This window comes from Ranitomeya imitator, chromosome 1, assembly GCF_032444005.1.
Source record: "Ranitomeya imitator isolate aRanImi1 chromosome 1, aRanImi1.pri, whole genome shotgun sequence".
In the NCBI taxonomy this organism is placed as follows: domain Eukaryota; kingdom Metazoa; phylum Chordata; class Amphibia; order Anura; family Dendrobatidae; genus Ranitomeya; species Ranitomeya imitator.
Window position 1 is genome coordinate 412,554,500 of NC_091282.1, and position 144,179 is coordinate 412,698,678.

The window sequence follows — 144,179 nt, forward strand, 5'->3', positions numbered from 1 at the left end:
TGGATCGTTCCTGTGGCCTCTCTATCCTGCATAAGCTAAGTTCTGCTTGTGTTATTTTTTGTTTGCTATATTTTCTGTCCAGCCTGCTATATTGGTTTTTTCTTGCTTGCTGGAAGCTCTGAGACGCAGAGGGAGCACCTCCGTACCGTTAGTCGGTGCGGAGGGTCTTTTTGCCCCTCTGCGTGGTTGTTTGTAGGTTTTTGTGTTGACCGCAAAGCTATCTTTCCTATCCTCGGTCTATTCAGTAAGTCGGGCCTCACTTTGCTAAATCTATTTCATCTCTGTGTTTGTATTTCATCTTTACTCACAGTCATTATATGTGGGGGGCTGCCTTTTCCTTTGGGGAATTTCTCTGAGGCAAGGTAGGCTTGTTTTTTCTATCTTCAGGGCTAGTTAGTTTCTCAGGCTGTGCCGAGTTGCATAGGGAGCGTTAGGCGCAATCCACGGCTACCTCTAGTGTGGCTTGTTAGGATTAGGGATTGCGGTCAGCAGAGTTTCCACGTCTCAGAGCTTGTCCTATGTTTTTGGTAAATGTCAGGTCACCTTGTGTGCTCTGAACTTCAAGGTCCATTGTGGTTCTGAATTACCTGTTCATAACAGTACTGGAGGCCCAAAGTACTAATGCTTCTCAATAGAGGGAAAAGAGAAGTTCTGAGACCATTTTTTTTTTCTTTGCACTGTGATCTGTCTTTCTTTTCCCCTTTACATCAGGGTGGTTCAGAACACAGGTGTCGACATGGATATTCAGGGTCTGTCCTCTTTGATGGATAATCTCACTATAAGAGTACAGAACATTCAAGATTTAGTGGTTCAGAATCCTATGTTAGAACCTAAAATTCCTATTCCTGAGTTATTTTTTGGAGATAGAGCTAAGTTTTTGAATTTTAAAAATAATTGTAAACTGTTTCTGGCTTTGAAACCCCGCTCCTCTGGTGACCCAGTTCAACAAGTTAAAATCATTATTTCTTTATTACGTGGCGACCCTCAAGACTGGGCATTTTCCCTTGCGCCAGGAGATCCTGCATTATGTAATGTTGATGCGTTTTTTCTGGCGCTCGGATTGCTGTACGACGAACCTAATTCAGTGGATCAGGCAGAGAAAAATTTGCTGGCTCTGTGTCAGGGTCAGGATGAGATAGAGATTTATTGTCAGAAGTTTAGAAAGTGGTCCGTGCTCACTCAATGGAATGAATGTGCTCTGGCAGCTATTTTCAGAAAGGGTCTCTCTGAAGCCCTTAAGGATGTTATGGTGGGATTTCCTATGCCTGCTGGTCTGAATGAGTCTATGTCTTTGGCCATTCAGATCGGTCGACGCTTGCGCCAGCGTAAATCTGTGCACCATTTGGCGGTATTATCTGAGCATAAACCTGAGCCTATGCAGTGCGATAGGACATTGACCAGAGCTGAAAAGCAAGAACACAGACGTCAGAATGGGCTGTGTTTCTACTGTGGTGATTCCACTCATGCTATCTCCGATTGTCCTAAGCGCACTAAGCGGTTCGCTAGGTCTGCCACCATTGGTACGGTACAGTCGAAATTTCTTTTGTCCGTTACTTTGATCTGCTCTTTGTCTTCCTATTCTGTCATGGCATTTGTGGATTCAGGCGCTGCCCTGAATTTGATGGGCTTGGAGTATGCTAGGCGCTGTGGGTTCGTCTTGGAGCCCTTGCAGTGTCCTATTCAATTGAGAGGAATTGATGCTACGCCTTTGGCCAAGAATAAGCCTCAGTATTGGACCCAGCTGACCATGTGCATGGCTCCTGCGCACCAGGAGGATATTCGCTTCTGGTGTTGCATAATCTGCATGATGTGGTCGTGTTGGGGTTGCCATGGCTACAAGTCCATAACCCAGTATTAGATTGGAAATCTATGTCTGTGTCCAGCTGGGGTTGTCAGGGGGTACATGGTGATGTTCCATTTCTGTCTATCTCATCATCCACCCCTTCTGAGGTCCCAGAGTTCTTGTCTGATTACCTGGATGTAATCGATGAGCCCAAGTCCAATGCCCTACCTCCGCATAGGGATTGTGATTGTGCTATCGATTTGATTCCTGGTAGTAAGTTTCCTAAGGGTCGACTGTTTAATTTATCTGTACCTGAGCACGCCGCTATGCGGAGTTACGTGAAGGAGTCTTTGGAGAAGGGTCATATTCGCCCGTCATCGTCGCCATTGGGAGCGGGTTTCTTTTTTGTGGCCAAGAAGCATGGTTCGCTGAGACCTTGTATTGATTACCGCCTTCTAAATAAAATTACGGTCAAATTTCAGTACCCCTTGCCGCTGCTGTCTGATTTTGTTTGCTCGGATTAAGGGGGCTAGTTGGTTCACCAAGATAGATCTTCGTGTTGCGTATAATCTTGTGCGTATCAAACGGGGCGATGAATGGAAAACAGCATTTAATACGCCCGAAGGCCATTTTGAGTACCTGGTTATGCCATTCGGACTTTCTAATGCTCCATCAGTGTTTCAGTCCTTTATGCATGACATCTTCCGAGAGTACCTGGATAAATTTCTGATTGTATACTTGGATGATATTTTGGTCTTCTCGGATGATTGGGAGTCTCATGTGAAGCAGGTCAGAATGGTGTTCCAGGTCCTGCGTGCTAATTCTTTGTTTGTGAAGGGGTCAAAGTGTCTCTTTGGGGTTCAGAAGATTTCATTTTTGGGGTTCATTTTTTCTCCTTCTACTATCGAGATGGACCCTGTTAAAGTTCAGGCCATTTATGATTGGACTCAGCCAACATCTCTGAAGAGTCTGCAGAAGTTCCTGGGCTTTGCTTATTTTTATCGTCGCTTCATCGCTAATTTTTCTAGCATTGCTAAACCGTTGACTGATTTGACCAAGAAGGGTGCTGATGTGGTCAATTGGTCTTCTGCTGCTGTGGAAGCTTTTCAGGAGTTGAAGCGTCGTTTTTCTTCTCCCCCGGGGTTGTGCCGACCAGGTGTTTTGCTTCCGTTCCAGGTCGAGGTTGATGCTTCCGAAATTGGAGCAGGGGCTGTTTTGTCGCAGAGAAGTTCTGATTGCTCGGTGATGAAACCATGCGCCTTCTTTTCCAGGAAATTTTCGCCTGCTGAGCGAAATTATGATGTTGGCAATCGAGAGTTGCTAGCCATTAAGTGAGCATTCGAGGAGTGGCGTCATTGGCTTGAAGGAGCTAAGCATCGCGTGGGTCTTGACTGATCACAAAAACTTGACTTTTCTCGAGTCTGCCAAACGGTTGAATCCTAGACAGGCTCGTTGGTCGCTGTTTTTCTCCCGTTTTGACTTTGTGGTTTCATACCTTCCGGACTCTAAAAATGTGAAGGCGGATGCCCTGTCTAGGAGTCTTGTGCCCGATTCTCCGGGTTTGTCTGAGCCGGCGGGTATTCTCAAAGAGGGGGTAATTTTGTCTGCCATCTCCCCTGATTTGCGGCGGGTGTTGCAAAAATTTCAGGCTAATAGACCTGACCGTTGCCCAGCGGAGAAACTGTTTGTCCCTGATAGGTGGACGAATAAAGTTATCTCTGAGGTTCATTGTTCGGTGTTGGCTGGTCATCCTGGAATCTTTGGTACCAGAGATTTGGTGGCTAGATCCTTTTGGTGGCCATCTCTGTCGCGGGATGTGCGTTCTTTTGTGCAGTCCTGTGGGATTTGTGCTCGGGCTAAGCCCTGCTGTTCTTGTGCCAGTGGGTTGCTTTTGCCTTTGCTGGTCCCGAAGAGGCCTTGGACACATATCTCTATGGATTTTATTTCGGATCTCCCCGTCTCTCAAAGAATGTCGGTCATTTGGGTGGTTTGTGATCGCTTCTCTAAGATGGTCCATTTGGTGCCCTTGTCTAAATTGCCTTCCTCCTCTGATTTGGTGCCATTGTTTTTTCAGCATGTGGTTCGTTTACATGGCATTCCAGAGAACATCGTTTCTGACAGTGGTTCCCAGTTTGTTTTGAGGTTTTGGCGAGCTTTTTGTGCTAGGATGGGCATTGATTTGTCTTTTTCCTCGGCTTTCCATCCTCAGACAAATGGCCAGACTGAACGAACCAATCAGACCTTAGAAACATATCTGAGATGTTTTGTTTCTGCTGATCAGGATGATTGGGTGTCCTTTTTGCCTTTGGCTGAGTTCGCCCTTAATAATCGGGCCAGCTCGGCTACTTTAGTTTCGCCGTTTTTCTGCAATTCTGGGTTCCACCCTCGTTTCTCTTCAGGGCAGGTTGAGTCTTCGGACTGTCCTGGTGTGGATACTGTGGTGGATAGGTTGCAGCAGATTTGGACTCATGTAGTGGACAATTTGACTTTGTCCCAGGAGAAGGCTCAACGTTTCGCTAACCGCAGGCGCTGTGTGGGTCCCCGACTTCGTGTTGGGGATTTGGTTTGGTTGTCATCTCGTTATATTCCTATGAAGGTTTCCTCTCCTAAATTTAAGCCTCGTTTCATTGGTCCATATAGGATTTCTGAGGTTCTTAATCCTGTGTCTTTTCGTTTGACTCTTCCGGCTTCTTTTTCCATCCATAACGTGTTTCATAGGTCATTGTTGCGGAGATACGTGGCACCTGTGGTTCCATCTATTGATCCTCCTGCTCCGGTTTTGGTTGAAGGGGAATTGGAGAATATTGTGGAGAAGATTTTGGATTCTCGTGTTTCGAGACGGAAACTCCAGTATCTGGTTAAGTGGAAAGGTTATGGTAAGGAAGATAATTCCTGGGTCTTTGCCTCTGATGTCCATGCTGCCGATCTGGTTCGTGCCTTTCATGTGGCTCATCCTGGTCGGCCTGGGGGCTCTGGTGAGGGTTCGGTGACCCCTCCTCAAGGGGGGGGTACTGTTGTGAATTCTGTGGGCAAGCTCCCTCCTGTGGTCGTGAGTGGTACTGCGGCTGGTTCTGTCTATAAGCTTCCTTTGGTGGATGAGAGTGGTACTGCGGCTTCTGAGTTTCCTTCCTCAGGTGATGAGGTTAAGTCGTTAGGTGCTGCTCTATTTAACTCCACCTGGTGCTTTGATCCTGGCCTCCAGTCAATGTTCTAGTATTGGTCTTGCTTCCTCCTGGATCGTTTCTGTGGCCTCTCTATCCTGCATAAGCTAAGTTCTGCTTGTGTTATTTTTTGTTTGCTATATTTTCTGTCCAGACTGCTATATTGGTTTTTTCTTGCTTGCTGGAAGCTCTGAGACGCAGAGGGAGCACCTCCGTACCGTTAGTCGGTGCAGAGGGTCTTTTTGCCCCTCTGCGTGGTTGTTTGTAGGTTTTTGTGTTGACCGCAAAGCTATCTTTCCTATCCTCGGTCTATTCAGTAAGTCGGGCCTCACTTTGCTAAATCTATTTCATCTCTGTGTTTGTATTTCATCTTTACTCACAGTCATTATATGTGGGGGGCTGCCTTTTCCTTTGGGGAATTTCTCTGAGGCAAGGTAGGCTTGTTTTTTCTATCTTCAGGGCTAGTTAGTTTCTCAGGCTGTGCCGAGTTGCATAGGGAGCGTTAGGCGCAATCCACGGCTACCTCTAGTGTGGCGTGTTAGGATTAGGGATTGCGGTCAGCAGAGTTTCCACGTCTTAGAGCTTGTCCTATGTTTTTGGTAAATGTCAGGTCACCTTGTGTGCTCTGAACTTCAAGGTCCATTGTGGTTCTGAATTACCTGTTCATAACATCCATCTTCCTGGCGTCTGCGCTCTGACTGTTCAGGCAGAGGGCGCGATGACGCGTATACTGTGCGCGGCGCCCTCTGCCTGATCAGTCAGAGCGGAGACGCCAGGAAGATGGAGGCACCGGGACCGGACGCTGGGAGCTGCAATCAAGAGAGGTGAGTATGTTGTTTTTTTTTTATTGCAGCAGCAGCAGCGGCCATGGCACAGATTTATGTGCAGCATCTATGGGACAGTATGAACGGCATACCGCACTATATGGGGCATCTGTGCAGCATCTATGGGGCAGTATGAATGGCACACAGCACTATATGGGGCATCTGTGCAGCATCTATGGGGCAGTATGAACGGCACACAGCACTACATGGGGCATCTGTGCAGCATCTATGGGGCAATATGAACAGCACACAGCACTACATGGGGCATCTGTGCAGCATCTATGGGGCAATATGAATGGCGCAGAGCACTGTATGGTGCATCTGTGCAGCATCTATGGGGCAATATGAACGGCACACAGCACTATATGGGGCATCTGTGCAGCATCTATGGGGCAGTATGAACGGCACACAGCACTATATGGGGCATCTGTGCAGCATCTATGGGGCAATATGAACGGCACACAGCACTGCATGGGGCCTCTGTGCAGCATCTATGGGGCAATATGAACGGCACACAGCACTACATGGGGCATCTGTGCAGCATCTATGGGGCAATATGAACGGCACACAGCACTATATGGGGCATCTGTGCAGCATCTATGGGGCAATATGAACGGTGCAGAGCACTATATGGCACAGCTATGGGGAAATAATGATCTATTTTTATTTTTGAAATTCACCGGTAAATGCTGCATTTCCACCCTAGGCTTATACTCGAGTCAATAAGTTTTCCCAGTTTTTTGTGGCAAAATTAGGGGGGTCGGCTTATACTCGGGTCGGCTTATACTCCAGTATATACGGTAACTAATTGTTTTGTGCTCATTGAGAATAATTGTACCTTTTGCAATTTGTTTTATTTTTACGCTCATATTTTCAATGCCTTCTCTGTTCACAATAATAAAGTGCATTTATTCGTTTTATGAGTTCAGCTCAGGGTATTCTTTAAAATTCAAGCATTCAATGAAAAATTCTATTGCACATAGTTATAATTTAATTCAAATTATGCTATTAGTGTAAAGGTGTTAAAGAATAAGTTTGACTTTTGTATGCTACTGATTCTGGTGTGCAGACAGCTCTTAAAATATTGAGTGGTTCTAAGCATGTCAGTATAAAATTATTTCAGCATCATGTCTTTACAGATACTACAATAAAAGGTACTTGTGCTAGGTTCTGTAAAGCTATTTTGAGAAAAAAAAGCATAACTTTTGTGCAAAAATGACATTTCAGATTTTGCTTCATTACATGATTATGTTAATAAGATTTTTTTTCTGTTACAGGATAACCCATAAACCTTTTCAAGTCAAATATTTGCATAATTGCAGTTGTCTGAAAATGCTACCGAATAACTGTATTGCTCACTCTTTTGAATTTCCTATAAGCAAACTTTAATTGTTAAGGACAAACAAATGTTTTTGAGATGCTATAACAGGAAAGCCCAATTTAAAAATATAGATAGTAAAATCTTTTTTTACTTAAAGAAAGGAAAACTATCACCAGATTATATAATATTTGTGTAGGTTGTTAACTCATCAGTAAGTAAACACATTTAACTGAGGCCTGTTTTTAATTCTAAAATTGTCTTATCCATAAGTTAAAGAAGTAGGGATGAGCAAACGTGCTCGGTGATACATAGCAATCAGTTCTCCAGGTCTGTGTGTGCAGAGTTTAACAAGTCCTCTAGCATTGATACTGGTGCTGATGCTGAACTATCATACTAACAGCCCTTCTAGGGGCTAATATTGTGCTTTGCTCTTTGTATCTGATACATTGTGCATTTAGCTTATAGACAGTTGCAGGAGAAGGGAAAGTGGTAGAATATATATGCTAAATATATAGGTGCTGCATTTGGCCAGATTTTTTTTTGACTGCAAAAATGTACTTAATTGTGATCAATAGAGTATTACATGCTTTGTGCTATAGTTCTGTTATATGTAATACTCCGAAAAAGTATAGAATTTTTTTCTGGATTCAATTACACACCCATATAGTATTATATGGAATCATAGAATGTTAGAGTTGTGAGAGACCTCAACGGTAATCGTGTCCAACACCCTGCTCAATGTAGGATTCATTAAACCATCTCAGACAGATGTCTGTCCAGCCTCTGTTTGAAGACTTCCATTGAACTCATATTACGTGGTCTGTGGCATTTTTTGGTTGTATCTAACAGTCAGAAAAAGCTTTTTAAGATTTTTCTACATTCAATTACTCACCCATATAGTATTATGTGCTCTGTGGTACATTTAGTTGGTATCTAACATTGATGAAAAGCATTGAAAAAAGTTTCTGCATGAATTTACTCACCCATGTAGTATCACATGCTCTGTGGCACATTTTGTTGGTATCTAACATTCACAAAAAGTGTTGACAAATTTTTCTGGATTCATTTCCTCATCCATAGAGTACTATGTCTCAGACAAAAGTCTGTCCAGCCTCTGTTTGAAGACTTCCATTGAAGAAGAACTCACCACCTCTCATGGCAGCCTGTTCTACTCATTGATCACTCATATTATGTGGTCTGTGGTACATTTTGTTTTTATCTAACATTCACAAAAAGCATTGTAAAATTTTTCTGCATTCCATTTCTCACCATATAGTATCAAGTGATACATTTTGGTGATATAAAACACTTCCAAGAAGCTTTTAATATTTTTTTTCTTGATTCAATTGCTCACCCATATAGTATTGCGTGATCTGCAGTACATTTCTAGGTTATGTAACACTTCAAAAAGCTTTTAGATTTTTTTCTGCATTCAATTAATCACTCATATATTATTATGATATCTATGATACATTTATGTGGTATATAACATTTCCAAAAAGCTTTGAAACATTTTTATGGATTCTATTACTCACCTGTATAGTATTATGTGGTCTGTTATATTCCATTTCTATCTAACAGTCAAAAAAAGCACTGTAAAATTTTTCTGCATTCAATTACTCACCCTTACAGTATTATGTGGTCTGTGGTACATTTCTTTGGTATGTAACACTCACAAAAAGTGTTGTAAAATTATTCTTGACTGAATTACTCATCCATACAGTTTTACGTGCTTTGCGTTACATTATGTTGGTATTAACTACAAAAAAAAAGCTTTGCCTGCTGCAGATGATCAATTTTTTTATAAAAATAAATTTGGTTTCCAGAGACCTAGCTATTACAAAATGAATAAGGCGTACGGTAAGGGATTGGGAAGTGAAAGTGCTGGTGATGGTGCACTCAGAGCCCGAGGACATGGGGCAGGTGCGACTATGCCTGTTGCAGGAGCACAAGAATCACGACCATCCACGACATGACACGTAGTTTCCAGTCCCACTTTAAAGGGAGGCACGATACACCACCTCTGTAGCCAGAGCAGTGCAAACAGGTTGTCAGTTAAATAGCAGACGATGCTTCCCGAATGCTTTGCAGCACCACCAAGACTTCCACACAGTCCAGTCTCACCAGCAAACAGTCTGGATCACTTAATCCTCACCCTGATGCTCCTTCCTCCCAGCATGTTGAGTTCCAGGACACTCCAAGGAAATTTCTTCAACATCTCTTCTTGATTGTGGCCTATCACTCTGCATGTTCAAAGAGGGAAAGGAGATTCTGTTTTGTGATGCACAAAACTTAGAGCAGCCATGGCCACAAAAAGATGATGGTGGGGAAGAGCAAGTTTTGTCAAGGGAGGAGGATGATGAGACACAGTTTCCAATAAGACAGCTTGTTGTTGTCAAGTCACCAAGTCAGGAGGACACAGGTGCGAGAGTGGAAGGAGCACATGTCCAGGAACATCATCCATGCCCTTACCGACACGATAACTGGGATTGCCCAATTAACGACCGACACGTTGACAAGTGCTTGTGGCTTGGGATGCCAAATTTCACTGACTGCACACTAGGTGAACATTGCGGAGGTTGGTGCAGAGTCCCACCTTGGCACGGCACATGTTCTCCAGATGCTTAGGATTGCTTGACCTTCTTCTGTCACTGTCAGGGTTTCCTCAATCTCATACATCAGTTCTTGCACCCCCTTCTGCTACTCATCCTCCATCTCCAATGTGTTATTTCAGAACACATCATCCACATCGGTCAAAAGTTGGAAGCTCTGCTGCACTACCTCAGAAAAGAGGCATCATGCTCTGCTGAAGCTGATTTGTCTAGGAAACAAACTGCACACCATGGCAGAGTTACTTAAGGGAGTAACACACCAGACAGATCTGTAGTTTTTTCCACTGAACCTACAACCAGATATGGTTGTGTGTGATAATGGGCGAAACTCGGTGGCTGCTGTGAAGCTTGGCAAGCTAACAGACGTACCATGCTTGGCACACTGCACATGCAGGCAAGGCTTTGGGAGCAGCAGAGGCCAGTTGTTGAGTACACACCCGTCGGTATTCTGGTCAGCCTCTGCACATAGCAACTGAAGAGTGGGCTTTTATGTCTTACATATGGGTGGTTCTCCAAGACTTTGAGGACTCCGCAAAGATGGTGATCTGCAATGATGCCATAGTCAGCACAATGATGCTGCTTCTGTGCCTACTTAAACAGTCGCTGCTCACAATTAAACATGACGCTATGCATGATGAAAAGGTTGGAGGACAAGGAGTAATGAGTGATCATAATAAATTTTAATTCATGCCTTTGTGTTTGGTTTTACTCTCATGAAACTATGCATGCGGACCAGGTGGAGATAAAGACATGAAACTGGGAAATACTACCCTGCTTAGCCTCATCTCATCTGCTCAGCATGGATTGGGTAACAATGAGGAAATGGAGGCCGAGGAGGAGGAACAGGAGTTTTAGGATAGTGCGACTGAGGCTAGTTCCCACACAACCTTTGTCACATCTCTTCTACAGGGATGGACTGAGGAGGGAAATGAGGAGGAAGAAGAGAAGGAGATGGAAAGTCGTCATCATAGTGGAGACAGAGCAATGATGGCTGTATGGAGCTTGGCACATATGGCTGACATTATGTACCGCTGCCTTTCCCCTGACTCTCGTGTTGTATTTATCTTGGCCAAAAAAGAATACTGGTTGTTCACCCTGCTATACCCATGCTACAAGGAGAACTTTACATCTCTCCTTCCTGAGGCGGAGAAGTCTTCTAAAATGTTACTATACCAGAAGGACATTGTTGAAAAGATATTGTAAAAGTTCCCATCAGACAATGCTAGCTGCAGGGGCAAGCTTCCTCCTTGCCCAATCAAGGAGGAGATGTGAAGAAAACACCGCAGAGGCAGGCGTATGCTGTCAAAGGCCTGGGCAAATTTCATTAAACCATCCCAGCATCTAGGGCCTGATCAGGTATGTCGATATGCACAGGATAAGAATCAGTAATGGAAACTGGTATCTTCCAATAGGGAAACAGTAAATTACAGAATGTAGTCTGTCATCTAATGGAAGGGCAGAGAATAAACACAGAAGAAACCTAGAAATGAATACAGACTAGTATTTTACAGCATTGGAAGTGCATTGAACAGCAGTGTGGATTGCTGCTGAGGGAAAAAAGAAAAAAAAATCTCTTTTAATCTTCTGCTTAGCGAGTGTGAATGAGCTGAGTGTGACCGGAGCGTAAGTGCGAACGGTGGTAAGTGTGTGACTTGTGATTCAGTGACTTTGGATTCAGAGAGTTTCCAAGGGAGGAATTACTGAATTACTAACTGTGTTTTATTAATGATTTGCATTTATTTTTATTTAACTTTTCTGTCTGTTGCAATCCCCATTAGGAAATGTGCTCCACTAATGTTAATGCCATCCAGTGTACTGTACATCTTGCTACATGTATGCAATCCTTGAACAGCCAGCCGAGGGTGCATACTGCTGTGCGAGATGTGAGCACGTTGTGCATTTGGAAGCCCAGATTCTGGATCTAAATGTGCAGTTGGCAACACCAATATCCATAGACAGTATGTAAAGGAATCTTCTGCTCACTGAGCAGATGCTCAATGGGATAGATGGGGGGATGGTAGGATGGAGCTGCAGGACAGTGATGCAGTAAGCTGGGTGACAGAAAGCGGGGTAGAGTGAAGAGTCCCAGGGAGGCTAGTCCACTAGGCACTCCCCAATAAGTTTGCTAAGTTAGCGGATGAGGGGGGTACCAGTACAGGGGTAACACTGCTGCAGCAAGGCATGTCCTCTGAAAGCCAGAGAAGTGTATGCTTCAGTAAGGAGGGAAATAGGAGAGCAGGGCAGGCCAGACAGGTGCTGGTAGTGGGGGACTCAATTATTAGGGGAACAGATAGGGCAATCTGTCACAAAGACAGGGATCATCGAACGGTGTGCTGCCTACCTGGCGATCGAGTCCAACACATCGCTGATCAGGTTGACAGATTACTGTGAGTGGCTGGTGAGGACCCATCGGTCATGGTGCACATTGGCACAAATGACAAAGTTAGAGGTAGATGGAAGGTTCTTAAAAACGATTTCAGGGACCTCCAATGTGGTATTTTCTGAAATACTGCCTGTACCACGTGCCACGCCAGGGAGGCAACAGGAGATTAGGGAGGTTAATAAGTGGCTCAAGAATTGGTGTAGGAAGGAGTGATTTGGGTTCCTGGAGAACTGGTCCAACTTCTCAGTTGGCTACAGGTTCTACGCTAGGGATGGGCTGCACCTCAATGGGGAAGGTGCAGCTGCACGGGGGGAGAAAATGGCTAGAAGGTTGGAGGAGTGTTTAAACTAGGGAATGGGGGGTATTCATTTTATAGGAGGGGAAGATAGGGCAGATAGTGACCTGGGAACAAATAAAGAAATTAAGAGTTGGGTTAGAACAGTTAAACAGTTAAGAAAGAATAGAGGTACAGAGAGATACATAAAGTGCATATATACTAATGCCAGAAGCCTCGCCAACAATGGAGGAATAAGAATTAGTTTTGTTGGAGCATAATTATGACATGATGGGGATATCTGAAACATGGCTGGATGAGAGCCATGACTGGGCTGTTAACTTGCAGGGCTATAGTCTGTTAAGAAATGACCATACAGTTAAGCGAGGGGGAGGTGTGTGTCTGTATGTAAATCATCCTTAAAACCCATGCTGCATGATAATATATCTGAATCTAATGAAAATGTAGAGTCCCTGTGGGTGGAGACAAGGGGAGAGGTAAAAAATAATAAGTTACTGATTGTTATATGTCCCCAAAAATAATGGGAGCCATGGAGAATATCCTCATAAAGCAAATAGATGAAGCTGCAACTCAAGGAGAAGTCATTATTATGGGGGACTTCAAGTACCCTGAGATACATTGGGGAACAGAAACCTGCAGTTCCAGCAAAGGTAATCGGTTTTTGACAGCTATGAGAAGCAATTACCTTTCACAACTGGTTCAGGACCCAACAAGAAGGGGGGCACTGCTAGACCTAATATTAACCAACAGGCCATACCGCATATCAAATATAAGGGTTGGGGGTCACTTGGGGAATAGTGATCACAAAATAATAAGTTTTCATGTATCCTTTAATAAGATGTGAAGTAGGTTGAAGGACTTTCCTAAAATCTCTAATAAGAGCTTTCACATGCTAAGAGAATTGAGTGACCTCTTGACAGAACTCCAAGTCGCCAAGACTGAAGGAGACCTGCTAGACCTCACGTCGCTAGACACAGCCAGGGGCATCAAACCCATAGTGAAGAAATTACCTTGCGGTTTGAAAGAAAAATTGATCAACCGGGGTTCAGATTACAAACAGGAACACAACGTGTTGTTCCCCCCCATTTAGCTTCTTCATAGATTTTGCACTCCAGCAGGCCAAGGTCAGGAATGATCCCAGCTTTGACCTTTCCATGGGAGATCCTGCCAATCCAAGAGCAGATAAGCCTGCTCCAGTCCGTTACCCCAGAGGCACACCTATCACTGTGCAAAAAATGAATGCGTCATCTACAGATTCATCACACAAGACCCACAGTACAGCAGAAGCCGAAGAGTCCCTGAGAAAAGACCCAGACACCGAGTGCCCCCTGCATAAAAGGCCTCACCCACTACAAAAGTGCAGGAGTTTTAGGGAAAAATCCCAAAAAGCTGTAGAACCTTCCTCAAAGAGAACAACATATGCTACAGATTTTGTGCATTTACATCTCACTTAGCTAGAGACTGCAAAGTTAGCATTACTTTTTCAGAGTGTAACAGCCAAGAGCAGAGAAGGTCTTAGTAACACATCCTGCTCAAAGATTTGTCTTGTTACAGTAGTCCCTATAAGCCATAGAGAAAAGGCACACAAACTCTATACTATCCTCGATGATCAAAGCAATAGATCGCTGCCAGCTCAGCTTTCTTTGACATCTTTAAAATCGACTGACTCAGCTCATCCTACTCACTTAAAACTTGCACAGGAGTGAGTGAAGAATCTGGGAGCAGAGCCACAGGTCATCAACTGGAATCCCTGGATGGGCAAATATCCTTACACCTTCCTACATTGATTGAGTGTAATTCTATCCGGAACAATAGAGAAGAAATTCCCACAACAGCAGCAGTTTACATCATCCTCACTTGAAAAGCATAGCGCATCTCACTCCCGCTCTCAATCCTCAAGCCAAGTTGGTCCTTTTGCAGGGAAGAGATATCATCAGAGTCCACAAGGTGAGGAAGCAGATAAACGGTCCTCATAACTCGCCATACACTCAGAAGCTAGATCTGTGATGGGTCATCATAGGGGACATTTGCCTAGGAAACACTCACAAACCAAACAAAGTGAACTCTCTCTACACGAACACATTAGGGGGTGGGCGTCAATCTCTTTTTCTACCCTGTCCCAACAAATTCCTTTTAAAGGAGAAGATCGCCAACTCAGTGCACATGAACGACAGGGAAGACAGGTATGAAAAGGAGTACCTGTGCGATGGAGACAAAGATCGCCTTGGGTGTGCTGTCTTCCAAAGGACTAAAGAAAATTATAAATTAGCCCATTCCATCGAAGATGAGACCTTACTGGAAATAATGCATCAAGGATTTCAGATTGATGAAAACAACAGCTGGGTGGCTCCGCTACCATTCAAGCCACAGAGACCCCGCCTTCCTAACAACAAAGAGCCTGCACTAAAGCGCCTTGCCTTTTGAATCACAGCTTCTTAAGGATGCCGGAAATAAAAGAACACTTCTTTGCTTTCATGGGCAAAATATTTGAAAATGGCCACACGGAGGTAGCTCCACCTCTGAAAGAGAACAAAGAACGCTGTTACCTACCAATATTCGGTGTCTATCATCTCAAAAAGCCTGGGCAGATACACATAGCGAAACCCAAAAATTATAGGCCTAACATAAAGCACTTCCAATTGATATACTCCTACAAACCACAATGGAAGCAAATGCCAAAATAAAGATAAAAAATATATTTTATTACACATATACATATAAACAATCTAGACGGAGAGATACAATATAAAATAGCTGCCACTACAGTGCCATGCCCTCCATGCAAAAATGCCTATACAGCCTTCTCAAAAATTCCAAGTAGCTACCAAAGAATGATTAATGTAACAATATATAGTACACATCAGACAGAAAATGCACCTAGACTAATGAGGCAAAAGGATATCTATCCTAAATACATAGTGGGGTATAATTATTGTCAAAAATACTACATTGTAGTTAATTTGTAACATCCCATCACATAAATCATGTCTAAACTCTCAAGGTGCACATATACAAATATCACAAAGTCTGTATACCTAAATACAATTGAATAGAAAAAGTGTCGGATGACAAAGAATATAAATAATATAATAAATAGCCTAATACTGCATAATGCATAGACAGACGTTTTTATTACTCATTGGACGCTAAGATGAAAAATACTAGCCCATAGGGGACAGCGCGCGCCCGGGGTAGGATGCAAGTAAAGTGCCTAGTGACAAAAATATTTTTCAAATATAGCCCATGCTAATGATATAAGGTGCAGCTATAATAAGCAAAAAAATGGGGGCTTTGCAATAAAAGATACCATCCATAAAAGACAGCGCTATTCTCAATAGGGCAAGAGTAAAGTGCCAAGTGACAAATGCGGTATATAACCAATATTAGCAATAAAGCACAGTGCAGCTATGAATAAATAAAGCAAGGCTTAAGGAGGGAGATAATACATGACCTGTGTAGGCAGCGCAGACCCCGATGCGCGTTTCGCGTTTAGCTTCTTCCTTGGGGGAATTTAGTATCAGTACTTTAGTACTAAATTCCCCCTCGGGGATCTCCAAGTATTTGTTAGTGTTCAGAGATTAAGTTTTCATCACCGCAGCTGAATGATTTACAGCTACTAGACAGCTTGATTACATGTGAGGATTCCTTAGCAACCAGGCAACCCCCACATGTACTCAGGCTGGGTAGTAGCTGTAAATCATTCAGCTGAGGCTATGAAAACTTAATCTCCAAACACTAACAAATACTTGGAGATCACCCGAGCGTGCTAGGGAAAACCCGAGCAATGAGTACTCTCGCTCATCACTAGTCCTGACCTCAACAATGCTCATTGTTGTTCTCATCAGATTTCGTAAAGAGACAGTTGCCATCACAGCAGACATACAGCAAATGTTTCACTGTTTCTTCGTAAATGAAGAACATAGAGATTTTTTAAAGTTCTTCTGGTTCAGAGATAACGAACCTACCAAAGACATTGTGGAATACCGTATGAAAGTGCATAAAAGAGCCATAAAAATAAAAAAATTGCATATTTCCCAAAAAAAAAGATTTTTCTCCCCCAAATTTTTCTTTTCACAACGGTAGCCCAAAGTTGTTGTGCAATTTGTCCTGAGTACTTTGATACCCCATAAGTGGGAGTAAAACACTGTTTTGGTGCATGGCAAAGCTTGGAAGGGATGGAGCGTCATTTGACTTTTTCAGTGTAGAATTGGCTGGAATCAAGATTGGAAGCCATGTCGCATTTGGAGAGCTCCTGATGTGCCTAAAAAGTGGAAACCCCCCGCAAGTGACACCATGTTGGAAACTAGACCCCTTAAGGAACTTATCTAGATGTGTGGTGAGCACTTTGAACCCCCAAGTGCTTCACAGAAATTTATAATATAGAGTCATGAAAATAAAAAATCATATTTTTCCCCAAAAATGATATTTTTGTCCCCAAATTTTTATTTTCACAAGGGTAACAGGAGAAATTACACCACAACAGTTGTTATGAAATTTATCCTGAGTATGCTGATACCCCACATGTGGGGCACACGGCAGAGCTCGGAAAGGAAGCAGCGCCGTTTGACTTTTTCAATGCAAAATTGGCTGGAATTGAAATTGGACGCCATGTCACGTTTGGAGAGCCCCTGATGTGCCTGAACAGTGGAAACCCCCACAAGTGACTTCATTTTCGAAACTAGACCCCTTAAGGAACTTATCTAGATGTGTGGTGAGCATTTTGAAACAACAAGTGTTTCACAGAAGTTTATAATGCAGAGCTGTGAACTTAAAAAATATTATTCTATTCTGTCAGTGTGATTTTACACCGCACTGAATTGCCGGCTTTTCTAGAGAACACCGCTGCATATTTCTCGCACTGCTGCTCCGTGTGTAATCTGTATTTTTTTCGCCCCCATAGACTGTCATTGGAAATTTTTTTGCGCAATACAGTGACAAACGCAGCATGCTGTGATTTTCTACGGCCGTACAAGACCGTATAATACGGATCCGTAAAATCCGGCAGATAGGAGCTGCCCCATAGAGAATCATTGGGCCATGTGCAATGTGTATTTTCTGGACATATTCTCTGCGCTCATACGTCCGTAAAACTCGCTAGTGTGATGCCGGCCTAAGTCTCGCATGTTAATACCCGGCAATGCACCCGGCACAGAGGAGCGGAGCGTGAGGCTGCATGTATTCCTATGCGGCCGCACGCTCCGATCTGAGTGCCGGCAGCAGGACCGGGTATTAACATGAGAGTCTCATCCGAGTTTTGCACAAGTAAGTATGAGCACTAAAACAGATCTTGGGAGCTCAGAACTGGACCTGCAGACGGTGATAAAATCACAGTTTGCTAATTTTTAATGATGGGAATGCTTTTTTACTTTACAATATGATGCCATATATTATCTTCATGTAAATGCCAAAAATTCACTAATAAGCCAGTTATTGAAGTACTGGTTACAGTAAAATTACATGTTACACTGCTTTTTATGAAAACTTTGCATTATTTTCATCCATAAGAAAATGGTAAAAAAAAGAGGAGTTTCTCCAGCGATGAAACCAGCATAAAAAACGTAAATAATTTATTGAATCTCATGCAAAGACATAATAACCGGACACCAACCGACACCTGGATAGACTAACCAACGAGTTTCAGCAAACGGCCTTAACCAGGATTAAGGCTGTTTGCTGAAACACGTTGGTTAGTCTATCCAAGTGTCGGTTGGTGTCCGATTATTATGTCTTTGCGTGAGTTTCAATAAAGTATTTATGTTTTTTATGCCGGTTTTTGCTGGTTTCATCACTAGAGGAACGCTGCTTTTTTCTCATTTATGCCTGACACCCAAGACTCATGCGGCTCCGTGTGACCTACCTACAGAACAAGGTGCTGCGTCTACAGGTAAGCTGACAATTTCCTTCCCCTCTTATCCCATATTTATAAGAAAATGCTGTATTGCGTCTGTTTATTTTTTCCTTCCTTTTTTGCTATCTCATATTTATTCATAGTAACATACAGAATAGCAATCATGGCTAACTAAAGAGAGGCCAATATTTACCGCATGTGATCACTTAATGTGTGCGACACAGTGTTTTGTTTCAACACAGCAATAATGACCGCCAGGAAACTTAAAGTATTTGTACCTTTAACCGAAACATGTTAATGTTAACTATGATAGGAAAAAAGGAGAAGAAAGAAATATGTTCTCTTTCTGCGAGCAGTAGAAAATAATAATAAAACTTCCAGAAAAAAAAAATGAAGCGAAGATGTAATTTATAGAGCTATTATAGTGAACAATATCCAGAGTCATCTGTTTAAAATATCAGCTCAGGAAATTGTATATCTATGTGGAACAGAACTCGCAGTAAAATATAAATTAGATGGATTTCACACATGAATCATTGTAGGGGGAAAAACAACTTTTTCACTTGACATTTTAGCTTTCTAGTGATCAATGCTACAATTAAAAAGGACAGCAAGAAACTCTTATTTATCTTAAATCATGACAAATAAAATATTCTTCAGATAGCAACTTGGAATCATAGACAATGTAAAACAGGTAAGAGAGGTAAAAAGAGGTCAGCGTTGTAGTAAAATTGCATGCCACTATGGCCATTGGATAAGTTCAATGTTTCCCTATAAACTAAACACTTATGGGCCACTTACAATTATTGCAATTCTCAATAACCTTTTTTAATAGAGTCCAAGCTAAATTATAGTATGTAATATGAAAATTAATTTTAAATCATTAAAGGTTTGTTTCATGAAAACTAGGATCTAAGGGGTAACGTTTCTCCTTGTTGAGTGACAAGCCAGGCCTGGCGTGTCAGAGTGAGGAGACTTATATGCCATGTATGCTCCTCTGGGAAATTAAATATGCTAATTGCCTTTTCAGAAATGAAGATGACTAGAACTCTAGGGCCACCTATTGGAAGTGGCAACCCTAGAAGTCAATATCAACCCTTTAACCCCTTCATGACCTTGGGATTTTCCTTTTTTCCGTGTTCGTTTTTCGCTCCTCTCCTTCCCAGAGCCATAACTTTTTTATTTTTCCGTCAATATGGCCATGTGAGGGCTTATTTTTTGCAAAACAAGTTGTACTTTTGAACGACATCATTGGTTTTAGCATGTCGTGTACTAGAAAACGGGAAAAAAATTCCAAGTGCTGTGAAATTGCAAAAAATGTGCAGTCCCACACTGGTTTTTTGTTTGGGTTTTTTGCTAGGTTCACTAAATGCTAAAACTGACCTGCCATTATGATTCTCCAGGTCATTACGAGTTTATAGACACCTAACATGACTAGGTTATTTTTTATCTAAGTGGTGAAAAAAATTCCAAACTTTGCAAAAATAAAAAAAAATTGCGCCATTTTCTGATACCCGTAACATCTCCATTTTTCATGATCTGGGGTCAGTTGAGGCTTATTTTTTACATGCCGAGCTGGCGTTTTTAAAGATACCATTTCAGTGCAGATATGTTCTTTTGATCGAGGGTTATTGCATTTTAATGCAATAATAATAGGTTTGATTTTTTTTATTGATTTATTTTGAATGGGGCAAAAGGGGGGTGATTTAAACTTTTATATTTTTTTATTTTTTTCACATTTTTTTTACTTTTTTTTTTTACTTTTGACATGCTTCAATAAACTCCATAGGAGGCTAGAAGCTGGCAGAACTCGATCGCATCTGCTACATAGCAGTGATCATTAGATCGCTGCTATGCAGCAGAAATGCAGGTGTGCTATGAGCGCCAACCACAATGTGGCACTCACAGCTACCGGGGATCAGTAACCATAGAGGTCTCAAGGACCTCTATGGTTACTATCATGTGACGGGGTCAGCGAAGCGCTCATTTCCGGCCACCCGGTCGGAAGCGCCGGTTAAATGCCGCTGTCAGCGTTTGATAGAGGCATTTAACTAGTTAATAACGGCGGGTGATTCACGATTTCACCCACCGCTATTGTGGGCACATGTCAGCTGTTCAAAAAAGCTGACGTGTCCCAGCTTTGATGCTGGCTCACCACTGGAGCCCGCATCAAAGCGGGGGTTCTGACCTCGGACGTACTATCCCGTCCAAGGTCAGAAAGGGGTTAATGAGCCTTGTCATGTGACTTAGGATAAAGGCCAAACCAGAATCTCAATTTGCAGACACCATGTCTGCACTCAGAGGAGCATGCATGGCATATAAGTCTCCTCACTATGACATGCCAGGCCTGCCTCTGAACCCCCAAGTGCTTCACAGAAGTTTACAATGTAGAGCCTAAAAAATAATTTTTTTCACAAAAATTTTAACTTTTTGCCCCCAATTTTTATTTTCCCAAGGGTAACAGGAGAAATTGGACCCCAAACCTTGTTCTCCAATTTGTCCTGAGTACACTGATACCCCATATGTGGGGGTAAACCACTGTTTGGGCGCATGGCAGAGCTCATAAGGGAAGGAGAGCCATTTGACTTTTCAATGCAAAATTGGCTGGAATTGAGATCGGACACCATGTCGCATTTGGAGGGCCCCTGATGTGCCTTCACAGTGGAAACCCCCCACAAGTGAAACCATTTGGAAAGTAGACCCCCTAAGGAACTTATCTAGATGTGTGATGAGCACTTTTAACCCCCAAGTGTTTCACATAAGTTTATAATGTAGAGCCATAAAAATAAAAAATCATACTTTTTTTTCACAAAAATGATTTTTCGCCCCCAATTTTTTATTTTCCCAAGGGTTACAGGAGAAATTGGACCCCAAAAGTTGTTGTGCAATTTGTCCTGAGTACACTGCTACCTAATATGTAGGGGTAAACCACCTTTTGGGCGCATGGCAGAGCTTGGAAGGGAAGGAATGCCGTTATGGAATGCAGACTTAGGCTGCCGTCACACTAGCAGTATTTGGTCAGTATTTTACATCAGTATTTGTAAGACAAAACCAGGAGTGGAACAAATAGAGGAAAAGTATAATAGAAACATATGCACCACTTTGGCATTTATCACCCACTCCTGGTTTTGGCTTACAAATACTGATGTAAAATACTGACCAAATACTGCTAGTGTGACGGCAGCCTTAGATGGAATGGTCTGCGTGTGTCACGTTGCATTTGCAGAGCCCCTCATGTAACTAAACAGTAGAAACCCCTCACATGTGACCTCATATTGGAAACAAGACCCCCAAGGAACTTATCTAGATGTGTTGTGAGAAATTTGAGTCCCCAATAATTTCACTAAAGTTTATACCGCAGAGCGGTGAAAATAACAAATCATTTATTTTCCACAAAAATTATTTTTTAGCCCTCAGTTTTGTATTTTCCCAAGGGTAACAGGAGAAATTGGACCCCAAAAGTTGTTGTACAATTTGTCCTGAGTATGCTGATACCCCATATGTGGGAGAAAACTACTGTTTGGGTACATGTCGGGGCTCGGAAGAGAAGTAGTGGCATTTTGGAATGCAGACTTTGATGGAATGGTCTGCGGGTGTCATGTTGTGTTTGCAGAGCCACTAATGTAACTAAACAGTAGAAACCCCACACAAGTGACCCCATTTTGGAAACTAGACCCCCCAAGGAACTTATCTAGCTGTGCTGTGAGAACTTTGAACCCCAAGTGTTTCACTAAAGTTTATAACGCAGAGCCATCAAAATAAAAAATATTTTTTTCCCACAAAAATGATTTTTAGCCCCAAAATTTTTATTTTCCAAGGGTAACAGGAGAAATTGGACCACAAAAGTTGTTGTCCAATTTGTCCTGCGTATGCTGAGCTCAGAAGGGAAGGAGCACCATTTTACTTTTTCAACACAGAATTGACTGGAATTAAGATCGGATGCCATGATGCGTTTGGAGAACCCCTGATGTGCCTAAACAGTGGAAATCCCCCAATTCTAACTCAACCCTAACCCGAACACACCCCTAATTCTAATCCCAACCCTAACCATAACCCTAACCACACCCCTAACCCCAACACACCCCTAACACTACTCCCAACACTAACCACACCCCTAACCCTGACACACCCCTAACCCTAATCCTAACCCTAATCCCAACTCTAACCCCCAACCATAACCGTAATCTACACCCTAACCCCATCTCTAGCTCTAACCCTAACTTTAGCCCCAACCCTAACTTTATCCCTAACCATAACCCTAATGGGAAATTGGAAATAAATACAATTTTTTTTAATTTTATTATTTTTCCCTAACTAAGGGGGGATACAGGGGGTTTTGATTTACTATTTATAGCGGGGGTTTTTTATTGCAGGTTTTTATGTTTGGCAGCTGTCACACACTAAAAGGCGCTTTTAGTTGCAATAAATAGTTTTTGCATCACTACATTTTGAGAGCTATAATTTTTCCAGATTTTGGCCCACAGAGTCATGTGAGGTCACTTTTTTGGGAGACGAGTTGACGTCTTTATTGGTACCAATTTTGGGCACCCGACATTTTTTGATCGCTTTTTATTATGATTTTTGGGATGCAGAATGCACAAAAACCAGCAATTCATGAATTTCTTTTGGGTGGGACATTTATACTGTTCTGCATGTAGTAAAATTGATAAAGCAGTTTTATTTTTAGTATGATTACAGCGATACCTCATTTATAATTTTTTTATGTTTTGGTGTTTTTATACAATAAAAACTATTTTATATAAAAAAGTTATTTTTTAATCACTTTATTCTGAGGGCTATAACTTTTTATTTTTTCGCTGATGATGCTGTATGGTGGCTCGTTTTTTGCAGGACAAGATGATGTTTTCCGCGATACCATGTTTATTTATATTAGTCTTTTTGATTGCGTGTTATTCCACTTTTTGTTTGGCGGTATGATGATAAAGCATTGTTTTTTGCCTCATTTTTTATTTATTTTTTTAGCGGTGTTCACTGAAGTGGTTAACTAGTGGGAGAGTTTTATAGGTCAGGTCATTACGGACATGGCGATAATATGTGTACTTTTATTGTTTTTTTTATTTACATAAAGAAATGTATTTATTGGAACAATATTTTTTTCTTTATTTAGGAATTTTTGTAAAAATATTTTCACACAGTATAATTTTTTTTTTTTTTAACTTTTTTACATTGTCCCAGGGTGGGACATCACTGTTTAAAGTCAGATCGCTGATCTGACACTTTGCAGAGTACGGTGTCAGATCAGCGATCAGACAGGCAGTGAGGGAGGCTTCTCAGATCCTGCTCTCAGCAGGCACTGACAAGCCACCTCCCTGCAGGACATGGCAGGACTCCTTGACCATCTTGGATCTGGGGTTTGCAGGCCGGGAGAACCTCAGAACAATGCGATCACATAATGTTGTTCTGAGGGTCTCAGGGAAGCACGCAGGGAGCCTTCTCCCTGCGCGATGCTTCTCTATGCCACCGGAATGCTGCGATCTTGTTTGATCACAGTGTTACGGGTGTTAAAGTGCCGAGAGCAGTCCGTGGCTGCTCTTGATACTTGGTGCCAGGGGTCAGCTGTGAGAATCAGCTGACACCCGGCCCCGATCGGCCGCACACCACCCGTGTACGCGGCCAATCGGCCTCAACATACTATACCACCCATGGTCATACGGGCCCAGCCCACATGGACAGGATAGTACATCAGATGTCAGAAAGGGGTTAATATTTAAAGCAATTAGTTCAACAAAAAGGTTAGGTGATAATTATCAGATATAGCACAAAAAGAGGACTTAGAGATCCTCCAAAAATTCATAAAACACTAGCAAAAAGGCAGAGATGCTTACCTGCCCAGGCCTCCAAACAAATGCACTATCAGGATGCAGTGGACCCATGTAGTTAAGATGGCGGAAATACAGGTGCAGAAATACCGATGAGGCAACTACTCACAACCTTTCAATCCCAATGGAGGGGCTGGCTGCTTGGTATATTACTGCACAATAGAGGCTTGTATGTGGCAGTTTTCACACAATGGGAATGCACAGCATCCAGGTTACCAGCCTGTTAGTGGCGCCGTTCTATTAGATCAGGTGGGCTGCCCAGTGCTATCAAAATGTATCCGATGTGAACAGACACCACAGTTTACAAGACCAAATGGGCCCAACTGCACCCCGAAAAAAGAGCAAAAAACACATATAAAAAATGTGTGAGGTATTTGTTAATATTTTGGCCAAAATATGCAAGATCGTAAGCCATGTCATGGGGTCCAATGCTTATGAGTCCTAACACTAAACAAATATAGCACAAAAAGAGGACTTAGAGATCCTCCAAAAATTCATAAAATCCTAGCAAAAAGGCACAAATGCAATACCAGGATGCAGTGGACCCATGTACTTAAGATGGCGGAAACACAGGTGCAGAAATACCGATGAGGCAACCACTCACAACCTACCAATCTCAATGCAGGGGGTGACTGCTTGGTATATTACTGCACAATAGAGACTTGTATGTGGCGCTGTTCAGGTTAACAGCCTAAAAAAGTGCAAAAAACACTAATAGGCTGTTAACCTGGATGCTGTGCATTTCTATTGTGTGAACAGCACCACATACAAGTCTCTATTGTGTAGTAATATACCAAGCGGCCACCCCCCATTGGGATTAGTAGGTTGTGACTGGCTGCCTCATCGGTATTTCTGCACCTGTATTTCCGCCATCTTAACTACATGGGTCCACTGCATTTGTTTGGAGGCCTGAGCAGGTAAGCATCTCTGTTTTTTGCTAGTAGTTTTTGATAATTATCATAACTAGCAATTTCATCTTCAGCACCTATTATGATTCATAGTTATGGGAGAGTACTAATGATGCATTTGTCTTCGCACAAGAATCTGACAATGATTAGAAATAAAGCTGTGTCTATGTTGACAAGGCTGCTTAACATACAGTCCTGCTCATCATTATTAGCACCGATAAAGTTTAGGAACTTAATGTGGAATATCTCCTGAAAAAATGAATTAAGTCAAACCGTTTTTTTTTGTATAGAGCATACATGTTAAATACAAAACAGCAAAAGATAAACAATTATTTGAAACAAAAAAACAATGGGATGGGAAAAATAGAAAAACCTAAAGCTTACCGTGACACTGGTATTGGCACCCTTTACATTAAATTAGTATGGAAACACATTTTTACTGAAAATCAGCCGTGAGTAATTGTTATTATTATTTTACTGTTATTATTATTTTACAGTTTTATAGCGCCATTTATTCCATGGCGCAATTCAGTGTTTTAATAGCCACATGGTAGGTCCTGTTCCTTTTGCCACAATGGTGAAGACAAAGGAGCTGTCTGAGGACATCACAACTGCTATTATTTGCAAACACAAAACTTCCACAGGGTATAAGGCCATCTCCAAAGACCTTGGTATCCCAGTTTCAACAGTGCGCAATGTTATTAAGGAGTTTGCCAAGCATGGTACCATCAAGAACCTCCCTGGACGAGGGGGGAAAGAAGAAAACTGACAAGAGATGTCTTTGAAGTTTGGTGCGAAAGGTGGAAAAAACACCGTGTCAAACATCCAAACACCTGAAGGCCAACCCGGAACAATCTGGGGTCATGGTTTCAACAAGTACCACACGCCGCACACAAGCATTTTGGGTAAAGGACAAGGAAGGAACTATTATTGAAGAAAAGACATAAAAAGGAACAACTGATCTTTGCCAAAGAGTACCTTGACAAACCACAATCCTTCTTGGAAAATGTTCTCTGGATATTTGAACCAAAAATAGACCTTTTTGGCAAAACAAAGCAACATTCTGCGCAATGAAGCTTATAAGGAAAAGAGCACCCTACCCACAGTTAAAGATCGTGTAGGACCCATAATGCTTTGGGGTTGCTTTGCTTCACCTTGTACTGGAGGCCTTGGCTGTATGGCAGGAATCATGAAATCAGAGAATTTTCAAGAGATTTTAGAACGAAATGTTCTACCCAGTGTAAGAAAACTTGGTTTGAGTGGAATATCATGGGTCGTCCACAAAGGCAATGACCCAAAGCCCATATCCAAAAGTACATAGGAATAGCTGAAAAAGAAAAAAGTGATTGTTTTAAATTGGCCATCACTGACTCCTGACCTCTATCCCATTGAAAATCTTTGCAAACATTCAACAGCTTGAATAAACTGCAAAGAAAGAGTGGGAGAAAATACCAGCTGAGAAGTGTAAGAAAAGTATTGATGGCTACTAGGGTTGAGCGAAACGGGTCGGTCATTTTCATAAGTCGCCGACTTTTGGCACAGTCGGGTTTCATGAAACCCGACCCAATCCCTGTGTGGGCTCGGCCATGCGGTACACGACTTTCGCGCCAAAGTCGCGTTTCAATGACGCGAAAAGCGCCATTTCTCAGCCAATGAAGGTGGACGCAGAGTGTGGGCAGCGTGATGACATAGGTCTCAGTCCCCACCATCTTGGAGAAGGGCATTGCAGTGATTGGCTTGCTGTCTGCGGCGTCACAGGGGCTATAAAGGGGCGTTCCCGCCGACCGCCATCTTACTGCTGCTGATCTGAGCATAGGGAGAGGTTGCTGCCGCTTCGTCAGAAGCAGGGATAGCGTTAGGCAGGGTCCATTAACCACCAAACTGCTTGTGCTGTAGCGATTTCCAATGTCCAACACCACCTTTTGTTTGCAGGGACAGTGGAGGCTACATTTTTTTTCCTCAGCGCTGTAGCTCATTGGGCTGCCCTAGAAGGCTCCCTGATAGCTGTATTGCTGTTTGTACACCGCTGTGCAAACCAACTGCTTTTTTCAAAGCACAAATCCTGTTGTTCCTTCCTTTCTGCACAGCTATCTTGTTTGTTTGACCACACTTTTTATTTAATTTTTGCAGCAGTCCACTCCTTGTTATTGCTGCCTGCCAAACATTGCTGAGATAACCGCAGGGAGATAGTAATTGTAGGACAGTCCCTTTTTTTTTTTTTTCGTTACATCTGTTCAAGCCACTTTCTGCCACAGAAAATATACTCTAATACAGTGGCCCAGATTTATTCACTAGTCTCCCTGAATAAAAAAAAGGGTGCAGATTAAAATTGGCAAATCTGCACCAGTGGCAGTCCTGTGTGTGGCATCTGTGTCTCATTTTCTGGCACAGAAAACATCCATTCTAACAGTGGTTACTTGCCAATTCTCCCAGAAATAAAAAAAAAAATAGTGTTTTTTTTTTATTTTGGTTTTTAAATTCTCCCTGAAAAAAATAAATAGTGGGAGATTAATATTGGCATTTGTGCTTGAGTGCCAATCGCGTGTGCCATCTCTCTCAAATTGTGGGCCACAGAAAGCCTAGTGTCTGTTTTTTGTTTTTTGTTTTTTAAATTCTCCCTGAAAAAAAATAAATAGTGGGAGATTAATATTGGCATTTGTGCTTCAGTGCCAGTCGTGTGTGCCATCTCTCTCAAATTGTGGGCCACAGAAAGCCTAGTGTCTGTTTTTTTGTTTTTTGGTTTTTAAATTCTCCCTGAAAAAAATAAATAGTGGGAGATTAATATTGGCATTTGTGCTTGAGTGCCAGTCGTGTGTGCCATCTCTCTCAAATTGTAGGCCACAGAAAGCCTAGTGTCTGTTTTTTTGTTTTTTGTTTTTTAAATTCTCCCTGAAAAAAAATAAATAGTGGGAGATTAATATTGGCATTTGTGCTTGAGTGCCAGTCGTGTGTGCCATCTCTCTCAAATTGTGGGCCACAGAAAGCCTAGTGTCTGTTTTTTTGTTTTTTGGTTTTTAAATTCTCCCTGAAAAAAAATAAATAGTGGGAGATTAATATTGGCATTTGTGCTTCAGTGCCAGTCGTGTGTGCCATCTCTCTCAAATTGTGTGCCACAGAAAGCCTAGTGTTTTTTTTTTATTTTGGCTTTTAAATTGTCCCTGAAAAAAAATAAATAGTGGGAGATTAATACTGGCATTTGTGCTTGAGTGCCAGTCGTGTGTGCCATCTCTCTCAAATTGTGGGCCACAGAAAGCCTAGTTTCTGTTTTTTTGTTTTTTGTTTTTTAAATTCTCCCTGAAAAAAAATAAATAGTGGGAGATTAATATTGGCATTTGTGCTTCAGTGCCAGTCGTGTGTGCCATCTCTCTCAAATTGTGGGCCACAGAAAGCCAAGTGTTTTTTTTTTATTTTGATTCTTAAATTCTCCCTGAAAAAAAATAAATAGTGGGAGATTAATATTGGCATTTGTGCTTGAGTGCCAGTCGTGTGTGCCCTCTCTCTCAAAATGTGGGCCACAGAAAGCCTAGTGTCTGTTTTTTTGTTTTTTGGTTTTTAAATTCTCCCTGAAAAAAAATAAATAGTGGGAGATTAATATTGGCATTTGTGCTTGAGTGCCAGTCGTGTGTGCCATCTCTCTCAAATTGTGGGCCACAGAAAGCCTAGTGTCTGTTTTTTTGTTTTTTGTTTTTTAAATTCTCCCTGAAAAAAAATAAATAGTGGGAGATTAATATTGGCATTTGTGCTTCAGTGCCAGTCCTGCATGTGTGGCATCTGTCTCATTTTGTGCCACAGAAAACCAAGGGTGTAACATTGTGCCTGATTTTCCTTGCAGTCTCACCCACCTATAAAGGGATATCTAAATCCTACAGAAGTTTGAGTTCACCTTGTAAGTTGTTTTACAGTAACAAATACCGTTACTTTGGTTACGTTTTGCAAACAATGAGGAAGTCTGGTGGAAGAGGTCGTAGCCGTGGGCGTTCATTGCCAGCTGGTAATGATGGTAGTGGTGGTGGAGCATCAGGTGGTCGTGGGAAAAACAATATAGCACCTAAGTCTCGAGCTGTGGAGCCAGGCTCGTCGTCTGGCTACACAAGACCTCGAACGCTCCCTTTTCTGGGAGTAGGAAAACCGCCTTTAAAGCCGGAGCAGCAAGAGCAAGTTTTGGCTTTCCTTGCTGACTCAGCCTCTAGCTCTTTTGCCTCCTCTTCTGAAACTGGTAAATGTAAAAGCAGCGCGTCGTTAGTGGATGTTCACGCTCAGGGACAAGTCGCTCCATTGTCCTGTTCAGCAAAAACAACAACAGAGAAGGATGCGTCAGGCGACACAATGGGTTACTCCATGGAGCTCTTTACACATACCGTTCCTGGGTTTGAAAGTGAAACAGTTAACAGTCCATGCCCATTACAAGTTGAATCGGACATGGAGTGCACAGATGCACAGCCACAGCCAGATTACTATGCTGTTCCTTTGGCTCAGACCAGAACATTGCCCTCACAGTGTACTGATCCAGAATCAGACCCTGATGAGACTATGGTGCCCCATCACGAACGGTATACCACAGGCTTACACGGTGACACAGACGAAGTTGCACACGAAATAGAAGAGGAGGTCATAGATGATCCAGTTGTTGACCCCGATTGGCAGCCATTGGGGGAACAGGGTGCAGGCGGCAGTAGTTCTGAAGCGGAGGAGGAGGGGCCGCAGCAGGCATCAACATCGCAACAGGTTCCATCTGCTGGGCCCATATCTGGCCCAAAACGCGTGGCAAAGCTAAAACCAGTTGGAGGACAGCGTGGCCATCCGGTTAAAGAAGCTCAGTCTGCAATGCCTGAAAAGGTATCCGATGCTAGAAAGAGTGCAGTCTGGCATTTTTTTAAACAACATCCAATTGATCAGCCACTGTCATCTGTCAAAAATGTTCAACTACCTTAAGCAGAGGTCAGAATCTGAAAAGTCTAAATACAAGTTGCATGCATAGACATTTAACCACCATGCATTTGCAAGCCTGGACTAACTACCAAACGTCCCTTAAGGTTGTAGCACCCTCAGCCAATGAAGCTAGTCAGCAACGCTACATCCCTTCCGTCACTGTAAGGCCACCATTTTCCGCACCACCTGCAGTATCTGTGCAGGTTTCGTTGCCAGGCCAAAGCAGTCAGGGTCAGGGAATCACCAGTTGCGTAGTAGGAAACACTGCATCTAGGGCACCGGCAAGAATACCTTCTCCAACAGTCTCTCAGTCTGCCATGTCCACCGGCACCCCCGCTAGTTCCACGATCTCCAGCTCTCCAGTCCAGCTCACCCTACATGAGACTCTCGTTAGAAAAAGGAAGTACTCATCCTCGCATCCGCGTACACAGGGTTTGAATGCCCACATAGCTAGACTAATCTCATTAGAGATGATGCCCTACCGGTTAGTTGAAAGCGAAGCTTTCAAAGCCCTGATGGACTACGCTGTACCACGCTACGAGCTACCCAGTCGACACTTCTTTTCGAGAAAAGCCATCCCAACCCTCCACTGGCATGTTAAAGAGCGCATCGTCCATGCACTCAGGCAATCTGTGAGTACAAAGGTGCACCTGACAACAGATGCATGGACCAGTAGGCATGGCCAGGGACGTTACGTGTCCATCACGGCACACTGGGTGAATGTGGTGGATGCAGGGTCCACAGGGGACAGCAATATTGGTACAGTTCTGCCTAGCCCACGGTCTAGGAAACAGTTGGCTGTAGCCCCCCCTCCTCGTCCTCCTCGTCCTCCTGCAGAAGCGAGAGCTCGTCCACAGACCGCAGTCGCACAACCACTCCATCCGCAGCTGCCACTGTTGCACACCAGGTGTCCCATTATGGGGCAGCTACTGGCAAGCGTCAGCAGGCTGTATTGGCATTGAAGTGTTTGGGTGACAACAGACACACCGCGGAAGTTCTGTCCGAGTTCTTGCAGAAAGAAACGCAGTCGTGGCTGGGCACTGTAGATCTTGAGGCAGGCAAGGTAGTGAGTGATAACGGAAGGAATTTCATGGCTGCCATCGCCCTTTCCCAACTGAAACACATTCCTTGCCTGTCTCACACCTTAAACCTGGTGGTGCAGTGCTTCCTGAAAAGTTATCCGGGGTTATCCGACCTGCTCCTCAAAGTGCGCGGACTTTGCTCGCATATCCGCCGTTCGCCCGTACACTCCAGCCGTATGCAGACCTATCAGCAGTCTTTGAACCTTCCCCAGCATCGCCTAATCATCGACGTTGCAACAAGGTGGAACTCAACACTGCACATGCTTCAGAGACTGTGCGAACAGAGGCGTGCTGTTATGTATTTGTGGGAGGATACACATACACGGGCAGGCAGTAGGATGGCAGACATGGAGTTGTCAGGTGTGCAGTGGTCGAAGGTACAAGACATGTGTCATGTCCTTCAGTGTTTTGAGGAATGCACACGGCTGGTTAGTGCAGACAACGCCATAATAAGCATGAGCATCCCCCTAATGCGTCTGCTGATGGAAAGTTTGACGCACATAAAGGAGCAGGCGTCTGCAGCAGAGGAAGAGGAAAGCCTTGATGACAGTCAGCCACTGTCTGGTCAGGGCAGTGTACAGGACGAGGTTGCGGGCGAACAGGAGGAGGATGATGGGGATGAGTATTTTTTTAATGAGGAAGCTTCTCTGGGGCCACTGGAAATTGGTGGCGTGGCAAGGCCGGGTTCTGGTTTTTTGAGGGACACAAGTGACGTAGATTTGCCTGTAACTGCCCCTCAACCCAGCACAACCGCAGATTTGACAACTGGAACTTTGGCCCACATGGCTGATTATGCCTTACGTATCCTCAAAAGGGACCCACGCATTATTAAAATGATGACCGATGACGATTACTGGTTGGCCTGCCTCCTTGATCCTCGCTATAAAGGCAAATTGCAAAATATTATGCCACATGAGAACCTGGAACAAATATTAGCAACCAAACAATCAACTCTTGTTGACCGTTTGATTCAGGCATTCCCAGCACACAGCGCCGGTGATCGTTCTCACACGAGCTGCAGGGGGCAGCAGACCAGAGGTGTTAGAGGTGCATAAATCAGAAGTGGCGTTGGACAGAGGGGTTGTGAAGTGGTTTTGCTATGACCGCAGACAGGACAGGTACTGCAGCATCAATTCAAAGTGACAGGAGACATTTGTCCAGTCTGGTTACTAACTATTTTTCATCCCTTATCGATGTTCTCCCTCAACCGTCATTCCCATTTGATTACTGGGCATCCAAATTAGACACCTGGCCAGAATTGGCAGAATATGCATTGCAGGAGCTTGCTTGCCCAGCAGCTAGTGTGCTATCAGAAAGAGTACTCAGTGCTGCTGGTTCAATATTAACCGAAAAAAGGACTCATCTGGCTACCCAAAATGTTGATGATCTAACCTTCATTAAAATGAACCACTACTGGATTTCGAATTATTTTGCCCCACCTTTCCCGGCTGACACCTAGCTTTCCAATGAAAAGGTCTTGCTTGTGGACTGCTTTGACTGAGTTTTCCAATCTTGTAATTTGCAGCAGCTGTTTGTCCAGCATACGACATGTTTACACCTCCCTAAATGGCCAAACTCCCCCCACGGGGCCGTGGTCTCGCCACTTGGCGCAAGCACCCATGAGAGTGCCGTTTGTCTGAAGAGGTGGTTGTGCACGCTTTTGGTCGATGGCACTGCCACTGGGTCCGTCATAGTACAATAAAGTGTCTCTGGCGGTGGTGGCGCACAACCAACGTCAGACACACCGTTGTAACATGAGGGGTCCTGGGCCTGTACTGCCGGCCACAAGACAGTTTCCCCCCCAGCTCACACAGTGCTCTACGATTTACAAAATTATCTCTCACAGCTCCACCAATGTTTAGTCTATGCGCTGACATCTTTCAATGCCTGGCACTGACAATACCAATGTGTTGACATGTATGATGCTACTTAAAATAGTCAGGGGCAGTGTCCTATATTTACACCAGTAAATACTTTGCGCCAAATTACTAGGTCTGAAACTCAGCAGAGGAGCCCACCCCTGTACCTAAGTATGCCACCCTTTTGTTTTTTGGTTTTGTTGTATTGCGAGACATTAACATCTATTTATTTTTTGGGAAAACTAACTGTCAGACACTCATTACAATTGGCCTCCGCTGACAACACCAATGCTGCCTGTGTACCCCTGCAAGATAATTCCAAGTGCATAGAGCCTACTTTTGTTATGTTAGGCCTACTAAGCCTGTCTGCAGTCCCTCCTTCCAATAGTCCTCCACTGACCACACCACTGCTGCTCGTGTACCCCTGAAACCTATTTTAAAGTGCCTACAGCCTACTTTTGTTATGTTAGGCCTTCTAAGCCTGTCTGCGGTCCCTCCTTCCAATAGTCCTCCACTGACCACACCACTGCTGCCCGTGTACCCCTGGAACCTATTTTAAAGTGCCTACAGTCTACTTTTGTTATGTTAGGCCTACTAAGCCTGTCTGCGGTCCCTCCTTCCAATGGTTCTCCACTGACCACACCACTGCTGTCCGTGTACCCCTGGAAGCTATTTTAAATTGCATAGAGCATCCTATTTTTAATTGTAGGCGTACTAAGTCTGTCTGCGGTCCATAATTGAAATTGTCCTCCACTGACCAGAGCAATGCTGCCTGTGTACCCGTGTAACCTTTTTTAAACTGCATTGAGCCAAATTTTTTGTTTAAGGCCTACTACCTGTGTCTGTCTGCGCCACTCAATACAGCTGTCCTCGTCTGAAAAAAGCTGAGCATCAATAGTCTGGTTTTCAGCCTATAGGAATTTGATAACTGAATTGGGGCTACTACTTCGGTAGGGCCTACTAACTGCCGCTCCAAGGTGTTCTCCAGGTTGCCTCTCCATAGCTTCAATCTTCATGCTTGTGTTAAGTAGTTGTTCAAACAACACTGCATTAGGCCTACAAGTTGGGTCTGGGTTGTAGAGACGGTGTCTGCCGCTCCAAGGTGTTCTCCAGGTTGCCTCTCCATAGCTTCAATCTTCATGCTCGTGTTAAGTAGTTGTTGAAACAACACTGCATTAGGCCTACAAGTTGGGTCTGGGTTGTAGAGACGGTGTCTTCCGCTCCAAGGTGTTCTCCAGGTTGCCTCCCCATAGCTTCAATCTTCATGCTCGTGTTAAGTAGTTGTTGAAACAACACTGCATTAGGCCTACAAGTTGGGTCTGGGTTGTAGAGACGGTGTCTGTTGCTCCAAGGTGTTCTCCAGGTTGCCTCTCCATAGCTTCAATCTTCATGCTCGTGCTAAGTAGTTGTTGAAACAACACTGCATTAGGCCTACAAGTTGGGTCTGGGTTGTAGAGACGGTGTCTGCCGCTCCAAGGTGTTCTCCAGGTTGCCACCCCATAGCTTCAATCTTCATGCTCGTGTTAAGTAGTTGTTGAAACAACACTGCATTAGGCCTACAAGTTGAGTCTGGGTTGTAGAGACGGTGTCTGTCGCTCCAAGGTGTTCTCCAGGTTGCCTCTCCATAGCTTCAATCTTCATGCTCGTGCTAAGTAGTTGTTGAAACAACACTGCATTAGGCCTACAAGTTGGGTCTGGGTTGTAGAGACGGTGTCTGCCGCTCCAAGGTGTTCTCCAGGTTGCCTCTCCATAGCTTCAATCTTCATGCTCGTGTTAAGTAGTTGTTGAAACAACACTGCATTAGGCCTACAAGTTGGGTCTGGGTTGTAGAGACGGTGTCTGTCGCTCCAAGGTGTTCTCCAGGTTGCCTCTCCATAGCTTCAATCTTCATGCTCGTGCTAAGTAGTTGTTGAAACAACACTGCATTAGGCCTACAAGTTGGGTCTGGGTTGTAGAGACGGTGTCTGCCGCTCCAAGGTGTTCTCCAGGTTGCCTCTCCATAGCTTCAATCTTCATGCTCGTGTTAAGTAGTTGTTGAAACAACACTGCATTAGGCCTACAAGTTGGGTCTGGGTTGTAGAGACGGTGTCTGCCGCTCCAAGGTGTTCTCCAGGTTGCCTCTCCATAGCTTCTATCTTCTAGCTCTCGTTAAGTAGTTGTTGAAACAACACTGCATTAGGCCTACAAGTTGGGTCTGGGTTGTAGAGATGGTGTCTTCCGCTCCAAGGTGTTCTCCAGGTTGCCTCTCCATAGCTTCAATCTTCATGCTCATGTTAAGTAGTTGTTGAAACAACACTGCATTAGGCCTACAAGTTGGGTCTGGGTTGTAGAGACGGTGTCTGCCGCTCCAAGGTGGTCTCCAGGTTGCCTCTCCATAGCTTCTATCTTCTAGCTCTCGTTAAGTAGTTGTTGCAACAACACTGCATTAGGCCTACAAGTTGGGTCTGGGTTGTAGAGACGGTGTCTTCCACTCCAAGGTGTTCTCCAGGTTGCCTCTCCATAGCTTCAATCTTCATGCTCGTGTTAAGTAGTTGTTGAAACAACACTGCATTAGGCCTACAAGTTGGGTCTGGGTTGTAGAGACGGTGTCTGCCGCTCCAAGGTGTTCTCTAGGTTGCCTCTCCATAGCTTCAATCTTCATGTTCGTGTTAAGTAGTTGTTGAAACAACACTGCATTAGGCCTACAAGTTGGGTCTGGGTTGTAGAGACGGTGTCTTCCGCTCCAAGGTGTTCTCCAGGTTGCCTTTCCTGAGCTTCTATCTTCAGGCTCTTGTTAAATAGTTGTTAAATGGAACAACTGCATTTGGCCTACTAGTTGGGTTGGGGCCTACTAACAGTGTCTGCCGCTCCTTGCTGTTCTCCTGGTTTCCTGTCCTGAAATTCCATTTTCAAGCTCTCGTTAAGTGGTTGTTAATGTTAGACTGCATTTGGCCTACTAGTTGGGTTGGGGCCTACTATCGGTGTCTGCCGCTCCTTGCTGTTCTCCTCCACTGAACAAAGCTGTGCCGCCTGTTTACTACTGTTGCCAATTTTGAACTGCATTTAGCCCACTTTATTCTTTGGGCCTATATCTGTGTTTCCTCCTCATCCTGCCCATTGCCCAGCCAGTGATAGATGAGTCTGCTGGTACATTGACCCATAACGCAACATTCCCCATGCACGCTACACAGCAAGATTGTGACCCTGCTGAAAGTCAGGTTCCTCTTCCTGCATACCATACCACCTTACACGGGGACAAAGAGGAAGGTGCAGATGAAAGTGTAGGTTCCTTCATCAGGTGGGGGGAGGAATACTCGTTGGCGACGTTACTGGAATAGGGCCCCTCATAGTACGCAAAAGTGTCGCTGCCGGTGGGAGGCGCCCCCGCCGTGCAAACACACCGCCGTACTTTGAGGGGCCCTGTGCCAGTGCCAATGCCAAAGAGTGGGCTCCCCCTGCTTGCTCAGGATCACAGCACTTGCAAAGTTGAAATACTTACCTCTCCCTGCTCCACTGCCGTGACGTGGTACAGATTTCCTGGGCCCACTAAATACTTGAACCAGCCCTACCTCCCACAACTTTAGCCAAATGACCCCCAATTTCCAATGCCTTACTATTATTATAAGGTAAATTAAGATTGACAAGCTTCAGTAACAAGAATGGATGTTTTTGCCATTAAAATGGGCACTGTACATGTTTTCCTGGCCTCCACTCACTGCCGACTATGCTCCCCCATTGACTTGCATTGGGTTTCGGTCGATCCCCGACTTTTCGCGATAATCGGCCGATTCCGCTCGACTCGACTTTTGAGATAGTCTGGTTTCGCGAAACCCGACTCGACCCTAAATACTAAAAGTCGCTCAACCCTAATGGCTACAACAAATGTTTGGAGGCTGTTGGCAATGCCAACCAAGTAATAATTAGGGGTGCCTTTATTGCTGCACATGCTGTTTACTCTGTTTCTTCTTTGAAATTGCTACATGTAAGTTGAAAAACGATGTTTATTGTTGTATTACACTGCAACACAAATTAAAAAATCCTGAGGATATCACTTTGGCACATTTCCATTTATTTCTGAGGATATTGTACAGTCTATGAAAAGAATGAAGGAGTGCCAATAATGTTGAGCAGCACTGTAATTACATATTACATTTTGGAAGTTTCTTCCTTTAAATGCAGAATTTGCAAATTCTCTTTAGAATTTAAAGATACTACTTTTATTACAGAACTCATTCAACATAACTTATCATATTGCAATATTATTACTTGGAATCTAATTAGAAAATAAACATTATATTGTTTTTTTCATTGAAAATAATCTACAGATCAGTGAGGGTCCGACCGCTGAGACCTGCACTTTTATCCTTGTTAGAATGGCAATGCACCTGCTTGACCGCTGCTCCATTAATTTCCCATGGGGCTGTTGAGCGCTGAGAATGGCTTTTCCAGCATTCAAATTAAAGTAGAATGGCGTAGCGGCTGAGCATGTGCACTGTCGCACCTTTCTAGCAAGCATAAAAGTCCCCCCTTTTACCAATCGGTGCAAGTCCCAACGGTTAAACCCTCTACATAGTCTATAAATTAGTACTTATCCTATGGATAGGTAATACTTTTTTTTTCACCTGACAATCTCCTTGAAAGTTTTTGAGTCTTAGAAAAAAAGCAGCACAGCTTACCTATTATTACAAAAAGTAATACATCACTTCCAGAAGACTGATCACCGAGTGATACTGCTCAACGCTAGCCACTTAGTTCAAATACTATTTCCCCACTTCACAAACACAGGCATTCAGTGCCAATTCTAAATTCATTTGTCTTTTTGTTTTATTACTAGAGCACCAGCAATGATTACACAGTATGTTCTGATGCAGTCTCTTGATATTCGATTCCACTGCTCTTAGGAATTCAAGCACTGTCTTAATTTTCCTTCCGTTTTTTCAATAGCATCCATAAATAAAATATCCTTATGGGGTTTTCGTCTTTTAACATTTTTAGATATGTTGTGCTTTCTGTCTTTATGTTGTTATTGGCTCTTATGTTTACCACACTTTATTCACGCCCAGCAGGGCATGTCTTTGAATACTGACCTTCCTTTTTTGTCTATTTAAACCCTACTCTGTTACATTGATCTCTGTATGTAATTTATTTTTATTTTTTTAAAGTTTGGTATGAACTTTAAACACCTTTTTTCAATTACAGGCGGTGGCCCGGACAGTGGCGTGTGTTTGGAAGACTTAGAAACTGCAGCTTCTTGCTGGAGTCCACACCCATGTATGCCGAAGACAATGGTGAATTAAATACACTGGTGACCCAGTGTTATGTGATGTCACGATAATTGTGAGCATAACTAAATGGATCAATTTCTACACATTTTGGAAGCAAACGGCTTCCTTCACCAGGGTAACAGGCCAGGGCACCGCCTGTAATTGAACTAATACCCTGTGAGGCATTTCAACCTTTCTAATGTGGACAATAGGAATTAGACAACTAGTCGAGAGGTGCAAGTACCAGGACTGTGAAGGTTGGCACATTCAGGTCCATTGTTTAAGTATCACATATGGTATGTGCAATTTTACAATTTCAGTAATTATACTGTATTTCTAAACATGGACTAAGATTGCTGTATTGGTGGGGACCAGGATTCCCTGCCCAAAGACATTTCAGCGCAGTAATTGGTACTGCTAAGTAAGATTATCTAGTCTGCATGTATTTAGCGCTACTTCGTCTTTTTCCCTAAAAAGGTCTACTTTTTATTTTAGGCATATTTATTCCACAGTCCTAGGTTCAAGTAACATGTGCATGCCACATCCAGGGATTTAATGTTCTCTAAATATAGTGAATACAAAAGGAAGTTTGGGGCAAGTGCAACACGTTACAGCAAGCTTATACATGAGTCCAATTGTATGTGAGTGTATCCAAAATGCTACTGTATACACAACTCTTAAGTGGTCTTTTATCATCATCAGCATCGCTTCCATAGAGCTAGTTGGTGCATTAGTACAGCATAAGTAATCTTTATTGTCTGCAAATTGTGGAGTTTGGTTTCCAAACAGCAGCTGGGGATAGATTTTGTGGGAAATCAGGATCTATTTTGTGTTTTCAGTCATTTACACAGAACCTTGCCCCTAGACATTCCAAATCCCTGAGATTCTGGATCGAACTAGACTCTTAGACACAACTATCTCTGCATCCCAGAAAACACTTTCTTGCTTGTTGGGATAAAGCCCTTTCTACCAGGGGTGCATATAAACCCCACCCGCATTTCATTAAAGTGGACTCTTATGCTGGACACTATGTGTGTGCATGTACTGTATTGATCTTCCAAACTCATTCATCACAACACCTCTAGTCTGGTCTTGCACATCAACTCTGGTGGGCCCGCTGCACCCACAGTAAGTTTGGCACCCGAACACAGAGACCGGACAGCAACTACTCCCAGCCAAACTACATTTGATTGATGTCTCCCAGAATGGACAGATAAAGAGGCCGCTCACAAACAGCAAGGTAATTAACTTTTCCTTACAATTTATCTGTTCCTTCCTGGTGGTGCTTTCTAAGACCAGGTGAGATTTAAATGACGCTGTTCTCCCAGGAAGTTGATCATTGTTGTTTGAGTCTGTGTTATTTTTCACTGGACTTTCATGTTTTGGTTTGTGGTTGGTCTGTTGAGTACATTACAGAATAGCTGAGCTGAAGGATTCCCATAGAAATTCTGTATTGGTCGTGAATAGGGTTGAGCGAAACGGGTCGAACATTTTCAAAAGTCGCCGACTTTTGGCTAAGTCGGGGTTTCATGAAACCCGATCCGACCCCTGTGCGGGGTCGGCCATGCGGTACGCGACTTTCGCGCCAAAGTCGCGTTTCAATGACGCGAAAAGCGCCATTTCTCAGCCAATGAAGGTAAACGCAGAGTGTGGGCAGCGTGATGACATAGGTCCTGGTCCCCACCATCTTAGAGAAGGGCATTGCAGTGATTGGCTTGCTGTCTGCGACGTCACAGGGGCTATAAAGAGGCGTTCCCGCCGACCGCCATCTTACTGCTGCTGATCTGAGCTTAGGGAGAGGTTGCTGCCGCTTTGTCAGAAGCAGGGATAGCGTTAGGCAGGGTCCATTAACCACAAAACCGCTTGTGCTGCAGCGATTTGCACTGTCCAACACCACCCTCGGTGTGCAGGGACAGTGGAAGTTTTTTTTTTTTTTTTTTCCCCTCAGCGCTGTAGCTCATTGGGCTGCCCTAGAAGGCTCCCTGATAGCTGCATTGCTGTGTGTACGCCGCTGTGCAAACCAACTGCTTTTTTCAAAGCACAAATCCTCTTGTTCCTTCCTTTCTGCACAGCTATCTTTTTTGTTTGTCCACACTTTTTATTTCATTTGTGCATCAGTCCACTCCTTATTGCTGCCTGCCATACCTGGCTGAGATTACTGCAGGCAGGGAGATAGTAGCTGCCTGCCATACCTGGCTGAGATTACTGCAGGCAGGGAGATAGTAATTGTAGGACATTCCCTGTTTTTTTTTTTTTTTTTTTTTTTGGTGGGAGATTAAGATTGGCAATTTGGCATTTCTGCTAGAGTGCCATCCCTGTGTGTGCCATCTCTCTCACATAGTGGGCCATAGAAAGCCTTTTCATTTTTCTGTATTTTTTTTTGTGGGGTGTATAAATTCTCCCTGATAAAAATACAGTGGGAGATTAATATTGGCCTTTGGGCTTGTGTGCCAGTCCTGAGTGTGCCATCTCTCTCACAAATAGTGGGCCATAGAAAGCCTATTTTATTTTTTTTTGGGTTTTCTAAATTCTCCCTGAAAAAAAGGGAGATTAATATTGGCCTCTGGGCTTGTGTGCCAGTCCTGAGCGTGCCATCTGTGCCAGCCCTGAGCGTGCCATCTCTCTCACAAATAGTGGGCCATAGAAAGCCTATTTAATTTTTTTTTTGGTTTTATAAATTCTCCCTGAAAAAAAGGGAGATTAATATTGGCCTCTGGGCTTGTGTGCCAGTTGTGAGCGTGCCATCTGTGCCAGTCCTGAGCGTGCCATCTCTCTCACAAATAGTGGGCCATAGAAAGCCTATTTAATTTTTTTTTTGGTTTTATAAATTTTCCCTGAAAAAAGGGAGATTAATATTGGCCTCTGGGCTTGTGTGCCAGTTGTGAGCGTGCCATCTGTGCCAGTCCTGAGCGTGCCATCTCTCTCACAAATAGTGGGCCATAGAAAGCCTATTTAATTTTTTTTTTGGTTTTATAAATTTTCCCTGAAAAAAGGGAGATTAATATTGGCCTCTGGGCTTGTGTGCCAGTTGTGAGCGTGCCATCTGTGCCAGTCCTGAGCGTGCCATCTCTCTCACAAATAGTGGGCCATAGAAAGCCTATTTAAATATTTTTTTGGTTTTATAAATTCTCCCAGAAAAAAAGGGAGATTAATATTGGCCTCTGGGCTTCTGTGCCAGTCCTGAGCGTGCCATCTGTGCCAGTCCTGAGCGTCCCATCTCTCTCACAAATAGTGGGCCATAGAAAGCCTATTTTTTTTTTGGGGGGGGTTTTAGAAATTCTCCCTGGAAAAAAAAAGGGAGATTAATATTGCCCTTTGGGCTTGTGTGCCAGTACTAAGCGTTCCATCTCTCTCTCTCTCTCTTAGTCAGTGGGCCATAGAACGCCTATTTTTGGTTTTATTTGTTTTCTAAATTCTCCCTGAAAAAATCATTTTATTTTATTTGGTTTCTAAATTCTTCCTGATAAAATCATATTTTTTTTATTATTTTTTTTTCTAAAGTCTCCCTGAAAAAAAAAAAAAAAACAGTGGGAGATTAATATTGGCCTTTCTGCTTGTGTGCCAGTCTTGACTCCTGGGTGCGTCATCTCTCAGTCAGTGGGCCATAGAACGCCTATTTTTGGTTTTATTTGTTTTATAAATTCTCCCTGAAAAAATCATTTTATTTTATTTGGTTTCTAAATTCTTCCTGATAAAATCATATTTTTTTTATTATTTTTTTTTCTAAAGTCTCCCTGAAAAAAAAAAAAAAAAACAACCAAAAAAAACAGTGGGAGATTAATATTGGCCTTTCTGCTTGTGTGCCAGTCTTGACTCCTGGGTGTGCCATCTCTCTCTCTCTCTCTCTCTCTCTCTCTCTCTCCAATTGTGGTCCATAGAAAGCCTATATTTTTTTTCCTTGATTTGGGTTCCAAAATCTACCAGAGAAAATAACTCCATCAATCATTGGTAGAAAAATATTGGCCTCTGGGCTTGTGTGCCACTCCTGATTCCTGTGTGCGTCATCTCTCAGTCAGTGGGCCATAGAACGCCTATTTTTGGTTTTATTTGTTTTATAAATTCTCCCTGAAAAAATCATTTTATTTTATTTGGTTTCTAAATTCTTCCTGATAAAATCATATTTTTTTTATTATTATTTTTTCTAAAGTCTCCCTGAAAAAAAAAAAAAAAAATCAACCAAAAAAAACAGTGGGAGATTAATATTGGCCTTTCTGCTTGTGTGCCAGTCTTGACTCCTGGGTGTGCCATCTCTCTCTCTCTCTCTCTCTCTCTCTCCAATTGTGGTCCATATAAAGCCTATATTTTTTTTCCTTGATTTGGGTTCCAAAATCTACCAGAGAAAATAACTCCATCAATCATTGGTAGAAAAATATTGGCCTCTGGGCTTGTGTGCCACTCCTGATTCCTGTGTGCGTCATCTCTCAGTCAGTGGGCCATAGAACGCCTATTTTTGGTTTTATTTGTTTTATAAATTCTCCCTGAAAAAATCATTTTATTTTATTTGGTTTCTAAATTCTTCCTGATAAAATCATATTTTTTTTATTATTTTTTTTTTCTAAAGTCTCCCTGAAAAAAAAAAAAAAAAAAAAAAAAACAGTGGGAGATTAATATTGGCCTTTCTGCTTGTGTGCCAGTCTTGACTCCTGGGTGCGTCATCTCTCAGTCAGTGGGCCATAGAACGCCTATTTTTGGTTTTATTTGTTTTATAAATTCTCCCTGAAAAAATCATTTTATTTTATTTGGTTTCTAAATTCTTCCTGATAAAATCATATTTTTTTTATTATTTTTTTTTCTAAAGTCTCCCTGAAAAAAAAAAAAAAAAAAAAAAAAAACAGTGGGAGATTAATATTGGCCTTTCTGCTTGTGTGCCAGTCTTGACTCCTGGGTGTGCCATCTCTCTCTCTCTCTCTCTCTCTCTCTCCAATTGTGGTCCATAGAAAGCCTATATTTTTTTTCCTTGATTTGGGTTCCAAAATCTACCAGAGAAAATAACTCCATCAATCATTGGTAGAAAAATATTGGCCTCTGGGCTTGTGTGCCACTCCTGATTCCTGTGTGCGTCATCTCTCACTCAGTGGCCCATAGAAAGCATATAGTTTGTTACATTTGTTTTCTAAATTCTCCCTGCAAAAATCAATGTTTTTTTTGGGGGGGGGTTTCTAAAGTGTTCCTGAAAAAAATAAAAATAAAAAAAAAATAATAGTGTGACATTAATATTAACATTTGTGCTTCAGTGACAGTCCTGCGTGTGGGGCATCTCTCTAATTTGCAGCCACCAAAAAAAGAGTGTGTAACATTGGGCCTGATTTTCGCTGTGGTCTCACCAACCTGTAAAGGGGTAGCTAAATCATACTGAAGTTATAGCTCACCGTGTAAGTTGTGTGACTGCAACAAATAACGTTAGTTTGGTTACGTTTTTAAAACAATGAGGAAGTCTAGTGGAAGAGGTCGTGGCCGGGGGCGTTCATTGTCAGCTGGTAATGAGGGTAGTGGTAGTGGTGGAGCATCAGGTGGTCGTGGGGAAAAAAATATTGCACCTAAGTCTGGAGCTGTGGAGCCAGGTTCGTCGTCCGGCTACACAAGGCCTCGAACGCTCCCTTTTCTGGGATTAGGAAAACCGCTTTTAAAGCCGGAGCAGCAAGAGCAAGTTTTGGCTTATCTTGCTGACTCAGCCTCTAGCTCTTTTGCCTCCTCTCGTGAAACTGGTAAAAGTAAAAGCAGCGCGTCGTTAGTGGATGTTCACGGTCAGGGACAAGTCACTTCCTTGTCCTCTTCAGCAAAAACAACAACAGAGAAGAATGCAGCAGGCGACACAACGGGTTACTCCATGGAGCTCTTTACACATACCGTCCCTGGCTTAGAAAGTGAAGCAGTTAACAGTCCATGCCCATTACAAATTGAATCTGACATGGAGTGCACTGACGCACAGCCACAGCCAGACTACTATGCTGGTCCTTTGACTCAGACCACAACATTGCCCTCACAGGGTGCTGATCAAGAATCAGACCCTGATGAGACTATGTTGCCCCATCACGAACGCTATACCACCGAACGACACGGTGACACAGACGAAGTTGCGCAGGAGGTAAAAGAAGAGTTATTAGATGACCCAGTTCTTGACCCCGATTGGCAGCCATTGGGGGAACAGGGTGCAGGCGGCAGCAGTTCTGAAGCAGAGGAGGAGGAGGGGCCGCAGCAGGCATCAACATCGCCACAGGTTCCATCTGCCGGGCCCGTATCTTGCCCAAAACGCGTGGCAAAGCCAAAACCTGGTGGAGGACAGCGTGGCCATCCGGTTAAAGCTCAGTCTGCAATGCCTGAAAAGGTATCCGATGCTAGAAAGAGTGCAGTCTGGCATTTTTTTAAACAACATCCAATTGATCAGCGCAAAGTCATCTGTCAAAAATGTTCTACTTCCTTAAGCAGAGGTCAGAATCTGAAAAGTCTCAATACTAGTTGCATGCATAGACATTTAACCACCATGCATTTGAAAGCTTGGACTAACTACCAAACGTCCCTTAAGGTTGTTGCACCCTCGGCCAATGAAGCTAGTCATCAACGCAACATCCCTTCCGGCAGTGTAGGACCACCATTTAGCGCACCACCTGCTGTATCTGTGCAGGTATCTTTGCCAGGCCAAAGCAGTCAGGGTCAGGGAATCACCAGTTTCGTAGTAGGAAACACTGCATCTAGGGCACCGGCGGCAACAATACCATCTCCCACCGTCTCTCAGTCTGCCATGTCCACCGGCACCCCCGCTAGTTCCACGATCTCCATCTCTCCAGTCCAGCTCACCCTACATGAGACTATGGTTAGAAAAAGGAAGTACTTAGCCTCGCATCCGCGTACACAGGGTTTGAACGCCCACATAGCTAGACTAATCTCGTTAGAGATGATGCCCTACCGGTTAGTTGAAAGCGAAGCTTTCAAAGACCTGATGGACTACGCTGTACCACGCTACGAGCTACCCAGTCGACACTTTTTTTCCAGAAAAGCCATCCCAGCCCTCCACCAGCATGTTAAAGAGCGCATCGTCCATGCACTCAGGCAATCTGTGAGCACAAAGGTGCACCTGACAACAGATGCATGGACCAGTAGGCATGGCCAGGGACGTTACGTGTCCATCACGGCACACTGGGTAAATGTGGTGGATTCAGGGTCCACAGGGGACAGCAAGTTTGGGACAGTTCTGCCTAGCCCACGGTCTAGTAAACAGTTGTCTGTAGCCGTTCGCACCCCCTCCTCCTCCTCCTCCTCCTCGTCCTCCTGCAGAAGCAAGAGCTCGTCCACAGACCGCAGTCGCACAAACACTCCATCCGCACCTGCCACTGTTGCACACCAGGTCTCCCATTATGGGGCAGCTACTGGCATACGTCAGCAGGCTGTATTGGCTATGAAGTGTTTGGGCGACAACAGACACACCGCGGAAGTTCTGTCCGAGTTCTTGCAGCAAGAAACGCAGTCGTGGCTGGGCACTGTAGATCTTGAGGCAGGCAAGGTAGTGAGTGATAACGGAAGGAATTTCATGGCTGCCATCTCCCTTTCCCAACTGAAACACATTCCTTGCCTGGCTCACACCTTAAACCTGGTGGTGCAGTGCTTCCTGAAAAGTTATCCGGGGTTATCCGACCTGCTCCTCAAAGTGCGTGGACTTTGCGCACATATCCGCCGTTCGCCTGTACACTCCAGCCGTATGCAGACCTATCAGCGTTCTTTGAACCTTCCCCAGCATCGCCTAATCATAGACGTTGCAACAAGGTGGAACTCAACACTGCACATGCTTCAGAGACTGTGCGAACAGAGGCGGGCTGTTATGTTTTTGTGGGAGGATACACATACACGGGCAGGCAGTAGGATGGCAGACATGGAGTTGTCAGGTGTGCAGTGGTCGAAGATTCAAGACATGTGTCAAGTCCTTCAGTGTTTTGAGGAATGCACACGGCTGGTTAGTGCAGACAACGCCATAATAAGCATGAGCATCCCCCTAATGCGTCTGCTGATGCAAAGTTTGACGCACATAAAGGATCAGGCGTCTGCACCAGAGGAAGAGGAAAGCCTTGATGACAGTCAGCGATTGTCTGGTCAGGGCAGTGTACATGACGAGGTACCGGGCGAAGAGGAGGTGGAGGATGAGGAGGATGATGGGGATGAGTATATTTTTAATGAGGAAGCTTTCCCGGGGGCACGGGAAATTGGTGGCGTGGCAAGGCCGGGTTCTGGTTTTTTGAGGGACACAAGTGACGTAGATTTGCCTGCAACTGCCCCTCAACCAAGCACAACCGCAGATTTGACAACGGGAACTTTGGCCCACATGGCGGATTATGCCTTGCGTATCCTCAAAAGGGACACACGCATTACAAAAATGATGAACGATGACGATTACTGGTTGGCCTGCCTCCTTGATCCTCGCTATAAAGGCAAATTGCAAAATATTATGCCACATGAGAACTTGGAACTAATATTAGCAACAAAACAATCAACTCTTGTTGACCGTTTGCTTCTGGCATTCCCTGCACACAGCGCCCGTGATCGTTCTCACACGAGCTCCAGGGGCCAGCAGACCAGAGGTGTTAGAGGGGCAGAAATCAGAAGTGGCGTTGGCCAGAGGGGTTTTCTGACCAGGTTGTGGAGTGATTTTTCTATGACCGCAGACAGGACAGGTACTGCAGCATCAATTCAAAGTGACAGGAGACAACATTTGTCCAGTATGGTTACAAACTATTTTTCATCCCTTATCGACGTTCTCCCTCAACCGTCATTCCCATTTGATTACTGGGCATCCAAATTAGACACCTGGCCAGAATTGGCAGAATATGCATTGCAGGAGCTTGCTTGCCCGGCAGCTAGTGTCCTATCAGAAAGAGTATTCAGTGCTGCAGGTTCAATACTAACAGAAAAAAGGACTCGTCTGGCTACCCAAAATGTAGATGATCTAACCTTCATTAAAATGAACCACAACTGGATTTCAAAATCTTTTGCCCCACCCTGCCCGGCTGACACCTAGCTTTCCTATGAAAAGGTCTTGCCTGTGGACTATTCTGAATGACTTTTCCAATCTCGTAATTTTCTTCACCTGATTGTCCAGCATACGACATGTTTCCACCTCACGAAATGGCCAAACTCCCCACACGGGGCCGTGCTATCGCCACTTTGCGCTTGGACCCTTGAGAGTGCTGTTTGTCTGAAGAGGTGGGTGTGGCCGCTTTTGGTCGACGGCACTGCCACTGGGTCCCTCATAGTACAATAAAGTGTCTCTGGCGGTGGTGGTGCGCACCCAACGTCAGACACACCATTGTAATATGAGGGGCCCTGTGCCTGTACCGCCGGCCACAAGCCAGTTCCCCCCCCCAGCTCAAACAGTGCTCTACCACTAGCAAAATTATCTCTCACAGCTTCACCAATGTGTAGTCTAGGCGCTGACATCCTTCAATGCCTGGCACTGACAATACCATTGTTTTGACATTTTTGTTATGTTAGGCCTTCGAAGCCTGTCTGCGGTCCCTTCTTTCTACAACTACTACACTGACCAGGCCACTGCTGGCCGTGTTACCCTGGAACCAATTTAAAAGTGCCTACAGTCAGCCCAATTTTGTTATGTTAGGCCTTCGAAGACTGTCTGCCGTCACTCCTTCCACTAGACTTCCACTGACCATACACTGCTGCCCATGTACCCCTGGAACCAATTTAAAGTGCCTACAGCCAGCCCAATTTTGTTATGTTAGGCCTTGGAAGCCTGTCTGCGGTCACTCCTTCCACTAGACTTCCACTGACCAGACCACTGCTGCCCGTGTACCCCTGGAACCAATTTAAAAGTGCCTACAGCCAGCCCAAGTTTGTTATGTTAGGCCTTGGAAGCCTGTCTGCGGTCACTCCTTCCACTAGACTTCCACTGACCAGACCACTGCTGCCCGTGTACCCCTGGAACCAATTTTAAAGTGCCTACAGCCAGCCCAAGTTTGTTATGTTAGGCCTTGGAAGCCTGTCTGCGGTCACTCCTTCCACTAGACTTCCACTGACCATACACTGCTGCCCATGTACCCCTGGAACCAATTTAAAAGTGCCTACAGCCAGCCCAAGTTTGTTATGTTAGGCCTTCGAAGCCTGTCTGCGGTCACTCCTTCCACTAGACTTCCACTGACCAGACCACTGCTGCCCGTGTACCCCTGGAACCAATTTAAAAGTGCCTACAGCCAGCCCTATGTTATTATGTTAGGCCTTCGAAGCCTGTCTGCGGTCACTCCTTCCACTAGGCCTCCACTGACCACACCACTGCTGCCCGTGTACCCCTGGAACCAATTTAAAATTGCCTACAGCCATGTGTGATTATTTTAGGCCTTCGATGCCTGTCTGCGGTCACTCCTTCCACTAGGCCTCCACTGACCACACCACTGCTGCCCGTGTAACCCTGGAACCAATTTAAAATTGCCTACAGCCATGTGTTATTATTTTAGGCCTTCGATGCCTGTCTGCGGTCACTCCTTCCACTAGGCCTCCACTGACCACACCACTGCTGCCCGTGTACCCCTGGAACCAATTTAAAATTGCCTACAGCCAGCCCAATTTTTTTATTTTAGGCCTTCGATGCCTGTCTGCGGTCCATTCTTTCAACTACTACTACACTGACCAGGGCACTGCTGCCCAAGTACCCCTGGAACCAATTTAAAATTGACTACAGCCATGTGTTAATATTTTAGGCCTTCGATGCCTGTCTGTGGTCACTCCTTCCACTAGGCCTCCACTGACCACACCACTGCTGCCCGTGTACCCCTGGAACCAATTTAAAATTGCCTACAGCCATGTGTGATTATTTTAGGCCTTCGATGCCTGTCTGCGGTCACTCCTTCCACTAGGCCTCCACTGACCACACCACTGCTGCCCGTGTACCCCTGGAACCAATTTAAAATTGCATACAGCCAGCCCAATTTTTTTATTTTAGGCCTTCGATGCCTGTCTGCGGTCCATTCTTTCAACTACTACTACACTGACCAGGGCACTGCTGCCCGTGTACCCCTGGAACCAATTTAAAATTGCCTACAGCCATGTGTTATTATTTTAGGCCTTCGATGCCTGTCTGCGGTCACTCCTTCCACTAGGCCTCCACTGACCACACCACTGCTGCCCGTGTACCCCTGGAACCAATTTAAAATTGCCTACAGCCATGTGTTATTATTTTAGGCCTTCGATGCCTGTCTGCGGTCACTCCTTCCACTAGGCCTCCACTGACCACACCACTGCTGCCCGTGTACCCCTGGAACCAATTTAAAATTGCCTACAGCCAGCCCAATTTTTTTATTTTAGGCCTTCGATGCCTGTCTGCGGTCCATTCTTTCAACTACTATTACACTGACCAGGGCACTGCTGCCCGTGTACCCCTGGAACCAATTTAAAATTGCCTACAGCCATGTGTTATTATTTTAGGCCTTCGATGCCTGTCTGCGGTCACTCCTTCCACTAGGCCTCCACTGACCACACCACTGCTGCCCGTGTACCCCTGGAACCAATTTAAAATTGCCTACAGCCATGTGTTATTATTTTAGGCCTTCGATGCCTGTCTGCGGTCACTCCTTCCACTAGGCCTCCACTGACCACACCACTGCTGCCCGTGTACCCCTGGAACCAATTTAAAATTGCCTACAGCCATGTGTGATTATTTTAGGCCTTCGATGCCTGTCTGTGGTCCCTCCTTCCACTAGGCCTCCACTGACCACACCACTGCTGCCCGTGTACCCCTGGAACCAATTTAAAATTGCCTACAGCCAGCCCAATTTTTTTATTTTAGGCCTTCGATGCCTGTCTGCGGTCCATTCTTTCAACTACTACTACACTGACCAGGGCACTGCTGCCCGTGTACCCCTGGAACCAATTTAAAATTGCCTACAGCCATGTGTTATTATTTTAGGCCTTCGATGCCTGTCTGTGGTCCCTCCTTCCACTAGGCCTCCACTGACCTGTCTACTGCGGCCCGTGTACCCCTTGAACCAACCTAATAAAATATTTAAAAAATTAATTTGATTATAAAAAATAAGATCGTGTTGAGATCTCAAATGCAGACATTTTAACAATCAAAACAAACACACAACAAATATCTGGAACTGTACTACAAAGGTCCAACAGCTACAATTTCTTTCTCCTGCAAGAAGTTAACTGAAAGTTTTTTGGAGTTGTTAACACAGATATGGCATCCACCGAGTGTTGTCCTGTCGCGTCTCCTTTAAATCATTTCCAATAAGATGTTAAACTATTAATTTAATAAAATCAATAATTAAAAAAATAATTGAGTAAGTCAAAAGCACATTGCAAATAAACATTAATTACAAATCAAGAAGCATGGCGCGTCCGAGGGTGAGTAGATACCGAATAAGAATATAATCACCCTCGGACGCGCAATGCTTATTTACAACAGCCTTCCTTCCTAAGAATCAGCCCTTCCGTGGTGTAGAGAGAGGTTGTTGTTACACTCCAAGGTGTTCCCCAGGTTGCCTTTCCTGAGCTTCGATCTTCCGGCTCTCGTTTAGTAGCTGTTGGAAACTACGCTGCATTAGGCCTACTAATTGTGTATGGGTGAAACAGTGGCGCATCTGCGGTCCCTCCTTCCACTAGGCCTCCACTGACCTGTCTACTGCGGCCCGTGTACCCCTTGAACCAACCTAATAAAATATTTAAAAAATTAATTTGATTATAAAAAATAAGATCGTGTTGAGATCTCAAATGCAGACATTTTAACAATCAAAACAAACACACAACAAATATCTGGAACTGTACTACAAAGGTCCAACAGCTACAATTTCTTTCTCCTGCAAGAAGTTAACTGAAAGTTTTTTGGAGTTGTTAACACAGATATGGCATCCACCGAGTGTTGTCCTGTCGCGTCTCCTTTAAATTATTTCCAATAAGATGTTAAACTATTAATTTAATAAAATCAATAATTAAAAAAATAATTGAGTAAGTCAAAAGTACATTGCAAATAAACATTAATTACAAATCAAGAAGCATGGCGCGTCCGAGGGTGAGTAGATACCGAATAAGAATATAATCACCCTCGGACGCGCAATGCTTATTTACAACAGCCTTCCTTCCTAAGAATCAGCCCTTCCGTGGTGTAGAGAGAGGTTGTGTTACACTCCAAGGTGTTCCCCAGGTTGCCTTTCCTGAGCTTCGATCTTCCGGCTCTCGTTTAGTAGCTGTTGGAAACTACGCTGCATTAGGCCTACTAATTGTGTATGGGGTGTAGAGACAGGTTGTGTTACACTCCAAGGTTTTCACCAGGTTGCCTTTCCTGAGCTTCGATCTTCATGCTCTCGTTTAGTAGGTGTCGGAAAGTAGGCTGCATTAGGCCTACAAATTGGGTATGGGGTGGAGAGAGATGGTGTGTTACACTCCAAGGTGTTCCCCAGGTTTCCTTGCCATTGCTTCGGTCTTCCGACTCTCGTTTAGTAGTTGTAGAAAAGTACACAGCATTAGGCCTACAAAATGGGTATGGGGTGGAGAGAGATGGTGTGTTACACTCCAAGGTGTTCCCCAGGTTGCCTTTCCTGAGCTTCGATCTTCATGCTCTCGTTTAGTAGGTGTCGGAAAGTAGGCTGCATTAGGCCTAAAAAATGGGGAATGGGGTGGAGAGAGATGGTGTGTTACACTCCAAGGTGTTCCCCAGGTTTCCTTGCCATTGCTTCGGTCTTCCGACTCTCGTTTAGTAGTTGTAGAAAAGTACACTGCATTAGGCCTAAAAAATGGGTATGGGGTGGAGAGAGATGGTGTGTTACACTCCAAGGTGTTCCCCAGGTTGCCTTTCCTGAGCTTCGATCTTCATGCTCTCGTTTAGTAGGTGTCGGAAAGTAGGCTGCATTAGGCCTACAAATTGGGTATGGGGTGGAGAGAGATGGTGTGTTACACTCCAAGGTGTTCCCCAGGTTTCCTTGCCATTGCTTCGGTCTTCCGACTCTCGTTTAGTAGTTGTAGAAAAGTACACAGCATTAGGCCTACAAAATGGGTATGGGGTGGAGAGAGATGGTGTGTTACACTCCAAGGTGTTCCCCAGGTTGCCTTTCCTGAGCTTCTATCTTCAGGCTCTCATTAAATTGTGGTTAAATGGAACAACTGCATTTGGCGTACTAGTTGGTTTGGGGCCTACTATCGGTGTCTGCCACTCCTTGCTGTTCTCCTGGTTTCCTGTCCTGAAATTCCATTTTCAGCCTCTCGTTAAGTAGTTGTTAATGTTAGACTGCATTTGGCCTACTAGTTGGGTTGGGGCCTACTATCGGTGTCTGCCACTCCTTGCTGTTCTCCTCCACTGAACAAAGCTGTGCCGCCTGTTTACTACGGTTGCCAATTTTGAACTGCATTTCGACTACTTACTGATTTGGCCCTACTCTCTGTGTCAGCCTCTCATTCCAGTTGTCCTCCACTGCAATGCCCACTGGTTATTCCTGTGTTACCAATTTTGAACTGCATTTAGCCCACTTTCTTCTTTGGGCCTATATCTGTGTTTCCACTTCATCGTGCCCATTGCCCAGCCAGTGATAGATGAGTCTGCTGGTACATTGACCCATAACGCAACATTCCCCGTGCACGCTACACAACAACATTGTGACCCTGCTGAAAGTCAGGTTGCTCTTCCCGCATACCATACCACCTTACACGGGGACAAAGAGGAAGGTGCAGATGAAAGTGCAGGTTCCTTCATCAGGTGGGGGGAGGAATACTAGTTGGCGACGTCACTGGCACAGGGCCTCTCATAGTACGCAAAAGGGTTGCTGCCGGTGGGAGGCGCCCCCGCCGTGCAAACACACCGCTGTACTTTGAGGGGCCCTGTGCCAGTGCCAATGCCAACGAGTGGGCCCCCCCTGCTTGCTCAGGATCACAGCACTTGCAAAGTTGAAATACTTACCTCTCCCTGCTCCACTGCCGTGACGTGGTCCAGATTTACTGGGCCCACTAATTACTTGAACCAGCCCTACCCCCCACAACTTTAGCCAAATGACCCCCAATTTCAAATGCCTTCCAATTATTTTAAGGTAAATTACGCTTGACAAGCTTCATTAAGAAGAATGGATGGTTTTGACATTAAAATGGGCACTCTAGGTGTTTTCCTGGCCCCCACTCACTGCCGACTATGCTGCCCCATTGACTTGCATTGGGTTTCGTGTTTCGGTCGATCCCGACTTTACGTCATAATCGGCCGATTTCACTCGACCCGACTTTGGACATAGTCGGGTTTCGCAAAACCCGGCTCGACTCTAAAAAGGTCAAGGTCGCTCAACTCTAGTCGTGAACAAGTGGGTAGCACCTACGCCTGCTGATCCTTGTTGAGCTAGATGGAATTAAAGAGTTCAGTTCCTAAGTAGGAAGAGGAAAAGGGAGAGAGAGAGGAGCCACGGCCCTGCAGCTGGTTGACTTGCTTTGAGATTCCAGAATAAGTGTACTGTGCAATTTTTTTCAGTGGAGGACTTTGTGCATTAGTAAAGAACAAAGCAAGAAGGGAAGCAACCTGCTGAAGGAAGAAAATGGGAATGAGAATAAAATTGTTGGACCTGCATATCAGCTAGTTGAGAGCAGAGAGGGAAAGCGTGCAGTGGAAAAATGTAGAAAGTTGTTGAGAAGGGGGAAATGTCTTCGAGTGGTGTTCTAAATGATGTTAAATGGGAAAGGTTTAAACAGAATAATGGTGGTTGGTTGAAAGATCATGGTTTGGACAGCACCGTCTAAAGTTGATTGAAAGTTTTAATGGCTGTGAAGAGGGGTGGTTACAAAGAAGTTCAGACAGGCAATGAGTATTGTTATCATGTGTATGACCCCCAAACAATACAGCAGACTACCACTCTGAGCAGTCTTGTTGACAGCCCTACTCTACAGATGTGTCCTTTATTCAATGGACCTGCAGGATAAACATGTTGGAACTGTGGACAACACAACCCAGACTGTAGAGACACTTGCTTTGCCTGTGGTGCTCTTTGACAGAAGACAGCAAAAGGTGTGTAACCGAAAAATACTGGAAGTACTGCCGACATATACCCACTGTACACTAAGACCCATGTCATAAAACAATAGATTCCCCACAGTGTGGACGAGATGTTTCCTCCCTCACTACTGCAAAAATGACTACCCTGGATCAGAGAGGACAGTCGGAAGATGACGGAGATGTGAAGAGTGAGACTTCGACCTCTTATGACCAAACTGGTGTGGGGTAGGGGTGACATATGGGAGGTTAGAGCGACTAAATAGCATCCATGGAGCCCAGAGGACCAGCTGGCCATGCTATAACAGCTCTCAGACCCTGAAAAGAGCCCAGCAGCATTTGCCTGATCCTTACAGCAGATACAAGTGACCTATGACTGTATCTGGAGGGTTTTAGAAGCTTTGACTAAAACAAAGGCAGGATACATGATGGGACACATCATTTTAAGCTATGTGACCACCAACTCCCGGACACTAGACTACTTCGAGAATAAGCTGACCAGAGACAGTGGCGAAGACTTTTGTGAACTAATCAGTGAGCAGAAGAAAAACAGATGGATCAATCCATGACTTTAACTGATATTACACAAGAGAAAAACAAAATAATTGAGAAATATTTTGCTAGACTGCAGGTGGTTTGGTCTGACATAGAATTTTTAGCTCGTACCTCTTTAGAGATGAAGGTATTGACTTCAGCATTTTTACATTGATTCAAGGATAAGATCAGGATAGATCTTTTAACACCAGAATGGAGGGGGATGAGTCCAGGAGACCTAGTAGAGCTTGCACAGTGAGAAGAATCCACCCAAGAAAATGCCATAGGCAGAAGGGGACAGAGGATAGGAATCAATTTCAAGGCAGCCACGGATGGGAACTATAAGTGTGAGCCAATAGTTTGCTTCAACTGTGGGAAACCTGGGCACATCAATGGAGACTGTATGCTACCCTCACAACTGAAGCTGCATGTAGAAACAGATGTGCTCCCTCAATATGTAGGTCGCACCATACAAACGTGGTTTAACCCCATTTCTCATCTGTGTCTCTTTCCTGTGCTCCCAAGAATGGTTTTCATTGTCTCATTACTCATACACCACATGACATAAATGAAGTTCTCTTCCAAATCCAGCCCAAACACCTATCCATGACCAGACATATCAGAATTCAATGTATATTGCTTCTCCCCCTTCGTTTGCTTTCAAAAAAGTGTACTACTGTCAATCAAGCCTCTCTTCTACCAAAGGAGGGTGATAAGGGAATGGAGGCTGAGGAGGAAGTGGAACATGATTGTCTCTGGTTAATGGAACAAGAGACAGCTGGATTGACAAACATGACAGAAATCCCTTTGCAAAATCCAGACTTTTAATTTATGTGGACAATTCTAGATACAGTATGCCATAGATTGGACTTTCCATACAGGTTATGCACTCACTACGGAACACACAGTAAACCAAGCTAGGCCACTCCAAACACCTGTTATCACAGAAAACAGAGTTGAAGGCCCTTGCTGAAGCTTGCACACTAGCTACTGATTACACTGCTAAAATTCATACAGATAGCAGATACGCATTCGGGATAGCACATGAGTATGGACCCATATGGAAGGCTAGATAAAGATCTAGCCTTCCATATGGGTCCATACTCATGTGCTATCCCGAATGACAATATAAACCTGTTAAAAACATGCAGGTAATTATGGAACTGATGGAACCTAGCCATAATTAAAATGAAGGCCCATATGTCTGCCACAAAATCACAGGCCAAGGGTAATGCACTAGCAGATCAAGCAGCTAAAGAGACAGCTCTGAAGGACCCCTCAGATCTCAAGGTCTTAACAGCCCAGGCCACTCAACCAGCTCAGCCAGAATCAAGAGGTTTGATAAGTCTTAGTCTTCTTCTCAAGATTCAGTCACAATCTGGGTAGGAGGAGAGAAAAAAAAGTGTTCAGAAATGGGAAGAGAGTGCAGGGAAGGTGTGCTATGGCAAATGAGGGAAGAGCTTGCCAGAGTCAAGAGGGCTGATAAGTCTTAGGCTTCTTCTCAAGCTTCAGTCACAATCTGGATAGGAGGAGAGAAAAAAGTGTTCAAAAATGGGAACAGAGTGCAGGGAAGGTGTGCTATGGTCATGGCAATGAGGGAAGAGCTTGCCTCCCTAAGTCGTTGTATCCCCAGATGGCTCTGCTGGTGCACTGCCCAAACCATGTTTCCAAAATGGCTATGTGTGAGCTGCTAAAGACAATCTGGGTGGCCCCTGGATTTGGCACCTTGGCAGCAAAATATATCCAGTCATGCCTGGTGTGAGCTCAGCACAATGTAGGCCAAGTAGTAAAAACAATTACGAGGAACACATCCAAAAGTCAGTACCCTTTCCAAAGGCTACAAATTGACTACCTACAGTTACCTAAAGTAGGTACAGGCGCGCCGCTATCATGGGGCAAATTGAACCCTTTGCTTCAGGTGGCAGTCATCACTGAAAGACAGGGGGCGGCAGAGCGGCGGTCAGAGTACCTGGTGCTCTCCATAATCCCTGACATTTGCTGTCACTAGTGCGGTGCGCGCGCCCCTACTCACAACCCACTGTGTGCAATATCAGCTGGTCATTCCTGCACCCGCAGAGCAGCACACCACATATTGGCTGCTCTGTGCAAACAGGACCTGTGATGAGGTCACAGGAGGGGAGGAGTCAGGGGTCACATAATCAGGACCTCCATGGATTGCAGGACTCTGCTGTGCTGGTTGCCATGGTAGGTGTGTGTATGTGGTGTATGGAGTGGAGCCGTGTGTGTATGAGGTGTATGGAGCGGAGCCGTGTGTATGAGGTGTATGGAGCGGAGCCGTGTGTGTATGAGGTGTATGGAGCGGAGCTGAATGTGTACAAGGTGTATGGAGCGGAGCCGTGTGTGTATGAGGTGTACGGAGCAGAGCCGGGTGTGTATGAGGTGTACGGAGCAGAGGCGGTGTGTATTAGGTGTACTATTAGGTGTACGGAGCGGAGCCGGTTGTGTATTAGGTGTATGGAGCGGAGCTGTGTGTGTATGAGGTGTATGGAGCAGAGCCGTGTGTGTATGAGGTATATGGAGTGGAGCTGAATGTGTACAAGGTGTACGGAGCAAAGCCGTGTGTGTATGAGGTGTATGGAGTGGAGCCTTGTGTGTACGAGGTGTACGGAGCAGAGCCATGTGTGTATGAGGTGTATGGAGTGGAGCCTTGTGTGTATGAGGTGTACGGAGCAGAGCCGGGTGTGTATGAGGTGTACGGAGCGGAGCCATGTGTATGAGGCGTATGGAGCAGAGCCATGTGTGGATGAGGTGTACGGAGCAGAGCTGGTTGTGTATAAGGTGTACAGAGCAGAGCCGTGTCTGTATGAGGTGTATGGAGTGGAGCTGAATGTGTACGAGGTGTACGGAGCAGAGCCGCGTGTGTATGAGGTGTACGGAGCAGAGCCGGGTGTGTATGAGGTGTACGGAGCAGAGCCGTGTGTGTATGAGGTGTACGGAGCGGAGCCTTGTGTGTATGAGGTGTGTGGAGCAGAGGCGTGTGTGTATGAGGTGTACGGAGTGGAGCCTTGTGTGTATGACGTGTACGGAGCAGAGCCGTGTGTGGAGCTCGGTGTGTATGAAGTGTAGGGAGCGGATCTGCATGTGTATGAGGTGTACGGAGCGGAGCCGGGTGTGTATGAGGTGTATGGAGCGGAACCAGGTGTGTATGAGGTGTATGGAGCAGAGCCGGGTGTGTGCGAGGTGTATGGAGCGGATCCGCATGAGTACGGAGTGGAGCCATGTGTGCAAGGTATACGAAGCACAGCCGCATGTGTAGGAGTGACTATGTGTGGCCATTATACAGTATGGAGCATCATGTGGGCCCATTATACAGTATAGAGCATCATGTGAGGCCATTATACATTATGGAGCATCATATGTGACCATTATACAGTATGGAGCATTATGTGTGGCCATTATACAGTATGGAGCATCATGTGTGGCCATTATACAGTATGGAGCTCTATGTGTGATATATATTGAGTATGGAGCACTGTGTGGCCATTATACAGTATTGAGCATAATGGGTGGCTATTATACAGTATGGAGCATCATGTGTGACCATTATACAGTATGGAGCATTATGTGTGCCCATTATACAGTATGGAGCACTGTGTGGCCATTATACAGTATGGAGCACTGTGTGGCCATTATACAGTATGGAGCACTGTGTGGCCATTATACAGTATGGAGCATCATGTGTGACCATTATACAGTATGGAGCATCATGTGAGGCCATTTTACAGTATGGAGCACTGTGTGGCCATTATACAGTATAGAGCATCATGTGTGGCCATTATACAGTATGGAGCACTGTGTGGCCATTATACAGTATGGAGTATCATGTGTGACCATTATACAGTATGGAGCATCATGTGTGGCCATTGTACAGTATGGAGCACTATGTGTGGTCATTATACAGTATGGAGCATCATGTGTGGCCATTATACAGAATGGAGCACTGTGTGGCCAATATACAGTATGGAGCACTGTGTGGCCATTATACAGTATGGAGCATCATGTGTGGCCATTATACAGTATGGAGCATCATGTGTGGCCATTATACAGTATGGAGCACTGTGTGGCCATTATACAGTATGGAGCATCATGTGTGGCCATTATACAGTATGGAGCACTGTGTGGCCATTCTACAGTATGGAGCATCATGTGGGGCTCATTATACTGTATGGAGCAATATATGGGGCTCATTATACTGTATGGAGCAATATATGGGGCATGTTATTCTGTATGGGGCGCTGTGCGGTGCCCACAATACTGTATGGAGCAATATATGGGGCTCATTATTCTGTAAGGAGCACTGTGGTGCCCAGAATACTGTATGGAGGACTATACTGTCTGATTTATGACCTATTGTAGAATGTACAATAGTTATCACTCATGTAATGTATGGGGGGACTGTGTATGAGATGGGAGCCCTATAGGGGGTCTGTACTGTATATGTGTTTGGGGGGGGCACCGTTTTGAAGTTCGCCTCAGGCAGCAGTGTGGCTAGGTTCACCCCTGAGTAGGAACTTATGAATACGTGTTGGATTGCATTGACCTGTTTTCAGGATGGTCAGAGGCATATCCATTAACCAAGGCTACTGCAAAAAATACTCCTAAGAAACTCCTAGCTGAGCTTGTCTGTAGGTATGGAATTCCTGAGGTGATAGAGAGTAGAAATGGGAGGACACCTAGATGTTGGCGTCCGGCGGGTTTGGCTGAACAGTTACAAAAAGTTCAGGTTCGGGTAACAGAACAGTACCCGAACCGGGACCCTATTCGCTTTAATTGGGTACCTGAACATCCAATGTTTGTCACGCTGTCATGTACATGTCAGCGCGGCAAACACTGCTTCTGATCGGTGGTGAAAGTTAGAGAGCTACGGTTCCCACGCTGTCTTTTGGCACTGAATACTTTACCAGCAGCACTGCAGTCACCCAGAAACATCCATTTCATTTTACTCCTCAAAGTTTTAAATAAAGCTGCTTTGTTTTTCATACTTTCTGGTATTCGGCTTTGACAAATCTTAATTACTACAGTTGTGTGGATTACATGTGATTTTAGTGCATTTTCCGCATCTAATGTTATTCTGTAGTGAAAATCGTCACATAAAATTCAGAATGTCCACAAGAGAGATTGACATGTTCCAGATTTAAAAAATGCACCACAGGTCAGTTTAGGCACCAAGGGTTGGCTTTAGGGGAAACAGGCTGGGCACATACCCAGGGCCCCATATCCACAGAGCTGTCCACTGCTGTGACCTCACTTGTCTATTGCTTTCTGAGTCTTCATTAGAGATGAGCGGTGTTCGAGTCGAACTGTTCGCCAATTTCAAATTCGAGCTGTTTTGGGCGGTGTTCAAGTCGTTCGATGAACCCGAACAATTTGCTTAAAATTCGTCTGTTCGAGTTTCTGTTCGATAACTGTTCGTTCACCAAAAGCCTAGCTTGATTTGCACATTAAAGCTGTTTATCATTGTTAATAGACTGTTTCAGTGTATAGAGGGCACGGGGGGGGGGGTATGGATCTGTCCTGAAATAACGCCGATATCCATTTTTTTTTCTTTCCCGCATTTACAGTGGGGCGGTGCAATCCCTCAGCCTATCAGCAGTGCGCACACACACAGCAAGGTGCATGTGATTCACACAAGCAAGGGCATGTGTCATTGGCTGTGTATGTCACACGTCCTCCTTGCCCTAGAAGAACCAGCCATTTGCCCCATCACCACCATTTCCTCACTCCTGCAGCTTAATGTTAGATGGCACCGCTGCTGCTGTGGGCGCTATACAGACTAATAGCGTTTTTTTGGAGCAAAGTGTCAGAGAGATAGGTTTAGGGAGTCGGGAGGAGTCGGGACTAGTTGTAATATCAGCCCTTTTCAGGGTAGGTTACATCAGTTCATAGAACTGTTTGCCAGGCAGGTCTGTGCCAGTGCTGTGCAAGTGTTTGTCACAGCATTTGGTGTAATCTAGCTCAGCCAATCCTTTTGGGCTAGTAGCATTGTCTGATAGTCATCTGAGTAGCCCGCCTGTGAAGCTAGTTACACCGCCTGTGTATCTCAATTTGTACTGCATCTAACCCAGTTAATAGTTTTGGGCCTAGGAGCAGTGTCTGCACATCAGCAGAGTAGCCCGCCTGTGAAACTAACTACACCGCCTGTGTATCTCAATTTTCACTGCATCTAATCCAGTTATTAGTTTTGGGCCTAGGAGCAGTGTCTTATAGTCATCTGAGTAGCCCGCCTGTGAAGCTAGCTACACCGCCTGTGTATCTCAATTTTTGCTGCATCTAACCCAGTTAATAGTTTTGGGCATAGAAGCAGTGTCTGCATGTCAGCATAGTAGCCCGCCTGTGAAACTAACTACACCGCCTGTGTATCTCTATTTTCAATGCATCTAATCCAGATAATAGCTTAGGGCCTTGGAGCAGTGTCTGCACGTCAGCAGAGTAGCCCGCCTGTGAAACTAACTACACCGCCTGTGTATCTCTATTTTCAATGCATCTAATCCAGTTAATAGCTTATAGCCTAGGAGCAGTGTCTGCACGTCAGCAGAGTAGCCCGCCTGTGAAACTAAGTACACCGCCTGTGTATCTCTATTTTTACTGCATCTAATCAAGTGAATAGTTTTGGGCCTAGGAGCTGTGTCTGCACGTCAGCAGAGTAGCCCGCCTGTGAAACTAACTACACCGCCTGTGCATCTCAATTTTCAATGCATCTAATCCAGCTAATAATTTAGAGCCTAGGAGCAGTGTCTGCAAATCAGCAGAGTAGCGCGCCTGTGAAACTAACTCTGTATCTCAATTTTCACTGCATCTAATCCAGTTATTAGTTTTGGGCCTAGTACCACAGTTTGGCCGCTCAGTTCTGCTCGGTTTTCATCCATCGGTTGTTGTGCCAAGAACTACAGATATAGAGTTGCCAATTGGTTAAGCACTAAAATGAGTAGCAAAAGGCCTGCTGCTGGTGAAAAGGGGAATAGACGTGTTGGAAAGGGAAAAAAAGGTTGTGTCCGTGGGGTAGGTGGTAAGGCAACAGTAACATCTGCAGAAGAAAGACCATCTTCCAGCCAAAGTAAGATGTCTACTTCTTTTCGTTGACAATCTGATATGATCCCTTTCTGACGACCATCGCTACAAGCATCGCCAAAAATTCCAGATGAGGCACAAAAACAGCAGCTGCTCTCAGAGTTGTCACCCCAATCGCACTTGCTTCCTTACAGCTCCCAAGTCTCCAGCTGCCCGTCTGAGCATGGGGTAACACACAAGGTTGAGTCTGTAGAGCTGTTTACGCATACTATAGCCTGGGAATCAGAGGTCTGTTCCAGAGCTTCTGTGAATCCAGACGAGGAAGTGATCTGCACTGATGCCCAGAATCTTTGTGAGTCAGGTCCAGGCCCAGATGATGAAGGTTCTGAGCATGATGTAGACCCTCGTTCCCAAACTGTAACTCCTATTGGTGGAGACAATGAGGAAGATGATGATGATACTGAGATACCTGATTGGAACGAAAACTTGACTTTTCGGTCGGGGCAGGAAGAGGTTGGCTCTGAGGACGACGGGGGTGAGAACACATAGGATGATGATGACGAGGTTGTAGACCCCACTTACTGTCAACCCCCAGTCCGCCAGTCCATGAGGTTAGCAGACGAGGTGGAGGAGGATGCTAGAGATGAGTCTGACGATGAGGTAACGGTGCACCTTCCTGGACAGAGACGGAATACTGGAAGCACGTCAACAACTGCATCCTAAACCCCAACTGTGCCTCAGACCAGAAGTCGTGGTGGCTTTTCAGGTTACATGGGCTCTACGCCTTGCATAGCCTGGGCATTTTTTGACATCGCAAAGGATGATCCAACTCATGTTGTCTGTAAGATTTGTCAACAAAATCTCAGTAGAGGCCAAAAAATCACTAGCTTGAGTACTTCAAGCATGAACCGTCACATGGATATGAGGCATAAGTTGCAGTGGGAAGCTCACTGTGCTACAATGCAGCCTAGTAGGTCGGGTCAACCACCGTCTGCCCATTCAAGTGCATCAGCGTCCTCTTCATCCTCTGTGACTGTGGGGACAGCAGTCGCACATGGTTTTGGATGCAGACCTTCCACCTCTTTACCCGCAACAGCCAATGTGATTGGCAGGTTGTCAGGACATTTGCAAGTGGAAACACCTGCTGGTGTTGAGTGCTCTCCAACATCGACTCCACAGTTTGATCAAGGCACCATAACATCTCTGCCTGCACCTTCCTCACAGACCAGCAGTTTGCCGGGGACACCCTACTCAACTCTGTCTAATCACGGCAGCTAGCCCTCAGTCCCTCAGATGTGGACAAGTAAAAGACCATTTCCTCCCAGCCATGACAAAGCTAAGAGGTTGAATTTCTCCATCTGCAAGCTGTTGGCTACAGAAATGCTGCCTTTCCGCCTGGTGGACACAGAGGATTTTCGATGTCTGTCGCAGTGCCCCAGTACCAGATGCCCAGTCGCCACTACTTCTCAAAGAAAGCTGTGCCTGCGCTACACCAGCATGTCGCACACAACATCACCACTTCCTTGAGAAACTCTGTGTGTGACAGGGTGCATTTCACCACAGACACTTGGACATGGACAGGGGCGTTACATGTCAGTGACTGGGCACTGGGCAACTACGGCGACATCGGGAGAAGGGGCTGCTGTCCAAGTATTGCCGTTGCCATGAGTTGCTCATCGATCCTGTGTATCTAGAAGTTCCTCCACTGCTTCTGCCTCCTCAACCTCCTCTCGGTCCTCCACCTGCACCCAAAGCCTGTCTGGTAATGACACCCGCGTTGTGACTGCGCAGAAGGAATCCTGCACACCTCCTCACTATGCTGTCACCAGGGCTCAATGGCATCAGGCAGTGTTTACATTGAAATGTCTGGGAAATGTGAGTCACACAGCTGAGGAGTTGTGGTCAGCTCTGGAGACCGAGTTCCATCAATGGTTGTCTCCACTCAACGTGCAGCCAGGGAAGGCTGTGTGCGACAATGCTGCAAACCTGGGTGCAGCCCTTTGCCGGGGCAATGTCACACACATGCCTTGTATGGCTCACATTTTGAATCAGGTGCCCAGAATCTTTGTGAGTCAGGTCCAGGCCCAGATGATGAAGGTTTTGAGCATGATGTAGACCCTCGTTCCCAAACTGTAACTCCTATTGGTGGAGACAATGAGGAAGATGATGATGATACTGAGATACCTGATTGGAACGAAAACTTGACTTTTCGGTCGGGGCAGGAAGAGGTTGGCTCTGAGGACGACGGGGGTGAGAACACATAGGATGATGATGACGAGGTTGTAGACCCCACTTACTGTCAACCCCCAGTCCGCCAGTCCATGAGGTTAGCAGACGAGGTGGAGGAGGATGCTAGAGATGAGTCTGACGATGAGGTAACGGTGCACCTTCCTGGACAGAGACGGAATACTGGAAGCACGTCAACAACTGCATCCTAAACCCCAACTGTGCCTCAGACCAGAAGTCGTGGTGGCTTTTCAGGTTACATGGGCTCTACGCCTTGCATAGCCTGGGCATTTTTTGACATCGCAAAGGATGATCCAACTCATGTTGTCTGTAAGATTTGTCAACAAAATCTCAGTAGAGGCCAAAAAATCGCTAGTGATTGGGAAATCAGGGACCACCTTAATGTATTCTCATAATTCATTCATATGTCCAGGCAGGCCTGACTTTGCTAAGTCATGTTGTTGACTATTAGGAACTGCTGAGATAGGTAACACCTAACCTAGAAAGGAGACTTAGGACATTAGCCCCTACGTGTCTCAACTCAAGTCATCTTTTGGTATCAATCACCTGATTAATTAAGAATGATCTCATATGTAATAAACAGTTGATTTGCGCACGAACATGATGTATACGCCTACTCTAAAAGTGTATATAACTGAAGGTCCGTTCCTGTAATAAAACGCAGCTGATACAGATACCACATCTGATCTCTGTCCGTCATTTCTCTGGAGAAACTCACACATTTGGCAGCCATCCAATATCCCTGAAGGTCTGACTTGCAGACCACCCCAACATTTTGGCGTCCCTAAGGGTGGGCGGCCACAACAGCAGATCACCAATATCTGATGCCCGGCACATCGCAGACCTGAGACCAAGGACACACAGACAATCCGCGGAAAAAGGTAAGAACCATTAGATTCTTACAAAATCTCTCTGTGTCTCCCTTTCTCTCATAATCTGCAGCCGAGCATGAAGGTATGTTCTAGTCAGATCTGTTTACAAGGCCGTCCATATTGTTTGGCAAAGAACCGTAGAATATCCATGTGATACTTTAAAGGCATATTGGATTGGTTAATTTTATGTGCTGCTATCTCTGTTAAATGTCTTGTTCTATGTCTAGCACATGACTGAAGAGTGAATGAGTGTGTGAATTCACCCATGAGGAGACGTCCTCTTGGGCGGGTGAAAGAGATACGGTCTAACACGCCGGTTGAATCGGGTTAAGCCTCTGCAGTTCCCTACGGCGACCCTTAAGGGGCACCCTGGGTCAGAGGTCAGTCAGTCCGTCTGTGTTTGTCCTGCCTTGTATGTACGCACAAGCTGCCCCTCTTTAGGAGGAGAACTCTGACCATATCAAATCTGTCTGCGCTAGTTAGTTCTGTTCTCTGGTTAGCATATAACATTTCTGTGTATGCCGCAGTTAGTCTGCAATAGGAGCCCTTTAGGAGGCCTCAGTGGGATTAGTGAGTGACGCTGCGGCGGTCACAAGGGCCAAATCACTAATCATTGTCCCCCGCACGCCTATTGGCTGAGTATTTAGCATAGGTACGGAGCAGCAGAGAGGAGAGGGGACTTAGAGGTTAGCACACCCCAGCACTGATACGTGAGTGCGGGGTTACTAAGTTGTTACGAGGAAGAGGCTGTGAGAAGTGGGCACAATAAGGGACTACACAGTGAAATATCAATCAGGAATAACCAGAGAACACAGGGACAGGAGTGGCAGATAACAGAGAAACAGTAGAAGACGCTGAGGTGATATCAGGCAGCAAGGAGAAGCAGGTCATAGTACACAGATAAGGACAGGCAGTGAGAATCAGGTAGCTGCAGAAAGGAGATTACCGTCGTCCAAGTGGAATAACTGTGTGTAAAAGAGAGTGATTGATATATGAGATTCCCTGTTTGATCTCTGCAAGACGTGTGTATGAGAAATGAGGATTTAAGCATAAAAATCCTGCCTGCATAAGGGAATCCAGTTAGGTTTGGTCCTTGGCCGATTGGTGCCAGGACAAAAACTGAGGAACGCTACTAGTGAAACACATAGTCACATGTGTATGAGATAAGCTGAAACCAAATATTTGTTACCTGTCTAACTGATATTTGGGGAGGCTGTAAGTGAACAACTGTGCTGAATGCCTTGCAGATTGTTGTATGGGTTCTGCAGGTTTTAGGTAAAAGAACAGATAGGAATAGTGTGTTTTTGTTTTTAGGAAACAGAGAGTATTAGAATCCAGACAGCTAGGTTTTTCTTGTTCTTCTTTTTCACGTCAAGCGTATATGTGTTGGAAACAGAGCTCCTTTCTAACACGCAAACGTATATAGGTTCCGATGTTTCACCCATATGGAATATAGTGCCAAGTATTGTGAACGACCATTGAAGTACATTAATCTGTATTGTACTGAAGGGTTTGCTTTTGTTTTTCCGGGACTTTTTGTATTTGCATGGTTGATAGGAATTAGGATTACTTATAACATTGTAAAAGGCCGACCCCCAGCACAAATTTTGTAGATGTCATGCCCAGACTGCAGAGTTGGCTTGATGATGGCTATTTCACCGGAAGGATGGTGGATCGTAAAAACGGTACATCCTGGCTATAGCCAAGAGAACACTGGGTTTGGACCTCTGTCAGAAAGATTCCCTGAGTTGAAGTGTTTCCGACTTAACGTTCACGGGACCATTCTGTGGACCCCAGGAACCTTGTTGAGTCACATAGAGGACAATAATCTCTGGTATCCCAGTGACATACCATTCAGGTGCCCCCTGAACAGAGGGAGACCAGAAGATTACATCCAGATTGCAAAACACTTTGCTCTCCTCTGTGGATTTCAAATGTAGAACCTGTCACAGGCACAGATCGATAGAGGGTAATGTCATGTTTATTTAGAATGTATAAGCATGTTAATAAGAAGGAACTACTGGATATGTTGTAAAGAAATGTTCACTGTACACGGATAAGATAAATTGTAAAAGGGAAAGTTGTTTGAAAGAACTCGGAGAGCAATAAAAGGTGTCAGATAAGACAGCCCAGTAAATGTACGAAGAATTGGCACTCTGCCAACTGTCCAAAATTTGCACATAGGTTCTATGCCCCAAGCACGTGGTGCCCTATGAACAAAATTTTCTGTTTTTGCTTAGTTGTTAAGTTGTAGAAGTTTCAAATTTTTGGCTCTGTGCCAGGAAAACTTTTTCTTCTCTTTCTTGGAAGTTTGAATCCAACCACTCTTCTGCACTAAGGTAGTGGATTCAAAAGGGGGGAGGAGTACTAGTAAATCACTGTGTTTTTGCTGTTTTGTATAGCCTTTATGGATCAAGCCACTGCAGTTTTCTCTTATGTCTCTCGTGTACCTCTCATTAATCCAGATGTTGAGCTTTTTGTAGATGGTGGAAGAAGCATCGGAAAGGATGGACGGTTCTATGCTGGGTATACAGTGGTCACACAGCATGAGGTAATAGAAGCAGAACCACTCCCTTCTTACATGACCAAAAAAAGAAGTGGAGTTGACGGCACTCATTGAGGCGCTTAGAGGGGCAAAAGGGAAGCGATGCAACATTAATGTGACATCTGAGTATCTTTTTGGAGTGACCCACAAGTTTGGCCCCATATGGCGGGCAAGAGGTTTTCTTACAGCAACAGGCATTCCTGTCAAACACTGGTACCTCATTAAGCAGGTGATGGACGCACTACTGCTCCCGAAAGAGGTTGCCATAGTTGAGGTAAGGTCACACAGGAAACTCCCTACCAACAAGGCACGAGGCACCAACAAGGAGGACCAAGCAGCCACAGGAGCTGCTGGAATATGGCGACACGAGACCCCTGAGGCACCTCTACGGACCATGGTAAGCACTGAGTATAACCAGTTGACCTTCAGTATCTTGCAGGCTCTGACTCGGGGATCCACCGGGAAGGGGTCAAAGGTCTGGTCACAGAGTGGTACTTGGGACCATGCAGGTTTGTGGAAGGTGGGACAGCGGGCGTGTCTGCCAAGATCTGTGTACTCTGTGACGACCCAAGGGGCTCACAACCCGATACACTGGTCTAAGAACAGTTGTGCCACGAAAGAGAAAAGGGTCACTCACAATTTCATAATGCTCCCTTTTGGATTCTACTTAGGCATGTACCCCATTGCACAACACAGGTAGTATAGGCAATGCACCATAGACACATGCCCAAGCCTCTCTACCCGTTTCAATGACTGTAGACTGCCATCATACAACTACCACCAGGTAGAAAGGTATGTGCTCGTGTGTGTTGATCTCTTCCCAGGATGACCAGAAGCCTTCCAGGTGCCAAGAAGCTACAACAACAGGGAGGTAATACGCAATGTTGTGTACCTAAGGTCACATAGGGAAAATGTCCCCTTCCAGGCAACCATATAGCCGTGTCCAGTACCTCAGAGGGAGACTGTTGCTTATGCATGAATAAGTTTTTGATTCTGTTTTAGGAGGTTGAGTAGTAATCAAAAGACACACCAGGAGACCTCTGCAGCCAGAATCACACGGTCCTCTCGCTACAGCTACATCCGTACCGCTTGAGGGAGACCCTGCTTGGAAACATGCAAGCCAGTGTACTGTCGGGAAGTGGAACAATGATAATCCTGCTCCTGATGATGTTGACAGCCTCACAGCAAGAAGAAGAATGGACACCGACTATGCCTATGCTGACTAGGGATGCCTCGGGGATGCCAACAATTTGGTTTGATACCTCTGAGAAAATGGCTACTTTTAGAATTGACTTTTGTGAAATAGTAAAATGTCAATGGAATCTTAAATTTGGGAAAAAGAGAAGTAATCCCAGTTATAAGTTTATAACAGCGGTTGAAGGGGCTGCGGTGTATATCTGTGTAACTAGACCAGGGAATGAGAACTGTGCTTCATGGTCTGATGCAGCTTGGAATACAGGAAATCCATGGGGATATAAGCCAGAGGAAGCTAAGACTCGCCTTAGTGCATCAGGGGAGCCTCTCCTTGACAGGCTGTATATTACACTATGGGGAGCCAGGTGGGATTGCAAGGAAGAGGACCCTCGCAACTTTCCATGTAACCCTCTTCTCATAACCATTAGGGAACCCTCTCGGGTGGACGAAGGTCTTTATGTACTGGGACTACATTCCCCGGGAAAAAGGGCTCAGTTAGGACAATTTTGGCTAAGGGCTATCCTTCAGCAGAATAAGACTGAAGGGAAGGAGCCTCAATCAACAACAGTAGAAAGGCCAAAATTCAACATGTTTGGGGAAGTGAGCTACGAGGAGAAGGTGGCCATAGAAACAGGCTACACTGAAAGGAATGAATGGCTCATGTGGATGAGATTCACCGCAGGGCAGCATAATAAGTCTAACTGTATTGCATGTGCTACTGCCAGACCTCACTTGGGGACTATTCCTCTCACATCCTCAGAACCAGACCAAACTGACTTGCAGTGCATTTTAGCCTTATATGATGCCGCATATGACCCCTCTGACAATGCTTTGTGTTATGCTCTTTCAGCTTTGCATCCACATGTAAAGATGGATCAGATACCTCCTAGGGTGTTTGCATATCCGGGAAATTACACCTGTTTCCAGAGACAAGGGACGGGAACAGAGAAAACAATATTCGTAGGAAACCTAACGTCAGAATTCTGTAACACTGCCACTTCCACAGATCACGATACAGGAAGCTTCAAGGCTAAGTGGTTTAAGGGACAAACTGTAGCAAGGAGTGACATATGGTGGATATGTGGAGATATGCAACTTAGAGCCAGATTGCCACCAGATTGGGCTGGCACCTGTGCCCTAACACAGATCCTCATGCCATTTCAAATAATCTCATCAGAAGAAATACAAAAAGGTAAACTGAATGCTGACACTCTACGCAGAAATAAGAGATCAGCACCTGCTGGATCCTTTGACCCAAGGATCTACATAGATAACATAGGGGTTCCTAGAGGTGTGCCAGATGAATACAAAGCTAGGAACCAGATCGCAGCAGGGTTTGAGTCAGTTTTCTTCTGGTGGGTTACCCTTAATAAAAATGTGGATTGGATAAATTATATATATTATAATCAACAAAGGTTTATAAATTATACAAGAGATGCTGTACAGGGAATAGCAGAACAATTAGGCCCTACTTCCTTAATGACATGGCAGAATAGGATGGCTTTAGATATGTTACTAGCAGAGAAAGGAGGTGTATGTAAAATGTTTGGCACTTACTGTTGTACTTTCATCCCAAACAACACAGACCCAGACGGGAGCATCACTAAAGCACTGGAGGATCTTACATCATTGTCTGAGGAGCTGGCAGAGAACTCGGGTATCGACAACCCCTTCACAGATTGGCTCGAGTCATGGTTCGGAAAATGGAGTCACCTGGTGTCCAGTTTCTTCATATCTCTTGTCGTCATCACTGCAATACTTATGGTTGTCGGATGCTGTTGCATACCTTGCGTTAGAGGACTCCTCCAGAGACTGATCGATACTTCCATTACAAAGACTATGTACATGCAGATGAGACCCCTTAATGATGATTATGAACGAATGCTATGATTGAGAATAGGATATGATCTCCCCATCCTATGGGGGATTCGGCAGAAGAATTGACAAGAAAGTCCGACATTGGCGTTAGGCCAGTGACAGCACCTATGGGTTAGGGGTAGAATCATATCTAATCTCAAAAGGGGGGACTGATAGGGAAATCAGGGACCACCTTAATGTATTCTCATAATTCATTCATATGTCCAGGCAGGCCTGACTTTGCTAAGTCATGTTGTTGACTATTAGGAACTGCTGAGATAGGTAACACCTAACCTAGAAAGGAGACTTAGGACATTAGCCCCTACGTGTCTCAACTCAAGTCACCTTTTGGTATCAATCACCTGATTAATTAAGAATGATCTCATATGTAATAAACAGTTGATTTGCGCACGAACATGATGTATACGCCTACTCTAAAAGTGTATATAACTGAAGGTCCGTTCCTGTAATAAAACGCAGCTGATACAGATACCACATCTGATCTCTGTCTGTCATTTCTCTGGAGAAACTCACACATTTGGCAGCCATCCAATATCCCTGAAGGTCTGACTTGCAGACCACCCCAACACTAGCTTGAGTACTTCAAGCATGAACCTGGGCATTTTTTGACATCGCAAAGGATGATCCAACTCATGTTGTCTGTAAGATTTGTCAACAAAATCTCAGTAGAGGCCAAAAAATCACTAGCTTGAGTACTTCAAGCATGAACCGTCACATGGATATGAGGCATAAGTTGCAGTGGGAAGCTCACTGTACTACAATGCAGCCTAGTGGGTCGGGTCAACCACCGTCTGCCCCATCAAGTGCATCAGCGTCCTCTTCATCCTCTGTGACTGTGGGGACAGCAGTCGCACATGGTTTTGGATGCAGACCTTCCACCTCTTTACCCGCAACAGCCAATGTGATTGGCAGGTTGTCAGGACATTTGCAAGTGGAAACACCTGCTGGTGTTGAGTGCTCTCCAACATCGACTCCACAGTTTGATCAAGGCACCATAACATCTCTGCCTGCACCTTCCGCACAGACCAGCAGTTTGCCGGGGACACCCTACTCAACTCTGTCTAATCACGGCAGCTAGCCCTCAGTCCCTCAGATGTGGACAAGTAAAAGACCATTTCCTCCCAGCCATGACAAAGCTAAGAGGTTGAATTTCTCCATCTGCAAGCTGTTGGCTACAGAAATGCTGCCTTTCCGCCTGGTGGACACAGAGGATTTTCGATGTCTGTCGCAGTGCCCCAGTACCAGATGCCCAGTCGCCACTACTTCTCAAAGAAAGCTGTGCCTGCGCTACACCAGCATGTCGCACACAACATCACCACTTCCTTGAGAAACTCTGTGTGTGACAGGGTGCATTTCACCACAGACACTTGGACATGGACAGGGGCGTTACATGTCAGTGACTGGGCACTGGGCAACTACGGCGACATCGGGAGAAGGGGCTGCTGTCCAAGTCTTGCCGTTGCCATGAGTTGCTCGTCGATCCTGTGTATCTAGAAGTTCCTCCACTGCTTCTGCCTCCTCAACCTCCTCTCGGTCCTCCACCTGCACCCAAAGCCTGTCTGGTAATGACACCCGCGTTGTGACTGCGCAGAAGGAATCCTGCACACCTCCTCACTATGCTGTCACCAGGGCTCAATGGCATCAGGCAGTGTTTACATTGAAATGTCTGGGAAATGTGAGTCACACAGCTGAGGAGTTGTGGTCAGCTCTGGAGACCGAGTTCCATCAATGGTTGTCTCCACTCAACGTGCAGCCAGGGAAGGCTGTGTGCGACAATGCTGCAAACCTGGGTGCAGCCCTTTGCCGGGGCAATGTCACACACATGCCTTGTATGGCTCACATTTTGAATCTGGTTGTCCAGCAATTTTTATCTCACTATCCCGGACTAGATGGGCTTCTGCAAAGGGCACGGTCGCTGTGTGCTCTCTTCCTCCGTTTGCATCTCGCAACTCGACGACTTGCATCTCTGCAGAAGTCATTGGGCCTGCCAGTTCACCGGCTGAAATGTGATGTGCCCACACGGTGGAATGCAACTCTGCACATGTTGCAGCGACTGTGGCAGCACCGACGAGCCCTGGTGCAATACGTTATGATGTGTAGTCTGCACCAACGAGATCAAGAGGTGGGGCAAATCACGCTGCAGGAGTGGTCTCAGATCAGGGACCTATGCACCCTTCTGCACAGTTTTGAAATAGCGACGAAGATGTTTAGTGCTGACGATGCCATTATCAGCATGGCCATTCTTGTGATTTACATGCTGAAGCACACCTTACACAGTGTTCGGAGTCAGGTGGGGGAACAAGAGGAGGAGGAAGAGGAACAGGAGGAGTCGTATGCAGAAGGGATCATATCTCCAAGGTCAGGAAGGTTGGCAGCACCAAGGCAGCTGGCATTGGAGGCTGGCGGAGGGGGATTACCGAGGACGCATGGTAGCAGCCAAACTGTTGAAAAAGTTGCAGGAAGTGAGGAAGAAGTGGAGGATGAACTGGCGCTGGGCATGGAAGACTCATCAGATGAGGGAGACCTTGATCAAATTTCTGTTGTGCGAGGTTGGGGGGAGAGGGCTGATGAAGGAAGCATGATTCTCACCTCGCCACCAAGACAACAAGGACTTGGTCCCTCTGGATGCGCAAGACACATGAGTGCCTTCTTGCTGCACTACCTGCAACATGACCCTCGGATTGTCAGAATCTGAAGTAATGCCGACTACTGGGTTGCCACACTCTTAGATCCCCGGTACAAAAGCAAATTTGGCAAAATAATTCCTGCCATAGAAAGGGATTCACGCATGCAGGAGTATCAGCAGAGACTGTTACAGAATCTAACATCTGCTTTTCCACAAAACACCAGTGGTGCATGTAGTGAATCTCTGAGTTCTAACTTGCCAACCGTGGGACTATTGAGTCATCACTCAAACCGTAACAGTAACATCGTATCTGGTGGTAACAGCAATTTTTTCCAATCGTTTCAAGATTTATTTAGACCATCCTTTGCAAGGCCACAAGAGACAAGAAGTCTGACGCACAGTCAATGCCTAGAGAGGATGGTACAAGAGTATCTCCAAGTTAACATCGATGCTATGACTGTGGAACTGGACCCTTGCTCATTTTGGGCTTCCAATCTTGAAAAATGGCCTGAGCTCGCCACTCATGCCTTGGAGATCTTGTCGTGCCCCGCAGCCAGCGTTCTCTCTGAACGTGTGTTCAGCGCTGCTGGTGGTGTGCTGACAGATAAGCACACGCGGCTGTCCAGTGACAATGTAGACAGACTAATGTTCATCAAGATGAACAAATCCTGGATCCGCAAGGACTTTTCTACCCCTGTGTCATCTTGGGGAAACTTAAAGCTTGATGATTTTTGAAAATCACCTCACCAACCGTTTTAAAAAAACTCTTGCAAAATTGATGCCACTTAAGTGGTGTCTGTGGCCGAATTTTTGGTAAAAATGAAGACTCTTTTATTTAGTCCCCTTGCTGAGTTTTACATGACGTTGCCATCGTCAATTCCAGGTGGGTGGGGTCGTCTGCAGAGTTGTTTCCTCATACTATGGCCTGGGATTCAGAGGTCTGCTCCAAAGCTTCAGTGTCTGCTAGTCAGTAGAGTAGCCCAGCCACCCACCGCCTATTTAGCTAAGTACTATTTTTAAAGGCATCTGGCCCAGGAAATCCTTTTGGGCCTAGTAGAATTTGGTGCTACTCAGCAGCGTACCCCACCCATGAAGCAAGCTACACCGCCTGTTTACCTAACTACTATTTTTTAGCGGCATCTAGCCCAGGAAATCCTTTTGGGCCTAGTAGAATTTGGTGCAAGTCAGCAGCGTACCCCACCCATGAAGCAAGCTACACCGCCTGTTTACCTAAGTACTATTTTTTTAATGGCATTTGGCCCAGGAAATCCTTTTGGGCCTAGTAGCAATTTCTGCTACTCAGCAGAGTACCCCACCCATGAAGCAAGCTACACCTCAGCTCTGGGGTGTCCACTCTCCCTCCAGCTCTCTCCTTCTCACAGGTGGACTACCGCGTGTTTTCACACTGTGGCGAATCTTGTGGGCTCAGGCATAAGAAGTCGAGGTAATGGATAATATGTGCCGCCTTACACATTCGAGGAAGCAACTAAACACCTCAAATAGTGAGCAGGATATGGAGCACCCCAAACAGCAAACAGCGATCTATGTAGTATGCTCCTTCACAGAAGCAGCCCAATGGGAGGGCACTATTCGGAGGCACAGGTAGTAACCGGAATGCCCCCTGAATGTCTGTTTTGGCCATTAGGGTGCCCCTTACCAACTTCTTGACCCGCCTGATAGCCTCGTCAAGAGGTGCAGTACATAGTACTGTACTTGGTTCCACGTCGATGTTGTCGTTTACTGACCTGCCCCTTAGATATGACAAATGGTGGGTGTTGATATGACAAAGACGTCTGGGTGTTGGTAGAGTGAGTTTACATTTTTACTCCAGCCTTTCTTGATTTTAGAAGGGCATAACATGCCTATATCTGTGTCTCCTCCTCCTTTTACTTCTCCATCTCTTTTCTTTTCGCATGACTATATGTAGTTGTGACTTTTTCATGTGTTTGTTGTGTCTTCTGAGCAGTTTGTCAGCTTTCGGACACCTTTTAAGGTGTTTTCTATGTGTTTTCCATGTGTTTGTATGTGTTTGTGTTTGCCTGCCATAGGCTTCAATGGGGTTCGACGGTGTTCGAACAGGGACGTGTTCGACGAACCGAACCCGAACACTAGGAAGGTGGCTCAACACTAATCTTCATACTCTGTAATGCTGCAGCTCCGTGTTCGATGTGTGGACATTCACTGCGGGCAGAAGGCGCCTATATAAGAGGCGAGGATCAAGTATTTAGTGCGCTCTCAAACTCTGACCCTGTAATAGAGCTCCAAATAACAATGGGCAATGCAGCACCCAGATAGAAACATGCAGGCGAAAAGGGACAAATCTGTGCTTATATCTTTGCCTCTTATCGTGCTGAGTGTGGTGCATTCTAATGTATTTGTACTTCCATAGCAGCAACAGAGTTTGGGAATGCATTGTACACCGCAGATCGCAGACTGTTGAGGTGAGCGGGGCTCTCCTGACGTTTGCTGCTGCGATAGAGCTACAGATAACACTAGACAGCATGGCATTCAATAGGGCAAAAGGCAGAGAGAAAAGCACATTCAGTTATTTGTAGCACTGCTCTAACGTTACTGCCATCTGGGAGCTAGCAACCCTTATTTATTTACGGTATACTATGTGCTGACAGCTGCAAGAATGTATATTTTCATACATTGTTATTACTTTGTTTTCATCATTAATATTATACTGTTCTTCTTAATTTTTTTATAAGAATTATCTGTATATTTAACTTATAATATATACAGAATAATTAATATATTTTGGCCTTAGTGTATCCCATTATCCATGAGTAGGGATGAGCGGACCAGTGGATGTTCAGGTTTGTTGAGTTCGGTTGAACTGTAGTTCAAAGTTCAGTTCGGACATGAGAACTTGACCCGAATTGACCCCGAAACCAAATCCAACAGAAGTGGGACCCAAACTTTGGTGCTGTAACATGGCTGTAAAATGGTAGTAGGAAAGGCTAGCAGGCTGTAAAAGGAATCAAAATGGGGGTAGATGCAGTGCAAACAATTGTGGATAGGAAAATGGCTGAAATTAACATAGACTAAAAAATAATAATAATAATCCTGATCCAGGAGGCGGAGGCCCAAGTGGAGGAGGAGATGAAGGTGGACGTGGCATTTTAGGTGGAAGAGGCAGAGAAGAATGTAGCCAACACTGTTTTTGTGGGGATGGGGTTGTGCTTTTGTTTTTTGGGGCTTTTTTTGTATTTCTTTAGTGAAATGACTTAAAATAAAATAACATGGAATAAAAATTTGCAATCTTGAACCTGGAGACAGAGGTCCAAGTGGAGGATGAGGTTGAGTAGTAGGTGGAGTAGGATGTGGCATTGTAGGTGGAAGAGGCGGAGGAGGAGGTAGCCAACACTGTTTTTGTAGGGGGTTTTGTTTTGTTTTGGGTTTTTTTTTTTTTAGAGAAATTATTTAAAATAACATAAGCTAAAAATAAAAAAATAACAATATTGAATCAGGAGGCAGAGGTCAAATTGGTGGATGAGGTTGAGGTGCAGTTGGTGGTGGACGTGACGTTGTAGATGCCCCAAAACATTGGCTTATGTGCCAGGCTGCCCAGAGGCAACAACAAGCTGTCCTAAGTGGGATGTGCATCATCTGGGTCCTCTGTATCCCCCAGCCATGCTACAGTGATGCCCGTGAGCTGCTTCGAGTGCCACCCTCCTGTGAACACAGTTCCTCCTCCTCCTCACCCTGATCTTCCAAAAGTATCCACTGGCTGGAGAGTTGATTACCTGGCCACTGTTGGTACAATCCTGCAAGCCATGTGTGGATGACTGGCTTTATAATGATGTGAATGGTCCCCGTTTCTTCTCCTCTTTCTCCTGTGCCACAACCTCATCCATCATCCCCTTAAGCGTTTTGTCAAGCAGAGAAAGAAGTGAGATATTAACGCAGATGATGGCGTCATCATCGCTGGCCATGTTTAATGGAGTACTCAAAGCACATGTCCCGTATGGAGGTCTACTCTTGGTGGTGGAATGGTGTTGCTCCACAGAGCGACTCACCCCTGCATGCTACAGCTAAAACTCCACAACTACCTGCTGCTGCTTGCTGCTTGCACAGTCTCTCCAGCATATGCAAGCTGGAGTTCCACCTTGTTCTTACATTGCATATGAGGTGGTAAGTGGGAAGGCAAAAGTGACGATGCAGCGCAGAAAGACAAGCAGCAATGTGAGAACGTACACAGACAGCCTGAAGTTAATGCAGCATCTGACATATCGGGGTAATTTATAAGGAAGCTCCTGACATCCAAACTAAGAACATGCAGTAGGCAAGAGATGTGTGTCAGACTGGCCAGGCCCAAAGCTGCTATGAGATTTTGTCCTTTACACACACCACCGGGCTGGGCTTGAGGTCTGTTGTTTGATCCCTGTCCACAGCTCCTGCGCTGTGTGGGATCTTTCCCCCAAACAGATGAGTTTCAGAACAGCCTGGCTGTCATTTCCCCCTGGGTGTGCTGAAGTTGATGGTGCAGGTGTTATACTGTTCAGATAAGGAGGCGGTGGAAGATATGGAGTAGGAGGAGGAGGCAACATGGACAGAGAAACGTCCAGCGATCCTTGGTGGTGGTAGAACATGCTCCAGAACGCCTTCTGCCTCAGGCCCAGCCACCACTACCAGTGGGCAGTTAGGGAGATATAATGTCCCTGGCCGTGCTTACTTGTCCACGTATCTGTAGTTATGGAGTCGCGAAGTTCACACTGATTTTGTCCGCAACATGTGTGTGCAGGGCAGGGATAGCCCACCTGGAAAAGTAATGGCGGCTGGGAAGCACGTACTGTGGGACAGCAATCACCATCAGATTTTTAAAAACTGTCTGTCTCCACCAGCTGGAATAGCAGCATTTCAATGGCTAAGTATTTGAAATGCTAAGGGAATATAAATGACCACAATGGCGCTTCTGATTAACCTCTTAACACAGCTGCAGGTAATCTGACCAATCCACTTGTTATTAAATTTGAAATAAAATATGAAATTGTGAAGCTGCGCTTAGGAGGAGGTATTGGGATTGTCTATGTGCTCCCTTTGGCAGGGATTCTAGAGTAATATGTATCAAAACCCCTCAACTTACAGTGATAGTGTGCACATAATAGATTAGTAGCCTTATAGTGCCCTCATACAAGAATAAGATTAGCCAAGTATATTTTTTGAAAATGTTGCAATGAAGTAGCTATAATTTATCAAAATGCAATGGGTGAACCCCCATTTAACCCCTTCATGACCTTGGGATTTTTCGTTTTTCCGTGTTCGTTTTTCACTCCCCTCCTTCCCAGAGCCATAACTTTTTTTATTTTTCCGTCAATTTGGCCATGTGAGGGCTTATTTTTTGAGGGACGAGTTGTACTTTTGAACGACATCATTGGTTTTAGCATGTCGTGTACTAGAAAACAGGAAAAAAATTCCAAGTACGGTGAAATTGCAAAAAAAGTGCAATCCCACACTTGTTTTTTCTTTGGCTTTTTTGCTAGACTCACTAAATGCTAAAACTGACCTGACATTATGATTCTCCAGGTCAGTACGAGTTCATAGACACCTAATATGACTAGGTTATTTTTTGCCTAAGTGGTGAAAAAAAATTCCAAACTTTGCTAAAAAGAAAAAAAAATGCGCCATTTTCTGATACTCGTAGCGTCTCCATTTTTCATGATCTGGGGTCGGTTGAGGGCTTATTTTTTGTATGCCAAGATGATGTTTTTAATGATAGCATTTTGGTGCAGATACGTTCTTTTAATCGCTCGTTATTTGGTCGCGGCGACCAAAAAAACGTAATTCTGGCATTTTTAATTTTTTTCTCGCTATGCCGTTTAGCGATCAGGTTAATGCTTTTTTTTAATTGATAGATTGGGTGATTCTGAACGCGGCGATACCAAATATGTGTAGATTTGATTTTTTTATTGATTTATTTTGATTGGGGCGAAAGGGGGTGATTTAAACTTTTACATTTTTTTATTTCTTTCACTTTTTTTCACTTTTTTTTTTACTTTTGCCATGGGAGGCTAGAAGCAGGCACAGCACGATCGGCTCTGCTGCATAGCAGCGATCTGCTGTTCGCTGCTATGTAGCAGAAAATCAGGTGTGCTGTGAGCGCCGACCACAGGGTTGCGCTCACAGCTACCGGCGATCAGTAACCATAGAGGTCTCAAGGACCTTTATGGTTACAATGTACAAGCATCGCCGACCTCCGATCATGTGACGGGGGTCGGCAATGCCGTCATTTCTGGTTGCGGTAGTTAAATGCCGCTGTCTGCGTTTGACAGTGGCATTTAACTAGTTAATAGGCGCAGGCAGATCGCGAACAATATATAAACAAGGAGAAACAAGAGCAATTAGGTACAATTTATAAATGTATTATTTATTAGAAGTCCAAAAATAGACCAAATAACCACAAATCACCACATAAAATCATCAAGATAAGACATATACAGGGGAAAGACAGAAAAGAAAAATAAAGGGGCCACAAATAGCAACTGCCCGGCTATGCAAACATATTAATCATTTAAAGTGCTTGCGCAGTAATATGTCACAATAATAATAAGATAAGGTCCCCATTCTCATAAGAGATGTCAGACTCGCTGCATCTCAAACAAATTTCTACAAAGAGAGGAGGCTTACCGCAGGCAGAGGTAAAAGGACCCCAATTTGGGTGTTAGACGACCCCAGACGACGCCATATTTTCCTTAGCAACAATATAGATTTAGCCTCCAGCACAATAGGTACTACTTGATCACGGTTACCTCTGGATACTCTTTTCAGGACTACTTTTTCACCTTTTCACAATGACATACTATATTTACTTTTCCCTTTTTTTATGAAAAATTGATATGTGCATAAACGATATACTCATTTATGTACGATTTTCTGTTCATGAAATTTATTCATATATATCTATGTCAACATTTTTGTCTTACTAGTATATTTGTTCTGGTGAAGGTCCGGATGTGGACTGAAAATGTTCAACTTAACTTTCCTGTATGGATGCACATCAGTAAATAATTTTTTTCTTTGCACAAACAAATCAGAGTGCCAAGTTCTTTTTGATTTTGGTCTATTTTGGGCTGGATAACCTACTTAAGCACCTATTCAATATATTACTACGAGTGCAGTATTGCTCCATTCCATCCAGGAAGATGGTATAACGGATGCAATCGCTTTCCAAATGCCCTACCAACTTCGTTAATTATTTGCTATAATTTAAGTATATAGGGAACCAGCTAAACATTGGCATTATGGCAAAAATATTTTTAGAAATATTTATGGAGGATTAAACCAGGCGGTATACTCCAGAAATTGCTGAGCAACTGGCTCTTCGTGATATTAATGAAGTGCTCTTAACCCCTTAATGACCGCCAATATGTCTTTTAACTGACCTGAGATATAAGAGAATAGCCTCCCCATACAGATGACAATCCAGCATCTGTCAGCTGTACACTATAGCTGACAACTTGCTGTACCAGCCACGATCAGTATTTGCACCATCTAAATCTGTTTAACCCCTTAGATGCTGCTGTCAATAGTGACTACATCATTATAAATGGTTAACAGAGTGTGGGGGCTTCTTCTTTGTCACAATTGGTGCCCTCAGATCATGATTTTGTTGTCCTGATGTTTGCCATGGCAATTCATGACCAAATCGCGGCCTTAGAGTCTGACGGCTGTAGTAATCTGTTTAGAAGTTAGCAACATTTAGGTGGTAAAAATACACATTTTCATTTCTGTCATACCACTTTGCATTAATTCCTGTAAAGCACCTGAAGGGTTAATAAACTACCTGACAGCAGTTTTCAATATGTTTTGGGGTGCTGTTTTTAAAATGGTATCACGTTTGGGGGTTTCCCAATATATGGGACCCCTAAAGTCACTTCAAACATGGATAAGTCCCTAAAAAAATAAATTTTGTAAATTTCTTTGAAAAAATGAAAAATTGCTGCTACATTTTTAAACCTCCTAAAATGCTAACAAAATAAAATAACATTTTACAAATGGTGCTGATGTAAAGCAGACATGTAGGAAATGTTATTTATTAATGGTTTGCTGTTGTATGACCATCTGGATTAAAGGGATAATCATTCAAATTTAGAAAATTGCTAATTTTTTAACATTTTTCTCAAATTTTTGATATTTTTTATAAATAAACACAAAAAATGTTGAACAAAATTTACCATTATCATAAAGTATAATGTGTCACGAAAAAACAATCTCAAAATCACTGGGATTTGTTGAAGCGTTACAGAGTTATTACCACATAAAGTGACACTGGTCAGATTTCAAAAATTTGGCTCGGTCACTAAGGGGTTAAGCAATAAAAAGTCCTGTGCTGACTACGAATTGCCAACTTCAGTAAATGTTCCAGATGAAATACTGGACCAACTGAATTATGCGGTAATAAAGCAGGAGGCTGAGCAATTGAAAGCTATGCTTAATGAAGCTCAGAAATCAGCTTTTGATGCAATAATGCAAGCAGTCAATGCTGCATCACAGCCAGACGACACTAGCTCACACTGTTTTTTTTCTGGACGGTCCAGGAGGCAGTGGGAAGACATTTTTGTACAACTGCTTGCACAAGACACTACAAGCAGAAAAGAAGTCTATTTGCGCAGTAGCCTCCATTGGATTGTCGACTACATTACTTCAAAATGGTAGCACCTACCATTCCAAGGTTTGACTTGGAATTACAAGAAATGAGTAGTGTTGAGCGATACCTTCCGATAATTGAAAGTATCGGTAACGGATGGGATCGGTCGATATCCAAAAAATATCGGATATCGCCGATACCGATACCCGATACCAATGCAAGTCAATGGGACACAAATATTGGAAGTGATCCTGGATGGTTCCCAGGGTCAGAAGGAGAGGGAACTCTCCTTCAGGCCCTGGGATCCATATTCATGTAAAAAATAAAGAATAAAAATAAAAAATATGGATATACTGACCCCTCCGACGAACCCTGGCTGTCACCGCTGCAAGCGTCTGCCTCTGTTCCTAAGGCTTCTTTCACACTAGCGTCGGAATCTCCCCGTCGCAATGCGTCGGGGAGAGATTCCGATGCTAGCGTTTAACGCTTTGCACAATGGGTGCAGCGGATGCATTTTTCCGGCGCATCCGCTGCCCCATTGTAAGGTGCGGGGAGGTGGGGGCGGAGTTCCGGCCGCGCATGCGCGGTCGGAAAAAGCGGTCCGTCGGGAGAAAAAAACGTTACATGTAGGGTTTTTTTTCCCGACGGTCTGCCAAAGCACGACGCATTCGTCGCAAGACGGATGCGAAGTGTGCAAATCCGTCGCAAATGCGTCGCCAATAGAAGTCTATGGGGAAAAAATGCATCCTGCAAGCACTTTTGCAGGATGCGTTTTTTCTGCAAAACGACGCATTGTGACAGATTTACAAAAAATGCTAGTGTGAAAGTACCCTAAGAATGCAGAGAGTGAAGGACCTTCGATGACGTCGCGGTCAGGAGCTTAGGGAGTCATCTGTCGTTATTTGGGACAATATAACAATGACTCCCTGTTTTAATATGAATGTTGTGAATAATTTGTTCCAAGACATATGTGGAGAAATAAAAAGACTAGGGTTGGGCGACCTTGACCTTTTTAGAGTCGAGTCGTGTTTCGCGAAACCCGACTATCTTAGAAGTCGAGTCGAGTGGAATCGGTCGATTATGGCGAAAAGTTGGGTATCGCCCGAAACACGAAACCCAATGCAAGTCAATGGGGGAGCATAGTCGGCAGTGAGTGGAGGCCAGGAAAACACCTACACTGCCCATTTTAATGGCAAAAACATCCATTCTTGTTACAGAAGCTTGTCAATCGTAATTTAGCTTATAATAATTGGAAGGCATTTGAAATTGGGGGTCATTTGGCTAAAGTTGTGGGGGGTAGGGCTGGTTCAAGTAATTAGTGGGCCCAGTAAATCTGGACCACGTCACGGCAGTGGAGCAGGGAGAGGTAAGTATTTCAATTTTGCAAGTGCTGTGATCCTGAGCAAGCAGGGGGGGCCCACTCGTTGGCATTGGCACTGGCACAGGGCCCCTCAAAGTACAGCGGTGTGTTTGCACGGCGGGGGCGCCTCCCACCGGTAGCAACACTTTTGCATACTATGAGAGGCCCTGTGCCAGTGACGTCGCCAACTAGTATTCCTCCCCCCACCTGATGAAGGAACCTGCACTTTCATCTGCACCTTCCTCTTTGTCTCCGTGTAAGGTGGTATGGTATGCGGGAAGAGGAACATGACTTTCAGCAGGGTCACAATCTTGCTGTGTAGCGTGCACGGGGAATTTTGCGTTATGGGTCAATGTACCAGCAGACTCATCTATCACTGGCTGGGCAATGGGCAGGATGAGGAGGAAACACAGATATAGGCCCAAAGAATAAAGTTGGCTAAATGCAGTTCAAAATTGGTAACACAGGACTAACCAGGGGGCATTGCAGTGAAGGACAACTGGAATGAGAGGCTGACACAGAGAGTAGGCCCAAATCAGTAAGTAGTCGAAATGCAGTTCAAAATTGGCAACCGTAGTAAACAGGCGGCACAGCTTTGTTCAGTGGAGGAGAACAGCAAGGAGTGGCAGACACCGATAGTAGGCCCCAAACCAACTAGTACGCCAAATGCAGTTGTTCCATTTAACCACAATTTAATGAGAGCCTGAAGATAGAAGTTCAGGAAAGGCAACCTGGAGAACACCTTAGAGTGTAACACACCATCTCTCTACACCCCATACCCAATTTGTAGGCCTAATGCAGTGTAGTTTTCTACAACTACTAAACGAGAGTCGGAAGACCGAAGCAATGTGGACGAAACCTGGGGAACACCTTGGAGTGGAACACACCATCTCTCTACACCCCATACCCAATTTGTAGGCCTAATGCAGTGTAGTTTCCAACAACTACTAAACGAGAGCCGGAAGATCGAAGCTCAGGAAAGGCAACCTGGAGAACACCTTGGAGTGGAACACACCATCTCTATACACCCCATACCCAATTTGTAGGCCTAATGCAGTGTAGTTTCCAACAACTACTAAACGAGAGTATGAAGATCGAAGCATTGGCGAGGAAACCTGGGGAACACCTTGGAGTGGAACACACCATCTCTCTACACCCCATACCCAATTTGTAGGCCTAATGCAGCGTAGTTTCCAACAACTACTAAACGAGAGCCGGAAGATCGAAGCTCAGGAAAGGCAACCTGGAGAACACCTTGGAGTGGAACACACCATCTCTCTACACCCCATACCCAATTTGTAGGCCTAATGCAGTGTAGTTTCCAACAACTACTAAACGAGAGCATGAAGATCGAAGCAATGGAGAGGAAACCTGGGGAACACCTTGGAGAGGAACACACCATCTCTCTACATCCCATACCCAATTTGTAGGCCTAATGCAGTGTAGTTTTCTACAACTACTAAACGAGAGTCGGAAGACCGAAGCAATGTGGACGAAACCTGGGGAACACCTTGGAGTGGAACACACCATCTCTCTACACCCCAAACCCAATTTGTAGGCCTAATGCAGTGTAGTTTCCAACAACTACTAAACGAGAGCCAGAAGATCGAAGCAATGGAGAGGAAACCTGGGGAACACCTTGGAGTGTAACACACCATCTCTCTACACCCCATACCCAATTTGTAGGCCTAATGCAGTGTAGTTTCCAACAACTACTAAACGAGAGCATTAAGATCGCAGCAATGGCGAGGAAACCTGGGGAACACCTTGGAGTGGAACACACCATCTCTCTACACCCCATACCCAATTTGTAGGCCTAATGCAGTGTAGTTTCCAACAACTACTAAACGAGAGCCAGAAGATCGAAGCTCAGGAAAGGCAACCTGGAGAACACCTTGGAGTGGAACACACCATCTCTCTACACCCCATACCCAATTTGTAGGCCTAATGCAGCGTAGTTTCCAACAACTACTAAACGAGAGCATGAAGATCGAAGCAATGGAGAGGAAACCTGGGGAACACCTTGGAGTGGAACACACCATCTCTCTACACCCCATTCCCAATTTGTAGGCCTAATGCAGTGTAGTTTCCAACAACTACTAAACGAGAGCTGGAAGATAGAAGCTCAGGAAAGGCAACCTGGAGAACACCTTGGAGTGGAACACACCATCTCTCTACACCCCATACTCAATTTGTAGGCCTAATGCAGTATAGTTTCCAACAACTACTAAACGAGAGTATGAAGATCGAAGCATTAGCGAGGAAACCTGGGGAACACCTTGGAGTGGAACACACCATCTCTCTACACCCCATACCCAATTTGTAGGCCTAATGCAGCGTAGTTTCCAACAACTACTAAACGAGAGCCGGAAGATCGAAGCTCAGGAAAGGCAACCTGGAGAACACCTTGGAGTGGAACACACCATCTCTCTACACCCCATACCCAATTTGTAGGCCTAATGCAGTGTAGTTTTTTACAACTACTAAACGAGAGTCGGAAGACCGAAGCAATGTGGACGAAACCTGGGGAACACCTTGGAGTGGAACACACCATCTCTCTACACCCCATACCCAATTTGTAGGCCTAATGCAGTGTAGTTTCCAACAACTACTAAACGAGAGCATGAAGATCGAAGCAATGGAGAGGAAACCTGGGGAACACCTTGGAGTGGAACACACCATCTCTCTACACCCCATACCCAATTTGTAGGCCTAATGCAGTGTAGTTTCCAACAACTACTAAACGAGAGCATGAAGATCGAAGCATTGGCGAGGAAACCTGAGGAACACCTTGGAGTGGAACACACCATCTCTCTACACCCCATACCCAATTTGTAGGCCTAATGCAGCGTAGTTTCCAACAACTACTAAACGAGAGCATGAAGATCGAAGCAATGGAGAGGAAACCTGGGGAACACCTTGGAGTGGAAAACACCATCTCTCTACACCCCATACCCAATTTGTAGGCCTAATGCAGTGTAGTTTTCTACAACTACTAAACGAGAGTCGGAAGACCGAAGCAATGTGGACGAAACCTGGGGAACACCTTGGCGTGGAACACACCATCTCTCTACACCCCAAACCCAATTTGTAGGCCTAATGCAGTGTAGTTTCCAACAACTACTAAACGAGAGCATGAAGATTGAAGCATTGGCGAGGAAACCTGGGGAACACCTTGGAGTGGAACACACCATCTCTCTACACCCCATACCCAATTTGTAGGCCTAATGCAGCGTAGTTTCCAACAACTACTAAACGAGAGCATGAAGATCGAAGCAATGGAGAGGAAACCTGGGGAACACCTTGGAGTGGAACACACCATCTCTACACCCCATACCCAATTTGTAGGCCTAATGCAGTGTAGTTTTCTACAACTACTAAACGAGAGTCGGAAGACCGAAGCAATGTGGACGAAACCTGGGGAACACCTTGAAGTGGAACACACCATCTCTCTACACCCCATTCCCAATTTGAAGGCCTAATGCAGTGTAGTTTACAACAACTACTAAACGAGAGCATGAAGATCGAAGCATTGGCGAGGAAACCTGGGGAACACCCTGGAGTGGAACACACCATCTCTCTACACCCCATACCCAATTTGTAGGCCTAATGCAGTGTAGTTTCCAACAACTACTAAACGAGAGCATGAAGATCGAAGCAATGGAGAGGAAACCTGGGGAACACCTTGGAGTGGAACACACCATCTCTCTACACCCCATACCCAATTTGTAGGCCTAATGCAGTGTAGTTTTCTACAACTACTAAACGAGAGTCGGAAGACCGAAGCAATGTGGACGAAACCTGGGGAACACCTTGGAGTGGAACACACTGTTAGGGCTAGCGGAACGCACCAAATAATAAGACTGATAGTGTACGGTGCGTTCGTAGCCCGGGGTCCACCGTGCAGAGATGGAACCTGCTGCTGAGTAATGACGGACTATATGGCGGTACTCATAAGTATACTCACGTGGGTTAAACTTTACCCAACGTGAAGGAAGCGATCCTGTTGCGTCACAGGGTCGCGGTACCGCACATAGAAGGCGAGCAAGCAGTCAGCGAACTTAACCCCAACTAGGATTGAAGTCCGATTAGACCCTTGCTGGCACAACACCGCAACAGGGTGTGTTAGGCAAATCTTATAATTAGAGCACCGAAGTGCGAACTGTGCCGTGCTGGCAGGCACCACTAAGCACCCATACGTGGGTCAGGAAGCGCACTGCTGGCGCGTGGCGCCGCACTGGCGGTCACAGCAATAGACGCTGATACGTGTGTGACACGTTGAGTGATTTGTTGGGCGCTAGATAGCAGCCATACTCCATACGCGAACAGTCATACAATAGGGTAGGGGTATTTAATGAACGACTTGCACTCACAACAAACACACATATTCAATTGTACACTAGCGCATGGCCGTGCGGTCATGCGCAGTTTATATAATTGCAGGACAGGAAGTGGCCACAGAAACTTTGCCCTTCCAAGACCTGCCAAGAGGACCAATGGAATGCGCTGCAGAGCCAGAGCACATGACCCTCGATCTCCAACGGGAGATCTTGCTCTGGGCATGCTCAGTGTGCGCAAACAAGGACTTAGTCCCAGGGAAGTCCGCTCGCCGCTGACCAGCACTGACTTTAATGGCAGGAGCTGAAGAAGCAGCAGTAACTCTCTGTACAGAGTGAGAGCGAGCAAGACACTGGGAGCGACGTCCCTGCTGAGCAGACTCCACTGCGGCTGGAGGAGAATGGGAGACCGCAGCGGAGACGGATCGAGATTCCCCCTGTGCAGCAGAGGAAACACGACTCCTAACATTACCCCCCCTCCTAGGGCCCCCCCCCCCCTTGGTCCTCGCTACGCTCGAAGGCAGCAATGAGCTGTGGGGCCCGAATGTTTTCAGCAGGCTCCCAAGACCTGTCCTTTGGACCATAACCCTTCCAATCCACCAAATAAAACTTTTTTCCGCGTACCACCTTGCACCCCAAAATAGCGTTCACCTCGTAATCATCCGTAGACGAACCCGATGTCCCGGCAGATGACTCGGAAAACCGGGACATGTATACGGGTTTCAAGAGGGACACATGAAAGGTGTCGGTGATACCCAAGCGTGGAGGAAGAGCCAGGCGGTAGACCACAGGATTAACCCGTTTGAGAACCTTGAAGGGACCCAAGTAGCGAGGAACACACTTAGTGGACTCAACTCGCAGCCTGATGTTACGGGCGGAGAGCCACACCAAGTCGCCAGGGGCAAAAGTCGGAGCGGGGCGCCGATGAACATCGGCGGAGGACCTCATTCTCTCCTTGGAGGCCCGAATGGCATCCTGCGTGCGATCCCAAATGTCTCGTGCCTCCACAGCCCAGTCTTCCACCCTGGGATCAGCGGAAGACACAGGCATGGGCACAGGAACACGCGGATGCTGGCCGTAATTTAAGAGGAATGGAGTCTGAACGGTAGAGTCGGCTACGGCATTGTTAAGTGCAAACTCTGCCCACGGTAGCAAGGATGCCCAGTCATCCTGTCTGGCAGAAACAAAATGTCGCAGATATGTGACCAAGGTCTGGTTGGCCCTTTCTACCAACCCATTCGTCTCGGGATGATATGCCGAAGAGAGATTTAACTCAATACTGAGTAGGCGACATAGCTTTCTCCAGAATCGAGACGCAAACTGAGGACCCCGGTCACTAACAATTTTGTCTGGCATACCGTGTAAGCGAAAGATATGCTTGATAAACAAGACAGCCAACGCCCGTGCAGATGGTAGCCGCGGAAGAGGCACCAAATGCACCATTTTGGAAAAATGATCGGTGATCACCCAGATAATGGTGCAATTACGAGACTTGGGTAAGCCAACCACAAAGTCCATCCCGACCATCTCCCAGGGCCTGTCAGCCACGGGCAGAGGATAAAGCAACCCAGCTGGCCGTTGCCAAGGAGTCTTGTTCCTGGCGCAAGAGACACACGCCCGAACGTACTCCGCGACATCACGAGCCATATGCGGCCACCATTATGTCCTCGCCAGTAACTCTGATGTCCTTTTAGTACCAAAATGTCCACCCACCCTGGACGAGTGCGCCCAAGAGAGAACCTCCGGTCGCAAACTAGATGGAACAAAAGTCTTGCCCGGGGGCACAGACTCCATCGAAACTGGGGCCACGGTTCTCAAACTCTCGGTGGGGACAATAAGCCGAGGCTCCTCCTCCTCCTCCGCAGATGACACACCGGAGCGAGAGAGAGTGTCAGCCCGAATGTTCTTCTCCCCAGAAAGGAAATGGAGGGTGAAATGAAATCGGGAGAAGAACAAGGACCATCTGGCCTGGCGAGAATTCAACCGCTGAGCTGTCTGCAGATACACCAAATTTTTGTGATCTGTGAAGACTTGGAAGGGAAAACGTGCTCCCTCCAAGAGATGTCTCCACTCCGAGAAAGCCAACTTCATGGCTAGCAACTCCCTGTCCCCGATGGAATAATTCCTCTCTGCTGGTGCGAAGGTCTTGGAGAAAAAGAAGCAAGGATGCTTCCGACCTTGAGCATCCTTTTGGAAGAGGACTGCTCCAGCACCAACAGAAGAGGCATCCACCTCCATGATAAATGGCTTATCAACATCGGGGCGATGAAGAATGGGAGCGCTAGCGAAGTGTGACTTTATAGAGATAAAAGCCTTGGAGACCTCCTCAGACCACAATTTGGGATTTGCCCCCTTCTTGGTGAGGGCAACCAAGGGAGCTACTAAAGTTGAGAAATGCGGGATGAACTGGCGATAATAATTGATGAACCCCATAAAGCGCTGCACCGCTTTAAGAGAATGGGGTTCCTGCCAGTCCATCACAGCCTGTAGTTTGGCAGGATCCATAGCCAATCCCTGGGCTGAGATGATGTAGCCTAGGAAATGTAAGGACTCCTGCTCAAACATACACTTCTCCAACTTGGCATAGAGGGAGTTTGCCCGTAGGAGGTCGAAGACTTTGCAAACATCTCTCCGGTGGGAGTCAATATCTGGAGAGTAGATGAGAATACCATCCAGATAGACTACGACCGAGGTGGAAAGCATATCCCGGAAGATATCGTTCACAAAGTCTTGGAAAACGGCTGGGGCATTACAGAGCTCAAAGGGCATCACCAGATATTCATAGTGCCCATCCCTGGTGTTAAAAGCCGTCTTCCATTCGTCCCCCTCACGGATGCGAATCAGGTTGTAAGCACCCCGCAGATCTAATTTAGTAAATACCCTTGCTCCCCGAAGCCTATCGAACAGTTCAGATATCAAAGGCAAAGGGAATTTATTCTTAACGGTGATGTGGTTAAGACCCCTGTAGTCTATGCATGGACTCAATTCCCCACTCTTCTTCTGCACGAAGAAGAACCCTGCCCCAGCAGGTGACACTGACTTCCTGATGAACCCTCTTGCCAGATTTTCCTGGATGTACTGTGACATTGCCTCCGTCTCCGGGAGAGATAGCGGATAGACTCGACCCCGGGGAGGCTCAGCACCAGGCAAGAGGTCAATAGGACAGTCATAGGGGCGATGGGGCGGAAGGGTCTCCGCCGCCTTTTTGGAGAATACGTCTGCATACGACCAATACTGCTTGGGGAGAGAGGAAAGATCTGCGGGTACCTCAGTTGTAGCTACCTGAACGCACTCCCTCTGACACCTACCCCCACAAGATTCACCCCATCCCAGAATTCTGCCTGAGGACCACTCGATATGAGGAGAGTGGTACCGTAGCCAAGGTATTCCCAACAGGACTTCATCAATTCCCTCTGGAATGACGAGCAGGGAAATAATCTCCTGATGAGATGGCGACATGGACAGAGTAAAAGGGATGGTCTGGTGAGTTATCTGTGAGGGCAGAGTCGACCCATTCACCACTCGTACCATTACAGGTTGAGCTAGCATAACCAGAGGTATTGCGTGGCGTTGGGCGAAGGCAGAAGACATAAAATTGCCCTCCGCCCCAGAATCCACGCAGAGCTCTACCGAGTGGGAGAATGAGCCTATAGTAATTGTCCCCTTAAAGGACAATTTAGAGGCAAACGTCGCCGTGTCTAGTGTACCTCCACCTACGACCACTAGACGCTGACGTTTCCTCGACCGCTGAGGACATCTGGTGGCTAAATGTCCAGACTGCTGGCAAACATGACAGACCCTGAGTGCACAAGCAGTCCGGGACTTAGGTCCCGCTTGTGACACTTCCCTGGCCTCATGTGACTCAGGAACCAGGACCGGAGATTCCAGAGGTTTGGCGAAAGTAGGAGCCAGCCGAAACCTGTGCCTACACTGGGCTCGCTCTAACCTCCGCTCGTTAAAACGGAGGTCAATTCGAGTGGAGACTGTTATTAACTCCTCCAGTGTGGCAGGAATCTCCCTAGTGGCCAGAGCGTCCTTTACATGGTCAGCCAAGCCCCTCCAAAATATGGGGATAAGAGCTTTATCCGACCATTCCAGCTCAGATGCTAAAGTGCGGAATTGGACGGCAAAATGACTGACCAAGGACTCACCCTGAGTTAATGCCAGCAGTTGGAGCGCAGTGTCATGGGTGACTAGAGATCCTAAAAAGACCTGTTTTAAAGTGCTCAAAAACAGAGGAGCACTCTGCACCACATGATCGCCACGCTCCCACAGCGGCGTAGCCCATTCCAACGCCCTGTCCGACAATAGAGACACAATAAATCCCACCTTAGCCCGCTCTGTGGGGAAACGTGCAGCCAGAAGCTCGAGATGAATAGAGCACTGACTCACGAATCCCCTACAAAATTTGCTATTACCAGAAAATTTTTCTGGCAGCGGGAGGCGAGAAAATGTCGGAACAGGGGTGGCAATGGACAAAGTTGCTGCAGCCACGCTGGCAGCCTGTACAGCAACTGCGGTAACATCCACAGCTGAGGTTGCGCTCTCGAGAGCCACCAACCTACCCTCCAGCTGCTGTATATACCGCAGGGATTGCTGTTTGTCCGTCATCACTAGCCAGACCCTGGCGCTAGTGTAATGTTAGGGCTAGCGGAACGCACCAAATAATAAGACTGATAGTGTACGGTGCGTTCGTAGCCTGGGGTCCACCGTGCAGAGATGGAACCTGCTGCTGAGTAATGACGGACTATATGGCGGTACTCATAAGTATACTCACGTGGGTTAAACTTCACCCAACGTGAAGGAAGCGATCCTGTTGCGTCACAGGGTCGCGGTACCGCACATAGAAGGCGAGCAAGCAGTCAGCGAACTTAACCCCAACTAGGATTGAAGTCCGATTAGACCCTTGCTGGCACAACACCGCAACAGGGTGTGTTAGGCAAATCTTATAATTAGAGCACCGAAGTGCGAACTGTGCCGTGCTGGCAGGCACCACTAAGCACCCAGACGTGGGTCAGGAAGCGCACTGCTGGCGCATGGCGCCGCACTGGCGGTCACAGCAATAGACGCTGATACGTGTGTGATACGTTGAGTGATTTGTCGGGCGCTAGATAGCAGCCATACTCCATACGCGAACAGTCATACAATAGGGTAGGGGTATTTAATGAACGACTTGCACTCACAACAAACACACGTATTCAATTGTACACTAGCGCATGGCCGTGCGGTCATGCGCAGTTTATATAATTGCAGGACAGGAAGTGGCCACAGAAACTTTGCCCTTCCAAGACCTGCCAAGAGGACCAATGGAATGCGCTGCAGAGCCAGAGCACATGACCCTCGATCTCCAACGGGAGATCTTGCTCTGGGCATGCTCAGTGTGCGCAAACAAGGACTTAGTCCCAGGGAAGTCCGCTCGCCGCTGACCAGCACTGACTTTAATGGCAGGAGCTGAAGAAGCAGCAGTAACTCTCTGTACAGAGTGAGAGTGAGCAAGACACTGGGAGCGACGTCCCTGCTGAGCAGACTCCACTGCGGCTGGAGGAGAATGGGAGACCGCAGCGGAGACGGATCGAGATTCCCCCTGTGCAGCAGAGGAAACTCGACTCCTAACCCACACCATCTCTATACACCCCATACCAATTTGTAGGCCTAATGCAGTGTAGTTTCCAACAACTACTAAACGAGAGCATGAAGATCGAAGCAATGGAGAGGAAACCTGGGGAACACCTTGGAGTGGAACACACCATCTCTCTACACCCCATACCCAATTTGTAGGCCTAATGCAGTGTAGTTTTCTACAACTACTAAACGAGAGTCGGAAGACCGAAGCAATGTGGACGAAACCTGGGGAACACCTTGGAGTGGAACACACCATCTCTCTACACCCCATACCCAATTTGTAGGCCTAATGCAGCGTAGTTTCCAACAACTACTAAACGAGAGCCGGAAGATCGAAGCTCAGGAAAGGCAACCTGGAGAACACCTTGGAGTGGAACACACCATCTCTCTACACCCCATACCCAATTTGTAGGCCTAATGCAGTGTAGTTTTCTACAACTACTAAACGAGAGTCGGAAGACCGAAGCAATGTGGACGAAACCTGGGGAACACCTTGGAGTGGAACACACCATCTCTCTACACCCCATACCCAATTTGTAGGCCTAATGCAGTGTAGTTTCCAACAACTACTAAACGAGAGCCGGAAGATCGAAGCAATGGAGAGGAAACCTGGGGAACACCTTGGAGTGGAACACACCATCTCTTTACACCCCATACCCAATTTGTAGGCCTAATGCAGCGTAGTTTCCAACAACTACTAAACGAGAGCCGGAAGATCGAAGCAATGGAGAGGAAACCTGGGGAACACCTTGGAGTGGAACACACCATCTCTCTACACCCCATGCCCAATTTGTAGGCCTAATGCAGTGTAGTTTTCTACAACTACTAAACGAGAGTCGGAAGACCGAAGCAATGTGGACGAAATCTGGGGAACACCTTGGAGTGGAACACACCATCTCTCTACACCCCATACCCAATTTGTAGGCCTAATGCAGTGTAGTTTCCAACAACTACTAAACGAGAGCATGAAGATCGAAGCAATGGAGAGGAAACCTGGGGAACACCTTGGAATGTAACACACCGTCTCTCTACACCCCATACCCAATTTGTAGGCCTAATGCAGTGTAGTTTCCAACAACTACTAAACGAGAGCATGAAGATCGAAGCATTGGCGAGGAAACCTGGGGAACACCTTGGAGTGGAACACACCATCTCTCTACACCCCATACCAAATTTGTAGGCCTAATGCAGCGTAGTTTCCAACAACTACTAAACGAGAGCATGAAGATCGAAGCAATGGAGAGGAAACCTGGGGAACACCTTGGAGTGGAACACACCATCTCTCTACACCCCATACCCAATTTGTAGGCCTAATGCAGTGTAGTTTTCTACAACTACTAAACGAGAGTCGGAAGACCGAAGCAATGTGGACGAAATCTGGGGAACACCTTGTAGTGGAACACACCATCTCTCTACACCCCATACCCAATTTGTAGGCCTAATGCAGTGTAGTTTCCAACAACTACTAAACGAGAGCATGAAGATCGAAGCAATGGAGAGGAAACCTGGGGAACACCTTGGAGTGGAACACACCATCTCTCTACACCCCATACCCAATTTGTAGGCCTAATGCAGTGTAGTTTTCTACAACTACTAAACGAGAGTCGGAAGACCGAAGCAATGTTGACGAAATCTGGGGAACACCTTGTAGTGGAACACACCATCTCTCTACACCCCATACCCAATTTGTAGGCCTAATGCAGTGTAGTTTCCAACAACTACTAAACGAGAGCATTAAGATCGAAGCAATGGAGAGGAAACCTGGGGCACACCTTGGGGAGTCAGACACCGTTAGTAGGCCCTACCAAAGTTGTACCCCCAATGCAGTTTTAAAATTCCTAGAGGCTGAAAACAAGACTATTGACGCTCAGCTTTTTTCAAAGGAACACAGCTGAATTGAGTGGCGCAGACAGACACAGGTAGTAGGACTTAAACCAAAAATGTGGCTCACTGCAGCTTAAAAAAGTTACAGGGGTACACAAGCAGCAGTGCTCTGGGCAGTGGAGGACAATTTCAATAGTGGACCGCAGACAGACTTTGTACGCCTACTATTAAAAAAAGGATGCTCTATGCAATTAAAAATAGGTTCCAGGGGTCCACGGGCAGCAGTGGTGTTGTCAGTGGACGAGTATTGGAAGGAGGGACCGCAGACAGGCGTAGTAGGCCTAACATAACAAAATTAGGCTGTAGACACTGTAAAATTGGTTCCAGGGGTACACAGGCAGCAGTGGTGTGGTCAGCGGAGGAAAATTGGAATTAGGGACTGCACACAGACTTTGTAGGCTGTCCCCTGTGGACCATGCATCCAACACATTAACCCAGTGCGCCGTAATGGACACGTAACTTTTTGTGGACATGCCTACTGGTTCATGCGTCTCTTGTCAGGTGCACCTTTCTACTGTTTGATTGCCTGAGTGCTATGACAATGCAAACTTTTTCATGCCGGTGGAGGGCTGGGATGGCTTTTCTCGCAAAAGAAATGTCGACTGGGTAGCTTGAACCGTTGCACAGCGTAGTTCATCTGGGCTTTCTAAATATAAAACAAAGAAAAAAAGGAGGCTACATGCACTTTCAGCTGTGTTCCAGGGGTACACGGCCAGCATTGGTCTGGTCAGTGGAGAACTATTGGAAGGAAGGACCGCAGACACGCTTCGAAGGCCTAAAATAAAAAAATTGGGCTGGCTGTAGGCAATTTTAAATTGGTTCCAGGGGTACACGGGCAGCAGTGGTGTGGTCAGTGGAGGCCTAGTGGAAGGAGTGACCGCAGACAGGCATCGAAGGCCTAACATAATAACACATGGCTGTAGGCAATTTTAAATTGGTTCCAGGGGTACACGGGCAGCAGTGGTGTGGTCAGTGGAGGCCTAGTGGAAGGAGTGACCGCAGACAGGCATCGAATTCCTAACATAATAACACATGGCTGTAGGCAATTTTAAATTGGTTCCGTGGGTACACGGGCAGCAGTGGTGTGGTCAGTGGAGGCCTAGTGGAAGGAGTGACCGCAGACAGGCATCGAAGGCCTAACATAATAACACATGGCTGTAGGCAATTTTAAATTGGTTCCGTGGGTACACGGGCAGCAGTGGTGTGGTCAGTGGAGGCCTAGTGGAAGGAGTGACCGCAAGCAGGCATCGAAGGCCTAAAATAAAAAAATTGGGCTGGCTGTAGGCAATTTTAAATTGGTTCCAGGGGTACACGGGCAGCAGTGGTGTGGTCAGTGGAGGCCTAGTGGAAGGAGTGACCGCAGACAGGCATCGAAGGCCTAACATAATAACACATGGCTGTAGGCAATTTTAAATTGGTTCCGTGGGTACACGGGCAGCAGTGGTGTGGTCAGTGGAGGCCTAGTGGAAGGAGTGACCGCAAACAGGCATCGAAGGCCTAACATAATAACACATGGCTGTAGGCAATTTTAAATTGGTTCCAGGGGAACACGGGCAGCAGTGGTGTGGTCAGTGGAGGCTTAGTGGAAGGAGGGACCGCAGACAGGCTTCGAAGGCCTAACATAACAAAATAGGGCTGTTGGCAATTTAAAATTGGTTCCAGGGGTACACGGGCAGCAGTGGTGTGGTTAGTGGAGGCATAGTGGAAGGAGGGACCGCAGACAGGCATCGAAGGCCTAACATAATAACAGATGGCTGTAGGCAATTTAAAATTGGTTCCAGGGGTTCACGGGCAGCAGTGGTGTGGTCAGTGGAGGCTTAGTGGAAGGAGGGACCGCAGACAGGCTTCGAAGGCCTAACATAACAAAATAGGGCTGTTGGCAATTTAAAATTGGTTCCAGGGGTACACGGGCAGCAGTACAATGGTCAGTGGAGGCCTAGTGGAAGGAGGGACCGCAGACAGGCTTCGAAGGCCTAACATAAAAAAATAGGGCTGTTGGCAATTTAAAATTGGTTCCAGTGGTACAAGGGCAGCAGTACAATGGTCAGTGGAGGCCTAGTGGAAGGAGGGACCGCAGACAGGCTTCGAAGGCCTAACATAAAAAAATAGGGCTGTTGGCAATTTAAAATTGGTTCCAGGGGTACACGGGCAGCAGTACAATGGTCAGTGGAGGCCTAGTGGAAGGAGGGACCGCAGACAGGCTTCGAAGGCCTAACATAACAAAAATATCAATACAATGGTATTGTCAGTGGCAGGCATTGAAGGATGTCAGCGCATAGACTAAACATTGGTGGAGCTGTGAGAGATAATTTTGCAAGTGGTAGAGCACTGTTTGAGCTGGGGGGGGGAACTGTCTTATGGCCGGCGGTACAGGCCCAGGGCCCCTCATATTACAACGGTGTGTCTGACGTTGGGTGCGCACCACCACCGCCAGAGACACTTTATTGTACTATGAGGGACCCAGTGGCAGTGCCGTCAACCAAAAGCGGGCACACCCACCTCTTCAGACAAACAGCACTCTCACGGGTGCTGGCGCCAAGTGGCGATACCACGGCCCCGTGTGGGGAGTTTGGCCATTTAGTGAGGTGTAAACATGTCGTATGCTGGACAATCAGGTGCAGAAAATTACGAGATTGGAAAAGTCATTCAGAATAGTCCACAGGCAAGACCTTTTCATAGGAAAGCTAGGTGTCAGCCGGGCAAGGTGGGGCAAAAGATTTCGAAATCCAGTTGTGGTTCATTTTAATGAAGGTTAGATCATCTACATTTTGGGTAGCCAGACGAGTCCTTTTTTCTGTTAGTATTGAACCTGCAGCACTGAATACTCTCTCTGATAGGACACTAGCTGCCGGGCAAGCAAGCTCCTGCAATGCATATTCTGCCAATTCTGGCCAGGTGTCTAATTTGGATGCCCAGTAATCAAATGGAAATGACGGTTGAGGGAGAACGTCGATAAGTGATGAAAAATAGTTTGTAACCATACTGGACAAATGTTGTCTCCTGTCACTTTGAATTGATGCTGCAGTACCTGTCCTGTCTGCGGTCATAGCAAAATCACTCCACAACCTGGTCAGAAAACCCCTCTGGCCAACGCCACTTCTGATTTCTGCCCCTCTAACACCTCTGGTCTGCTGGCCCCTGCAGCTCGTCTGAGAACGATCACGGGCGCTGTGTGCAGGGAATGCCAGAAGCAAACGGTCAACAAGAGTTGATTGTTTGGTTGCTAATATTATTTCCAAGTTGTCATGTGGCATTATATTTTGCAATTTGCCTTCATAGCGAGGATCAAGGAGGCAGGCCAACCAGTAATCGCCATCGTTCATCATTTTAGTAATGCGTGTGTCCCTTTTGAGGATACGTAAGGCATAATCCGCCATGTGGGCCAAAGTTCCAGTTCTCAAATCTGCGGTTGTGCTTGGTTGAGAGGCAGTTTCAGGCAAATCCACGTCACTTGTGTCCCTCCAAAAACCAGAACCCGGCTTTGCCGCGCCAACAATTTCCAGTGGCCCCGGAAAAGCTTCCTCATTAAAAATATAATCATCCCCATCATCCTCCTCGTCCTCCTCCTCCTCTTCGCCCGCTACCTCGTCCTGTACACTGCCCTGGCCAGACAATGGCTGACTGTCATCAAGGCTTTCCTCTTCCTCAGCTGCAGACGCCTGATCCTTTATGTGTGTCAAACTTTGCATCAGCAGACGCATTAGGGGGATGCTCATGCTTATTATGGCGTTGTCTGCACTAACCAGCCGTGTGCATTCCTCAAAACACTGAAGGACTTGACACATGTCTTGAATCTTCGATCACTGCACACCTGACAACTCCATGTCTGCCATCCTACTGCCTGCCCTTGTATGTGTATCCTCCCACAAAAACATAACAGCCCGCCTCTGTTCGCACAGTCTCTGAAGCATGTGCAGTGTTGAGTTCCACCTTGTTGCAACGTCTATGATTAGGCGATGGTGGGGAAGGTTCAAAGAACGCTGATAGGTCTGCATACGGCTGGAGTGTACGGGCGAACGGCGGATATGTGAGCAAAGTCCACGCACTTTGAGGAGCAGGTCGGATAACCCCGGATAACTTTTCAGGAAGCACTGCACCACCAGGTTTAAGGTGTGAGCCAGGCAAGGAATGTGTTTCAGTTGGGAAAGGGAGATGGCAGCCATGAAATTCCTTCCGTTATCACTCACTACCTTGCCTGCCTCAAGATCTACAGTGCCCAGCCACGACTGCGTTTCTTTCTGCAAGAACTCGGACAGAACTTCCGCGGTGTGTCTGTTGTCGCCCAAACACTTCATAGCCAATACAGCCTGCTGACGTTTGCCAGTAGCTGCCCCATAATGGGAGACCTGGTGTGCAACAGTGGCAGCTGCGGATGGAGTGGTTGTGCGACTGCGGTCTGTGGACGAGCTCTCGCTTCTGCAGGAGGATGAGGAGGAGGAGGAGGGGGTGCAAACGGCTACAGCCAACTGTTTCCTAGACCGTGGGCTAGGCAGAACTGTCCCAAACTTGCTGTCCCCTGTGGACCCTGCATCCACAACATTCACCCAGTGTGCCGTGATGGACACGTAACGTCCCTGGCCATGCCTACTGGTCCATGCATCTGTTGTCAGGTGCACCTTTGTGCTCACAGATTGCCTGAGTGCATGGACGATGCGCTCTTTAACATGCTGGTGGAGAGCTGGGATGGCTTTTCTGGAAAAAAAGTGTCGACTGGGTAGCTCGTAGCGTGGTACAGCGTATTCCATCAGGGCTTTGAAAGCTTCGCTTTCAACTAACCGGTAGGGCATCATCTCTAACGATATTAGTCTAGCTATGTGGGCGTTCAAACCCTGTGTACGCGGATGCGAGGCTAAGTACTTCCTTTTTCTAACCATAGTCTCATGTAGGGTGAGCTGGACTGGAGAGCTGGAGATCGTGGAACTAGCGGGGGTGCCGGTGGACATGGCAGACTGAGAGACGGTGGGAGATGGTATTGTTGCCGCTGGTGCCCTAGATGCAGTGTTTCCTACTACGAAACTGGAGATTCCCTGACCCTGACTGCTTTGGCCTGGCAAAGAAACCTGCACAGATACTGCAGGTGGTGCGGAAAATGGTGGCCCTACACTGCCGGAAGGGATGTTGTGTTGATGACTAGCTTCATTGGCCGAGGGTGCTACAACCTTAAGGGACGTTTGGTAGTTAGTCCAAGCTTGCAAATGCATGGTAGTTAAATGTCTATGCATGCAACTTGTATTGAGACTTTTCAGATTCTGCCCTCTGCTTAAGGTAGTTGAACATTTTTGACAGATGACTTTGCGCTGATCAATTGGATGTTGTTTAAAAAAATGCCAGACTGCACACTTTCTAGCATCGGATACCTTTTCAGGCATTGCAGACTGAGCTTTAACCGGATGGCCACGCTGTCCTCCAACAGGTTTTGGCTTTGCCACGCGTTTTGGGCAAGATACGGGCCTGGCAGATGGAACCTGTTGCGATGTTGATGCCTGCTGCGGCCCCTCCTCCTCCGCTTCAGAACTGCTGCCGCCTGCACCCTGTTCCCCCAATGGCTGCCAATCGGGGTCAAGAACTGGGTCATCTATTACCTCTTCTTGTAGCTCGTGTGCAACTTCGTCTGTGTCACCGTGTCGGTCGGTGGTATGGCGTTCGTGATGGGGCAACATAGTCTCATCAGGGTCTGATTCTTGATCATTACCCTGCGAGGGCAATGTTGTGGTCTGAGTCAAAGGACCAGCATAGTAGTCTGGCTGTGGCTGTGTATCAGTGCACTCCATGTCAGATTCAACTTGTAATGGGCATGGACTGTTAACTGCTTCACTTTCTAAGCCAGGGACGGTATGTGTAAAGAGCTCCATGGAGTAACCCGTTGTGTCGCCTACTGCATTCTTCTCTGTTGTTGTTTTTGCTGAAGAGGACAAGGAAGCGACTTGTCCCTGACCGTGAACATCCACTAACGACGCGCTGCTTTTACATTTACCAGTTTCACGAGAGGAGGCAAAAGAGCTAGAGGCTGAGTCAGCAAGATAAGCCAAAACTTGCTCTTGCTGCTCCGGCTTTAAAAGCGGTTTTCCTACTCCCAGAAAAGGGAGCGTTCGAGGCCTTGTGTAGCCAGACGACGAACCTGGCTCCACAGCTCCAGACTTAGGTGCAATAATTTTTTCCCACGACCACCTGATGCTCCACCACTACCACTACCCTCATTACCAGCTGCGCAATGAACGCCCCCGGCCACGACCTCTTCCACCAGACTTCCTCATTGTTTTAAAAACGTTACCAAACTAACGGTATTTGTTGCTGTCACACAACTTACACGGTGAGCTATAACTTCAGTATGATTTAGCTACCCCTTTACAGGTGGGTGAGACCACAACGAAAATCAGGCACAATGTTACACACTCTGTTTTTGGTGGCAACAAATGAGAGAGATGCCACACATGCAGGACTGTCACTGAAGCACAAATGTAAATATTAATCTCCCACTGATTTGATTTTTTTTTTTTTCAGGGAGACTTTAGAAAAAAAAATAATAGAATAAAATGATTTTTTCAGGAAGAATTTAGAAACCAAATAAAATAAAATGATTTCTTCAGGGAGAATTTAGAAAACAAATAAAACAAAAAATAGGCTCTCTATGGCCCACTGAGTAAGAGATGACGCACACAGGAGTCAGGAGTGGCACACAAGTCCAGAGGCCAATATTGTTCTCCCAATGATTGATGTAGTGATTTTTTCAGGTAGATTTTGGAACCCAAATCAAGCTAAAAAAATAATAGGCTTTCTATGGCCCACAATTGGAGAGAGAGAGAGAGAGATGGCACACCCAGGAGTCAAGACTGGCACACAAGCAGAAAGGGCAATATTAATCTCCCACTGATTTGATTTTTTTTTTTTTCAGGGAGACTTTAGAAAAAAAAAAATAATAAAAAAAATTGATTTTTTCAGGAAGAATTTAGAAACCAAATAAAATAAAATGATTTTTTCAGGGAGAATTTAGAAAACAAATAAAACAAAAAATAGGCTTTCTATGGCCCACTGAGTGAGAGATGACGCACACAGGAGTCAGGAGTGGCACACAAGCCCAGAGGCCAATATTTATCTCCCACTGATTGATTTAGTGATTTTTTCAGGTAGATTTTGGAACCCAAATCAAGCAAAAAAAATAATAGGCTTTCTATGGCCCACAATTGGAGAGAGAGAGAGAGATGGCACACCCAGGAGTCAAGACTGGCACACAAGCAGAAAGGGCAATATTAATCTCCCACTGATTTGATTTTTTTTTTTTTTTCAGGGAGACTTTAGAAAAAAAAAATAATAAAAAAAAATGATTTTTTCAGGAAGAATTTAGAAACCAAATAAAATAAAATGATTTTTTCAGGGAGAATTTAGAAAACAAATAAAACAAAAAAAAAGCTTTCTATGGCCCACTGAGTGAGAGATGACGCACACAGGAGTCAGGAGTGGCACACAAGCCCAGAGGCCAATATTGTTCTCCCAATGATTGATGTAGTGATTTTTTCAGGTAGATTTTGGATCCCAAATCAAGCAAAAAAAAAAATAGGCTTTCTATGGCCCACAATTGGAGAGAGAGAGAGATGGCACACCCAGGAGTCAAGACTGGCACACAAGCAGAAAGGGCAATATTAATCTCCCACTGATTTGATTTTTTTTTTTTTTCAGGGAGACTTTAGAAAAAAAAAATAATAAAAAAATTGATTTTTTCAGGAAGAATTTAGAAACCAAATAAAATAAAATGATTTTTTCTGGGAGAATTTAGAAAACAAATAAAACAAAAAATAGGCTTTCTATGGCCCACTGAGTGAGAGATGACGCACACAGGAGTCAGGAGTGGCACACAAGCCCAGAGGCCAATATTGTTCTCCCAATGATTGAAGTAGTGATTTTTTCAGGTAGATTTTGGAACCCAAATCAAGCTAAAAAAATAATAGGCTTTCTATGGCCCACAATTGGAGAGAGAGAGAGAGATGGCACACCCAGGAGTCAAGACTGGCACACAAGCAGAAAGGGCAATATTAATCTCCCACTGATTTGATTTTTTTTTTTTTTCAGGGAGACTTTAGAAAAAAAAAATAATAAAAAAAATGATTTTTTCAGGAAGAATTTAGAAACCAAATAAAATAAAATGATTTTTTCAGGGAGAATTTAGAAAACAAATAAAACAAAAAATAGGCTTTCTAAGGCCCACTGAGTGAGAGATGACGCACACAGGAGTCAGGAGTGGCACACAAGCCCAGAGGCCAATATTTATCTCCCACTGATTGATTTATTGATTTTTTCAGGTAGAATTTAGAACCCAAATCAACCAAAAAAATAAATAGGCTTTCTATGGCCCACTATTTGTGAGAGAGATGGCACGCTCAGGACTGGCACACAAGCCCAGAGGCCAATATTAATCTCCCACTTTTTTTTTTTTTCAGGGAAAATTTATAAACCCAATAAAAAAAATAATAAATAGGCTTTCTATGGCCCACTATCTGAGAGAGAGATGGCACGCTTAGGACTGGCACACAAGCCCAAAGGCCAATATTAATCTCCCTTTTTTTTTTCAGGGAGAATTTATAAAACCAAAAAAAAAAAATAAATAGGCTTTCTATGGCCCACTATTTGTGAGAGAGATGGCACGCTCAGGACTGGCACATAAGCCCAGAGGCCAATATTAATCTCCCACTTTTTTTTTTTTTTTTTCAGGGAAAATTTATAAACCCAATAAAAAAAATAATAAATAGGCTTTCTATGGCCCACTATCTGAGAGAGAGAGATGGCACGCTTAGGACTGGCACACAAGCCCAAAGGCCAATATTAATCTCCCTTTTTTTTTCAGGGAGAATTTATAAAACCAAAAAAAATAAATAAATAGGCTTTCTATGGCCCACTATTTGTGAGAGAGATGGCACGCTTAGGACTGGCACACAAGCCCAAAGGCCAATATTAATCTCCCACTGATTGATTTATTGATTTTTTCAGGTAGAATTTAGAACCCAAATAAAGCAAAAAAAAAAAAAGGCTTTCTATGGCCCACTGAGTGAGTGATGATGCACACAGGAGTCAGGAGTGGCACACAAGCCCTGAGGCCAATATTTTTCTCCCACTGATTGATGTAGTGATTTTTTCAGGTAGATTTTGGAACCCAAATCAAGCAAAAAAATAAATAGGCTTTGTATGGCCCACTGACTGAGAGATGGCACACACAGGAGTCAGGAGTGGCACACAAGCCCTGAGGCCAATATTTTTCTCCCACTGATTGATGTAGTGATTTTTTCAGGTAGATTTTAGAACCCAAATCAAGCAAAAAAATAAATAGGCTTTCTATGGCCCACTGAGTGAGAGATGACACAGACAGGGATGGCACTCTAGCAGAAATGCCAATCTTAATCTCCCACAAAAAAAAAAAAAAAGGAACTGTCCTTCAATTACTATCTCCCTGCAGTAATCTCAGCCAGGTATGGCAGGCAGCAATAAGGAGTGGACTGATGCACAAATTAAATAAAAAGTGTGGACAAACAAACAAGATAGCTGTGCAGAAAGGAAGGAACAAGAGGATTTGTGCTTTGAAAAAAGCAGTTGGTTTGCACAGCGGCGTACACACAGCAATGCAGCTATCAGGGAGCCTTCTAGGGCAGCCCAATGAGCAACAGCGCTGAGAAAAAAAAAAAAAAAGGAGCTTCCACTGTCCCTGCACACCGAAGGTGGTGTTGGCCAGTGCAAATCGCTACAGCACAAGCGGTTTGGTGGTTAATGGACCCTGCCTAACGCTATCCCTGCTTCTGACGAAGCGACAGCAACCTCTCCCTAAGCTCAGATCAGCAGCAGTAACATGGCGGTCGGCGGGAATGCCCCTTTATAGCCCCTGTGACGCCGCAGACAGCAAGCCAATCACTGCAATGCCCTTCTCTAAGGTGGTGGGGACCAGGACCTATGTCATCACGCTGCCCACACTCTGCGTTTACCTTCATTGGCTGAGAAATGGCGCTTTTCGCGTCATTGAAACGCGACTTTGGCGCGAAAGTCGCGTACCGCATGGCCGACCCCGCACAGGGGTCGGATCGGGTTTCATGAAACCCGACTTTGCCAAAAGTCGGCGACTTTTGAAAATGAACGACCCGTTTCGTTCAACCCTAAAAAAGACCATTTGGTGGAAACGTTTTCATAAACGGTGGTGACTTTCGTCAAACCCTACCAATAGTGGAAGGTGGAAAAAGAGCCCAAATTGTACAGTCCACCATTAAATACTCAAAATCCTGGAATCAGTTTTCACGGTTCCAGTTACAACAGAATATGAGAACGTCTCAGGACGAAGTTGAGTACAACTCATGGTTACTGAAACTTGGCAATGGAGAGTTGTCAAATGTATATGAAGACACAAATGAAATCCCAAATTCTTTTATTGAAGAGGGTGATTTAATTACAGCTATTTTTGGTGACTTAATTGAGATTACCGATGCAATGGTAGAAGCAATTGCCAATAAAGCAAATCTTACACCATTGAGTGATGACGTTCAAGCCTTGACCGATAAAATTCTTAGGCGAGTTCAAGGTGAACACTCAATATATCGCTCCATCGGCACAATTGCAGAAGAGGAGGGTGTGATTCTCACAGATTACCCTGTAGTTTCTTAACTCTTTGAATCCCACTGGGATGCCTCCTCATGAACTAAAGCTGAAACCAGGAGCTGTAATTATGCCCCTGCATAATCTTAACAGAAAGCGTGGCCTTTGTAATGGCACAAGGCTTTATGTGAAAATCTTAAAAGCAAACATTATTCATGCTGTTGCTTTAAATGGAAAAGCAAAGGGCCAGGCAGTTCTTATTCCAAGAATTGACCTGATTTCCAAAGATAAATACTTGTCAGTCCAGATGCGACTGCGTCAGTTTCCTGTCATTTCGGCTTTTGCAATGACCATCAATAAATCTCAGGGACAGTCCTTGGATATTGTAGAAATGTATTTGCCTCTCCCAGTGTTTTCACACGGGCAGTTAAATGTGGCTTTCTCCAGGGGAAGGAAAAGCCAACAAATAAGGGTCAAAATATTTGAGACACAGAAGAAAGGTAAACTTATTCCTAACGTTGACAAATGGTTTACAGTCAACTGTGTCTTTTATTAAGCTTTTTAACAATTGTAAAAGCCAAAAAATGTTGTACACAAAAGAGGGACTAACTCCTAGCCGCTGTATGCGGACCAAACATGCGGCATGGCCAGGGCCTTGGGGGGAAGATCCCAAGTGAGCTCATCCATGTGAAATAGCTTACGCTCAGGAACATTGAGGAATAGCGCTATTAGATAGCTCTACCATTAATTTCCTTTAGGAATAGGGCTGTGGGATAGCTCTGCCAGTTCACTTTCTTCATGGATAGCTCTACCTGAGTAGTATTAACTAGGGTTGAGCGAAACGGGTCGAACATTTTCAAAAGTCGCCGACTTTTGGCGAAGTCGAGTTTCATGAAACCCGATCCGACCCCTGTGCGTGGTCGGCCATGCGGTACGCGACTTTCGCACCAAAGTCGCGTTTCAATGACGCGAAAAGCGCCATTTCTCAGCCAATGAAGGTAAACGCAGAGTGTGGGCAGCGTGATGACATAGGTCCTGGTCCCCACCATCTTAGAGAAGGGCATTGCAGTGATTGGCTTGCTGTCTGTGGCGTCACAGGGGCTATAAAGGGGAATTCCCGCCGACCGCCATGTTACTGCTGCTGATCTGAGCTTAGGGAGAGGTTGCTGCCGCTTCGTCAGAAGCAGGGATAGCGTTAGGCAGGGTCCATTAACCACAAAACCGCTTGTGCTGTAGCGATTTCCACTGCCCAACACCACCTTCGGTGTGCAGGGACAGTGGAAGCTCCTTTTTTTTTTTTTTCCTCAGCGCTGTAGCTCATTGGGCTGCCCTAGAAGGCTCCCTGATAGCTGCATTGCTGTGTGTACGCCGCTGTGCAAACCAACTGCTTTTTTCAAAGCACAAATTCTCTTGTTCCTTCCTTTCTACACAGCTATCTTGTTTGTTTGTCCACACTTTTTATTTAATTTGTGCATCAGTCCACTCCTTATTGCTGATTGCCATACCTGGCTGAGATTACTGCAGGGAGATAGTAATTGAAGGACAGTTCCTTTTTTTTTGTGGGAGATTAAGATTGACATTTCTGCTAGAGTGCCATCTCTGTCTGTGTCATCTCTCACTCAGTGGGCCATAGAAAGCCTATTTATTTTTTTGCTTGATTTGGGTTCCAAAATCTACCAGAAAAAATCACAACATCAATCAGTGGGAGAAAAATATTGGCCTCAGGGCTTGTGTGCCACTCCTTACTCCTGTGTGTGCCATCTCTCACTCAGTGGGCCATAGAAAGCCTATTAATTTTTTTGCTTGATTTGGGTTCTAAATTCTACCTGAAAAAATCAATAAATCAATCAGTGGGAGATTAATATTGGCCTTTGGGCTTGTGTGCCAGTCCTAAGTGTGCCATCTCTCTCTCTCTCAGATAGTGGGCCATAGAAAGCCTATTTTTTTATTATTTTATTGGGTTTATAAATTTTCCCTGGAAAAAAAAAAAAGTGGGAGATTAATATTGGCCTCTGGGCTTGTGTGCCAGTCCTGAGCGTGCCATCTCTCTCATAGAAAGCCTATTTATTTTTTTGGTTGATTTGGGTTCATAATTCTACCTGAAAAAATCAATCAATCAATCAGTGGGAGATTAATATTGGCCTTTGGGCTTGTGTGCCAGTCCTAAGCGTGCCATCTCTCTCTCTCAGATAGTGGGCCATAGAAAGCCTATTTATTATTATTTTTTTTATTGGGTTTATAAATTTTCCCTGGAAAAAAAAAAAAATGGGAGATTAATATTGGCCTCTGGGCTTGTGTGCCAGTCCTGAGCGTGCCATCTCTCTCACAAATAGTGGGCCATAGAAAGCCTATTAATTTTTTTGCTTGATTTGGGTTCCAAAATCTACCAAAAAAAATCACTAAATCAATCAGTGGGAGATTAATATTGGCCTCTGGGCTTGTGTGCCACTCCTGACTCCTGTGAGCGTCATCTGTCACTCAGTGGGCCCTAGAAAGCCTATTTTTTGTTTTATTTGTTTTCTAAATTCTCCCTGAAAAAATCATTTTATTTTCTTTGGTTTCTAAATTATTCCTGAAAAAAATCATTTTTTTTGTATTTTTTTTTCTCTAAAGTCTCCCTGAAAAAAAAAAAAAAAAATCTGTGGGAGATTCATATTGCCCCTTCTGCTTGTGTGCCAGTCTTGACTCCTGGGTGTGCCATCTCTCTCTCTCTCCCCAATTGTGGGCCATAGAAAGCCTATTAATTTTTTTGCTTGATTTGGGTTCCAAAATCTACCAAAAAAAATAACTAAATCAATCGGTGGGAGATTAATATTGGCCTCTGGGCTTGTGTGCCACTCCTGACTCCTGTGTGCGTCCTCTCTCACTCAGTGGGCCCTGCAAAGCCTTTTTTTTTTTTTTTTTCCTAAATTCTCCCTGAAACAATCATTTCATTTTATTTGTTTTATAAATTCTTCTGTAAAAAATAATTTTTTTTAAATTTTTTTTTTCTGAAGTCTCCCTTTTAAAAAAAACAAACACAAATCAGTGGGAGATAAATATTTACATTTGCGCTTCAGTGACAGTCCTGCGTGTGTGCCATCTCATTTGTTGCCAACAACAACAGAGTGTGTAACATTGTGGCTGATTTTCGTTGTGGTCTCACCCACCTGTAAAGGGGTAGCTAAATCATACTGAAGTTATAGCTCACCGTGTAAGTTGTGTGACAGCAACAAATACCGTTTGTTTGGTAACGTTTTTAAAACAATGAGGAAGTCTGGTGGAAGAGGTCGTGGCCGGGGGCGTTCATTGTCAGCTGGTAATGAGGGTAGTGGTAGTGGTGGAGCATCAGGTGGTCGTGGGAAAAAAAATATTGCACCTAAGTCGGGAGCTGTGGAGCCAGGTTCGTCGTCTGGCTACACAAGGCCTCGAACCCTCCCTTTTCTGGGAGTAGGAAAACCGCTTTTAAAGCCGGAGCATCAAGAGCAAGTTTTGGCTTATCTTGCTGACTCAGCCTCTAGCTCTTTTGCCTCCTCTCGTGAAACTGGTAAAAGTAAAAGCAGCGCGTCGTTAGTGGATGTTCACGGTCAGGGACAAGTCGCTTCCTTGTCCTCTTCAGCAAAAACAACAACAGAGAAGAATGCAGCAGGCGACACAACGGGTTACTCCATGGAGCTCTTTACACATACCGTCCCTGGCTTAGAAAGTGAAGCAGTTAACAGTCCATGCCCATTACAAGTTGAATCTGACATGGAGTGCACTGATGCACAGCCACAGCCAGACTACTATGCTGGTCCTTTGACTCAGACCACAACATTGCCCTCGCAGGGTGCTGATCAAGAATCAGACCCTGATGAGACTATGTTGCCCCATCACGAACGCTATACCACCGACCGACACGGTGACACAGACGAAGTTGCACACGAGCTACAAGAAGAGGTAATAGATGACCCAGTTCTTGACCCCGATTGGCAGCCATTGGGGGAACAGGGTGCAGGCGGCAGCAGTTCTGAAGCGGAGGAGGAGGGGCCGCAGCAGGCATCAACATCGCAACAGGTTCCATCTGCCGGGCCCGTATCTTGGCCAAAACGCGTGGCAAAGTCAAAACCTGTTGGAGGACAGCGTGGCCATCCGGTTAAAGCTCAGTCTGCAATGCCTGAAAAGGTATCCGATGCTAGAAAGAGTGCAGTCTGGCATTTTTTTAAACAACATCCAATTGATCAGCACAAAGTAATCTGTCAAAAATGTTCAACTACCTTAAGCAGAGGTCAGAATCTGAAAAGTCTCAATACAAGTTGCATGCATAGACATTTAACCACCATGCATTTGCAAGCTTGGACTAACTACCAAACGTCCCTTAAGGTTGTAGCACCCTCGGCCAATGAAGCTACTCATCAACCCCATATCCCTTCCGGCAGTGTAAGGCCACCATTTTCTGCACCACCTGCAGTATCTGTGCAGGTTTCTTTGCCAGGCCAAAGCAGTCAGGGTCAGGGAATCTCCAGTTTCGTAGTAGGAAACACTGCATCTAGGGCACCGGCGGCAACAATACCATCTCCCACCGTCTCTCAGTCTGCCATGTCCACCGGCACCCCCGCTAGTTCCACGATCTCCAGCTCTCCAGTCCAGCTCACCCTACATGAGACTATGGTTAGAAAAAGGAAGTACTTAGCCTCGCATCCGCGTACACAGGGTTTGAACGCCCACATAGCTAGACTAATCTCGTTAGAGATGATGCCCTACCGGTTAGTTGAAAGCGAAGCTTTCAAAGACCTGATGGACTACGCTGTACCACGCTACGAGCTACCCAGTCGACACTTTTTTTCCAGAAAAGCCATCCCAGCCCTCCACCAGCATGTTAAAGAGCGCATCGTCCATGCACTCAGGCAATCTGTGAGCACAAAGGTGCACCTGACAACAGATGCATGGACCAGTAGGCATGGCCAGGGACGTTACGTGTCCATCACGGCACACTGGGTAAATGTGGTGGATTCAGGGTCCACAGGGGACAGCAAGTTTGGGACAGTTCTGCCTAGCCCACGGTCTAGGAAACAGTTGGCTTTAGCCGTTCGCACCCCCTCCTCCTCCTCCTCCTCCTCGTCCTCCTGCAGAAGCGAGAGCTCGTCCACAGACCGCAGTCGCACAACCACTCCATCCCCAGCTGCCACTGTTGCACACCAGGTCTCCCATTATGGGGCAGCTACTGGCAAACGTCAGCAGGCTGTATTGGCTATGAAGTGTTTGGGCGACAACAGACACACCGCGGAAGTTCTGTCCGAGTTCTTGCAGCAAGAAACGCAGTCGTGGCTGGGCACTGTAGATCTTGAGGCAGGCAAGGTAGTGAGTGATAACGGAAGGAATTTCATGGCTGCCATCTCCCTTTCCCAACTGAAACACATTCCTTGCCTGGCTCACACCTTAAACCTGGTGGTGCAGTGCTTCCTGAAAAGTTATCCGGGGTTATCCGACCTGCTCCTCAAAGTGCGTGGACTTTGCGCACATATCCGCCGTTCGCCTGTACACTCCAGCCGTATGCAGACCTATCAGCGTTCTTTGAACCTTCCCCAGCATCGCCTAATCATAGACGTTGTTACAAGGTGGAACTCAACACTGCACATGCTTCAGAGACTGTGCGAACAGAGGCGGGCTGTTATGTTTTTGTGGGAGGATACACATACACGGGCAGGCAGTAGGATGGCAGACATGGAGTTGTCAGGTGTGCAGTGGTCGAAGATTCAAGACATGTGTAAAGTCCTTCAGTGTTTTGAGGAATGCACACGGCTGGTTAGTGCAGACAACGCCATAATAAGCATGAGCATCCCCCTAATGTGTCTGCTGATGCAAAGTTTGACGCACATAAAGGATCAGGCGTCTGCACCAGAGGAAGAGGAAAGCCTTGATGACAGTCAGCCATTGTCTGGTCAGGGCAGTGTACAGGACGAGGTAGCGGGCGAAGAGGAGGTGGAGGATGAGGAGGATGATGGGGATGAGTATATTTTTAATGAGGAAGCTTTCCCGGGGTCATTGGAAATTGGTGGCGTGGCAAGGCCGGGTTCTGGTTTTTTGAGGGACACAAGTGACGTAGATTTGCCTGCAACTGCCCCTCAACCAAGCACAACCGCAGATTTGACAACGGGAACTTTGGCCCACATGGCGGATTATGCCTTGCGTATCCTCAAAAGGGACACACGCATTACAAAAATGATGAACGATGACGATTACTGGTTGGCCTGCCTCCTTGATCCTCGCTATAAAGGCAAATTGCAAAATATTATGCCACATGAGAACTTGGAACTAATATTAGCAACAAAACAATCAACTCTTGTTGACCGTTTGCTTCTGGCATTCCCTGCACACAGCGCCCGTGATCGTTCTCACACGAGCTCCAGGGACCAGCAGACCAGAGGTGTTAGAGGGGCAGAAATCAGAAGTGGCGTTGGCCAGAGGGGTTTTCTGACCAGGTTGTGGAGTGATTTTGCTATGACCGCAGACAGGACAGGTACTGCAGCATCAATTCAAAGTGACAGGAGACAACATTTGTCCAGTATGGTTACAAACTATTTTTCATCCCTTATCGACGTTCTCCCTCAACCGTCATTCCCATTTGATTACTGGGCATCCAAATTAGACACCTGGCCAGAATTGGCAGAATATGCATTGCAGGAGCTTGCTTGCCCGGCAGCTAGTGTCCTATCAGAAAGAGTATTCAGTGCTGCAGGTTCAATACTAACTGAAAAAAGGACTCGTCTGGCTACCCAAAATGTAGATGATCTAACCTTCATTAAAATGAACCACAACTGGATTTCGAAATCTTTTGCCCCACCTTGCCCGGCTGACACCTAACTTTCCTATGAAAAGGTCTTGCCTGTGGACTCTTCTGAATGACTTTTCCAATCTCGTAATTTTCTGCACCTGATTGTCCAGCATACGACATGTTTACTCCTAACAAAATGGCCAAACTCCCCACACGGGGCCGTGGTATCGCCACTTTGCGCCAGCACCCGTGAGAGTGCTGTTTGTCTGAAGAGGTGGGTGTGCCCGCTTTTGGTCGACGGCACTGCCACTGGGTCCCTCATAGTACAATAAAGTGTCTCTGGCGGTGGTGGTGCGCACCCAACGTCAGACACACCATTGTAATATGAGGGGCCCTGGGCCTGTACCGCCGGCCACAAGACAGTTCCCCCCCCCAGCTCAAACAGTGCTCTACCACTAGCAAAATTATCTCTCACAGCTTCACCAATGTTTAGTCTATGCGCTGACATCCTTCAATGCCTGGCACTGACAATACCATTGTTTTGACATTTTTGTTATGTTAGGCCTTCGAAGCCTGTCTGCGGTCCGTTCTTTCTACAACTACTACACTGACCAGGCCACTGCTGGCCGTGTTCCCCTGGAACCAATTTAAACTTGCCTACAGCCAGCCCAATTTTATTATGTTAGGCCTTCTTAGCCTGTCTGCCGTCACTCCTTCCACTAGACTTCCACTGACCAGACCACTGTTGCCCGTGTACCCCTGGAACCAATTTTAAATTGCCAACAGCCCAATGTTATGATGTTAGGCCTTTGATGCCTGTCTGCCGTCACTCCTTCCACTATGCCTCCACTGACCTGTCTACTGCTGCCCGTGTTCCCATGGAACCAATTTTAAATTGCCTACAGCCAGCCCATTTTATTATGTTAGGCCTTCGAAGCCTGTCTGCGGTCCCTCCTTCCACTAGGCCTCCACTTACCTGTCTACTGCTGCCCGTGTTCCCCTGGAACCAATTTTAAATTGCCTACAGGCAGCCCAATTTATTATGTTAGGGCTTCGAAGCCTGTCTGCGGTCCCTCCTTCCACTAGGCCTACACTGACCTGTCTACTGCTGCCCGTGTACCCCTTGAACCAACATCATAAAATAAAAAAAAAAGTATTTTGCTTATAAAAAAGAAAATACTGGTGAGATATCAAATGCAGACATTTTAACATTAAAAACAAACACACAACTAAAATCTGGTAAAGTACTAAAAATGGCCACCAGCTACAATTACTTTCTCCTGCAAGTAGTTAACTGAAAGGTTTTTTAAATTGAAAACACAGATATGGCATCCACCGAGTGTTGTCCTGTCGCGTCTTCTTTATATTATTGCCGAGAAGATGCAAAACAATGAAAATAATAAAATCATTAATTACCAAAATAATAGAGAAAGTCAACACCACATTGCAAATAAACATTCATTCCAAATAAAGAAGCAGGGCGCGTCCGAGGGTGAGTATATACCTAATAAGAATATAATCACCCTCGGACGCGCAATGCTTATTTCCAACAGCCTTCCTTCCTAAGAATCAGCCCTTCCGTGGTGTAGAGAGACGTTGTGTTACACTCCAAGGTGTTCCCCAGGTTGCCTTTCCTGAGCTTCGATCTTCCGGCTCTCGTTTAGTAGTTGTTGGAAACTACGCTGCATTAGGCCTTCAAATTGGGTATGGGGTGTAGAGAGATGGTGTGTTCCACTCCAAGGTGTTCCCCAGGTTGCCTTTCCTGAGCTTCGATCTTCCGGCTCTCGTTTAGTAGTTCTTGGAAACTACACTGCATTAGGCCTTCAAATTGGGTATGGGGTGTAGAGAGAGGGTGTGTTACACTCCAAGGTGTTCCCCAGGTTGCCTTTCCTGAGCTTCGATCTTCATGCTCTCGTTTAGTAGTTGTCGGAAACTACGCTGCATTAGGCCTTCAAATTGGGTATGGGGTGTAGAGAGAGGGTGTGTTACACTCCAAGGTATTCCCCAGGTTGCCTTGCCATTGCTTCGGTCTTCCGACTCTCGTTTAGTAGTTGTAGAAAAGTACACTGCATTAGGCCTACAAAATGGGTATGGGGTGGAGAGAGATGGTGTGTTACACTCCAAGGTGTTCCCCAGGTTGCCTTTCCTGAGCTTCTATCTTCAGGCTCTCGTTAAATTGTGGTTAAATGGAACAACTGCATTTGGCGTACTAGTTGGTTTGGGGCCTACTATCGGTGTCTGCCACTCCTTGCTGTTCTCCTGGTTTCCTGTCCTGAAATTCCATTTTCAGGCTCTCGTTAAGTAGTTGTTAATGTTAGACTGCATTTGGCCTACTAGTTGGGTTGGGGCCTACTATCGGTGTCTGCCACTCCTTGCTGTTCTCCCCCACTGAACAAAGCTGTGCCGCCTGTTTACTACGGTTGCCAATTTTGAACTGCATTTCGACTACTTACTGATTTGGCCCTACTCTCTGTGTCAGCCTCTCATTCCAGTTGTCCTCCACTGCAATGCCCCCTGGTTATTCCTGTGTTACCAATTTTGAACTGCATTTAGCCCACTTTATTCTTTGGGCCTATATCTGTGTTTCCACTTCATCGTGCCCATTGCCCAGCCAGTGATAGATGAGTCTGCTGGTACATTGACCCATAACGCAACATTCCCCGTGCATGCTACACAACAACATTGTGACCCTGCTGAAAGTCAGGTTGCTCTTCCCGCATACCACACCACCTTACACGGGGACAAAGAGGAAGGTGCAGATGAAAGTGCAGGTTCCTTCATCAGGTGGGGGGAGGAATACTAGTTGGCGACGTCACTGGCACAGGGCCTCTCATAGTACGCAAAAGTGTTGCTGCCGGTGGGAGGCGCCCCCGCCGTGCAAACACACCGCGGTACTTTGAGGGGCCCTGTGCCAGTGCCAATGCCAACAAGTGGGCCCCCCTGCTTGCTCAGGATCACAGCACTTGCAAAGTTGAAATACTTACCTCTCCCTGCTCCACTGCCGTGACGTGGTCCAGATTTCCTGGGCCCACTAATTACTTGAACCAGCCCTACCCCACACAACTTTAGCCAAATGACCCCCAATTTCAAATGCCTTCCAATTATTATAAGGTAAATAACGCTTGACAAGCTTCATTAAGAAGAATGGATGGTTTTGACATTAAAATGGGCACTCTAGGTGTTTTCCTGGCCCCCACTCACTGCCGACTATGCTGCCCCATTGACTTGCATTGGGTTTCGTGTTTCGGTCGATCCCGACTTTTCGCCATAATCGGCCGATTTCACTCGACCCGACTTTTGAGATAGTCGGGTTTCGCGAAACCCGGCTCGACTCTAAAAAGGTCAAGGTCGCTCAACTCTAGTAGAAACCCCCCACAAGTGACCCCATTTTGGAAACTAGACCCCGAAAGGAACTTATCTAGATGTGTGGTGAGCACTTTGAACCCCCAAGTGCTTCACAGACGTTTGCAACGCAGAGCCGTGAAAATAAAAAATCATTTTTCTTTCCTCAAAAATGATGTTTTAGCAAGCAATTTTTTATTTTCACAAGGGTAACAGGAGAAATTGGACCCCAGTAATTGTTGCGCAGTTTGTCCTGAGTATGCTGGTACCCCATATGTGGGGGTAAACCACTGGTTGGGCACACGTTGGGGCTCGGAAGTGAGGGAGCACCATTTGACTTTTTGAATACAAGATTGGCTGGAATCAATGGTGGCGCCATGTTGCGTTTGGAGACCCCTGATGTGCCTAAACAGTGGAAACCCCTCAATTCTACCTCCAACACTAACCCCAACACACCCCTAACCCTAATTCCAACTCTAGCCATAACCCTAATCACAACCCTAACCACAACCCTAATTCTAACCGTAATCCTAAGGCTATGTGCCCACGTTGAGGATTCGTGTGAGATTTTTCAGCACCATTTTTGAAAAATCCGTGGGTAAAAGGCACTGCGTTTTACCTGCGGATTTACTGCGGATTTCCAGTGTTTTTTGTGCGGATTTCACCTGCGGATTCCTATTGAGGAACAGGTGTAAAACGCTGCGGAATCCGCACAAAGAATTGACATGCTGCGGAAAATACAACGCAGTGTTTCCATGCGGTATTTTCTGCACCATTGGCACAGCGGATTTGGTTTTCCATAGGTTTACATAGTTACATAGTTACATAGTTATTAAGGTTGAAGGAAGACTTTAAGTCCATCTAGTTCAACCCATAGCCTAACCTAACTTGCCCTAACATGTTGATCCAGAGGAAGGCAAAAAAACCCATGTGGCAAAGAGTAGGCTCCACATTGGGGAAAAAAATTCCTTCCCGACTCCACATACGGCAATCAGACTAGTTCCCTGGATCAACGCCCTATCAAGGAATCTAGTGTATATACCCTGTAACATTATACTTTTCCAGAAAGGCATCCAGTCCCCTCTTAAATTTAAGTAATGAATCACTCATTACAACATCATATGGCAGAGAGTTCCATAGTCCCACTGCTCTTATAGTAAAGAATCCGCGTCTGTTATTATGCTTAAACCTTTTTTCCTCCAAACGTAGTGGATGCCCCCTTGTCCCTGTTTCAGTTCTATGATTAAAAAGATCATCTTTGTACTGTCCCCTCATATATTTATACATTAACATAAGATCACCCCTTAGTCTTCGTTTTTCCAAACTAAATAGCCCCAAGTGTAATAACCTATCTTGGTATTGCAGACCCCCCAGTCCTCTAATAACCTTGGTCGCTCTTCTCTGCAACCGCTCCAGTTCAGCTATGTCTTTCTTATACACCGGAGACCAGAACTGTGCACAGTATTCTAAGTGTGGTCGAACAAGTGACTTGTACAGAGGTAAAATTATGTTCTCGTCATGAGCATCTATGCCTCTTTTAATGCATCCCATTATTTTATTTGCCTTTGTAGCAGCTGCCTGACACTGGCCACTGAATATGAGTTTGTCATCCACCCATACACCCAGGTCTTTTTCATTGACGGTTTTGCCCAGAGTTTTAGAATTAAGCACATAATTATACATCTTATTACTTCTACCCAAGTGCATGACCTTACATTTATCCCCATTAAAGCTCATTTGCCATTTATCAGCCCAAGCTTCTAGTTTACATAAATCATCCTGTAATATACAATTGTCCTCCTCTGTATTGATTACCCTGCAGAGTTTAGTGTCATCTGCAAATATTGAAATTCTACTCTGAATGCCCCCTACAAGGTCATTAATAAATATGTTAAAAAGAAGAGGGCCCAATACTGACCCCTGTGGAACATGGAACTGTAAACCTGATGGAACACTGATGCGAATCCGCAGTGGCCAATCCGCTGCGGATCCGCAGCCAAATCTGCACCGTGTGAACATAGCCTAATTCTAAAGGTATCTGCACACGCTGCGGAAAACGCTGTGGATCCGCAGCAGTTTCCCATGAGTTTACAGTTCAATGTAAACCTATGGGAAACAAAAATAGCTGTACACATGCTGCAGAAAAACTGCACGGAAATGCAGCGGTTTACATTCCACAGCATGTCACTTCTTTCTGCGGATTCCGCAGCAGTTTTACAACTGCTCCAATAGAAAATCACAGTTGTAAAACCGCAGTGAAATGCGCAGAAAAACCACGGTAAATCCGCCATAAATCCGCAGCGGTTTAGCACTTCAGATTTATCAAATCCACTGCGCAAAAATCAGCAGAGGACCAGAATACGTGTGCACATACTGAAACCCTAACCCTAACCCTAGTTTTATCCTTAACCCTAGTGGGAAAAAAAAATTCTTTATTTTATTATTGTCCCTACCTATGGGGGTGACAAAGGGGGGGGTCATTTACTATTTTTTTTATTTTGATCACTGTGATAGGTTTTATCACAGTGATCAAAATGTTACATAGTTACATAGTTATTAAGGTTGAAGGAAGACTATATGTCCATCTAGTTCAACCCATAGCCTAACCTAACATGCCCTAACATGTTGATCCAGAGGAAGGCAAAAAAAACCCATGTGCAAAGAGTAAGCTCCACATTGGGGAAAAAAATTCCTTCCCGACTCCACATACGGCAATAAGACTAGTTCCCTGGATCAACGCCCTATCAAGGAATCTAGTGTATATACCCTGTAACATTATACTTTTCCAGAAAGGTATCCAGTCCCCTCTTAAATTTAAGTAATGAATCACTCATTACAACATCACACGGCAGAGAGTTCCATACTCTCACTGCTCTTACAGTAAAGAATCCGCGTCTGTTATTATGCTTAAACCTTTTTTCCTCCAACCGCAGAGGATGCCCCCTTGTCCCTGTTTCAGGTCTATGATTAAAAAGATCATCAGAAAGGTCTTTGTACTGTCCCCTCATATATTTATACATTAAAATAAGATCACCCCTTAGTCTTCGTTTTTCCAAACTAAATAGCCCCAAGTGTAATAACCTATCTTGGTATTGCAGACCCCCCAGTCCTCTAATAACCTTGGTCGCTCTTCTCTGCACCCGCTCCAGTTCAGCTATGTCTTTCTTATACACCGGAGACCAGAACTGTGCACAGTATTCTAAGTGTGGTCGAACTAGTGACTTGTATAGAGGTAAAATTATATTCTCCTCATGAGCATCTATGCCTCTTTTAATGCATCCCATTATTTTATTTGCCTTTGTAGCAGCTGCCTGACACTGGCCACTGAATTTAAGTTTGTCATCCACCCATACACCCAGGTCTTTTTCATTGACGGTTTTGCCCAGAGTTTTAGAATTAAGCACATAATTATACATCTTATTACTTCTACCCAAGTGCATGACCTTACATTTATCCCCATTAAAGCTCATTTGCCATTTATCAGCCCAAGCTTCTAGTTTACATAAATCATCCTGTAATATAAAATTGTCCTCCTCTGTATTGATTACCCTGCAGAGTTTAGTGTCATCTGCAAATATTGAAATTCTACTCTGAATGCCCCCTACAAGGTCATTAATAAATATGTTAAAAAGAAGAGGGCCCAATACTGACCCCTGTGGTACCCCACTGCTAACCGCTACCCAGTCCGAGTGTGCTCCATTAATAACCACAAATGCACATTGGAACGAATCTGCCTTCCATTTTGGAAGATGGCGGCACCCATGGAGAAGATGGATGGACCCTGGGAGGCTCGGTAAGTATGATGGGGTGGGAGGCACGGGGGGTGGATCGGAGCATGGCGTGGGTGGATCGGAGCGTGGGGGGTGGATTGGAGCACGGGGGTGGATCAGAGCATTGGGGGTGGATTGGAGCATGGGGGGTGGATTGGAGCACGGGGGGTGGATCGGAGTGCAGGATGGTTGGATTGGAGCACGGGGGTGGGATTGGAGCACAGGGGGAGCGGACAAGAGTACGGGGGGGAGTGGAGCACAGGACGGAGGGGAGCAGTTTCACTTTCAACAGCCAATCAGAGCGATCGTAGCCACGGGGGGGGGTGAAGCCACCCCACCCCTGGGCTAAAGTACCACTCCCCCTGTCCCTGCAGATCGGGTTATATTGGAGTTAACCCTTTCTTATATGGGTCGGATTGGCACCGACTTTCATGACACCTACGTGGCGTCAAAGGTCGGGAAGGGGTTAAATAGCTTGCAGCACAACTCAGACTGCACAGCAAGAAGCAAGCGCTGAAAGAAGTTACATTTCAATCTTCCAGCCTGGACATAACTACGTGTTCCAGAGGTCACAGAACTAGAGTTGTCACTCCTCGTTGCCTTAAACTAGAGTGCACGCCGTTCTGTGACAGAGGAAGGGCAGGCATCAATAGAGTTGTCACAAGCCCTTTCTGAGTGAATTCAAGTTAGCTACAGAAACAACCAATGGACAATAACTGTGCTGTTTCTGATAAGACATTAAAAAAATAAAATAAAAAAAGACCGAAGCATAAGTACATCCAGTGATATTTGGAGGTGTGAGAATTATCTTTGTGTTTTATGCATCATGCTTGTAGGTTTATGTATTGCATATGTGATTTATTCCAAGACATGTTCTAATAGTCTCCATGAATTTTTTTCACCTGGAGTGCACTGATTATTATGATGCATATGTTAACTCTACAATTGAATACATTCAGTTACCGCAGTGGAAGCGCAGTACAATGAAGCCAGATTGATTTACTATTCTTATAGTACATTAGTCATGTAGTGTATACCTTGATCTTCATTGTGGAGCATGTCGCAACAAAGCAATGCTAGCAAAAAAAACATTGGAAAAATTCTTAGTAGCAGATTGTTTATGACCATCCATTGATAGATTCAATTTGCCAGCTGGATGTATTTTACATTTCGATGTTAAGAAACAAATGAAGATGTCTCTGCAAAGACAAAATGTTATAAATAATAGATTCTGCAGTTGAAATGCATTCACCTTAGCAAAGATACTGACAACATTCTAGAACAAACTCTGCATGAAATCCTACAGTTTGCATTGTTTTATTCTTCATTATTTGTATGATAATATACATTTTATTCAGTTTTTTTTTTAACTGATGTTTTAATGCATTGTTTACTTCTGATTGATGGAAGGACAGATTTTTGCTTTCAGTGAGACTAACCTCTTAGCTATCTTAGAATGGCATTGCTCCGTAATCCCTTCAGAACTCAGCATTCCCCTGACATTTCATGTCATATCATAAACTGTGATCAGATAAAAGGCTGCTACCTAGGTAACATATCTGCAAAATACCTTGATCTCTATATAAAGACTGTCTTGTATCCTGCAGTTTACGCTACGCTTTAAGATGGTTTATAGATAGTATATGCCAAAAACAACTAAATATTTAACATTAAATTACACATTTTACTATAACCATTGCAGAGAAGGCATTAATGGTCCAGCAAAGATTTTTAAAGCATAATGATATATGTGTATATAATATATAGTGATTGCATGATGGGGCTTCAGAGGTGCAAATCTATAATAGGCCCCCAACTATCATGCGCCAGAGATACTGTATAACTTGAATATTCTCAGACTCGATGCAATATCTGAAATATATCTCCCAATTTCCTTGTGCTAATAATAATTTGTCTTCATATATGGCATTACAATCTTAGACTGCCATCAGATCTTCTTCTGCCTCTGTACTCCTGTCATTTGCCACTTTTCCTACTAGTTTCCTCAAACGCAAAAATGGAATATTTAAGTGCCAACATAACAACTTCAGTTATGCCCAACTAAGCTCTTTGTTGGAAAATACTGTAAAAGAAGTAAAATATATATTCATCCAATGTATTTTCTATCATAACCACCATAGTTAGTTCAAGGGGTTCTCTGAGATATAAAAAAATACCTGAAAAATACATTATAAATAAATTGAAAACAACTTGATTTATATATTTACTCACATTTTATCTAGCAGGCAATTATAAGGTCTTTCAAAATGACAGCCATGTCATCACTAGAGATGAGCAAACTTGTTCGGAAAAAGTTTGCCAATTTCAAATTCTGCACAAACCTTGCACGTTCAGATTCATGTTTGGATTCCCGGACATTTTGCTCAAATTTGGCAACATTAGGCCAAAGTTGGGTAAGTGAGTTAGTTTCCACTGAGTCTGATCATATATCAAAGTCAAACATCAGAAATACTCTGTCTGATAGCTGATTCTTATACATGTCTTTGGTACCTGAGTCTGACTCCTGTCTGATTCCTGACTTTGACACCTGAGACTGATACTTGAGTCTGATACCTGACTCTGGTTCCTGACTCTGATACCTGATTTTGATACCTGAATCTGACACCTGACTCTGATACCTGACTCTGATTCCTGACTTAGACACCTGAGTCTGATACCTGACTCTGATTCCTGACTTAGATACCTGAGTCTGATACATGATTCTGATACTTGATTTTGATGCATGATACATTCAAACATAAAAATCAGAAGGTTTTTTCAGATACCCTCAATAGAGTGCTTGAAGGGTTCACCTCATAAGCAAAGAAAAAGGATCTTTTCACTATCATTTGAGCAAATGGCTGAGTAGTTTAGCTCAAGGCTTATGAAATAGAAAGCTTGAGTTCAAGCCCGGTGAAAGTGAACTTTGCTTTTTAGCTTATGCTGCCTGGCACACAAACTCCAGAGATGTTTCACTTTGAAGAGTGAAGAAAGTCACAATGAAAATTATTTTTCTACTCGCTGAGAGTTTGCAAAGCAGATTTCATAGCCAAAGAAAATCAGTACTATGTATCACTTGAGATTGTGGTACAATGGTGAGGCTGCCTGCTGCTGTCTATAGAGTGGAGCTTTTCTGGGTTCAAATCCCATATCTGATTTTTTTTTTTTAATTATGCAGGTTACCACACAAGCTCCAATCATGTTCCACTTTTAATATCTGACATTCTTATTATCCTGAAGTGTTAGCAAAGAGTTTCAGACATGTTGTGTATTTACATTTTAAATCACATGGCCAAAGAAATTCGGTGGGAGGAACTAATTTACTATAAATCTAATTCCAAGTGACGGTAGATTTACTTAATGTCATAGGAAAGGGTGTAATGATCAAATTAAGTAAATGTACATTCACTTGGAAATAGATATACAATTGTGGTGGAGTGTATAATTGGAATAGTATAACTTGGATTGGAATAGATAAACAGGTAGGTAAAAAGTAAATAATGTGTACAATAAACATAGTAACATAGTAACATAGTTAGTAAGGCCGAAAAAAGACATTTGTCCATCCAGTTCAGCCTATATTCCATCATAATAAATCCCCAGATCTACGTCCTTCTACAGAACCTAATTGTATGATACAATATTGTTCTGCTCCAGGAAGACATCCAGGCCTCTCTTGAACCCCTCGACTGAGTTCGCCATCACCACCTCCTCAGGCAAGCAATTCCAGATTCTCACTGCCCTAACAGTAAAGAATCCTCTTCTATGTTGGTGGAAAAACCTTCTCTCCTCCAGACGCAAAGAATGCCCCCTTGTGCCCGTCACCTTCCTTGGTATAAACAGATCCTCAGCGAGATATTTGTATTGTCCCCTTATATACTTATACATGGTTATTAGATCGCCCCTCAGTCGTCTTTTTTCTAGACTAAATAATCCTAATTTTGCTAATCTATCTGGGTATTGTAGTTCTCCCATCCCCTTTATTAATTTTGTTGCCCTCCTTTGTACTCTCTCTAGTTCCATTATATCCTTCCTGAGCACCGGTGCCCAAAACTGGACACAGTACTCCATGTGCGGTCTAACTAGGGATTTGTACAGAGGCAGTATAATGCTCTCATCATGTGTATCCAGACCTCTTTTAATGCACCCCATGATCCTGTTTGCCTTGGCAGCTGCTGCCTGGCACTGGCTGCTCCAGGTAAGTTTATCATTAACTAGGATCCCCAAGTCCTTCTCCCTGTCAGATTTACCCAGTGGTTTCCCATTCAGTGTGTAATGGTGACATTGATTCCTTCTTCCCATGTGTATAACCTTACATTTATCATTGTTAAACCTCATCTGCCACGTTTCAGCCCAAGTTTCCAACTTATCCAGATCCATCTGTAGCAGAATACTATCTTCTCTTGTATTAACTGCTTTACATAGTTTTGTATCATCTGCAAATGTCGATATTTTACTGTGTAAACCTTCTACCAGATCATTAATGAATATGTTGAAGAGAACAGGTCCCAATACTGACCCCTGCGGTACCCCACTGGTCACAGCGACCCAGTTAGAGACTATACCATTTATAACCACCCTCTGCTTTCTATCACTAAGCCAGTTACTAACCCATTTACACACATTTTCCCCCAGACCAAGCATTCTCATTTTGTGTACCAACCTCTTGTGCGGCACGGTATCAAACGCTTTGGAAAAATCGAGATATACCACGTCCAATGACTCACCGTGGTCCAGCCTATAGCTTACCTCTTCATAAAAACTGATTAGATTGGTTTGACAGGAGCGATTTCTCATAAACCCATGCTGATATGGAGTTAAACAGTTATTCTCATTGAGATAATCCAGAATAACATCCCCCAGAAACCCTTCAAATATTTTACCAACAATAGAGGTTAGACTTACTGGCCTATAATTTCCAGGTTCACTTTTAGAGCCCTTTTTGAATATTGGCACCACATTTGCTATGCGCCAGTCCTGCGGAACAGACCCTGTCGCTATAGAGTCCCTAAATGTTTTTCATTCCATAATTCATTTCATTCCATTCCAGTCCATAATGTTTTCACTGATCATAAAACTTGACCCAGAAAGCTACGCTATTCGTTAGGTTCATGCTTGGTAAGTAATTTGAGGTAAGAGCAAGCAGTATTATTCTGGCTCGTGTGGTTATTATTACATTTTACTACTAAAATGTTTTTTCTAGTATATATATTTTTTATATAATCCTCAAGCTTTAAAAAAAAACATACCGTGCATAACTTTAAAATACCAGGTTACCCATTTAGGTACGTGCAAAAGTAATTTGGTGCAAAAGCCAGCAGCGTTGTGGTGTGTATGGTGGATAAACCAGACCTAAATGTTTTAACACCTTCCCGTGGAAAGCTATATAGATAAAATGCAGAGCCCAAACAGTGGGAGCCATGCAGCTGTATGTACAAAGTACTAAAAACTGAAGAAAAATCAAAGAAATGATCTGAAACACATGTTGGTATAAGTGCAATGTGTAGGTGCATGTTCACACTGTGGTCATCATTAACCCCTTAGTGACAGAGCCAATTTGGTACTTAATGACCGGGTCAATTTTTGCAATTCTGACCACTGTCACTTTATGAGGTTATAACTCTGGAACGCTTCAACGGATTGTTTTTTCGTGACATATTGTACTTCATGTTAGTGGTAACATTTCTTCGACAATACTTGCGATTATTTATGAAAAAAAACGGAAATATGGCGAAAATTTTTAAAATTTTGCAATTTTCAAAATTTGTATTTTTATGCCCTTAAATCAGAGAGATATGTCACGAAAAATAGTTAATAAATAACATTTACCACATGTCTACTTTACATCAGCACAATTTTGGAAACAAAATTTTTTTTTGTTAGGGAGTTATAAGGGTTAAAAGTTGACCAGCAATTTCTCATTTTTACAACACTATTTTTTTTTAGGGACCACATCACATTTGAAGTCATTTTGAGGGGTCTATATGATAGAAAATAATGAAGTGTGACACCATTCTAAAAACTACACCCCTCAAGGTTCTCAAAACCACATTCAAGAAGTTTATTAACCCTTTACGTGCTTCACAGGAACTGAAACAATGTGGAAGGAAAAAATGAACATTTAACTTTTTTTTGCAAACATCTTAATTCAGAACCATTTTTTTTATTTTCACAAGTGTAAAAACAGAAATGCAACCATCAATTTTGTTATGCAATTTCTCCTGAATATGCCAATACCCCATATGTGGGGGTAAACCACTTTTTGGGCGCACCGCAGAACTTAGAAGTGAAGGAGCGCCGTTTGACTTTTTCAATGCAGAATTGGCTGGAATTGAGATCGGACGCCATGTCACGTTTAGAGAGCCCCTGATGTGCCTAAACAGTAGAAACTCCCCACAAGTGACACCATTTTGGAAACTAGACCCCTTAAGGAACTTATCTAGATGTGTGGTGAGCACTTTGAACCCCCAAGTGCTTCACAGAAGTTTATAACGTAGAGCCGTGAAAATAAAAAATCGCTTTTGTTTACACAAAAATGATCTTTTCGCCCACAAATTCTTATTTTCACAAGGGTAACAGGAGAAATTAGACCACTAAAGTTGTTGTGCGATTTCTCCTGAATACGTGGATACCCCATATGTGGGGGTAAACCACTGTTAGGGCGCACCGCAGAGCTTGGAAGAGAAGGAGTGCCGTTTTACTTTTTCAATGTAGAATTGGCTGGAATTGAGATTGGATGCCATGTCGTGTTTGGAGAGCCTCTGTTGTGCCTAAGCAGTGGAAACCCCCCACAAGTGACCCCATTTTGGAAACTAGACCCCTTAAGGAACATATCTAGATGTGTGGTGAGCACTTTGAACCCCCATGTGCTTCACAGAAGTTTATAATGTAGAGCCGTGAAAAAAAAAATCGCATTTTTTCTACAAAAATGATCTTTTTGCCCACAAATTTTTATTTTCACAAGGGTATCAGGAGAAATTAGACCACAAAAGTTGTTGTGCAATTTCTCCTGAGTACGCTGATACCCAATATGTGGGGGTAAACCACTGTTAGGGCGCACCGCAGAGCTTGGAAGAGAAGGAGTGCCGTTTTACTTTTTCAATGTAGAATTGGCTGGAATTGAGATTGGACGCCATGTCGCGTTTGGAGAGCCCCTGATGTGCCTAAGCAGTGGAAACCCCCCACAAGTGACACCATTTTGGAAACTAGACCCCTTAAGGAACTTATCTAGATGTGTGGCGAGCACTTTGAACTCCCATGTGCTTCACAGAAGTTTATAACGTAGAGCCGTGAAAAAAAAAATTGCATTTTTTCTACAAAAATGATCTTTTTGCCCACAAATTTTTATTTTCACAAGGGTAACAGGAGAAATTAGACCACTAAAGTTGTTGTGCAATTTCTCCTGAGTACGTCGATACCCAATATGTGGGGGTAAACCACTGTTTGGGCGCACCGCAGAGCTTGGAAGAGAAAGAGTGCCGTTTTACTTTTTCATTGTAGAATTGGCTGGAATTGAGATCGGACGCCATGCCGCGTTTGGAGAGCCCCTGATGTGCCTAAACAGTAGAAATCCCCCACAAGTGACCCCATTTTGGAAACTAGACCCCCCATGGAACTTATCTAGATGTGTGGTGAGAACCTTGAATGCCCAAGTGCTTCACAGAAGTTTATAATGCAGAGCCGTGAAAATAAAAAATATTTTTTTTTTCCACAAAAAAGATTTTTTAGCCCCCAAGTTTTTATTTTCACAAGGGTAACAAGAGAAATTGGACCCCAAAAGTTATTGTCCAATTTGTCCTGAGTATGCTGGTACCCCATATGTGGGGGTAAATCACTGTTTGGGCGCACGGCAGAGCTCGGAAGGAAGGAACGCCGTTTTGGGATGCAGACTTTGATAGAATGGTCTGCGGGTATTATGTTGCGTTTGCAGAGCCCCTGATGTATCTAACCAGTAGAAACCCTCCACAAGTGACCCCATTTTGGAAACTAGACCCCCCAAGGAACTTATCTAGATGTGTGGTGAGAACTTTGAATGCCCAAGTGCTTCACAGAAGTTTAGAATGCAGAGTCGTGAAAATAAAAAATATTTTTTTTTCCACAAAAAAGATATTGTAGCCCCCAAGTTTTTATTTTACCCCCGGCAGCCGAGACCCCAAAGATCCTCCCCGTGCCGGCCGGCGGGCGCACTGCGTATGCGCCCGCCATTTTGAAGATGGCGGCGCCCACCGGGAGATACGAGGAGCATCGGGGGAGCTAGGTGAGTATTGGGGGGCCACCTGGGACCCCTTTTCTCTGTCCTCCGATGTGCGATCACATCGGAGGACAGAGAAATTAAAAAGAGATCGCGTTTTTTTTTTTTTTTTTTTTTGCGATCGCCGGTAAACGGTTAATTATCGGCGATCGCAAATGCGGGGTGGGTTAAAAAAACCCCGAATCATGTTCTCTGGGGTCTCGTCTACCCCCGGCAGCCGAGACCCCGGAGAAAATCGGCCTCTGGGGGGCGCTATTCACTTTTTCCACAGCGCCGTTAATTAATGGCGCTGTGGTTTAAGTACCCTTAGCGGCCGCCATTAAAAGGCGTATCGGCGGTCGCTAAGGGGTTAATAGAGCCTTGGGTAAAAACAAAATGAGCAAACACTTTGCAGTAACTAAATACACTAGTGTAAACTAAGTTCCCTATGTTATTTACATGTACTATTACTATTTATTTAGTTACTTACTGCAAGGTATTTGCTAATTTCTGTTTTTATCCAATGTACTATTTAACAAACTGAGTCAATGAGATGGTTTATTAACCCCTTTCTGCCAGCTGACGGAATAGTATTTCAGCTGGCAGATCTTCTGCTTTGAGGTGGGCTCCGGCGGTGAGCCCACCTCAAAGCCGCGACATGTCAGCTTTTTTGTATAGCTGACATGTGCGCGTAATGAGCGCGAGCAGAATCGCGATACGCCCGCGCCCATTAACTAAGTTAAATGCCGCCGTCAAGCGCTGACAGCAGCACTTAACTAGCGCTCCCGGCCGCACGGCCGGAAGTGCTCGCACTGCTGATCCCCGTCACATGATCGGGGGTCAGCAGTGCATTGCCATAACAACCATAGGTCTCCTTGAGACCTCTATGGTTGTTGATGGCCGATTGCTTTGAGCGCCACCCTGTGGTCGGCGTTCAAAGCAACCCTGCATTTCTGCTACATAGAGGTGATCTGTGCATCACCTCTATGTAGCAGAGGCGATCGAGTTGTGCCTCCTATAGAGGCTATTGAAGCATGCCAAAATTTTTAAAAAAAGTGATTAAAAATATAAAAAAATAAAAAATATATAACAGTTCAAATCACCCCCCTTTCGCCCCAATCAAAATAAAACAATTAACAAAAAATCAAACATCCACATATTTGGTATCGCCGCATTCAGAATCGCCTGATCTATCACAAAAACAAAGGATTAACCTGACCGCTAAATGGCGTAGCGAGAAAAAAATCGAAACGGCAAAATTACGTTTTTTTTGTCGCCGCGACATTGCATTAAAATGCAATAACGGGCGATCAAAAGAACGTATCTACACCAAAATGGTATCATTAAAAACAACAGCTCAGCACACAAAAAATAAGCCCTCACCTGACCCCAGATCACGAAAATTGGAGACGCTACGGGTATCGGAAAATCGCGCAATTTAAAAAAAAAAATTTTAAGCAAATTTTGGAATTTTTTTCACCACTTAGATAAAAAATAACCTAGACATGTTAGGTGTCTGTGAACTCGTAATGACCTGGAGAATCATAATGGCAGGTTAATTTTTAGCATTTGGTGAACCTAGCAAAAAAGCCAAACAAAAAACAAGTGTGAGATTGCACTTTTTTTGCAATTTCATCACACTTGGAATTTTTTTCCTGTTTTCTGTTACATGGCATGCTAAAACCAATGGTATCATTCAAAAGTACATCTCGTCCCGCAAAAAATAAGCCCTCACATGGCCAAATTGACGGAAAAATAAAAAAGTTATGGCTCTGGGAATGAGGGGAGCAAAAAATGAAAATGAAAAAGTGAAAAAGCTCCGGGGGTGAAGGGGTTAAAAGCACTGGGAGCTTACTTCTTTTGCATATACAGAGCTAAAGAATCCATTCAGAAAATCTGCCTTCTATTGATCCTCTGTAACCAACTCCCCGTAAACATTATTTATAAGACTCACATGTGTAGACCTTGGGTCTTTTTTTTGCTTTTATATTTAAATAGTTTTTGGAGATTCATCTTGGCTACCTGTAGTTCATTTTCTATTTAAGCTGATTTGATTACTTTTTAAAAAAAAAAAATCTATATTCAACACTTTATAGTTTTAAAAGGCTAGAACTGACCGATTAAATTGAAATATTCTAAATGCCCTGTTTTCGTTCATAGCATTCCTGATGAGAGGTGTAAACTTTAAACCATTTGTATCACTATTAGTAGCTGCTACCAGTCAATGGCATGATGAAGTACAGCCTTCAGTATAGTAAAATTTAAATGTTTTTGCCCACTCTGTATGTTTTTTACAGTAATGATATTGTGGTTATTGGCACCAAAGTTTTTGCGAACAGTGACATATCCAACAAGCTCTACATTGTTAGAAATGATCAGATCCAACAGAGCATTGATTCTTGTCAGTTTTTCCACAAATTAGCTTATAAAATTATCTTGCAACAAGCTAAGGAATTTCCTCCACTTTGCAGCTGAAGCAGAACCATGAGCCCATTTAATAGTTCCCACAATCACGACAGTAGCCACTAGGGTTGAGCGAAACGGGTCGTTCATTTTCAAAAGTCGCCGACTTTTGGCAAAGTCGGGTTTCATGAAACCCGATCCGACCCCTGTGCGGGGTCGGCCATGCGGTACGCGACTTTCGCGCCAAAGTCGCGTTTCAATGACGCGAAAAGCGCCATTTCTCAGCCAATGAAGGTAAACGCAGAGTGTGGGCAGCGTGATGACATAGGTCCTGGTCCCCACCATCTTAGAGAAGGGCATTGCAGTGATTGGCTTGCTGTCTGCGGCGTCACAGGGGCTATAAAGGGGAGTTCCCGCCGACCGCCATCTTACTGCTGCTGATCTGAGCTTAGGGAGAGGTTGCTGCCGCTTCGTCAGAAGCAGGGATAGCGTTAGGCAGGGTCCATTAACCACCAAACCGCTTGTGCTGTAGCAATTTCCACTGCCCAACACCACCTTCGGTGTGCAGGGACAGTGGAAGCTACATTTTTTTTTTTTTTTCCCTCAGCGCTGTAGCTCATTGGGCTGCCCTAGAAGGCTCCCTGATAGCTGCATTGCTGTGTGTACGCCGCTGTGCAAACCAACTGCTTTTTTCAAAGCACAAATCCTCTTGTTCCTTCCTTTCTGCACAGCTATCTTGTTTGTTTGTCCACACTTTTTATTTAATTTGTGCATCAGTCCACTCCTTATTGCTGCCTGCCATACCTGGCTGAGATTACTGCAGGGAGATAGTAATTGAAGGACAGTTCCTTTTTTTTTTTTTTTTTTTTTTTTGTGGGAGATTAAGATTGACATTTCTGCTAGAGTGCCATCCCTGTCTGTGTCATCTCTCACTCAGTGGGCCATAGAAAGCCTATTTATTTTTTTGCTTGATTTGGGTTCTAAAATCTACCTGAAAAAATCACTACATCAATCAGTGGGAGAAAAATATTGGCCTCAGGGCTTGTGTGCCACTCTTGACTCCTGTGTGTGCCATCTCTCAGTCAGTGGGCCATAGAAAGCCTATTTATTTTTTTGCTTGATTTGGTTTCTAAATTCTTCCTGAAAAATTCATTTTTTTGTATTTTTTTTTTCTAAAGTCTCCCTGAAAAAAAAAAAAAAAATCAAATCAGTGGGAGATTAATATTGCCCTTTCTGCTTGTGTGCCAGTCTTGACTCCTGGGTGTGCCATCTCTCTCTCTCCAATTGTGGGCCATAGAAAGCCTATTCATTTTTTTGCTTGATTTGGGTTCCAAAATCTACCTGAAAAAATCACTAAATCAATCAGTGGGAGATAAATATTGGCCTCTGGGCTTGTGTGCCACTCCTGACTCCTGTGTGCGTCCTCTCTCACTCAGTGGGCCATAGAAAGCCTATTTTTTTTTATTTGTTTTCTAAATTCTCCCTGAAACAATCATTTCATTTTATTTGGTTTATAAATTCTTCCTTAAAAAATCATTTTTTTTTATTATTTTTTTTTTTCTAAAGTCTCCCTTTTAAAAAAAAAAAAACAAATCAGTGGGAGATTAATATTTACATTGGCGCTTCAGTGACAGTCCTGCGTGTGTGGCATCTCTCTCATTTGTTGCCACCAACAACAGAGTGTGTAACATTGTGCCTGATTTTCGTTGTGGTCTCACCCACCTGTAAAGGGGTAGCTAAATCATACTGAAGTTATAGCTCACCGTGTAAGTTGTGTGACAGCAACAAATACCGTTAGTTTGGTAACGTTTTTAAAACAATTAGGAAGTCTGGTGGAAGAGGTCGTGGCCGGGGGCGTTCATTGTCAGCTGGTAATGAGGGTAGTGGTAGTGGTGGAGCATCAGGTGGTCGTGGGAAAAAAAATATTGCACCTAAGTCGGGAGCTGTGGAGCCAGGTTCGTCGTCTGGCTACACAAGGCCTCGAACGCTCCCTTTTCTGGGAGTAGGAAAACCGCTTTTAAAGCCGGAGCAGCAAGAGCAAGTTTTGGCTTATCTTGCTGACTCAGCCTCTAGCTCTTTTGCCTCCTCTCGTGAAACTGGTAAAAGTAAAAGCAGCGCGTCGTTAGTGGATGTTCACGGTCAGGGACAAGTCGCTTCCTTGTCCTCTTCAGCAAAAACAACAACAGAGAAGAATGCAGCAGGCGACACAACGGGTTACTCCATGGAGCTCTTTACACATACCGTCCCTGGCTTAGAAAGTGAAGCAGTTAACAGTCCATGCCCATTACAAGTTGAATCTGACATGGAGTGCACTGATGCACAGCCACAGCCAGACTACTATGCTGGTCCTTTGACTCAGACCACAACATTGCCCTCGCAGGGTGCTGATCAAGAATCAGACCCTGATGAGACTATGTTGCCCCATCACGAACGCTATACCACCGACCGACACGGTGACACAGACGAAGTTGCACACGAGCTACAAGAAGAGGTAATAGATGACCCAGTTCTTGACCCCGATTGGCAGCCATTGGGGGAACAGGGTGCAGGCGGCAGCAGTTCTGAAGTGGAAGAGGAGGGGCCGCAGCAGGCATCAACATCGCAACAGGTTCCATCTGCCGGACCCGTATCTTGCCCAAAACGCGTGGCAAAGTCAAAACCTGTTGGAGGACAGCGTGGCCATCCGGTTAAAGCTCAGTCTGCAATGCCTGAAAAGGTATCCGATGCTAGAAAGAGTGCAGTCTGGCATTTTTTTAAACAACATCCAATTGATCAGCGCAAAGTCATCTGTCAAAAATGTTCAACTACCTTAAGCAGAGGGCAGAATCTGAAAAGTCTCAATACAAGTTGCATGCATAGACATTTAACCACCATGCATTTGCAAGCTTGGACTAACTACCAAACGTCCCATAAGGTTGTAGCACCCTCGTCCAATGAAGCTAGTCATCAACGCAACATCCCTTCCGGCAGTGTAGGGCCACCATTTTCTGCACCACCTGCAGTATCTGTGCAGGTTTCTTTGCCAGGCCAAAGCAGTCAGGGTCAGGGAATCACCAGTTTCGTAGTAGGAAACACTGCATCTAGGGCACCGGCGGCAACAATACCATCTCCCACCGTCTCTCAGTCTGCCATGTCCACCGGCACCCCCGCTAGTTCCACGATCTCCAGCTCTCCAGTCCAGCTCACCCTACATGAGACTATGGTTAGAAAAAGGAAGTACTTAGCCTCGCATCCGCGTACACAGATTTTGAACGCCCACATAGCTAGACTAATCTCGTTAGAGATGATGCCCTACCGGTTAGTTGAAAGCGAAGCTTTCAAAGCCCTGATGGACTACGCTGTACCACGCTACGAGCTACCCAGTCGACACTTTTTTTCCAGAAAAGCCATCCCAGCCCTCCACCAGCATGTTAAAGAGCGCATCGTCCATGCACTCAGGCAATCTGTGAGCACAAAGGTGCACCTGACAACAGATGCATGGACCAGTAGGCATGGCCAGGGACGTTACGTGTCCATCACGGCACACTGGGTAAATGTGGTGGATGCAGGGTCCACAGGGGACAGCAAGTTTGGGACAGTTCTGCCTAGCCCACGGTCTAGGAAACAGTTGGCTGTAGCCGTTCGCACCCCCTCCTCCTCCTCCTCGTCCTCCTGCAGAAGCGAGACCTCGTCCACAGACCGCAGTCGCACAACCACTCCATCCGCAGCTGCCACTGTTGCACACCAGGTCTCCCATTATGGGGCAGCTACTGGCAAACGTCAGCAGGCTGTATTGGCTATGAAGTGTTTGGGCGACAACAGACACACCGCTGAAGTTCTGTCCGAGTTATTGCAGAAAGAAACGCAGTCGTGGCTGGGCACTGTAGATCTTGAGGCAGGCAAGGTAGTGAGTGATAACGGAAGGAATTTCATGGCTGCCATCTCCCTTTCCCAACTGAAACACATTCCTTGCCTGGCTCACACCTTAAACCTGGTGGTGCAGTGCTTCCTGAAAAGTTATCCGGGGTTATCCGACCTGCTCCTCAAAGTGCGTGGACTTTGCTCACATATCCGCCGTTCGCCCGTACACTCCAGCCGTATGCAGACCTATCAGCGTTCTTTGAACCTTCCCCAGCATCGCCTAATCATAGACGTTGCAACAAGGTGGAACTCAACACTGCACATGCTTCAGAGACTGTGTGAACAGAGGCGGGCTGTTATGTTTTTGTGGGAGGATACACATACACGGGCAGGCAGTAGGATGGCAGACATGGAGTTGTCAGGTGTGCAGTGGTCGAAGATTCAAGACATGTGTCAAGTCCTTCAGTGTTTTGAGGAATGCACACGGCTGGTTAGTGCAGACAACGCCATAATAAGCATGAGCATCCCCCTAATGCGTCTGCTGATGCAAAGTTTGACGCACATAAAGGATCAGGCGTCTGCAGCTGAGGAAGAGGAAAGCCTTGATGACAGTCAGCCATTGTCTGGCCAGGGCAGTGTACAGGACGAGGTAGCGGGCGAACAGGAGGAGGAGGACGAGGAGGATGATGGGGATGATTATATTTTTAATGAGGAAGCTTTTCCGGGGCCAGTGGAAATTGTTGGCGTAGCAAGGCCGGGTTCTGGTTTTTGGAGGGACACAAGTGACGTGGATTTGCCTGAAACTGCCCCTCAACCAAGCACAACCGCAGATTTGAGAACTGGAACTTTGGGCCACATGGCGGATTATGCCTTACGTATCCTCAAAAGGGACACACGCATAACAAAAATGATGAACGATGACGATTACTGGTTGGCCTGCCTCCTTGATCCTCGCTATAAAGGCAAATTGCAAAATATAATGCCACATGAGAACTTGGAACTAATATTAGCAACCAAACAATCAACTCTTATTGACCGTTTGCTTCTGGCATTCCCTGCACACAGCGCCCGTGATCGTTCTAACACGAGCTGCAGGGGCCAGCAGACCAGAGGTGTTAGAGGGGCAGAAATCAGAAGTGGCGTTGGCCAGAGGGGTTTTCTGACCAGGTTGTGGAGTGATTTTGCTATGACCGCAGACAGGACAGGTACTGCAGCATCAATTCAAAGTGACAGGAGACAACATTTGTCCAGTATGGTTACTAACTATTTTTCATCCCTTATCGACGTTCTCCCTCAACCGTCATTCCTATTTGATTACTGGGCATCCAAATTAGACACCTGGCCAGAATTGGCAGAATATGCATTGCAGGAGCTTGCTTGCCCGGCAGCTAGTGTCCTATCAGAAAGAGTATTCAGTGCTGCAGGTTCAATACTAACAGAAAAAAGGACTCGTCTGGCTACCCAAAATGTAGATGATCTAACCTTCATTAAAATGAACCACAACTGGATTTCGAAATCTTTTGCCCCACCTTGCCCGGCTGACACCTAGCTTTCCTATGTAAAGGTCTTGCCTGTGGACTATTCTGAACGACTTTTACAATCTCGTAATTTGCAGCACCTGATTGTCCAGCATCCGACATGTTAACACCTCCCTAAATGGCCAAAGTCCCCACACGGGGCCGTGGTATCGCCACTTGGCGCCCACACCCGTGAGAGTACTGTTTGTCCGAAGAGGTGGGTGTGCCCGCTTTTGGTCGATGGCACTGCCACTAGGTCCCTCATAGTACAATAAAGTGTCTGGCGGTGGTGGTGCGCACCCAACGTCAGACACACCGTTGTAATATGAGGGGCCCTGGGCCTGTACCGCCGGCCACAAGACAGTCCCCCCCCCCAGGTCAAACAGTGCTCTACGACTTGCAAAATTTTCTCTCACAGCTCCACCAATGTTTAGTCTATGCGCTGACATCCTTCAATGCCTGGCACTGTCTATACCATTGTATTGACATTTTTCTTATGTTAGGCCTTCGAAGCCTGTCTGCGGTCACTCCTTCCACTAGGCCTCCACTGACCTGTCTACTGCTGCCTGTGTTCCCCTGGAACCAATTTTAAATTGCCTACAGCCAGCCCAATTTATTATGTTAGGGCTTCGAAGCCTGTCTGCGGTCCCTCCTTCCACTAGGCCTCCACTGACCTGTCTACTGCTGCCCGTGTTCCCCTGGAACCAATTTTAAATTGCCTACAGCCAGCCCAATTTATTATGTTAGGGCTTCGAAGCCTGTCTGCGGTCCCTCCTTCCACTAGGCCTCCACTGACCTGTCTACTGCCGCCCGTGTTCCCCTGGAACCAATTTTAAATTGCCTACAGCCAGCCCAATTTATTGTGTTAGGGCTTCGAAGCCTGTCTGCGGTCCCTCCTTCCACTAGGCCTCCACTGACCTGTCTACTGCTGCCCGTGTTCCCCTGGAACCAATTTTAAATTGCCTACAGCCAGCCCAATTTATTATGTTAGGGCTTCGAAGCCTGTCTGCGGTCCCTCCTTCCACTAGGCCTCCACTGACCTGTCTACTGCTGCCCGTGTACCCCTTGAACCAACATCAGAAAATATAAAAATAAGTATTTTGCTTATAAAAAAGAAAATACTGGAGAGATATCAAATGCAGACATTTTAACATTAAAAACAAACACATACAACAAAAATCTGGTACAGTACTAAAAATGGCCACCAGCTACAATAACTTTCTCCTGCAAGTAGTTAACTGAAAGTTTTTTTCAATTTAAAACACAGATATGGCATCCACCGAGTGTTGTCCTGTCGCGTCTTCTTTATATTATTGCCAAGAAGATGCAAAACAATGAAAATAATAAAATCATTATTTACAAAAAAAACAGAGTAAGTCAAAACCACATTGCAAATAAACATTCATTACAAATAAAGAAGCAGGGCGCGTCTGAGGGTGAGTATATACCTAATAAGAATATAATCACCCTCGGACGCGCCCTGCTTCTTTCCGACAGCCTTCCTTCCTAAGAATCAGCCCTTCCGTGGTGTAGAGAGAGGGTGTGTTACACTCCAAGGTGTTCCCCAGGTTGCCTTTCCTGAGCTTCGATCTTCATGCTCTCGTTTAGTAGTTGTCGGAAAGTAGGCTGCATTAGGCCTACAAATTGGGTATGGGGTGGAGAGAGATGGTGTGTTACACTCCAAGGTGTTCCCCAGGTTTCCTTGCCATTGCTTCGGTCTTCAGACTCTCGTTTAGTAGTTGTAGAAAACTACACTGCATTAGGCCTACAAAATGGGTATCGGGTGGAGAGAGATGGTGTGTTACACTCCAAGGTGTTCCCCAGGTTTCCTTGCCATTGCTTCGGTCTTCCGACTCTCGTTTAGTAGTTGTAGAAAACTACACTGCATTAGGCCTACAAAATGGGTATCGGGTGGAGAGAGATGGTGTGTTACACTCCAAGGTGTTCCCCAGGTTTCCTTGCCATTGCTTCGGTCTTCCGACTCTCGTTTAGTAGTTGTAGAAAACTACACTGCATTAGGCCTACAAAATGGGTATCGGGTGGAGAGAGATGGTGTGTTACACTCCAAGGTGTTCCCCAGGTTTCCTTGCCATTGCTTCGGTCTTCCGACTCTCGTTTAGTAGTTGTAGAAAACTACACTGCATTAGGCCTACAAAATGGGTATCGGGTGGAGAGAGATGGTGTGTTACACTCCAAGGTGTTCCCCAGGTTTCCTTGCCATTGCTTCAGTCTTCCGACTCTCGTTTAGTAGTTGTAGAAAACTACACTGCATTAGGCCTACAAAATGGGTATCGGGTGGAGAGAGATGGTGTGTTACACTCCAAGGTGTTCCCCAGGTTTCCTTGCCATTGCTTCGGTCTTCCGACTCTCGTTTAGTAGTTGTAGAAAACTACACTGCATTAGGCCTACAAAATGGGTATCGGGTGGAGAGAGATGGTGTGTTACACTCCAAGGTGTTCCCCAGGTTTCCTTGCCATTGCTTCGGTCTTCCGACTCTCGTTTAGTAGTTGTAGAAAACTACACTGCATTAGGCCTACAAAATGGGTATCGGGTGGAGAGAGATGGTGTGTTACACTCCAAGGTGTTCCCCAGGTTTCCTTGCCATTGCTTCGGTCTTCCGACTCTCGTTTAGTAGTTGTAGAAAACTACACTGCATTAGGCCTACAAAATGGGTATCGGGTGGAGAGAGATGGTGTGTTACACTCCAAGGTGTTCCCCAGGTTTCCTTGCCATTGCTTCGGTCTTCCGACTCTTGTTTAGTAGTTGTAGAAAACTACACTGCATTAGGCCTACAAAATGGGTATCGGGTGGAGAGAGATGGTGTGTTACACTCCAAGGTGTTCCCCAGGTTTCCTTGCCATTGCTTCGGTCTTCCGACTCTCGTTTAGTAGTTGTAGAAAACTACACTGCATTAGGCCTACAAAATGGGTATCGGGTGGAGAGAGATGGTGTGTTACACTCCAAGGTGTTCCCCAGGTTTCCTTGCCATTGCTTCGGTCTTCAGACTCTCGTTTAGTAGTTGTAGAAAACTACACTGCATTAGGCCTACAAAATGGGTATCGGGTGGAGAGAGATGGTGTGTTACACTCCAAGGTGTTCCCCAGGTTTCCTTGCCATTGCTTCGGTCTTCCGACTCTCGTTTAGTAGTTGTAGAAAACTACACTGCATTAGGCCTACAAAATGGGTATCGGGTGGAGAGAGATGGTGTGTTACACTCCAAGGTGTTCCCCAGGTTTCCTTGACATTGCTTCGGTCTTCCGACTCTCGTTTAGTAGTTGTAGAAAACTACACTGCATTAGGCCTACAAAATGGGTATCGGGTGGAGAGAGATGGTGTGTTACACTCCAAGGTGTTCCCCAGGTTTCCTTGCCATTGCTTCGGTCTTCAGACTCTCGTTTAGTAGTTGTAGAAAACTACACTGCATTAGGCCTACAAACTGGGTATCGGGTGGAGAGAGATGGTGTGTTACACTCCAAGGTGTTCCCCAGGTTTCCTTGCCATTGCTTCGGTCTTCCGACTCTCATTTAGTAGTTGTAGAAAACTACACTGCATTAGGCCTACAAAATGGGTATCGGGTGGAGAGAGATGGTGTGTTACACTCCAAGGTGTTCCCCAGGTTTCCTTGCCATTGCTTCGGTCTTCCGACTCTCGTTTAGTAGTTGTAGAAAACTACACTGCATTAGGCCTACAAAATGGGTATCGGGTGGAGAGAGATGGTGTGTTACACTCCAAGGTGTTCCCCAGGTTTCCTTGCCATTGCTTCGGTCTTCCGACTCTCGTTTAGTAGTTGTAGAAAACTACACTGCATTAGGCCTACAAAATGGGTATGGGGTGGAGAGAGATGGTGTGTTCCACTCCAAGGTGTTCTCCAGGTTGCCTTTCCTGAGCTTCTATCTTCAGGCTCTCGTTAAATTGTGGTTAAATGGAACAACTGCATTTGGCGTACTAGTTGGTTTGGGGCCTACTAACAGTGTCTGCCGCTCCTTGCTGTTCTCCTGGTTTCCTGTCCTGAAATTCCGTTTTCAGGCGCTCGTTAAGTAGTTGTTAATGTTAGACTGCATTTGGCCTACTAGTTGGGTTGGGGCCTACTATCGGTGTCTGCCACTCCTTGCTGTTCTCCTCCACTGAACAAAGCTGTGCCGCCTGTTTACTACGGTTGCCAATTTTGAACTGCATTTCGACTACTTACTGATTTGGGCCTACTCTCTGTGTCAGCCTCTCATTCCAGTTGTCCTCCACTGCAATGCCCCCTGGTTATTCCTGTGTTACCAATTTTGAACTGCATTTAGCCAACTTTATTCTATGGGCCTATATCTGTGTTTCCTCCTCATCCTGCCCATTGCCCAGCCAGTGATAGATGAGTCTGCTGGTACATTGACCCATAACGCAACATTCCCCGTGCACGCTACACAACAACATTGTGACCCTGCTGAAAGTCAGGTTGCTCTTCCCGCATACCATACCACCTTACACGGGGACAAAGAGGAAGGTGCAGATGAAAGTGCAGGTTCCTTCATCAGGTGGGGGGAGGAATACTAGTTGGCGACGTCACTGGCACAGGGCCTCTCATAGTACGCAAAAGTGTTGCTGCCGGTGGGAGGCGCCCCCGCCGTGCAAACACACCGCTGTACTTTGAGGGGCCCTGTGCCAGTGCCAATGCCAACGAGTGGGCCCCCCCTGCTTGCTCAGGTTCACAGCACTTGCAAAGTTGAAATACTTACCTCTCCCTGCTCCACTGCCGTGACGTGGTCCAGATTTCCTGGGCCCACTAATTACTTGAACCAGCCCTACCCACCACAACTTTAGCCAAATGACCCCCAATTTCAAATGCCTTCCAATTATTATAAGGTAAATTACGCTTGACAAGCTTCATTAAGAAGAATGGATGGTTTTGACATTAAAATGGGCACTCTAGGTGTTTTCCTGGCCCCCACTCACTGCCGACTATGCTGCCCCATTGACTTGCATTGGGTTTCGTGTTTCGGTCGATCCCGACTTTACGTCATAATCGGCCGATTTCACTCGACCCGACTTTTGAGATAGTCGGGTTTCGCGAAACCCGGCTCGACTCTAAAAAGGTCAAGGTCGCTCAACTCTAGTAGCCACATGTGAAGACTGCCATCCCATTATGCAGCTAACCTTCCAACTCCTCAGTGATATTGTGGGTCTATAGATTACACCAAAAAATTAGTTTCAGTGTTTACCTCACTATGTAATTCCATTCAACAGGATTCCAATTCCTCGCAACCTTCCTATCCTATTGCCTCTGTCACACTTACACCTAACATGTTCTATCTTACCTATTGAAACTGTCTTTTTGAAATCCACAGAAAATAGTACCCATATTAAGCCGTCAAAAAATTATTACTGCACGCTGTATGCCCCTCTGACAACCACACTACCCTGAGTGCACAGAGGTAGTTCAGCTCACTCAGAAAACCGGAACACTGTTTAAATCTTCTGTTTGTCTATTAGACTGACGGCATAAACAAACATGAAGGGAAAAACTAACTACAGCACAGTCCATACATTAGAGGCGAGCTGCCCACTCTGAAGCAACACAAGATCAGTCTTTCCTTTATAAGGCGGCCAGGGTGGTAGTCGTGGCAATCGGCTGTAATGTTCCCACACCCTGGTATCCCACAGATGGAATACAGTGTCCCTTCTTTTGTATGTGCACCGTGCACAGCAGTACACTTACTTTAACTGTCAGAGTCCTCTCAAGTTTTGTCACTCCAGCTCCGTGTTTCCGAGGTCCACAAAACATCCCAGAGACACAGTTCTTTTCCAACAATTGAACTTTACTAAACAATAGGGCATCAATCACACTTGCAGCACAGGTTTCACAAAGGGACATCTTCTGAGCTTTCCCGGCCTTCTGGGCAGCCTATATCTTTCCTGTCAGCTCTGTCTCTCTTCTTCCGGCAATCTCTGCCTTATCTCTAGACAATTGCTATCTCATCCCTGCCATCCCTTTGCCCAATTCCAATAGGGAAAGGTGCCAGGAATGCCATCACAGCTAGTTGTGCCCCGGTTGTAGACCCCGGATCCTTCTTAGGATGGTCCTCCTTGAGTTGGTGCCCACCTGCACGATCCTCAGCCTGCCATAGCAGCTCTATCACCATGGCTGGCAGTCTGTCTTCTTCACTGCTCCTTACACATTGCTCTGGGCAAGGCTACCCAGGCTCTGCTCCCTAGGAAGAGACCTCCTATATCACACTGCCCTGTGCTGCACTGCTCTATAGCTCCTCCAAAATGCTAAACCCCTATGCTAACTATCTATTCTTTTGTATTCTATGATGCCCCTACTATTCTAATCCCCCTATGGTCTTACACTGCCTAAGAGCCTATCCTAGCCCTAATTCTACGCAGTACACATATTAAAGACATGCACATTACAGTACATGACACATAACAAATACATTTACATTAATGAATATAAATAAACTTCAGGGTCCCACACATGATATGTGTGCTCAATGTCCAAGGGAGAGGAGGCACGTGAGGGTCCCCGCCACCTCCTTACACCTTTTCATGACACAAATCACTGGATATCTTCACTCCAGTCCTACTGAACCCAAACTGCCCCTGGAGACCAGCTATTTAAGGCTCAGACCACTCCTGTGGTGGAGAGATGTGGACAACCTCCCACCCACTCTATGGTTGTACACGAAAACCCAGGTGGGGGATGGGAGGCCATGCAGTGATGCCAGCAGGGTTCTTACAGTGTGCTGAAGGAAAATCTCTTGGTTCCACATCACTGACGACATTAAGCTCAGTGAAACATATCTCACCTTCAGAACTTTACCAGTGACTTTGTCACAGTGCATATAACAATAATACTTTTTAATTGTCTATTTAGCATTTAATAATGTCACCTAAGTGTGCCACAATTTACGGTAATAATAACCCCTGAGTCAACCCAGGTACAGTAATAATTTCCCTTAGTTTCTCCCTACCACATACAGTCATTACATCCCCCATGTAAAGCTCCCTTATGCATAGCAGTGTTGGCCCACAGCTCACCTTTGCATAGTATGATGTCCACACAGCACCCCTATATACAGTATCTTGGGCCCACAGCTCCCCTATTCACAGTATTTTGGGCGCACAACTCCCATATGCACAGTTTTGTGGGCCAACAAGTCCGGAAGATGACGGCAAAATCGCTGACCATGGACGAGCCCTGACTCATTGCCATCAGTTGGAGCGCCGTTTCATGGGTGACTCGAGGTCCTAAAAAGACCTGATTAAAAGTGCTCAAGAACAGTGGAGCACTCTGCACCACATGATCGCCACGCTCCCACAGCGGTATAGCCCACTCCAACGCCCTGTCAGACAGGAGAGATATAATAAATCCCACCTTTACCCGCTCTGTGGGAAAACGTGTAGCCCAGAGCTCGAGGTGTATTGCGCACTGGCTCACGAAACCCCTACTTGACTGGCTATCACCAGAATATTTATCTGTCAGCGGGAGGCGAGGTAAGGTCGGAACAGGGGTGGCAGTGGACAAACTTGCTGCAGCCATGCTAGCAGCCTGAACCGCTACTGCGGCAACATCCACAGCTGAGGTTGTGCACTCAAGAGCCGCCAACCTGCCCTCCAGCTGCTGGATGTCCCGCAGCAGTTACTGTTCGTCTGCCATTACTAGTCAGACCCTGGTGCTAGTATACTGTTAGGGCTAGCGGAACGCACCAAATAAAGGGATAGATACGAGGTGCATTCACAGCCCGGGGTCCACCATTCAGAGATGGTACCTGCTGCTATGTAATGGCGGATGGACGCTGAACTCACATGTGGGTTCGACTTCACCCATGTGAAATAGTAGCAAGCTCTGTTGCTTCACAGAGTCGCAAGATGCTCAGGGAGTAATACCCTAACTAGGGTTGTGCTTGCTCTGGAACTCTTCTGTGCTAACCGCACACATGAAGGAACCAGATGCTAAGCCAAGCAGCTAATTGCCCCCACTGATGCTAGCTGCCTGCCTGAGTGTACAGTCCCAGATCTAGACACATCACATGTAACCAGAGTGGCAGAGCATCCACTGGCATTAGCCATAAACAAATGATACTAGCGCATGGCCGTGTGGCCATGCGAACCTTTTATAGTTGCAGCTTCTTCAGGACCTTCCTAGTGGACCAATAGGAGCTGCTACAGGACCTGAGCGGGTGACCCCCGACCTCCAATGAAAGTTTTCCCTTGGGCATGCTCAGAAGGAGAAAAGCAGGACTTAGTCCCAGAAGCTTCTGCTCGCCGCTGACCGGTATAGGCTACAATGGCTGAGACTGGAAGGCAACAGATGCTGGGACCGACTTCTCCGCTGAGCAGGCTCCACTGCGGCTGGAGAAAAATGGGAGACCACAGTGGAGGTGGTTCAAGATTCCCCCTGTGCAGCAGCAGGAACTCAACACCTAACACACCCAGTGATAACATCACTCTGAGTGTGTCCTTTTCTTCTCTTCTGATCGCTAACTACTCACTAACCAAAACAGGAACTCACATACAGTAGTTCCTATCTCTCATCCCCAACTATGGGCAGGAAGTGCAGCCTGTAGGAGGATGAAACATGCCATTCAATACAATTTTTTGCATACATTAAAACAAGAGGGGTATTCAGAGGAGTGTTGCTCCACCTACACATGCACTGACTGCTAATGCACGGACTTGCCATGACTGCCTACCCGAAAATGAAGCTTCATATATTTCAATGAAACTTTTTATGTTCGGGTCGGAAGGCCGATGTCCAGTTCATGCATTGTCGACGTAATTGCTCAGACATCTGAATGAGCTTTAACTGCTTCATTGAAAAAAATGGTTGCAACTAGAATGCAACACCTAAGAAAATATTGATAATTTTCTCTTGGATGGTGACACTCATGTAATGTTTAAAAACAGCCCTATTGTTAACTATGAGGTTTTTGGATGTTACAATGTTATTTTCACCACAATGAAACGCATACTTTCTTGATATGCATTTGAGTGTGCATAAGACATGGTCCCAGTCTTTTACCTTCTTACTGTTT